This window comes from Candoia aspera, chromosome 5 (genome assembly GCF_035149785.1).
Source record: "Candoia aspera isolate rCanAsp1 chromosome 5, rCanAsp1.hap2, whole genome shotgun sequence".
In the NCBI taxonomy this organism is placed as follows: domain Eukaryota; kingdom Metazoa; phylum Chordata; class Lepidosauria; order Squamata; family Boidae; genus Candoia; species Candoia aspera.
Genome location: NC_086157.1, coordinates 97470974 through 97615152, shown reverse-complemented (window position 1 = coordinate 97615152; position 144179 = coordinate 97470974). Strand labels below are relative to the sequence as shown.

General features: G+C 38.8%; 3 protein-coding genes across 5 annotated transcripts in view; 1 reads left to right on the top strand and 2 right to left on the bottom strand.

The window, feature by feature from the left end:
* RDX (radixin) overlaps positions 1–18286 on the bottom strand; it is a 28372-nt gene extending 10086 nt beyond the window's left edge. Inside the window, exons 1-8 of one of the 2 annotated variants that reach the window (XM_063305805.1) lie at positions 18036–18286; positions 11765–11822; positions 7112–7195; positions 5655–5750; positions 3763–4037; positions 2460–2543; positions 1880–2026; positions 1494–1590 (exon numbers count right to left, since the gene is read on the bottom strand). In XM_063305805.1, coding sequence (XP_063161875.1) covers positions 1494–1590; positions 1880–2026; positions 2460–2543; positions 3763–4037; positions 5655–5750; positions 7112–7195; positions 11765–11776 — 795 coding nt within the window. In that variant the 5' untranslated portion in view covers positions 11777–11822; positions 18036–18286. The remainder of the gene's footprint in view (positions 1–1493; positions 1591–1879; positions 2027–2459; positions 2544–3762; positions 4038–5654; positions 5751–7111; positions 7196–11764; positions 11823–18035) is intronic. The other variant, XM_063305806.1, reaches the window with a different exon arrangement.
* Positions 18287–30419: 12133 nt separating this feature from the next.
* Positions 30420–42727, top strand: FDX1 (ferredoxin 1). Its single transcript, XM_063305814.1, has 4 exons — positions 30420–30651; positions 37748–37872; positions 39740–39869; positions 40899–42727. Exons 1-4 carry the CDS (start codon positions 30500–30502, stop codon positions 41011–41013), a joined length of 522 nt encoding a protein of 173 aa, XP_063161884.1. The 5' UTR covers positions 30420–30499; the 3' UTR covers positions 41014–42727.
* Positions 42728–63562: 20835 nt separating this feature from the next.
* ARHGAP20 (Rho GTPase activating protein 20) lies at positions 63563–143740 on the bottom strand. 2 transcript variants are annotated; one of them, XM_063305803.1, is made up of 15 exons: positions 143459–143740; positions 129570–129658; positions 92934–93104; positions 88142–88291; positions 86595–86636; positions 85481–85565; positions 84080–84157; positions 82468–82534; positions 78347–78535; positions 74546–74724; positions 71073–71234; positions 68598–68707; positions 68127–68316; positions 66484–66598; positions 63563–66070 (listed from the first exon to the last, which is right to left on the bottom strand). In XM_063305803.1, the coding sequence occupies exons 1-15, from the start codon at positions 143555–143557 to the stop codon at positions 64341–64343; spliced, it is 3456 nt and encodes a 1151-aa protein (XP_063161873.1). In that variant the 5' UTR covers positions 143558–143740; the 3' UTR covers positions 63563–64340. The 2 variants fall into 2 exon arrangements, with proteins under 2 accessions (XP_063161873.1, XP_063161874.1); XM_063305804.1 differs by having other exon boundaries at positions 129570–129655; positions 143459–143735.
* Positions 143741–144179: the final 439 nt, after the last annotated feature.

Sequence of the window (144179 nt, the reverse complement as noted above, 5' to 3'; positions counted from 1 at the left end):
TACATTTTAAAATATTAACGAGTGTCTAGTTAATTTCATTTTAGAAAAAATGTTAGGAAGGGTCACAACAGAGGAGCTGTGATAAAAATAAGGTGGTTGGGTTTTTTTAGTTTAAGACAGGCAAGTAAGCCACAAATTGCATGCACCCTCACACACATACACAATTGAGTGTTTGTCCACTGCCAGAACACCCAGAACTTTTTCTACAAATGTTAACAGTAAGCTGCTAAGGTACAAGTATGTGAATTCCTGCTCTTTTTAGGCAGAAAAACAAATTAAAACCAGAGTAAGCCTTAATTTTGATTCACACAAATAATAAATATCTTAATTTTAACTAGGAATTATCAGAGTTGACATCAATCACATTTGGAGGGCACCAGATGTTTCAGATATAATATTGTCCAAAGTTACTTTTATATTCCCAAGGCCATATTGATTGAGTTAATTTATATACTGGGGCCTAAACCAATCATGTTTATTATAGCCTGAAGCCAGCACACTTAAAAGATATACTGGAGCTTCAACTGACTCATTGTGGTTTACAAGAACACCATATAAAATCAACACATACAAAAAGAAAAGTAAAGCAGGGATAAAAGTTACGATGCCAGCCACTCATAAAAAAAAAAAAGGCTTTGAATAGTGTGCAGAAGAGTTTTGTGTTCAAGGCCTTCCTGAAACTTGCCAAGGTTTGCCAAATCTCTGTGGGGAGGCTATTCCACAACATATGGACCACAGAAGAAAAGCTCTGATTTTAGGTTCCTTGTGGGTGTGGAGCAAACTAAGTCTCCTCACCTGGATTGAGCATCCTGGACAGTTGGTTCTCTGTGTGTGCGGGGGGGGGGGGGGAGAGCAGCCTAGAGGTACTTAGGAGTCAAGTCCTGTATGGCTTTATAGACGAAAATCAACACTTTGAATTGCATCTGGAAGCCTCCTGAGAGCCAGTGCAGCCTCTGCATCACTGGTGTAATACAACTGTAGCAGCTTTCGCCTACAGGCATGTGGGCCAATGCATTCTGGCAAGTTTCTGAGCGGTCTTCAAAGGCGGCCCAATGAAAAGCATATTGCAGGCCACTCTTGATAACAAAATACTGGACTACACCTTATTTTTTTATTGTAAAACCAAATGGAGCTCCATTATAATTGTTGGGACTTGAGTGGCATACAAGATTAATAAATCAGTATTATTATTATTCCACGAGCCCACAATAACTTGAGTATTTATCATTTTAACACATTACTTTGTGATTAAAAACTCTAATTCAGAAGGAAATAACAGGGAACAACAGGAGACATGGGATTAATTCCAACATAGCCAAAAAAGAGCGACACTGGAAGCATAAGCAAGCCAAACCATAATTGAGAAAATCCATGAATACAGCAAAATAAGTTTTGAAAGTTACAAAAGACATTATTTGTAGATCTAAGAGGCAGAAGGAAAAGAGCAATAGATGTATATTGGTACTGATTATACCTCAGGCATATTTACTTACAGGGGCCTTTTTATCAATGGGCTTTATCACAAACTTTTTGTCATTAAATGATATATTTCTTATCTCACTCCAAGGAAAACCAATTTTCGGAGTCAACCTTTAGGGAAGAAAGAAAGAATCTTTAATAAAATAGCAAACATTATTTATGGGGGAAAAAAGAACACAGGAACAGATGTAGGGCTAGGCATGGAAGGATAAGAGACAAAACTCATCTGCATCTATCAAAAGGAAAGGATTAATCCTTACTAGGTTCCTCTGCTCCATCCTGCCTTCTGTACTAGATATCCTCCTCAGAGGCCATATTTTAAATATATATTTGAAAGTTACTGAAAATGTAATCCTTGAGCTGTACTACAGGATCAACAGAATAGTATTATGCTACTTACTTGTCATCATGTTCATAAATATTCAAACCCAAAGCGTCAACACCAAGCCACAACTCAGTTCCTTTTTTGTTTTTAATTTCAAAATAGTTGACTCCATACATTTCCAAATCTTGTGCAATTTTGAGGTACTCCAACATAGAATCTTCCCTGCAATGAAAATAACATAATTTAAAACCAGATAAAATGCATAGCAATCATAGGCCTAGCCTGCAAACGTTAGTTTCAACTATGCCCCTTTATTCTCAATGGATTAAAAATACTAAAGTATATACCAAATCCCATCTATCTCTAGTAGGAAGTAACTTCTACTTATTTCAGTGAGAGCCAGTCCCAAAGAAGATGTGGTCAAGGTTGATTACTGCCAGATTAAAATAAAAATATAAGAACATATTGACTTAATATGATCAGGAATGCTTATTAAAAATTAAGTCTTATGTACTGGAGTAAATTAAAATTGCTCTCTGGATAACTTGTTTCACTTATACAGTCACAAGTAACAGGGATTTTGTAGGAGTAAAATAACTATTAAACAAAAACAAGTAAATTTCCAAAATGTCTACAAAGATGGTAGGGAAATTACCTCAACATCCCTCTGTGTTCTTCATGCCAGTTTTGTATTCTTTCTTCCCACTGTTCTTTTGTCAGTTTATGTTGTTCCAAAACACTATCAAAGTAAGATTTATTTTTATTTCAATGATTTATAAGGCAGCCCTCTCACAAGGAAATTCACCTGTTTGCAAAATGATAGGAAAGACAGCAAAGAAACAGCCTCCCTACTGTTCCAGTTGTTTGGACTTCTCCAGTATATCCAATAACAAGAGATGTGGAAGATATATGCAGTGTACCAGGAGGGTATCAAGTTGTTTGCCCCAAGTTAAACTTCTAGAAATCCCAACCTTCTATATTAGAAAGTTCAGGATTCACAGCATTCAGGATGGGTTATTACAATCCAAATTAAAATTCTTTACTTTAAACCAATAGCAGAATCAAGCAATTCTTTTGGTGGGGGAGAGACAGCAACACAATCACCCAGAAACTGACATGTATGTCTAATTATCAGTGCTATCTTATTCAACTTTAGAAATGCAATTTAATGGCACAGCCATATTAAAGAAATTTCAGAAAATGAAGTCCTCCTGGTTAACTGAATTGACTCTGCTTTATCTTATGTCATGCATCATTTTAAATTCCAAACAACAGATAGTAGTGGGTAATATTTTAAATCTGTTTTACAACTGTGTGCACAACACTTGGCTGTGGAAACACATAGTTTTAGAAGTTTGCTCCTCAATCATTTTGGCTTGATATTATTTGCACCAAAGCACTTAAATTGATAAATTAAAAAAATGTTAATTAAAATCAGAAGTTTTATTTATTTTCTATCCCGCCTTTATTATTTTTATAAATAACTCAAGGCGGTTAACGTATCTAATACTCCTTCCTCCTCCTATTTTCCCCACAACAACCACCCTGTGAGGTGAGTTGGGCTGAGAGAGAGAGACTGGCCCAAAGTCACTCAGCTGGCTTTATGCCTAAGGCAGGACTAGAACTCCCAGGATCCTGGTTTCTAGCCTGGTGCCTTAACCACTAGACCAAATTGGCTCTCTTACCTTTCATCTATACTGTTAAATATTGTACATTCACACAAACTTAAAGATATGAGTGCACATTTGCTAATTATCTACAAGCAATACATTATACATACATGTATGTGCCATTTTACTTAAACACTGAGAAGATATGTATTTAATAACACTTCGGTTTAATCACAAATTCAGATCACATTATGTATTGCTTAGTTCACAGTATATATTACTTAGTTCATGTTATCAAACAGGTATTCTATATCCAATAAAAATTTGGCATGGCCAGAAATTTCTTACCGCTGGGGAAGAAGTCTGTCGTTGGCCAAATATCCTAGCTTATGTATTTCCTTATTATGATCACCATATTTTGCTTGAACAGCATAAGAAGCCAGCAGAACTGCAGTTTCAGGTGGACAATAGATTTCATCATTCAAGATGGCTTCTTTGACTTGCAGAAAAAAGAGTCTCTGAGTTATTTCTTGAATCAATTCTTCAGAAACATCCTCAGGAAAAAACTTTGCCCTAAACTTGAACTGAAATGGATTTTCTTTCCTTACATCTTGCTGTGTTACCTAAAATGAAATTTTCAGAAGGATGAAGAGAACATTAAAATATTGGGAAAAGTAATCTACCACCAGTTGTCACATTTTGCAATTCAATCTAAAAAGTACAGCACTGAAGGAAATGTGATTCACACAGATACCTAAATAATTAGGCAAGCATGACAGCTTTCAGAATCTACTTTTTAAAAACATATTACAAGATCTCAATAAGTAGTGGAATCCTCCAATATCCATTACAGAAATTCAACTCTGAAGGCCTATTTATGTGTGGTGAGATTTGATATACTTTTGATTTCACTTAAACAATCTTGCACTGAACACTGGAGATACAGCTACTTTTTTCCAGGTCTACCAATGGAAACTGTATTTTGAATTAATCTCCCAACAATTAATAAGCATTATGTACATCAAACTTCATGAAAAGTACATTAATTTATATCTCTTATATAGCACTGAGAAGTTTAGCAAGAACTGCAAAAAAGATAAAAACCTATTCTTACTAAAGTTTTCAGTAAAATATAGAGGAACAGAAAATATTTATAGTTAATATTGTCTAACTTAGACCACGCTAGGAAGAGTAAGTGGCACTGGCAGAAAAAGGTTACGGCATATTGTGTTCCCGTTCAATGTTCTAAACAATGTTCCACCCTTCATATAATTCTCTGTCCTGATAGTTTTTCTACTCCAGACACTAATGTTCCCAAGTTGGGAGTAGTGTGCCCTTACTTTTTTTTTTCTCTTACGTACTTTTTATAGTTCTGTTTATCTTGGAGTTCCTGGAGCACACCAGTACAATCCTCTTGTTTCTCAGTGGCATCATTGTGCCACAATCTGATCAACATTTACCAGCTTACTTTGCAACTAGAAGGAATTATTTATGATGCAGGAGATGCAAGTGTCATAATCTTTTCTTGCCTGTCTCTAAATGCCCCATCCCCTCAAAGGGCTCAAAGAAATATGAAAGCTGGCAAGTTCAGTCAGCTGGAATCCTTGTCTTATACAAAAATGAATAGAAGAGTTCCTCATATTTTATTCTATCTTCAAACACACAGGAGAGCCACAACAATTCTAAGCAACCCAAGCCAGGAGATCCATACTTACTGAAACTTTAGCTCTCCCTCTACCTATATTTATCAGGTATATAGAATGTATTAATCAAAAGCACCCTGATCCTCCCATGGATAGTGGGGAGTGGGGGAAAGAAGAATAAAAGAATAAATAAAAGAATTAAAAGAATAAATAAAAGAATTAAAAAAGAATTAACAAGTAACAAGTGGGATGCACCTGTTCTATGATCTGCTTTCAGTGACATTCCATATTATGTGCTATCACAGAACTATGTCACAGCCTATGAGAAACATACCATTTCAGATAAGAACTTATTTTATTTTCCATTAAACTACATTGATAGGAAATAGAAAATAAGCAACTAAAATGGATTCACGCACACTCTAGAAATATATTTTACAGTTTACATTTTTTTTTCGTTCTTTAGGCACATATCTAGTATCCACATTGGCTTGACTTGCAACACAATCTTCAGAATGTATTTATTCTATCATTGATACATTCACTACACTGAACAAGTGAAAAATTATTTGGAACTAAAATATATTTAAAAATTACCTTTTTGTTCAACTTCAACCAAGTTGAGTACCCTTTGCTGTCCACATACTGTAATCCAAAAAACCAGACTTCTCGTAGGCCAACTGTTTTTACAACCTTAAAAAGAAAACCATATCAATAACAAGGAGTAATCTTGCCATAGATGTTTTGTTGCTGCTATTAACTGCTAGAAGTCCTTTGTTGATTTGGTGATATACAAATGCAATAAATAAATATGTCTTTCCTTAAGAAAAACAGCAATCTGTATCAGCCTATCAAGAGAGAACTCTGAAATATTTTAAACTACAATTAAAGAGATGAGACCACTGAAATAAAGATGGCTGGGTAGTAACAGAGCAATGCAGTTGTTATTGAACAAGTGGCAAGCCATTTTCCTTTAAATAACATTATTCCAGATTTTGCTTAAATACACACCAGACTTGCTATAGAAGAAAAACTTCTCATATGGTAAAATGTTATGAAATAAGACAACTGTTTAATTGGGTTACCAGAACCTAAGCGTGTACTATTAGCAGCTAGAAACGGAGGCTAAGTATATAATGTGCTCCAGGCTAATTTTGTGTATGTGGTCACTGGTAAGCTGATTTAATTCAGAGAGATGCTAATCTCCCCCATGCCCCTCCCCAACATAAGTACAATTCTTCTGGATCAAATCAAAAGTCAGTTTCATGCTTCCCAAAGTGACAAATCACAAATCTACAAGAGGCCCATAAGCAAGACAAGAATAGAAGCTTCCTTCTGCTATTATTTCAGAGCCTTTGGTATTCTAGGCATGCTGCTTCCATTTCTGTTGATGGCATATCCATTATGACTAGTAGCACCAGTGATATACTTCCTAGAATATGAATCAGAATGGAGTTATTCTTTGGACAGCTTCCTATGGGAAGCTTTATGCAATTACAGTGGATTTTGTCCTTTTTAAAAAAACAGAAAAAGAGAATGAGATTGAATGAATACAAGTAAAACTGACAAACCAAATGTGTCCATCTCTGTCATCATATTTTGCAGTATAAATTTCAGTGCTAATTAGGCCTTTTCTAAAGAACTTTATTTTGCCTCTCAATTTTTTTTACTATTTAGTTTCATCAAATGACATTGAGTTCTAGTATTCTGAAAATATAAAAATCTTTCTCCGCACCGTAAACAAAGATTAACTTGAGGTTAACTTGATCCAGAAGTAAAATCTACAATTTATTACCATAAGAAGAAGTAGACAAAAGTATTAAACCAGTGCTATCTTTCTCACCTATGAGAAGAAATGGGAAGCTTAAAAATGTTGTTAGTATCTCATCAGTTGTATATTTTTTATAGAATAAACCATACATACTGTAGTTTCTTTACAAATCAGGTTATCAATCCTAGATGTGTTAATAGATTATGTTTTACAAAAACCATACTGTACTACCATTTACCCAAAATGTAAAATTGGAGGACATGCATAAGCCCAGCATTTATACCTGATCAAAAAGCTGTTTCCCTGTTGTGCTTGGTTGGATGGCAAACTCTAGTTCTGCATCCATAGTGGTAACCCTTACATTAATCTGCAGAGAACAAAAAGACATAATCTAAATAGAACATTTTAATATGTTACTTTAAACATTAATATAATCCCAAATTCTATTGATATGATCAGCTTCTCAACACATTTGCTGTCACTAAATAAAAAACTAAAGAATATTAAAAATCAGAAGAAGCTTTTCTTACATATTAATATTTCCATTCACAGCAACTAAAGCTTGTGGGCAATGACTACATTCCATTACAGTTAGGAAGATTATTTCATTGATCAAACCAAATTCATTTTAAGGAAAGTTTTATATCCAACATATAAAAATATAACCAACTGAAAGAAAAAAATACAAGAAAATCAAAACAGGCCAAAACCAAAACAAAATGGGGCTCCAAAATCACCCTGTTTCCAAGGCCTGAGTCTTTTGTTTTTAAAATATTCTTCCAAGTACAAAAAATGCATCAGTTAATGTCACTGTGTACAGTTTTGACAGCAGAATTTTGCCAACTAATCTTTTGTAGAAATCAAACTGTTGGAAAAGATGCAAATCTGAAAACTCAGCAGAAACTATAATATTTGTAACCAATTAAAGTAAGAAAATCTAAGCTAGGCAATGTTTGCTTTAGTAGCCGAAAAAAAATTCTGGTCTGTGATCTTCCAAACATTTGCTCTTTAAATGTTATCCCTCAACTACAACTTCGTTCTAACCAAAATCTATATAGCTGAATAGAACCCATCACATTTGTACAGATTAAAACTGCAATCATTTTTACACATCAGGGATGGGCCTCTTTGGATATTGTTGGACTGCCACTCAGCTAACTATTGCCTGCTGGCTAAGAATGGCAGGATTCGGAGTTCAACATCACTTGGAGAACTATATGCTGCCCATCATTTGGAGGACCAAATGCTGACCATGGAAAGGATATGATATCATGCAGTCACCACTATGCTCTACGTTAATTTTTATATCCATGCCAACATAATTTCAAAATATGTATGCCTTACAGTTCAGAGGTGTTCTGACAAAATTGAGATTAGATCCGAACTTGCAAGTAAGAAGTTATTGGATGAATAGAACGTTTAAACAATAATGTTGAATAAACTCATCATTTATTTAGATTTATAATTTAGATTTATAAGGCTGCCCAACCTATAGCAACTTTGGGATTTGTATAAAGACCATTATTGTCCTGATTACCAGGAAACACACTGAGGCGAGGACTTGGTCTCTAATATTTATTAGTAGTACTTAACAAGAATCCTAACAAACTGAGGAAGCGTGGGAAAACCCAGCCATATAAACCCCAAAGGTTAAGGCGGTCCCGATCTGTGTCTCTTTGAATGGCTGAACAGTTCCTCAGTGCTACGCATGCGCTTGACAGTCTGGGTGAGAGCCCCCTGCTCGCCATCCTTACTCATGACAATTATACTAATTACCAAGTTACATAACCTAACAGACATCATACACAAGGAAAAAGGGTGGAGGAAAATATAAGCTCAGTCACCAAGCCTTAAGACTTACAATTCTTAGGATGACAAACTGAAAATCAACAGTTCTGCCTTTTCTGAACTTTAATAGAAAAGACATGGGAAAGATGTTTATGCTTTATGGATGCACTGAAAAATGATGTTCCATATCTAAAATAGGCAAGCATATGCACAACAAAAGAAAAATATCTTTTTTAAAATGTGTTTTCATGAACATTTCTAGTGGTTACGGCAACGGACTAGAAACGAGGAGACCGTGAGTTCTAGTCCCACCTTAGACATGAAAGCTGGCTGGGGTGACCTTGGGCCAGTCACTCTCAGCCCAACTCACCTCACAGGGTTGTTCTTGTGGAGAAAATAGGAGGAGGAAGGAGTATTAGGTATGTTCGCCGCCTTGAGTTATTTATAAAAATAATAAAGGCAGGATAGAAAATAAACAAACAAACATAATGAGAATGGAATTGGGAGGATAAGGTACCTTCTTGGGAAGATATAAAGACTATATCCAGAAGAAATTGGCACAATCTAAATCAGCCCCATTTCAATATTTAGGTTTCTGAGAATCTGAATCACATTTCTGAGGTTCTGAGAATCACAGCCTGCTTTCTAAGCACAGAAGGCAAAGGCAAAGAATCATGCCTCACAGGGATCATCTGTATTGTACAAAAAGTGCCAAGGTCTTCCCCCTGTTGTAAATGACCCTTCCTGCTCCAATGATGCAGGGTGCACACATACATTTGTACATATCTGATCTGTCTGCCACCAGTAAAATACCAGTGCTTGTTAAATACTTTGTCTTGAATTTTGTTCGGGGCAGCTAACAGGAAAGGCAATCTATCTGAATAACAACTTTAACTAGAATAACCTTTTCTGCTAACAGCAATTACAGAGGGTAAAGTTACAAGAATTGCACAAATTGCTGGTTTCACATGTCTACTGATATTGGTGGCAGGATCCAAAGATATTTTGTTGGTGTGCATATTTCAGAATTTAGGGATTATTTTTCCCAAATGCCCCCAAGGATACTTCTGTAGAGAACAGCTGATTAGGGGGCTGAGGGAGAAGGTATGGGAAGTTTTCCTTCCATGAGGTTTGTTAAATTAATTTATTACAGAATCCAAGACTTTGCCACTAGTCTCCAAAGAAGTTACAAATGTGGATCAAGGGAGAAATGAGAAAACAGTCATGAGTTTTTCATAAGAAGAAGACTGAAGTCTATCATCTATTGACTTTTCTATATTTAATGCCTATGTATTAATGCACTGGTGCAGGGCAAAATTAATTCAAACTACTAAAAATGCATTATATCCTAATGTCTCACGATGATGATGCTATAATGATAAATGATACCCGAAGATGAAAATCAACTTTCTGAGTTGAGTCAGCAAACCGTACGCTGTATGCAGGCCCATAAGCAGACAAATACGCAACTGTATATCCATCATGCTCATGAAAGATACAAATTCTAATGCCTCCTTAAAGTACTAAAAATCTTGCTCTAACACATAGTTAAAAAAAAAAAAAACCAGAACTCTGCATTATAGAGCCATACATCAATGTTAGATTTTATCATCAAAATATATGCCTTTCTATGGAAGAGTATGTTACTTAGTACGAAGTCTATATTCTAGTTCATTATTTTTGTATTTGTATTTAAATAGGATAAACAAAACAAGACTGTCCTTTCCCTGACAGCAAGACAACTTTATTTCTACATTGAAAACAAATGTTTCTTTATATATCCATACAATAATACTGTTCAACTGTTTTTTAAATATACAGAAAATGAAGCTACAGAAATTGGGTAATTCAAGGTCATAGTGATTGCTTCTTCAAACTAGACCTAATATTTTGAAGAATACAGTAACAAAAAAAAATTGGAAACCAAAATCAGTGCAACAGAGAAAAAAAATCACCGTAAGGATGGGAAAGGTAGAACTCTGGTTTTTCACTGAACTTCTGAAACATATTTAAAAAGCTGAAATTTGTCTGAGGAAAACTTTATTCCCACCCCACAGGAAAATCTCAACATGTTTCATAAAACAGTTTCCAAACAAACTATCCTTATTTTTATACTTGCTGAAGACTTCTCTGGATCTCACCATATTCAGCTCAAAAACCAAATAGTTTCACACTCCTAAATCATTATCTGAGCAAGGGCAGACTGTCAACTCTGTTTGCCTACTACTTCTTCCTCCACATACATAAAGAAACACTGTGTAGGTAGCCCTCACTTAACGATCACAATTGGGACAGGCAACTCCATCACTAAGCGACACGGTCATTAAGTGAAACATCACATGACTGTGCCAGAATGTCAGCCCCACTGCGGTCATTAAGCGAATCACCCACAGTTGTTAAGTGTGACATCACATGAACACAATTTGCGACTTACTGCTAGCTTCTCCATTGACTTTGCTTGTTGGAAGCAGGCTGTGAAGCTCGCAAATGGTGATAATGTGACTGCAGGACGCTGCAATAGTTGTAAACGTCCACTGGTTGCAAAGCATCCAAATGGCAATCATGTGACCACAGGGACGCTGTGACAATCATAAATTCAAGGTATAGCTGTAAAGCTACTTTTTCAGCACCATCCTAAGTTTGAACCATCACTAAATAGGGCAGTCGTTAACCAAGGAATACCTGTATTAAATACTTTTGGAGAAATCCCACAAATATCCAGAAATAGTTTTTGTGGGGGGGAGGACACAGGAAGCAGCACTAAGCACATGGGAAAACTCTATTCTGCTTAGTCATTATGGACTAAGCATTTATTCTTAACAGAAATTTCTATGAGGCAATACTAAAAAAATATTTCTGCAAATATTAAAAACAAAGACTAAAAAATAATAATAAAAATGACCAACAAATCAAAAGTTAATCTTACAACACTTTCATCCACTTAAAAAAACAAACTATATTTAGCTGCTTTTCCCACTATTATTTGAGATCAAAGAAACAATAGATACATTGGAGAGATACTCAAGTGGGTAAATACCCCCTCACTTTGTAAACTCTACTCCTTAGCAATTCTAAGGGATAACTTAGGGATAACTACAAGAATTAAAAGTCTATCAGAAACTAATAGGGTTCCATATGGATTACTTACTGGTTTCGGCATTTTCCCTTTCTTCTCTTTTTCTTACTCACTCTTGTCTTTTTTTCTGCTAAAACAAAACAAATGTTTATAGTTTACATTCTATTATTCAGTTGTGAACTATTCATACTATAAGTCTGATAAAAGCCTGGACCTTACAATTGCATTTTGACCCTATATTTTTGTTCCATAGTTAGTTGCTAGTGCAAGATTAGTGAAAAAAATATCATTAAGATTCATCTGAATCTGGAGGGGTCAAAATAAATAGTAAAGACAACAGCCATCAAAGAATTCCAATATATTTTAAACATGGATAAATCAGCATAGAATTTATTCAGAACACATATAGCAAGTCAAATCCAAGTTCAGGAACCTTGTTAACTTTTATTCCAAATGGATTAAATAAATAACTTTTCTTTCTTTTTCTGCCACCTCTTTCTACCCTTGTTGTAGCTAGATTACAAATCATCTGAACAAGCCACCATATGGAACTAAGAATAGTTAGCAACGTATTCCATTAAGTACTTGCAAATTATATGTTATGTCTTGCCTACATTATATTTATTAAATCTGCTGTATAACTAAGAATGCTGTTAATGAAAGTCCATTGCTCCACCATTACATAGTTACACTATACATTAAAGGACTGTTTATGAATGGATGGATCCAGATTACTTTTGCCAAGATCCATTTTTTTAAACCATCCTTTGTGTATTTTCATTTCTGCTAATATCAGGAAGCCTATTGTACTGTCATCAAGCCTCCAAACCTACTAGGTAGTAAGGAAATCCCACAGAATTAGAATTAAATAGTGAAGAAAAGATAGCATATCTCTACAATAAAAGAGTAATTTACAAGTGACCTTAAGATTTGTCACCTCATCACATTAACTTAAGAGTATAAATCTACTTAGGCAAAGCACTGCTTTGAATACAGAAGGAGCATACTTATTTTTACTTCTGTCAATGTCACTTGCTGTCACAGTTGGCTGAACTGTTTTATATGGTGTATTTATTCATTTACATTGTGTCAATTTAAGCATTAGAAAGGTAACTAGCAAATAACTTTTTTAACAGTTAAAACTTTATTTAGTAATAATGCAGCATATTCAGATAGAGATAAGAGATATATATTAATTCCCCTCTTTTAAAAGGTTTATCAACAGTGTTTGTTTTGTTTAGTCTTGTTATAATCCTTTTATTTTGTTTAAAACAAAAGTGTTTTAGAAGACATATTATCTATGAATGAACAGATAATTATTGAGGTTATACAATTATTGCTTAATATAACATTACTAAAAGATACCAAGTAGAGTGTATTAAGTTTTTTTTATGATATGAAAAAGTATCAATTTTGAGCTTAATGCCAAAATCTCCACTGTATTGTTTATAATAAACAACCCCTAAAAATAATATAGGTAAATATTTAATTTCTGACTTCCCCTTCTTTGTACTCTAATCAATTTGCAGTACCTGCTGGCATAAATCAAATAGCTTTAAGAAAATTAAGCAACTATAACAAAAACTGCAATTTTACTGCTTGCCATTAAAGTTGTAATTATGCTGCAAAAATCAATTTCTGGATTATGGAAAGATGCAGAACTGTGCATGGGTCATGCTTTTAGAATGTACAATTTTTTCTCCTAATATAATACTCCCTTACTTTATAGGGGATTTGTGAATTCCACACTAGCCCTCCCTAAATTACCACAATTTCATTTGGTTGTACTACATTTCCATTTAGTTAATGCAATTCTTAACCATCTTTCAATTGTGCATCTTATTCAAAGATGGTTCTCTGTCCCACCACCTCTGTGATGTGGATTTTAGTATTTTCTTGCAGGTTTTTAGCTGAATTCGCAAACAGATTACTGTTCCCCAGCCAACTTCTAATGAGCCATGGGAACAAAAGATCCTCTAAAACATTCTTAATCTGTAATCAATGCATTATTTGATCACCACTTTCAAGCCTAGTACCTTATAGTGTTTTTATCTTCCACATGAAGTTTACCAAGAATATTAAGATACTTTTAAATATATTTTAAATAAATGCTAAGTCATTCTCCAGATGTGAATCTTCATGTAATCAAACAGCAGCATTCATTTTATTTTCCAATATGACAATGTTAATCATTAATTTTTATTCCCAACTCTCCTTGAAACTAGTATCTTGTAAGCCATAATTAGAAAAATGTTTTAGATTCCTCAATGCCAACTGAGAGTTTCAAATCCCAAAACACCCACATCAATCTTTTAGATGTTCAAATGACACACAGATTTTCCAACATCATCTTAAACCATATAAAACAGAAATTAGTAAGTCACTTCTCTCAGACACCACAAAATGCTACTAAAGTTACATTTATTATGTCACATTTTTAAAGAAAAAAAGCTTGTGCAAAACAAATCATGTCTTATCCAGTTTTTACAGTACTTTAAAAGTATGAATCTGTAGCTAGGACTTGGGTTTTTAAAAAGTGATTCATTAAGATTTTAAACAAACATCCCTAAGCATGGGGCAAGAACATAGGCCTTCTTGGGAGACTAAAACTGGTTAAAATTATGGAGCAAATATCTATAATGCATCTGGAAGGACGGGAGGGGTTTAATGGAAAAAAATTCAACAGGTTGAAAATCTGATGGATTACCGGAAAGATATATTCAAATTTGGATGAACAATCAATTCAATATCAAATGAAATTCAATGAAAGTAAGTTATTAACTTTGGGATAAATCATCCCAGACATATTAGGTTGTTCACACACAGCCTGAATTGCTGTCTTTGTGGATAAATCAGTGGAAAGATCAGCAGGGCAAAATGGCAATTAAAAACAGAAATTCTTAATTTCATACCTTAAAACAAATCGATGGCAGCCATATTTGAAAATAATTGTGTAAAAACAGTTGCCTTGTCTCAAGAGTATCACAGTATTAGTAAATTTAAAAAAACTGTAATCTACATCATTAGGCTCAAGGGTTTTAGTTTAGGGCAGGTATCCACAACTTTTTTTGAGCCAGTAGATCCATTTCTAGAGCATACCATGTTGATTGCCACAAAAAGGTTGCAACGGCAAATAGTCAGTTACAAGGCCTTTACATAAAGTGGTGAGGTTGCCTTCTACCACTCAGGCTGTTCCCTATAAGCTGTAGTTTGCCTTGCCTTTTTTTTTTTCCTGGACAGGAGCATAGCCTTCCAAACTAAACACTGAGTTATAGCCCTTACTGATATCTCAGAAGCATTCTTGGAAGATGACACTTTGCTTTGCAGCATAGTTTATATATTTATTTTTAAACAGTTTTTAAAAATATATTAGAAAGTCAAGAGAGGCAAGGAGGCTGGCAGGCACTGTATCTGCAGAGACACCGTTATTTATAGTCACCATACTAGAAACTCAGGTTCAGGGACCGAGAAGGCAATCTGGGTTTATCAAGGTTTATCAACACAATGGAAAAGGTGAACAGATCCTTCAGTCATATTAATATTAGAATACAAAACTATCTTATCCCCAAAAGCTGTGAGATAAGATTTTCAAAATATTCTAAAAGGAAGCACTTCTTCATACACTGTATAATTAAACTAATTGTCACAGGATAGCTTTAAAAATGGATTCAAAAAAATACAGTCTATCAGCTAATGGAGCTAAATAGATGCTCCATATTTAGGGACACTATGCCTTGAATATCGGGTGCCAGAATTAAATATGAAGAGTATTGTTTTTATTCTCTCCTTGTGATTATTCAAAAGTAGGCATTTGACTGAAATCAATTGACTCTTGAAGCAAAGTAGAAGGTGCCCTGAATACATTCAACATATCTAAATGCTGGTTTTAATAATAACCATGGGAAAAGGTAATCCCTCCTGTGATAATGTCCACCAAAAAAAAAAAAAAATCACCTCTTTTGAAGCCACTATCTACACTTCTGCCCATTTTCCCTCAGAGAAATAAAACCTATGGGAGGTGGTACTGAATTTTATGAAAACACAACAGGAGAGACAGCTTAAACCCAGTCCTCACATCCCAAAGCACCCCCCACCACTATTTTACAAAAGGAAAAAGATATATTTTAAAATATATCTCATGTCGTTTAATTCAGACTATAGCATATTCCACTACAGGTGCTGTTTTGCTCTTAAAGGACAAGGGAATTCTAGAATATTTAAATATATATATATACATATTATATATATATATATATATATATATATATATATATATATGAGTAATTTATATATTTTATATGAAAGTTGCTTATACTTAAATCAATGGGACTGAATAAGTGGTATTAGAGCTGAATTTTTCAAGCTTTCTCTACTATGTAATTAAGTATATTAAAACCAGGCATCAATAAAATATTTGTTTTCAACAACAGACAGTCTCATTTTGGAACAGTTCATACAGGGTCATTCTTATTAGTCTATTCTGTTTTGGTTTTAACATGAACCCATAAGTGGGCACTCATTGCCCAACTATATGAAGCACTAAAATTCTGTAAATTTATGTTGAATTTTGCAAAACTATACAAGCTTACACATCTGTGTCGATCCTGTTGAAAGAAACTATATACTCCCCAATATTAGGATAACCAACTCCTTTAGTTCAATTCTTCTAGTACTCCTGATGTTTTACTATGGAGTAAAACACTCTTTACCTTTTTATGCTGTATCTAAATAACCCTATTCAGCAAAACCAAACAATAAGGCAAAGGAAGTCAATTAGAGCCTAGAGAAACATTTCTGCCTCCAAAATCCTTGCTTTCTCTGTTGCTAGCAAACTCTCTAGACTTCTCCCCTCCTCCTAATATACTAAATTATAGGAAACTGGGTAGAGCTTTGGCAGAGTTGATCACAGGTGTGCAACAAATCTTAACTGAAACATTTCAAGCTCAAAATAACTTGCTTTGAGCTCAAAACAAGTGTTTCAAACTCAAAATGGGTTGCCTAAAATATACTGAAGTGTGCTATTCTGACTATTCCAGAAATGTTCTAAGTTCAAATGGTCCTTTTCTGAATTCAAAACAGGTGTACTGAGCACAAAACATGGTTCTTCCAGGTAAGGAACATTTTTCAGAATGGTTCAAAAAGTGTCAGGATACTTTTGGTAAGGTTGGAACAGCTATTTCAGGTTTAAAACAAAGCATTTCAAGCTTGCAGTGGGAACACTGTAAGCTCAAAATAATTGAAATTTGAAACATTTGTCTACCATTGTTAAAAAATACATTAATGTATTTGTCCCCATTTGCAACAAGTAGTCAGGGTACAGGATGGAAATCTTTTAGCTTCACCCCCTTTTCTTTTTCATTAACCACTTATGATTTTACTACTGGCATGCAAAGAGAGAGGATCTAAACAGTATCTAAATCCTCCTTGGAAAACACTTCGATAAAATTGCTTGATGTAGATATAACCCAACATCTTTCTTGCAAGGAAACTTCCTCAGTGTTAGAAAACCTGCAGCCTCACGCCTTGAGTATTTAATACAATTTGCTTCCTAATAGAGTTACCTAGAATTGCTGTCTTTACCAGATGTAGTAGTGAATACTTACTTGCAAGTAAACACATATACGATTAGAAGCTCTTTTTTTAGGAGCAAATGCCGCTATGCCCCAGGGGGCTTACTTCTACCTAAACACGCCTTAAAGGCTGCACGTTTAGCACACTTCTAATAACTTCAGATGCTCCCCCATCTATCCGCAAGAAAATAAATCCACGAGCACCTCTGTCGAAGGAAAATCTACGATTTGAAGAAATCTCTGTACCTTATTACTTCACTTTTATGGTTAAGTGATGCAAAATCGTCAGCGCATTAACCGCACTTGCCTTTTCTACCTGAGGGGCTGAAAGGAAAATGCGGGGAAGTGGGGAGGAGGAGGAGGAGGATCCGGTGGAAGCAAGGGCTGGAACCTACGTAGCCGTCAGAAAAAGAGGAGGAGAAATCACGGTGGGCAAAGAGAAGGCAACGCTCTCCATCCTTCATAAATCCTCGGAGACGGTGAGCACCGCTTTCTACACGTCCCACTGCAGCCTGCACGGTGGGAACCGGCGCCGCTTCTTCAACGTCTGCCACACAACGGAACGGGGACCGCAGCTCCCTCAAGCCGGCCGGCGTAAGGAGAGCCATAGTCCGCCACTTCTGGAGGGCGCCAGGTTGCAGGAAGCTACCTCGAGGAGCGAGGCTTTAGGGACACCGGCGGGAGAGAACGTAGGACAAGGCGAAGAGCGGCCTAGCGGTCGCCACAATAAAAACAAGCACGTAACTTCTCTCCCTGCCTACTCTCCTCCTCACCTGCCGGGCTAAGGCGCCGGGGGCGGCCAGATCTCGTCGGGTGCTGTTTCCGAAGGTTTCGACAGCTGAGTTTGAGCCGATCGGAGAGGGAATAAAAACGGAAGGGGAAATAGCGATTGCACAGATTGCCGGGGGACGCTCCGAGGGCCGCGGCGACGAACAGTTTCCCTCAGGCCTCGCTGGATCTGCTGCAGCGCCGCGTCCGCTGACAGATCCGCAATATGGCGGCGCCCTTTGAGATTTTTCTCCCTATCAGAGTGGTTGGCGCCTCCGTCTTCCTAGGGAGCATGCGCGGATAGAGACGGAAGCATGCGTGTTTCGGCGGGATGAAGCTGCGTCCCTTAAGTATCTCTTGGAAACGGGAGTTGGAAGGTTGGGGTGGGGGCGAGACGAGAGGAAACGGCGGGGTCAGTTGGCTGTAATGGGCAGCTTCAGAATCAAATGCAGGGTCACGTGGTAGGTTGCGACGGTAACAGGCTTTTGTTAGAATTTTTGAAAAACGCGGGATGCGATGAATTCAATGCCCGCGCAACCTTTGAAACTTCACTTTGGGTTCGCCAATACAGGCGTCAGTCCCGTTGATTTTAGTCCGAGTTTAAAGAAAAAAATGCACGGAACTCCCTTTTAACAGAGACTTACTTGTGATGGCCTACGCTTTTGCACGCTACATATTCCGATTCGTGAAGTCTTACACCGAGTTGCAGACAGCCATCATCTGGTGGAGTTTCTAATTAATGAGGTCAGAGGAAAATGAAATGTAGAAAGGGCAGGCAGTGATAAGTATCCTATGCTGAATGGCCATTCGTAAAACAAATCGCTGCAGCAGGAACAAGTATCTTTGCATTGGTAAGAAAACCAGCGTGGAGCAGTAATTACAGGGTTGGAATAGGAGTGGGGAGACCTGGTTTCTCACCCAGGGAAACTGGATGACTTTGGGCCAGTCACTCAGCCCAACCAATCTCACAGGATGTTGTGGGGAAGAAACAGGAAGGAACACTTGGTACCTGCTTTGAACTTCTGTTAGTAAAAGGTGAGATGTAATAGTAATAAATCAGTCATAATCCATAATGTGCTTTGCCATTTTAGTTCAGCATTATGTGTGAATTGAGAGTTTGGTGTAGCGGTGAAGATATCAGGCTAGAAACCGGGAGATGCCAGTTCTAGACCTGTCATGGGCACCCACAAAAGCTGAGAGTCCCTCCCTCTCAGTCCGAGGAAGGAGGCAATGGCAAACCACTTCCAAAAAAACCTTACCAAGAAAACTGCAGGGACTTTCAGCTGGTCTCCAAGAATTGGACAGAATCGAACAGATTAAAAAAGTGTGAATTAGGGCATTATGGCCATGCTCACAAAACATATGTTTGCTTGACTGGTTTATTGAAATAATGAACTGGGTTCAAGTATAATTAAACTATGATTAACAAAACAGTGGCTTACTCAACAAACCATGCTGTATGAATCCAGTTTATGACTTGTTCAACAAGTCATGGTTTTAGTATGATGTGTAAACCCAACTATCCTATATGATTAAAAATCTGTTTCTCCTTACACTAAAAGAAAAACGACTTGGATGTCTTGACGAATTGAAGCTTAGCTTCAATTCCACTAATTTTAAGTAAGCCTTACAGGTTTTCACAAATCAGTAGAGCTGCATATTAAACTCCAGAAGAGTAGACTTTAAAATTAACTGGATCCAACCTAACATGTTAACTCTGTGCATAAGTAAAATTAGGAATGCAATAGAACAGTATCCTTTTTATTTAATGCATGCCTGTTTATGTGAAAAGTGAAAACAGCAAATTTTCCTCCCTTATTTTAGAGGAATGAGCTCTTCAGATAGAAACTTTGGAATAACAGGCCATAGTGAAGAATCTCCCATGTCTTTTTTTCAAGTGGATTGCTCATCCATCTTGTCATACAGTACTTGGTCACAGAAGTTTGAATCAGTCCTTCAGGAGCAAAATCCTTTGCCTTAAGGGTGGTATTGTCTTGCCTCCTAATCTTCCTATGTTTGTCTTATTCTTTCTTGATACCTTTTTTCTGTAATAACTTTTTAGGTCCTGAGTTTGTATTTCTCTTATCACAAATTAAGAGAACTCTTCATTTCTGTTATAAAAGGTAAAAGACCAAGTTGCCCAATTACATCATTCAGAATACATAATCAAAGGTATGCTTTTTGAGAAACATTTTTTAAATATGTAATTGGCCACTGTGTGTGCTATGAGTTATGTTGATGGAGTTTTACAATATTATGTTACAGTTTAGAGCAGTTTATTCTATTGTCTTGAATAAAGAGATACTAGCTTAAATGCAAAATATACTATAAATTCAATACTATTAACTATTAAACCTAAAGAAGAGAATAACCATAAAATCCTAAATAGATGAAAGAACTTTAGAAAGCTCCATGTCTGACCTATTGGCTACAGTTTTTCTCATTAGAACAGTAAGTGTTATTTTCAGCAACACTCTAAATTCAGATGAAGTCTTAACATGGGCCATCTTGATCTATACTGTGATTAGCTCTACCTATCTAGAAATATTATCTGGATTATTAAAGAACTATTATCTAATGTTGCTGTTTAAGACTTTGGGGATTGTTGGTGAGGTGGAAGCTGTGCCTGTGGTTTCCTTTCTTAGCTTCTCTGGCCAGGAGGGCCTTTAACAGGGGACTAAGTGTTCTTCCTTTGGGGAAGCAATCTTAGTCTCATCTTCATATAGCCTTCTGGTGCACACTGGAATACTGTTCTTCAAGAATAATAGCAAGCAATTGTGGGAACTGTCATTCAGCACAACTGGAGGACATCCGTTTGCCATCTGATTTATTGTACAGTTCTCTTTTAACCCCCATGGGGGAATTTTAATGAGTTTAGAAAGTTTAGGCATCAAAATAACTTGGCCCTGACAATACATTTTAAGGGGACTTATTATCTTTACAATAGCCTCCCATCAATAGTCCATTAAAACTTTCAAGAAATGTAGCATATGGTGTCCAGGCTTTTTTCAAAATACACTTGGTGATCTCGTTCATACTGTACATCAATTGGGTTTATACAGTGTACTAATCCATAATGTGATGGGTTTGATTTTTGCCTTACTTTGTGAATCTAGCCATTGTCTCTTGTAAACTGTGGTTTGTGGATAACCATGTTGCATAAATCCAGCCAACTGTGGTTTACTCCATAAATTACAATTAAGCAAACCATAGCATAGTATGTTATGTGAATCATACTACTATGGTTTGTAAACCACAGTTCACCTTGGCATATAAGCCCACCTCATTGTGGCTTGTTCACCAAGTTGTGATCAAACAAATTGTAACCATGCATAATGTAAATTGAATCCATGCAGACAAGTATACTCCTAATTTGTCCACAGAAACATTTCTAGAGGCTAATTGCACTGTAAACTGGGAGATCCAATAAATAAGTTAGTACCAGGGTATTTTTATTTATTTATTATGGGCTAACGTTCTGCAGCAGGCAAAAGGAAAAAGCGCCCTGCTCACCTCAGTGGGATTTGGTCAGCTATTACATGGCACAAAACATAACTGGTAATTATGCTTGGCTTGGAGGACAGTGATATGCAAGTATATTCTGAATCATAGTTAAAGATTAGCAAATGTATTTTTAACATATATACTCCTGCTGTGAACTCATAAACAAATAGGACCTGCATACACAGATCTCATCTCTGGTCTACCAGTTGGGGGCATGCTGCTACCTTTAAAAAAATTAGGAAAGGAAACTAGTGAGTATGTCTTCTACATACAAGCAAAGAAGTTCGTTGTTTTAAAAAAGTTTGCAGTCCTAGTTGCACTATACAGTATATACTCTTTTGCGATGGAATATTATTTTTGAGTCACTGATATGGTGAAATGTTCTCAGATTTCTTTGTACTCAGATTTCTTTGTATTGGCCTTCTCTTAAATCAATATGGACTTTTAAGCACAGGTGTAATTCTCTTGTTCAGTTTAAAATAATAACATTTTGCCTTTTGTTTATTACAGATCATCATTTCCTAGACAGGTTTATAAGGCAATGGAACATATCAAAAAGTACCATTCATTTTTCATATCACTTTGGCTAGCTTGCTATTTAAAATAATATTTGTTCTATAATCTATATTGATTTAGGAGATTATGTTAATCTAATCTCCTAAATCAATATAATAGATTTAGAATTGTGGATAGGAGTATAAATTGTCTTGTATTTTTGCCCTACACACAGGGCACTGCTTGTTTCACAAGACTTTAAAATTACAGCCATATAAACATAATAATCTAAATAAATGTTTGCGATATGTAGCAGATAAGGAAGTAAGTGGCACAATTGTTACAGCAATTTCATTCACTACGTGAACTAACTTTAGCTATGAAGTGTAGAGAAACATTTTGTAAAGCTAAAATATGCAGATAGGATGCAAAAGAGAGCAAAGCTTTGTCCTTTTCACAGTAAAAGAGATTATTTTAATAGCTTATTATGAGCATCCTTGAACAATCTATCTGCCCTGACTACTGGATTCCTCAAAATATAGACAAAAATAAGCAGAGGATTAAAGTTTCTGTAGATATCTGAGAGTACCTGATTCTGTCTCTAAAACATGGAGTCCAGCCAATGATTTCCTAGCTCATAATACTGAATTTCTGATATGCATCATTTCCAGTGTATAACAACTTACCTTTCTTCAGATAAATTTCTTTGGCAATTTCTCTAATTAGATATAGAGACTTCTAATATGGGGAATTTTGAAAAGGAGGAGGGAGAATTGACAAAAATATGCCAATTCATTAGTGTTAATGGGACCTCCCCCATACATAAATTTGGGGAAATTACCTCTGTCCCCCCCAACATGTCTAACCTTCACTGGATGCTTCCAGATTACAGGAAATCTCAGGAGCAGTTCATGCTGCAACGTTTTGATGGAAATCAAACCTAGTACTAAGCCATAGACCATGATTTACAGACCACACTCTCTTGGTTCACAGTAAAACCACGTTAACCACATTATAGCTTAGTCTTTTATTTTAGGTACCATTTTTGCTAGATAAGCATTTATTTATTATATTTTTAGTTTCCCAATAACAGAAGTCCTCTGGGCAGATTGCATGAGTCCTAAGAGCATAAAAGCACAATAAATACCAGAGAATAAGGAAAAAATATAGATGTATATGATTAAAAAACACTATCATGGGATTTTAAAAATCTCAGATCTAAAAAATCTAAAATGAAATAGTAAAGCAAGGAATAGTGGGTCAAGCAAGGAAAAAAAATGAAGCAAATTTTGTTGTATTGATAGGAGATATATCAAACTTACAAATCTATATTTAGTATTAATATAAATACTAATATATTAGAAACATTTGCACTTTTATTATGGCTCTGAAACCATGTTTTATTTCCTTGAAGAGTTGTGTTGGCTTTCTTACTCTTCCTTTCTAACAGACCTTGATAGATAGCTATGCCCATAGAAAGATAAGGTATACATTCCAAAGACAGCTTCTTCAGAGGGTCAAGGGGCCCTAGCAAGGATGGAAGGAAGCCCCTTGTATGGAATCATGTTAAGATGGAGTGAAGGAAGGAAATTCCTAATATGGAATGATGCTAAAGTAGAGTATAGGTAACTGAGTAAGGGGTGGTATTCTAAAGGAGGAGTTGAATGGAAGGAATGTATGTAATGTACTGTAAGGAGGGGGTCCTGCACAATCAGCCACCTAACAGCTTGCTGTCATTGCTTTTGCTCTTGGGTGAAAAATAAAGAACTTAATTTCATGCAGCTGCCTGCTTGGTCCCAGCTCAGAAACGAACTTGGTAAAGAAATAAAAAATTCTAACAGTAAAATAAATAAATAATTTACATTTAATAAAATATCATTTAGTATCTTCTCACTTAATGTGTTGTGCAAACCCAGCCAATTATGGTTCATCTAATAAATCATGGTTAAACAAATTGACTTAGCATTCAACAAGTCCATCCAGATCTTACTTTTAAATTGTGATGTTTGTGGTTTTAACTGTATCTCATTCCTACACTTTGATTTTAAATGTGTGCTCTAGAACAACAAAGAATAAGCCTGCCCTTCAGATATCATAGATCACTATCATGATTCCCTTTTCCCTTTTAACCCCTTTTACCTTATCATATATATGATCTCTCAAATTGATAGGAACTTCAGTGTTTAAACAATCCCAGGAATATTGTGTCCAGTTCTGTAGTCCACTATTAAGGAATATATCGACCCAGATGTAGCAAGACCTAGAGAGCCTGACTTACTGTTTCTATCCTGGCCTTGAGGGCAACACAAAACAATGAGGAGCCTTGACACTAGTCCTATGAGAAAAGGTTTTAGGAACTGGGTATACTTAGGTTGGAAAAAAAGGCTTTTTAGCAGAGGCAGAATATTCAGAATATAAAGTCCTGGAAGGGACTTTAAAGTTCATCTAGTCCAAGCCAGTGTCTCTGCAGAAAATCCATTACTAGAGTATCTTGATAGTTGAATATTGTGCCTCTGCTAAAAAGCTTTTTTTCCATTTCAACAGAAATCCCAATCTCACTCTTAGAAGAGACATTTCTGTCGCTGTTAAATTCCTCAGTTTCATCCATGACATCCCCAACCAGATGACGCATTTTAGACCTCATATTTCCACAATGTCCTGAATGCCTTGCATAAAAACTTGGTAGGAATCGGGAAGAATCTGTTTAAAATCTTGGTGGAAGTCAAAGAAACTCTGTTTAAAGTCCTCCATGTTTCATGCAGTAGATTATGGTGCCCCATAGTAGCTTAACCAGCAAAAGTCGAAGATATGAAAGAATTCCGGAATGTGTTTACATAAGTGAAAGTGAGATATGCAGACAGTTCCCCGGGAAAGTAGAAGCAGAAAACTGAAAGTTCAAAACAGCCGATTCAACATGTAGGAAAATGCTAATATCTTCAAATTTAGTACAAAAATAACAACAGGGAGACAATTATTTACTCTCAATCCTCCTTAATATTTGGAGGGAAAACAAGATCCAAAGCTTTAAAAGAGTTTTTTTTTTTTTTAAATTGATCCCCAAAATAATGATAAGCACCAAGAGAACCCGCTTCTCCTTGCTGTAGAAAGCCTCTCTTAGGGTACTCATACTTAAAAGAAATATAGATTGGGTGATTTAGAAATGGGGTGGCCAGTCTTAGTGTCCCTTTAAGGCTACGGGTGGCTTGGAAATGGTGACATCCCAGCCTCCCAGCTACTCTTACCAGTCAAGCACAAACGCTGTTTGCAATCTTCTGGCTGCAAGCAGCCATCTGGAGGACAGATGGGATGATTCCAGGTGTTCTCCTTTTTCCAGAAAAACACTCTGGGCTTCAGGAAAAAGCTGCCTGAGCCCGAAAAATCTGCCATGTTATCAGTTCTGCCAGCTTGGGCACAGCTGTTCAGTCCATCATGTCCCTACCGGAAGTCAGAGTCCAGTTTCCAAGTAATTACCAGTGTGTGGCCAGTCACAAAATATTTTACCAGAAAGTAAAATATGGGGTCTTTCCTAGCTAATCCTCCAGGATGTTATCACCCCAACATATCTTTGTCTCGTGGAAGGCTGAGTATACAAGATAAGATGCGACCTATTTGTTTTTAAAAGAATCTTTAAAAATTTTAATTGGGTAGGTGCCCATGAAGGTGACTTAGGCACATTGATGCCCATAAGCATCCAGTTCTTAAACATGACCTGCATGCCCCAGAAGCGTCCTATGCAGTTGTTGGGTAAAACTGTATGAAAATGTGCAGTGTGCAGTGGTTCTAGCAGCTAGTCAGAGAAGGAGTTGCTTTTGTAATCACACTATACATAATAGAAGTTGTTGCAAAAGAATGAGCTGATAAGAAAGAGAAACCAACTGATGAATGGACCTTACTTACTTACAAAGAAAGTTAAGATGCGGTTAGCTAAACATACCAGCGTACTACAGATTAGCTCTTGACTTTTATTATTTGAATATGTATCAAGGATTTTATTACACATACTTCAAGTCAACAGGAAAACAGCAAATAGAAGCAAAGGACACACCCATGCCCTGGTCTGCAGGCCCAAGCTAAGTTATATAGAGGACTATAGCAACTGCATTGGAATGTTCAAGCAATCCCTCCAGTTATCTCTACTTGAAAAGGAAAGTTCTTGCACTGCTTCTGGGCTGATGTCTTCCAATTTGTTTGGTAATTAATAGTTGTAGGGGTATTCGGCACAATAGCTTGCAATTTAGACATGGATGGAAGGAAGGCAGATACCACCCCTCTCCAAATAAAATAAGGTAGAGAACGTGCATAAAAATTATATGCATAGATACAAACTAGAAGTTCTTGCCATAATTCAGTAATGTGCAAGAATTTTGCTGAACTCCAACTCTTACTAGCCTAGATAGCATGATTTATTGTGAGGGATAATGGGAATTGCAGCACAACATCTGGAATTGTTGCTAAATGTTCATGTAAATTAAAAGAAATACAATACTTGCTGTCAGAGTGGAAAAGATTGTTACCAGATAACCTGTTCAGTTTGTTTTCTAAATTTGGATGAGCAACTGTTCTTTATCTTTCAACCAGACTTGGACTGAACTGCTTTTTAAACACATGCTTCCACTAACAGAGGACTGTCCTCAATTAAGCAGAACATGTGAAGATCATTCATCAACAATGTAAAGATGTGCAGGGCAGAAGATTTTATCAGGACTGCAGTATCTATATTTCCCATATTTTATCTTAACAGCTGAAAATTGTATTTCAAAAATGTTAAGCATTTGTGTGTTTCTTATTCTCAAGCTTTGGGAGAACTGGTAGGGCTATATTTGCATGTCTGAAGGTCTCCCTCACTCTCTCTGAGAATGGAGTTTAAGAATGTGGTCTGGCACAAGCATGATTCGAAGATTAGCCACAGTTCTTAGAAACCTGAGTTATTAAAACTTAAAAGCTTGCAACTTTTTGTAAAACTTCAATTAGTCTGGTACTGCCTCTATGGATTTTAAATTATATTTGTTTTCCCTTTATATGAAGAAATAATGTCAATTCACAGAAATATAACCATGTCCAGCAAGTTATGATTGACAAAAGACACAGAATAGGATCCTTTCAATAACATACATTGTGGAGGATAACATCTTTCTAGGTCATTTCAACTTGCTGAGCTTTCACAGCAATAAAAAGATTCTTAAAGCCTGTGTTCTTTAAAAATATCAGCAATCAAAACCTATTCTAGGAAGGTCAGTGTAGTTCCAACAGTACTAAGCTGTCAGAAGTGATTAGCATTTCCAAGCCATCATATACACACACACAACAGCACAGAATTGCTTAGGATTTTAATAGAGCTGTAAATTGTCATGCCCAGTGCTGCGTGACCACTTTTTAGAGATCTAAACAGGGTCTCCCAACAGTTGTTTGGTTTGCACCAAAACACTTAAATGTTGGGCAACATTTGCCCAGGAATCAGATACCTTGCATAACAACAGTTGCATTGCATGGAAGACATAATGTAGTGGTACTGTAGTACCAAATGGAACACTATTGTATATCTATTCTACTACTGTCAGCACCCAAGTACCTTTGGTCATGGATTCCTACGATCTGAAGTAATGAGCCAAACAGAATGGAAAGGAATGACTTCTGGAATCTGGGGACAGTAAAAGGCAATATTCTGAATCATCCCCATATCTCTTCTTGTAAGGATTCTTCTAGTGGGATTTGTAGGTTGTTTTACAAACCGTGATGGCCTGTTGCACTGAGTCTGAGTAAAACCTGAACGTTGCTTTCAAAGGCAAGTTTGAGAAAACTGCTGTTGCTGTAGTACCAGGATTCATTCCCATGTGCCATCATGTACTGCCTAAACAGACTCTCCTCATCAATGGTAAGGCAGTCCAGATTCAAACCACCAAAGACTGGAACTTTGAAGTCAAGCATAACAACATAGGGCAGTCACATCTGATATTGCCATGGAGTTCTAGTCAGAGATGTTTTCTGCTACTAGGAGAAGCAGGATGCCTCCACCAAGAAAATAGCCAAATTCCTTTCATTGTCTGAGATTTTGCTGGAAGTGCAGCTGCCTACTCTTACAGAAACCCCTGGAAGTGGCCCAACAAGCAAGTTCAGTTGTTGACAGTCCTGAGAAGCACCGTAAATATGAACAGTGGCCATCATATCACTGTTGTAATCCTCTATCTACTGAATTGTATGAAGCCATACGTTAGATTTTCCTTGGCTGCCTTTCTTACCATAGGATTCAGGATAGGATATTGAAATAGAATTTGACACCCTTCCTGTTGAAGCTTGTACAATGTCAAAAGCCAATTTTTGCAATAAATCTTTAGCTGGCTTAGGCTGAGTTAGGAGCACTAGTCAAGTCAATGGTTCATAGGCATCCTTGAGCATTACCAGAAAAGTTGGATCATCCACTAAGTAAGCTCTGGCGTGGACTGGCCCATGAAGTCATGAAGAGTCGGAAGTGAATGAACGAATAAACAACACCTAAGTTATACCTTTAAGACATGGTTAGCAATGGTTTGTTTAAATATGCTTTATAGAACAAACCACAACTGGCTAGGACTATTGGCTAAGCAACAGATCATGATTTAGAAGGTACAGTTGCTAGGTTCACAAATACCAAGTCAAAACCAAAGAAAGTATGTTTATATGTTTCCCTGTGATCTGGTGAAACATATAAATCCAGCCAATATCTTAAGGTATATTTTACAAAATTGTTCAGGGAACTATGCTTTCCTAGGTACGAACTATTTCTGACAATGAAATCAGGAAGGTGGCAACTTCCCTTCCTTCTCTGCAGCTCCCAAATCCACTGGAGAGATGGAGTGCAGTGCAGTTCTGTGGGGTACAGGCAGACAGCCAGTGCTATCCAGGGGAGATGTACAGAATCTTTTGCATGGATGTTTCCTTGCAAAGTTTTGGATTCTTCAAAAGATGGACTCACTACTCCAGTTCTTCATACTCGTTGTGCTATTCTCTTCCTGGGCAAACAACATTATACAAAGTACAAAAAATGGTAACTTAAATGTATGTGTAATTGAAATAATTGAGCACTTTAAGGTTATAAAAAGTCACTTCCTGAGTGAGATGGGTGGTGACTAAATTTGATATATAAATAAATATAAATAAGCCCCTCAAGATAGGGATCTGTAAAACCTGTCTATTGTATTGTAAAATACATAGCAATATCTAAACCAGAGCTTTCCAAATGTGTGCAGGCGACACATTAGTGTGTCGGCTGCAGTGTGTAGGTGTGTTGCGCAGTCAAGGAATCATACAAGTACCACGCATCCGCAGTATGCATAATCGGGTCGAAACAGGTGATTCCGTGTGACTTCCGGTGACCTGGCCGCACCTGCAGTGTGTTAGTGTGTCACCAACATGAAAAGTTAGGAAAGCTCTGATCTAAATAATAAATTGTTTAGCAAATTTGTTAATTAAGCAGCCAGAGAGAACAAGACTGAGGTCAACTCATACTGGTTTTGGAGGCCCCATTATCACTATCGTGCCAGATTTGATACAGGACTGCAAAGGGCAGAAGCATTTTGGAATGGTGCTGTAGGTAGTGTGTTCTGCTCTCAGTTGCTCTTGACTTCCTGTTTCTGGAGAGTTTTTTTAATACAGACTTGGCAAATCTCTTTGATTCTGCACATTTTAATGGCTGGCTGTATTTCTACTTCAGTTTTAGGGGAAGCTGTGGTGGTCTAAAGGTTGATGAACTATAACACCCAGCAATCAGTCCAGCATAGAGGTGTTGGGGATTCTGACAGCTACTGCTCAGCCACATCGGGTTACCAATCCCGGGCTGCAAAACTGGGAACTATCTCTAAACGGCAGCAAAATGTTAGGTTTCTGTATTTCTGTGCTGCCGTTTAATGGTCATCTGACTTTTCTAGCTGCTCAGTCGACCATCCCCCAGCTAGCTCTGTAGGGTAGGCTTATAAACCTGCTGTCTCTGCCGTCGCCGCCTCATCGCTCCAGGAGGAGAGCTTCAACCGCTGCACATCTCGGTTGCCTGGCTCCTATTTGAATGGTCCAACAGCAACAACCTCCCATTCTGACCATTACGATATTGTTACACATTCCCCAAATCCCTAAACGAAAAGGGAGCCGGGGGACTAGCCACGTAGGCAGAGAGCGAGCCTGGGAAGTCAAGGCAGGCAACTGGGCGCGATTCCCAACCCAAGCGCTCCCGCCGACGCACGCTACTCATTCTTTGTAGCACGCACATGCCCGAGAGCTTCATTTCCGTAATTCCCGTAATCCGTCTCCCATGCAGGAGAGTCCTGAGCATTTTCCGGTACCTCTGACGTCGGCAACGTAAACGCCTACGAGAATAGCCGCAGTGGATTCCGTTGGATGAACAGGCCGGCCTTTGGATTTCGGCAACTGGTAAGTAAACGGAAGTCACTCGCGGTGCTTCTTCCGCCGTCTTCGTGGATTCACTCTCGCCTGCCGTTGCAGCATGGCCATCTCAGGCAGCTTCCGTCTTCTCTTCCGAGCCGCGCCGTTTTCCTGCTGGCGGCTCCTGGCGGCCCCTCTCCGGACCAGCAGCTGCTGGAGTAGCGCAGCCCGCCTAGGCCCTTGCCGGCCCTTCCACGCCGCGGCGGGGCTCAGGTAAGCGAGGGCGGAGGAGCTCCGTCCTCTCTTTCCAAGTTACCCTTCGCGGCCTGAGTTCGAGGTGGGGCGGACGGGTAGCTCCCCTCGCACTCCTCTCCTCTCTCTTGTTCCTAGGGAGTTAGCGGCTTCAAGTGAGCGAAAATCGCGGGGATGGCTCGAGGAAGAAGGGCGTAGTGCTCATCTCAGGGCAGTACCTTGGATAGGTCAGCTCGGAGGTCACAGAAAATGCCAGCTGTGGCTGTGGTGTGCTTTCCCCATCGAGCGCAATATTGTGTAGGACTACCGTAGCTGGGCTGCAAAAACGGGTGCGAACGCGGCCCCTGAAGTTCATTGCGTGCAAGCCCAGAAAAATAGATAAACCGTGGTTCTGTTAACCACTGGTAAATGTGTTCATACAACACTCTAATCCAGAAGGGGGTCTACTTGTTTGTGTCTTTGGGTTTGCATAACATACTTTTCACTTTGATTTGCACACCGCAGTTCATGACTTAACAAATATATAAGCGTATTGCATAATACCTACTAACTTTGCTTTTCAGTAAGCCGCAATTAAGTATGCCATGGTGTAAAGTTTCATAGGTGTCTAGTTTCATCTTATGAAGTGCCCAGCTTGTGTTTCACATGTGAAAGCTGGATGGTGTAAACATGATAATTAGATGTGTTAAGACAAGATGTGCTATCCATTGTTTTTTGAGAGTTAAAGGAGAGGTGTAAGCAGTCCATGGTTTCTCCATGTAAACACAATTCAGGAAACAAATATAAACCCCACATACAGTACGGAGCAAGCCCAGCACTTCTGTGCTTATACAGGCACAGGATCCATTAAGTTTATCTTGTTATTTTAAAGTGGGTTGCTGAAATGGAAGTTCAAACGGGGGAAGAGAAGACCAAGTGAGAAATCTCCACTATTGCAGGATAACCACTATCCTGAACATATACTAGTCTAATCCCTCTCTGGCAGATGCACATTTTTTTGCAAAGTAGAGGAAAACGTAAGTTTCTCTAAGCATTCCAGATCTGCTCTGGAGGATCCCCCAGTCCTGTACACATGAGTGGAAAACCCCATGCACGTTCTGCATATTGGACTCCATCCATGTTGATACAATGGTGCGTATTTTTTACTTGCACAAGACTTCTGCTTCCTTTGGCTAAGGTAGACAACAATTCCAGTTTTACTGTGGATGTTCAACATCAGCTGTTTGACTGCTTAAAGCCCCCAAACAGGAATGAGAAGTGAAGGACATACACCCTAGGGGGCTTTAGTTCCCCTAGTTAGGTAGCTATTTAATCAACTGGTTGGCATGATGCTGAGATTACATTATTCACAATTTGACAATCCACCAGTGACTGCTGTTCCTCTGCCACTAATAATGATCTGGAAAGAAGGAAGGGGGATTATCTGTCCAGAGTCATGAATATGAGATGGATATCCATATACATTGAAATAATAAATTAATCATCTATCAGCATATGTAGTTGTGTGCACTTGAATGTCACATTTGGGATCAGAAAGGCTAAGTAACAAAGTGTCCTTCAAGTCAAGCTTGAGTCTTGGTAACTGTGTAGATGTGTCTCTGTGGTTTTCTTGGAAACAACATGGAAGGGATTTGCTATTGCCTTCTTCTACATTTTTTTATTATTATTATTTTCTGGTTTAGTCTTCATCCCTGAGATTTCCTGATTTCCCATTCAAGTAGTATCCAGCTTCAACCTGCCTTACCTTTTTCAAGATGAGCCAATGTGGTCAGTTAGGTTCTTCAACCTTCTATCAGCCAAAAAAAAAGGTGTCTATCCAGGCCCTCCATGGTCTGAATTGAGAATATCCAAAAATGGAAGCTAAGCAAAAGAATAAAATAAATATTCCAACCAGTACTGGCAAAACCAGCTAGATCAAATAGAGAGAAACTCTTAATTGATCCCACATTTTCAGGCGATTCAAGGGCTGAAGCGAGAAGGCCCAGCTTTTCAGTGACAGCACTGCCTCTCTGGAACAACCTCCCAGTAATGATCAGGCTAGCCCCCTCTTTACTGATATTCTGGAAGGTACAAAAAATAACCTTATTGATGTTCTGGAGGTTATTAAAAATTTCAAAGAGCCTCTCCCTAATTTTATCATGCCATCTTTAACTTCTGTTTTTTTATTGGTTTATGTTTGGTTTATGCTGTTTGTGTTTTTTTTTTTTTTATGGGACGCGGTGGCGCTGCGGGTTAAACCGCTGAGCTGCCGATTGGAAGGTCGGCGGTTCGAAACCACACGGCGGGGTGAGCTCCCGTTGCTAGTCCCAGCTCCTGCTCACCTAGCAGTTCGAAAACATGCAAATGTGAGTAGATCAATAGGTACCGCTTCGGCGGGAAGGTAACGGCGTTCCGTGTCGTCATGCTGGCCACATGACCCGGAAGTGTCTATGGACAACGCCGGCTCTAAGGCTTAGAAACGGAGATGAGCACCGCCCCCTAGAGTCGGACACGACTGGACTTTACGTCAAGGGAAACCTTTACCCTTTTACCTATGCTGTTTTTATTGTTTTATGGAAGGTTGTACCATGGATGTTTTAATTGGTTTTCATATTACGTAAACTGCTAAGAGTCTTTGATTGCTGTGAGATAGAAATGTGAAAAATAAATAATTATAGGTGTTATGGAAATGCTCAGTCCCTAAACTCTGAGCTGAGTGGTTTTTCTGATGGAGGTTGGAGCAGAATTGGAGTAATTAAAGCATTTAAACTGTCTATAGTTGTGATACTTCAAATTATTCTGCCTCATTGTTTCTTCAACTTAGTCTGCCTATAGAATACATACAGATTTATGACTCTTGGGATTTCTTCACCACTCTAAATGGTCATAGTGTATACCAGTCTTTATCTGTGATGGAATGTGAGGGTGACCTTGGAAGGGGTGGGGCAAGAGATGCTGTCTAGGGAACAATCAGATAAAAGAGAAAGGAGCCCGCAACAGAGTAATGGACAGAGAAAGAAACTTAGGAAGGACCCACCATAATTTGTTGTTGTTTATTCGTTTAGTCGCTTCCGACTCTTCGTGACTTCATGGACCAGCCCACGACAGAGCTTCCTGTCGGTCGTCAACACCCCCAGCTCCCCCAGGGACAAATCCATCACCTCTAGAATATCATCCATCCATCTTGCCCTTGGTCGGCCCCTCTTCCTTTTGCCTTCCACTCTCCCTAGCATCAACATCTTCTCCAGGGTGTCCTGTCTTCTCATTATGTGGCCAAAGTATTTCAGTCTTGCCTTTAATATCATTCCCTCAAGTGAGCAGTCTGGCTTTATTTCCTGGAGCATGGACTGGTTTGATCTTCTTGCAGTCCAAGGTACTCTCAGAATTTTCCTGCAACACCACAGTTCAAAAGCATCTATCTTCCTCCTCTCAGCCTTCCCTATGGTCCAGCTCTCGCAGCCATATGTTACTACAGGGAACACCATTGCTTTAACTATGCGGGCCTTTGTTGTCAGTGTGATGTCTCTGCTCTTAACTATTTTATCGAGATTTGTCATTGCTCTTTTCCCAAGGATTAGACGTCTTTTGATTTCCAGACCGCAGCCAGCATCTGCACTTTCTTCTTTGGTTTTTTTGAGGTTTAGCTGCAAGCCAGCTTTTGCACTTTCTTCTTTCACCTTCATCATAAGGCTCCTCAGTTCCTCTTCGCTTTCAGCCATCAAAGTGGTATCATCTGCATATCTGAGATTGTTAACGTTTCTTCCAGCGATTTTAACTCCAGCCTTGGATTCCTCAAGCCCAGCTTGTCGCATGATGTGTTCTGCATACAAGTTGAATAGGTAGGGTGAGAGTATACAGCCCTGCCGTACTCCTTTCCCAATCTTAAACCAGTCCGTTGTTCCGTGGTCTGTTCTTACTGTTGCTACTTGGTCGTTATACAGATTCTTCAGGAGGCAGACAAGATGACTTGGTATCCCCATACCACTAAGAACTTGCCACAATTTGTTATGGTCCACACAGTCAAAGGCTTTAGAATAGTCAATAAAACAGAAATAGATGTTTTTCTGAAACTCCCTGGCTTTTTCCATTATCCAGCAGATATTGGCAATTTAGTCCCTAGTTCCTCTGCCTTTTCTAAACCCAGCTTGTACATCTGGCAATTCTCGCTCCATGAATTGCTGAAGTCTACCTTGCAGGATCTTGAGCATTACCTTACTGGCATGTGAAATGAGTGCCACTGTTCGATAGTTTGAACATTCTTTAGTGTTCCCCTTTTTTGGTATGGGGATGTAAGTTGATTTTTTCCAATCTGATGGCCATTCTTGTGTTTTCCAAATTTGCTGGCATATAGCATGCATTACCTTGACAGCATCATCTTGCAAGATTTTGAACAGTTCAGCTGGGATGCCGTCGTCTCCTGCTGCCTTGTTATTAGCAATGCTTCTTAAGGCCATTCAACCTCACTCTTCAGGATGTCTGGCCCTAGCTCCCTGACCACACCGTCAAAGCTATCCCCGATATTGTTATCCTTCCTATACAGCTCTTCTGTATATTCTTGCCACCTTTTCTTGATCTCTTCTTCTTCTGTTAGGTCCTTGCCATCTTTGTTTTTGATCATACCCATTTTGGCCTGGAATTTACCTCCAATGTTTCTAATTTTCTGGAAGAGGTCTCTTGTCCTTCCTATTCTATTGTCTTCTTCCACTTCTGTGCATTGCTTGTTTAAAAATAATTCCTTATCTCTTCTGGCTGACCTCTGGAATTTTGCATTTAATTGGGCATATCTCCCCCTATCACTGTTGCCTTTTGCTTTCCTTCTTTCTTGGGCTACTTCTAGTGTCTCAGCAGACAGCCATTTTGCCTTCTTGGTTTTCTCTTTCTTTGGGACGTATTTTGTTGCCGCCTCCTGAACAATGTTGCGAACTTCTGTCCATAGTTCTTCCAGGACCCTATCTACTAAATCTAGTCCCTTAAATCTATTCTTCACCTCCACTGCATATTCCTTAGGAATATTAGTGAGCTCATATCTAGCTGATCTGTGGGTCTTCCCTAATCTCTTTAGTCTGATCCTAAATTGTGCAAGAAGAAGTTCATGATCTGAACTACAGTCAGCTCCAGGTCTTGTTTTTACCGACTGTATAGATGTCCGCCACCTTTGGCTGCAAAGGATGTAGTCAATCTGATTTCGGTGTTGTCCATCTGGTGAAGTCCATGTATAAAGCCGTCTCTTAGGTTGTTGGAAGAGAGTGTTTGTTATGCAGAGTGAGTTGTCTTGGCAAAATTCTATCAGCCTATGTCCTGCTTCATTTTGTTCTCCCAGGCCATACTTACCTGTAATTCCAGGTGCCATTTGACTGCCCACCTTAGCATTCCAGTCTCCTGTGATGAAAATAACATCTCTTTTAGGCGTGTTGTCCAGTAGGTGCTGCAGATCCTCATAGAACTGCTCTACTTCAGCTTCTTCAGCATCTGTGGTTGGGGCGTATATTTGGATCACTGTGATGTTAGATGGCTTGCCCTGAATTCGAATTGAGATCATTCTGTCGTTTTTTGGATTGTATCCGAGCACTGCTTTAGCCACTTTACTATTAATTATGAAGGCTACTCCCATTTCTTCTGTGGTCCTCTTGTCCACAGTAGTAGATCTGGTGGTCATTTGATGTGAAGTGGCCCATTCCAGTCCATTTCAGTTCACTGACGCCCAAAATGTCTATCTTTAATCTTGACATCTCACCAATAACCACATCCAATTTGCCCTGGCTCATAGATCTTTCATTCCAGGGTCCAATGGTGTGTTGATCTTTAGAACATCGGATTCGCCGTTCACCACCAGCACCGTTGGCCGCTAGCCGTCCTTTCGGCTTTGAGCTAGCTGCATCATCACGTCTGGGGCTAGTTGAACTCATCCTCTGTTCCTCCCCAGTAGCATTTTGACCATCTTCCGACCTGGGGTATACCGACATATCTCTGGTTGTACTGATCCATTTAGTTTTCACGGCAAGAATACTGGGGTGGGTTGCCATTACCTTCCCCACGGGTCGCATTTAGTCTGACCTCTCTGTCATGACCTTCCCGTCTTGGGTGGCCCTTCACAGTTTAGCTCATGGCATCATTGAGGTGCTTTAGCTCCAGCACCACGACAAGGTAACGATCCTTTGCTGAAGGATCCACCATAATTACTCAGGTGATAAATAGGGAGGGTGGGAGATTTGTACTTTCAGACTTGCAAGATTCTGTTGATGTAGCCCTACCATAAAGTAGAAGTCACTCATCTCATTGTGTTTCCTGTTTTGTTTGCCTGGGAGGGCTGATAATACCTAAGATAAATTATATTTGTTGTTATTGTGAGAAGATTAATTATGAAGTGCTATCTTGGCTATTATAATTGCCATCTTAGTTACACAAGCAAGGAGTCTATATATATATATTGAATAGGAATATATGCAATTTTGTCTTTAATCAGTGTTCCAGAGCATCCTCTCTAAGAATGAATGTACAAGGCAGGCTAATTCTGGTTGGGCAAGATGGTCCTACAAGTACTCAGGCACCAAGTCTTGTAGGGCTTTAAGGTAAAAACCAGCACCTTGAATTGGCCCTTTCTACCCCACTGCAACCAAAAAGACTCTCAGCAGCTTATGTAGAATATAATAGAAGAATTTTAAACATTCATAGTAGGATATAAAACCACATAAGAACTTAACAAATGACAACAATAAAAAAAAATGGGGGGGGAGAGAGAACTAAAGATAGCATCATAAAATCAGGGGAAGGCCCTCTGAAAGAACTTTGTCTTCAACTCTTTTCAAAACATCAAGATGAACTGATCTCCTTCCAGTTCCTCTTATATGAGGGTTTGAATTAGGTTGAGTTTAGAGTTGGGTTTTGTTGTTTTTGATATCTAAGCCTGAGGACAGGTCCATTATTGTATTGTTGTGGGAATTTGGTTGGTTATATTTATTCTGTTTTTATTGAATGTTATTGAGAGTCACCTAGGATTATCATGTATAAATTAGGTAGCCATATAAATTTGCTAAATAAATAAACCTCTGTAAACTGATATGGACTGTACTGAGAAACAATTTTGTGAAAAATTGAATTAAAACAATAATAAGATACTGGATGGTTTTCTTTTTTTCAGCTCAGAAGAAAAAGTTACAGTGCACTTTATAAATCGTGATGGTGATAAACTAACAGCCAAAGGCAAGGTTGGAGATTCACTTCTAGATGTTGTGATAGATAACAATCTAGACATAGATGGATTTGGTAAGTAAATGTATTTCCTATAAGGAATTTAAATTGATTTTAAAAAATTGAAACTTTGTAACTTTTGATTCAAAGTTAACCACTTCTAAACATCACTGGTGTAAGTGTAATTTTTTTATTAAAATTAGGAAAAAGAATACCCTAATATTGTTGGTTTGTGTAATACTTCAACAAGTATGTGTTTATTCTGACATCAGTCATCATGAGTGAATTGTAGTTTATCCTTCTATATAATCTGTCCAGTTGAAGTCAACTCTTGACTTGGGAGAATCTGTTATACCACTGTATTTGGACACCCAAGGCTGGATTTGTACATTGTGTTAAACCATGTTCTAAACCTGATCTTTTGGAGGAGACATGGCAGCAAAGTTCAAATTAACCTTAACACATCAGCAGACATTTACAGATATAATAGTAGGATCCAGGTAACACTAAGCCAAAAGCAAACAAATTGCATTATGGCTTAAATAAAATATGTGGATTCTTCTGAATCATAAATAGCTAGTGTCCAGCTGCTTTTCTGTTTATATTGCTGTATTTGCTACAAATATCCTGCCTTCTTCTTTGGACTCAGACATGTGATCTTTCCTGGTTTTGGGTTCTTTGATGCTTTACCTCACCAAGGTTCTCCAATGCACTACACTGAGTCCAGTACCACTTTATTAAATGTATTTATTCAAAACCATTTTAATACAGCCCTTTTTCAGTGAGTTTATAGAAGCTTACAAACATAGATAGTATAATAACAAGCATTTAAAATAAATAAATAATTGTGATTAACAGAGCTAAAAATGTCAAGAAATTGTTAACAGATTTCCAGAAGGGTGGCCATTTTAGTATTTCCCAGAAAACAAAAAATTAGCCTCAAAGAATAATTTGCATGTGTTAACACAGTAGAATCGTATGGCATCTTAAAAGTAACTTAACACTTTTTAATATTCCAGATACGGAAAGGTAAATTGAAAAGTTTAAAAATACCGTCCACATTTGAATTTCTCAATCTTCTAAACAATTATCAATTACAGTGATAATGCCTAAAAAAGAAAATTTTGTCTGTTCCAACTTTTTTAATAGCACTAGGGGGCATAGCAGGCACACAAATAACATATTGATATTTAATGTTTTGAATATTTGCCTGCTTGATGAAATCCTTCTCTTGTTTAGCATAACCTTCTTTCATTTAAAGGGGTCTGTTGCTGTTACAACACAAATATTCATGTTTTATCTTTAATTATTTTGGCTTTATATCTGTAGTTTTTTTATATTATAGGCATAAGTAGATGTACTTATTCATACATTATCCTGATTTGTCACTATTAATAGATGTTGCCTTGATGCTTCTTACTGTATCTTTAAACTATATTTGAAATACTGGAGAGAGGAACAAATATTGTAACTCTGCCTTTTTCACCTTGATGTCAATTCAACATCTTTTTCACCTTGATCTCAAGTCAACATCTGTGTTGAATTAAATTGTGCAGAAAGTGGTTATGAATTGTGGGAGATTTAGTCCAATACATCTGGGGCAAGTGACTGCTGAAAACTGTGAACAAAAGTATTGCTTCCTGGTTAATGAGCTAATTTGTGTTGCAACTTTCATGGTTCTTTAAGCTTATTTCATACATCTATTTGCCAAACTGCCTGTGAAATGTTAATTGTGAGGAGGAGACAGCATAAGTCCTTCCATTCCCTCCCCACCTTGAAAATCATACACTTAATATCCATGAAATGCAAAGGTTCTGTTTGAACATGGTTGTCTCACCTTAATGTATGGAGACTATATTGTTGATGTTGAATGATGAACACTCAATGATGTTGAAATGCAATGAAGAGCTCTTAAATGTGTGCTTAACTGTTTCATTTTTAGGTGCATGTGAAGGAACACTTGCCTGTTCTACATGTCACTTAATCTTTGAAGACCACATATTTGAAAAATTAGATGCAATTACAGATGAAGAAATGGATATGCTGGATCTTGCCTATGGCTTGACAGAAAGGTAAGGTGGTATCAACATAAAAGCTATGAGAATATCTTCACAGATGTCATTCAATTGACCACGTGCTGCTTAGGTCAAGGACAGGCAGTGCCTATCTGGTCCATGGAAGTGACTCTTGACAGACATCATGCTCCCTTTTCCACTTGTCCTCTAATGTTATTTTTCAGATTTTAAAAGGAATGATGGGATCATTTTATTTATTAAAATATTTCTGCACTGCACATAGGCCCTATAAGCATTCTTAGAGAATGGTATATAGCTGCAGTCCAGAGTTCTTTTGGAAGTGTGCTCACCTGCTCAGAAAACAAATTTCTTGTCCAAGGTATTTGTTTGTAAATCTACCTTTCTAAGGTTTGCTTAGTGGCTTCTCAGAATTAATACCTAAAACAATGTTAGAGCTTCACAGAAAAAAGCAAATTCATTTATTTAAGTTACTTTTCCATGAAGCTTTCATTACCTTTGCAAATCATTTTCTTTGACATATTCTGTTTGTGTAACTTGAAAGGAGATATTTCTGGCATTATCCTTTCTTGTGATCTTATATCAAAAAGTTAAAGGAATAAGGAGTTAATCACAATATATGTTGTACAGATTGGATATAGGAAATATAAAGTTTACCCTTAGCTAGAAAATGTGTGAAGTACAAGGAGTGAATGTGCAAAGCAAGTTGAACAGTCTAAAGCAGGCTTCCCCAGTCAAGGCACTTTCCAGATGTAGAGACTACAGCTCCTAGAATTGCAAAGCCAACATGGTCAGCCCTGAGAATTTGGGGAGTTGAAGTCTGTACAGCCCGAGGGCCCTAGGTTGGAAAAGGTTGGTTTAAGGCTAAGTATTTATAGAAACTAAGTGTTTATTTTCAGTTTTTATCCTTACCCTAATACTGAATAGACTTTAGCTTCTTATCCTTCATCAGTATATTCTTACAAGCTGTGTTTGTAATATTGTAATTGTAATATTATAATTGAAATATTACAGTACTACAATGTTATAATATTAGCTTTGATACAATATGCTTTTTCCCTTCTATAGATCACGTTTGGGTTGTCAAATTTGCTTGAAGAAATATATGAACAATATGACTGTCCGAGTGCCTGAAGCTGTTGCCGATGCCCGACAAAATATAGATATGAGCAAGAACCCTTAAAATAATGTTTAGGGTGTGTTTCATGATATTAAAAATACTTCACCACTTATTTCTAATTTTTAATGAAATTTGCAAATACTCATCAGTATGAATTTTCAAAAATTACAGTCAGCCTTATTTTGAGAGGGTGAAACAAGATATTTAGAAGGGACCTATGGAAAGATAGACACAGGATAAAATATAGTTAAAGAGCAGGCACTTTCCTTTTAAGGAAATAGCTCCTTTTATCTCCGTTTAATAATGCATCATTACTGCTGCTGCATTCATGTTTTCCTGAGGTAATAATTACATGCTGGGTTTACACTAGCTCAAAATAAAAGTCCCCCTTTAAATTATATTTTTCATACTGAGGCACTGAAAGTACATTTACCAGAGAGTGAATTACTAGTGATACTAGTCACTATCAGCTGATCAGTTTTGGCACAAATTAATTGTACAATTGTGTAATTGTGTAATTGTACAAAGTCCTATTGAGGCTCAGGAGTTGCATATGCATAGCTGTATGCCATGTTGTGGCCAACATGTCAGAAGCATTTTAAAAGGTTTTTTATTAGGAATACTACATAAGTACCATGCTATTTTAAGGAAGTTGTATAGGCAAATAAGAATTTCTGTTTTTATAGTATGTTTCATTTCATGAACAGATGTCTTATTCCCAAAATGTCACTGACATATACTGCATTGCCATGGGGGTTTTATATCAAGTGTCCAGCTTCTAACCCACTTCCTCTTCTATCCACAGATTAAAACTGGCAGTGATATAGTCACCACAGTTAAATTTTTAAAATAAAATTGTCTTCTTCTGGTACAAATAGCAACGATCAGGCAAGCTTCGCTGGTGAGAGAACATCAGAAACTGAGAAGGGGCTTTTCTCACCTACCGCCCATCTCACATCTGATGGTGCAGGCACCTGAATGAGGGACTCAGATTGTCTCAGCACCTAGACAGCTGGGAAATCTAACAGGCATTCCTTGGGGTATCCTGGTCCAAAGCCATGTAGGAAATTTCTTATGTGGAGATACCAAAGCCATGATACTTCTTACATAGATCTGTTGGATCTCTTCCATCTTCTTGAAGCCTTTCATACATGCTGAAGCATGGGCCTTCTAGACTACATAGGATATTAATTTGTATTGTATGGCATGTTATATAAAGTAATATGATTAGGTTATTTCTAGTATGCACCAAACCATTAAAATTTAAATGAGCTAAGGAAAAAATAAACACTTTCATCTTCTTCTGTCAGTCCATAAGAGCTAAATAGTCACATAGATTACAGTGAGTCCATTTGGAAACATGGAGGAGGAAGAGAGAGAGGGAGGGATAGTTAGCTTTTAGTCCTCTGTTCCTTTGTCTGTATTTTGTAAGTGGGGAAGAAATTAATATTACGTAAATGTCTCAGATATTACTGAAAAAAAAATCTTCATGGATACTGGATATTTTGATTTATCTTCATCAGCCAAAACAACAGCGGTTATGAAATGAAAAATGCAAACACACTTTACTGTCAAGTTGATCTGTGCTTCTTTTAAAAAGAAAATGTTTTTTGAAATTGTTATGAAAACTAAACTAATGTAAACAAGTAGTATCAATACTTAGTTTCAGTTTTGTACCTAGCTTATTAATATTGATTGTTTAAACTGCTGAAGAAGTACTTAGTATTTTTCAGTTGTTTTAAGAATCTGAAAATAAACCTTGTCTCTATTTTTCTAAGCTGCTTCCTTGTAAGCAGAGCAGATGTCTTTCATTTTCTGAATATTAGCAATCATCAGGAAATCATCTTTAACCAGAAGAAAGAGTTCTCTTAAAACAAATATAAATGGTTAAAGCAATGAACATCTGCCATACCCTTGGGTGTTTTATTTTCCCCCATAATAATAATCCTCTGAAAAAGATTGGGTTGAGAGAGAATGGTTGGTCCAAAATCACCCAAAGAGCTTTCATGGCTGACAGCTAGTCCAGCCCTAGTCCTAGTCTTCTATATTTGAAATGAACATGTTTTGATCTGTGACATTTGAACAATAAAAAATAAACACTTTATGATAGCCCTTCCCCACACAATAAAGTTGTACTACATTCCTCCTTGGTTACACTGGTGTGGAAAAAAGCATCTGTACTGAGAGGAACTGGCAGAGGGGGACCATCACTCAACTGTTAATTTTGGGGGGGGGGGGTGAGTGTGCTTTGCTTGCCCAATTGTGAAGTCTTCGCAAAAGAGATTTGAGAGCACTATTGTGTCATGTACCACAGCTTAATACATCTGGCTTTAATAGAAAAGCCAAAGCTGGACTCTTGGCCATGCTTTATGAACGTGGGCTTAAAGTGGAAGAAAAGTTCACTAACAAATGCAAGAGTCCATAGGGCAGCTTACAACATTTTCCATCACTGATAATTTTACCAGTATGAGGTGAGAGAAATGAATAATGTTTCATTTCTATTGCCTGCTTGTTCTGTGTACTGTGACGATAGTTTGGAACCTGAAGAGTTACTCCATCTATTTTTTAGAGTCTGGCGGCTGCCAAAGGCCATTGCATCTAATTCTGGGAACAGTGGGAGGCTATATCTGGATTGACTGTCCTTTGGAGAATTGCCATTCGAATGATCAGAAGAAACATTTGTTTTAAAATCTAGTGTTTGAGAAAAAAATACTGTTTCTGATAAAAGTTACTCTATCTGCCAAATCTGCATCATTTTTATATATCAATCAGTTGCTGCTGTGGTGGATTCCCATGATTTTTAATTAACAATGCTCCCTGCTTTGACTGTTTTCTATTGAATTAGTTTATTACAGGTACATAATTTGAAGCATCACAACTTCAATGTACTGGAAGAACAAAGTGTATTAGCTTGAGCAGGTTCAGATACTGAAATGTGTATCAGTTGTCAAGCCTGGCTGGCAGCAAGTCCAGGAAGTTACTCTTGGTCAGTTTTGCAGGGATTGCACAATTTGTTTCAGACGAAGAAAGATTTAAGCATTTATTTAATTAATATTCCACCTTTTGCTCTGGTGAGCACTAAATACAGTTAACAGAAGTTAATATTTAAATAATTAAAATATGGATTAAAGTTAAAATACTAAAATCATCTAACAAAAGATTGGCGAAAGAGATGTCGAGATTTGCCAGACTATCTCCAAAGAGAGTGCATACTGGGAACAACGAGGGAGATGGTCCTCTCCTCTATGCCAGAAAGATTGGCCTTTGACCGTGAGGTAGGCTGACCATATTTCCTTGAGACAAAAATGGGACATTGGGATGGCAAAACGGGGCAGGGCTGGGCGACAGGCTGGAAAGGCAGGCAGGAACTTCTCCGGTTTGTCAGGCTGGGAATCTTTGGATTCCTTCATTTGTGAGAGGCAAGGCTGGGCTGGAGAGTCTAGTGAACGGTTGTCCTCGACAAGCTGTTCCTCCTCTGGCTGTGCTTTTACATTCTTCCCACCATTTCAAGGCAGGAGCCAATCAGCTCACCCTTTGATCACCGCCTATCAGCTGATCCTGGCTGAGCTCTGCAGCTTTTTTCCTGCCATTTCTGCTGAACTCCCGCTCCTTCCACTTAAAGTCAGGCTGCCTTCTGACAGGTTTGTGGGAACTTTCAAATTTTTAAGTAAGGTTTTTACGAAAATGGGACAAAATTGACATTTCTATTAAAACGGGGCGGTCTGGAAATGTTAAAAAAATGGGACTGTCCCATTCAAAACAGGACATACGGTCAGCCTACGGTGGGGTCATCTTCAAAAGGGCCCTTCCTGAAGACCTTAACAACTGGATAGATCCATAAGTCTTTTGAGAACAGTTCAGTGACCTCATTAGGTTGGTTAAATGCAGTTGACTAATTGGCTTGTGCAAACACAGTCATTAACAGTGAACCCATTCTCTGAGTGCCTTGCTAGCTGGCACTCTGAAGCGCGTTCCACAAACTGCAATATTTGGTTGCAGTTTCCAGTAATTACAACCTAGTGAAAAGCTTGCTCTGGAAAGGGTTTTTTTTCCTCTAAAAGAAGAATTAAATATCTCTTGTTTGCAAAGCAGGTTTTTTAAAAAAAATAACAGGCTTTTTTCATCTCAGGAATTTCAGATCTTGAAGATTATCATGTGTGCTGGAAAGGAGAATAAGTTACTTTCTGTTCTCAGAGCACAGTGATTTTCATTTTGTTTCTGACAGGCTTATCTCTTACAGAGTAAAGGCTCATCTGGGATTTCTGTTTGAAAGGACTGCATGAAATCTCGGTGTTCTCTTGAAGCCTGCAGTATTGATAAGAAAATTCTGTTTCCCTCTTCAAATCAAATTGGGCTGTGTACCAAGAATGGCAGGGTTATTAATAAAAATGAATATAACTTCTAGAATAATTCCTTAGCGATAGCTCCATGCTGTAAGATCTGTTGAACTTTGCCACTTTTGCCAAAACAGAGAAATCATCTAACCTTTCTCTTTAAAAATGCCTGACTACAACTCATGAAGCAACACCAGAAGCAATCACCTGGATAGTTGAACTGGACATCCAGTTATGAGGCTATTACTGTATCCCTTCAGAAGTTCTGTATATAACTGTGTACTGTGTGTACGTATTTGCCTTTCTATTGTCTTGTAGTCATCATATGCTCTATACACACACCCACACAACAACAACAACAACAACAACTGTTATACTGCAGGGAATGAAGAGAATTGCAGCTAAAATACCTACAGCATATTCGGCTAGGGAAAATAGCTATACTTGGTACTGAGATAATAACTTTGAACGGCTCTTTCTCAATTCTCCTTCCTTCTGTTTTTTTGGGAGGGGGTTGCAAATGGGGTGTAAATCCTCCAAAAGGGAGTAAGATTTTTTCTTTCTTTCCAGTTGCTTTCAGTCCCAGGTTGTTCCTAATGAGTGCAGTTCTGTTGTGTTTAGAAATTTCTCCCAAGATCCTGGGTTGTTCCTGCAAGAGAAGACACACTAACCTGTATAATCAATAATATTTCTTTTTATATGTACTGTAAAATACGGTGATAACATAAATCGTCTCTGGCAGATCTCTTCCTGCAGGAGTTTTCCAGAAAAAGGGAGCTGTGATTCCTGACGCTCCCTGGTCTGTCCAGCTGGAAAGTCAGTCCTGTGACCCAGGACATCTCCCTTCAGCCCAACTCTAGGAAAATAGAAAGGGAGGTGCTTTAGATCTTTCTGCCTGAAGCCCCAAATACAGAAATTACTGTGCCTGTCCTGAAACTCAAAACTATGGAGCCATGCGGTCTTGGGGAGGTTTTAATGAAAAATTCTCTTCCAAAATGAATAAAGCCAGATCTCTAGATAAAAAGAAAGGGTTTATTGGGAGATTTCCTGTATTGGGTGATGGAAGTGACTTCTAAAGCTTTTTATACTTCCACTAGTGCAGGGGGTCCTTAACCCGAGGGTCTGTGGATAGTTTTCAGGGTGTCCATGAACTTGGATGGGATATAAAATTACAACTTTATTTTCACTATCCTCTAACTGAAATTTAGCTTTAATTTACATTTTCATTCAATAATAATGTTGGCAACAAAGTAATTTATGGCCTCCAGACTCCAAAAACGAGTGTTAATTTCAATAAATCTCACTACCTAAAATTATTACACCCTAAAAAAAGTTTTATTGTGTGCAATACCCTTTTCTCTAAAACCATGTAACTGATAATGGTCAACACAATTTGTATTTCAAAGGTTCTTTTGTACCTAAATATCCATACAAGCCAGTAATATTTTGATAATTGTATTTGAGCATAATTGATTTTCTTTGTTACACAATTTATATCTACATATTTTATACATTTAAATGCATTTTTCTGAAAAGGGGTCCATGGCTTTCATTAGATTCTCAAAAGGGGCCGTGGCCCCCAAAAGAGTAAGAACCCCTGCTTTGGGGTCTTTTTTCCAAATAAGTGAACTGCTCCTCCTGGAAAAGCTCTCCCAGAGAGACAAAGTCAAGTCAGTGTCAGGTTGTGCTACTAATCCTATTTATCGAAGTCATGGAAGAAGGAGGTACTTCATGGGATAAACATATCAAGATGTATCCTTGGTGAAAAACCAAGGCAAAATAAGAAAGATGGTCAAAACCAATTTGAACAGAGAGGTTCTTATAGAAAATCAAGTGTTTAAAAAGTCAGTAAAGATGTCCAGTAGTTGACCTGGATTTCTGGTGATGGTTGTGAAGGCAGGGCTGAATAAAAGGTGGAAGCCTTCAACCTTTCACTCCCAAGGGTCTTTTGATTTTTTTTTCCACACCCTGACACCCTTCTGGGGAATGGCTGGTTGGGGAAGTCTGGGAGTTGAAGTCCACACATCTTAAAAGTTGCTGAGGTAGAAAAACACTGCTCTAAGGCAGTGTTTCTCAGTCTCAGCAACTTTTAAGATGTGAAGCCAAAATTCTGAGAGTTGAAACCCACAGATCTTAAGGTTGCTCAGTTTGAAAAACACTGGTGTAGCTGCTTGGTAGTTTCCACTGATACCACCTATCTGCTTTGGGGTTGCCTTTACCTGGCATCTCACCCTTAAACCTGTTGCAAGGGAAGAGTTCTCCACAGCCTATGGCCTGACTTATAACCAAAAAATGAAAAAAAAATGCTAAAATTGAAATGTTAAAACACTTCTTGGCCCTTGTAGCGTTGAGGCATGCAGCGAGGGAAATTAGCTCCCCCCACCTTTCCTTTGGGGAGTTAGATCAATAGCTTAGGATATAAAATACACTTTATTAAAAATAAAAAAATACACAAAGCTTCCATTTTAACTTTGGGGAGTCACATGCAAAAACAAGGGTGGATTAAATGAGGAATACAGTGCTGATAAAATCACAACCTAAAGGAATCTTTCACAAAAAGGTGTTGGAGAGAATATGCTCTTGGGGCAGGTCCAAGGTTGTGGTGAAGAATCTGCTATGCAAAGAGCCCAAAGGGTAACAAATGCAGAAAACTGAGCTGGCACAAATACAATAAACTTTGATCACAATTGTTACAGAGGGAAATAGAAAATTACTGTATAAAACAGCACAGGAAATAAAGAACAAGCATAGTGCAGTCTTGAGTAGATGTTTACACCTCTGTCTACCCAAGTAACACTTCTTTTGAATCTGAAGCTTCTTCCTGATTTAGTTTTGCCAGTACTTGCCTTTTGGTTTTCTGGAAGTTGCAAGCTTAAATCTGAGACTGAGGGGAGATGGTAAGACCCACTGGTTCCCACCTTGTCATCCTCACTGCGATGTCCCTGCAGTTCTGCTTTTTCTCACCTGAATAGGGAGGGGTTTGTTATTTATTTATTACAATTACCTGTAGGCCACCTACTCAAACAACTCTAGGCAGCTTACAGCCTGTTTACATTTATTACATCCATGAAAATCAAGAAAATATGAACATAGTTAACTGTCAGCTTCATTCACTCTGTAACCCTAATTCTAACTCTAACCCAAACCCTCTATGGATGAGGATGGTTTTAGCCCAGTTTTTAAAGAATCAAAGACAGGGACCAGCCTGACTTCAGAGGATCAGCTGTTCCAAAGGGAGGGGTGTGTCACTAGAAATGCAACTGGGTTGGGGGAATCTCTTCCTGCCTGTGTGAGCAGGATGGTGTCACACTTGAGAAGTTCTTGGTCAAGAATTTACACACCATGGTCCACATCATATTTGTTAATATGTAAATGTAAATGTAGCTAAGTCAGACTTTAAGAGTAAGTCATTAGAACTGATAAAGATCTGACGCCTGCTTTCTTCTGCTTGACACAGAAATATGGGTAGTCCTCGCTTAACAACCATTTGTTTAGTGACAGTTTGGACTTAATGACAGTGCTGAAAAAAACTGACTTATGACCGGTTCTCACACTTACAACTGTCACTATGTTACAGCATCCCCACGGTCACGTGATCACAATTTGAGCGCTTGGCAACTGGTTTGCATTTATGACCATCGCAGCATCCTGTGGTCACATGATCACCATTTTCAACCTTCCCAGCCAGCTTCTGGCAAGCAAATTCAATGGAGAACCATGTGATTCACTTAATGACCACATGGTTTGCTTAACACCTGTAGTGATTTGCTTAACAACAGCTGCAAAAAAGGTAATAAAATTGGGTCACATTTGCTTAATGACTGCTTCAGTTAGCAACCAAAATTCTGGTCCCAATTGTGGTCATTAAGTGAGGACTACTTGTATGTTCTGCACCCAGAAGAAGCACCCAAATGAGCAATAGAACTAGAAGGGAGATCTTTCTGACAAAAGCTTTATTTCAGAGACTGGTCAACTTTTCCAGCATATAAAATGAGCAAACGTATACCACACACAAAAAGGTTGCAGAAATGTATTGTGGAGCAAGGAAGTAGAGGCCCTCCACCATATGCAATCTTCACTCTATTTTTTGTGGAAGAAAAGTGTTTATTATAGGGGCAAATGGGGTATTCTGTGCTGTGGTAAGCTTAACAGATTTGATGCAGCCAGAATCTCACCTGTTTTCTCCCACAATTAGGACTAACCTTTATGGGAAATAGAAACATTCATGAGATCTTTGCCCAAGGAATTCTCATTCAAATTTTGTGGTGCAGGAATCCCTACCTTTTGAGTATGATCAGCATGAAGGTTCTGAAAGATAGGCACATAGCTGGGTCCTACTGGGGGTATGTGGCAAGATACAGAAAATACTATATCCTTTTGCTGCCATCTAGTGGTAGTTCAGAGTTTTGCTGCCCAGATATGGTAGCCCTAAGCCTGCCATAAAGCATTGAAGTGTTTCCTTGCCATCTTTTGTGCATCACTATAGAAAGGACTCTACCACCCACACTTACCTTTCTGCATCTGAATAACAAATTTGCACACATACCAAAAAATACTGAATTGTGGTATCCTCTATTTTTATATTCAAAAAGACTTATGTCCCATACAAGGCCCAGAGGCCTTCGCAAATACAATGCTAGAGGCAGCGTGCTACTTTGCAGCATGGCAGCTAGCTTCGGATTTACTTTTTTAACAATTAGAACATTAAAAATAAAGTTGATAGGAGAAGACATCTGCAGGCACCTTAGTGCCCAAGGGTTCCATAACAGTGTTCTGGAGAGGTTACCCTTTATATTTCACCAGCTGTAAATATTATTCCCATCAGGCATTTGATTTGCTACCCAGCCAACTTTCTAATCTGCTATATTTTAATTTATTGCTTTAATATGCTTTTTAAGCATAATTTTTCTTGCATGCAACTTAATTTTCCTATTCCTATAATTTATATTCTGTTTGAATATTAATTTACCATGGTATATGATTCATCTAGAGCTTTCTTCCATATAACAGATTGTTTATTCAAAAACCTATAAACAAAAGCAGGGAGGAGGCTATGCAAATTAAATGCTAATACCTGGAGACCTCTATACGGAAATCTGTGTCATGTATGACATTTAGGAATTGTGATGAACTGTCCATTAGAAAATTACAGATCAACTTAAGTCATACCAAAATATACTGGGATTGAATCAGATTTCCTGGCTATAGAGTTAGCTTCAGAGCCTGAAAAAATAATGATTGAAACAAATAGCTCAGAAGAGACATTGCTAAAGCTTGTCAGTGAGCTTCAGATGGTGGTCCTACCTGCAAATACTGTCTCTATAATTATGGAATTTTAACATGGTATAAGGAACCCCTTATTGAGTTTAAAAAAAAATCTTTTTCACTCTACAGCAGATAGACTCCTGCTCTTTTGTCTCCTTCCTAACTACCAACCAACCAGATACCCAACTGCTTTCCACCCTCATCCCCACACACATCCCAAGGAGTCAACCACACTTTCCGGCCAGGTCCTTCTCTCTCTCCCTTCCATGTAAGAACAAAGCATTAACTCCTTCGTGGAGATCAGTGGCTTCTACAACAGCAAATGGCAAGAGAATAAGGTGAGGTGCAGACCAACAAATCCAGAGGGTATCAATTTCCTGAGGGCACAATCCTGCTTTACAAAGATTTTATGTATTCCATTCATAGCAATAGGATCAGAGCCTAAAGATTTCTGAATTGTTATGGAATCTGTAGGGCTCCTATGCTTTGCAAAAGCTTTCTTGTATGCAGAAGTGTCATGAATCAATCAATTATTATTATTAATACTGACTTAAAAATTCAGCTCATGTTTTATTAAAAAGAATCTCAAAGTGGGTGCAATGAAACAACAATTGCTGTTGTGACCCTGGGGACATTTCCTTTTTCCTGCAGCATATGGTCTGGCTCATTTGCATATCCAGTTAATATTCAAAATGCTCTCTGTTGTCATTTTCTGTGATGTTCCTGCTTGCTTGCTGTCTCTTGTTCATTATGGCTCTTTGCAGATGATTGATAGGGTGGGGGCTATATTTGCTGGCAGCATTTGCCAGATTTGATTTAAGAGAACTGGAGCTGGACGGGGAGAGTAATCTAGTTTCAATTTCTCAGTGAAGGAAGAATAGAAAAGCAACAGTTTGGCACATTTTACAGAAATGCAATCTTCTATCTGTTAGCAGGCAACAATTAAATAAATAATGCAACATCATTTATGTTCTCTGCTACAGTCACGAATGCTGACAAAAAGTTGACGTCTCAAGGTTGCATTTGATTCCAGTCCCACTAATCGTGCACAACAGCTGATGACCTTTTTTCTTCTTCATGATTCAAACCCTACCCAAGGACTTGGGAATCATAAAGTTAATGTCTAATTATATATGAGGTACCCAACAGTGCTGTTGTTTGTAGCTGGCCTGTCATGAGTTGTTCCAAATTTAGGCAGTCCAAATTCTCTCTAAGTCGTCATGGTATTGTACCTACTGCCCCAACAAGCACTGACACCAATGTCAATTACTTCCAATTTTTTTGCAATCTCTTATTTCCAAATCTCAGTATTTTGTATAATATTTATTACAAATCTTTTTTGTGATCTTTTCCAATTCTTTGTTTTCAACATTACTGTCTCTTGGAATAGCTGCATCAACAAACCAAACACGATTCTTTTCAATGACAGTAATGTCTGCTGTGTTCAGTCTGAATTTTAAAATCCCATAGAATTTTCAGTGACTTTGTGATTTCATGGTTCCAGTAGTTCTTACTGACTGTGAATCCATATCTTTTATGTAAATGCAAGTGTAATAGCTTCCCAACTTAATCATGCTTTTTTCTGCATTCTGTGCCTGTGTAATTTTCCTGACTCCAGTTATATAATCAACTATTTCAATCTTATCTCAGCACAATTGGCACTTACTATCCAAACTGGTCTCTTCTATTTTTCCTTTGATAATGTTTGTGATAGTGCTTGTTCTTGGTCAATAAAAAACATTCCTTCTATTTCATCTTTTAATGAACCATTCTCAAGTTACTGCCATGTTCTGCTGTTGTACAATTTTTCTTTGCTTTGGTTTCCAATTTTCTAATCTCCTTTCAAGCTGTTGCTTGTTATAGTCATGTTTAGATTGCATTTCTGCAAGTTGCCCTTCCTTCTGAGATTCTTTCAACAGTTTTATTTTTTACTTGTATTGATATAATCACTAAGCCCTTATTATTTTTTCCCCTTCTCTACTGTTTGACTTACCTGTAACAGTCCTCACCCACCAGTCTTCCTTCGAAGATCTAATCTATCAACATTACTATGATGGTGTGGAGCAGTTTCTTAACCTTGGCAACTTTAAGATGTGTGGACTTCAACTCCCAGAATTCCCCAGCCAGCATGAAAAAGAATTGCATTTGCAACCAAAATTAAGTTTTTAAAAAAATCATGCTTGTTTCAGGTATTCACTGCAGGCAGAACTAGATGTAGCCTTAAACATCTGCTATGACCAAAAATGCCCACCAGTTTATTTATGCCCCCTCCCAGTGGTTAACATGTAAGTTTTATTTGATAATATCACATGATTTCATACTATTTCACATTTCTTCATCTGGCACACTTGGCAACCAGCAATGTGGAACAATAGAACTTTGTGACAGTACAACACAAGGCAAGATCTACAGGCAGTTATGGAAATGCATACTCTTCTGCCTCATTTCAGCTCTAGCTGGGTTGGAATAATTGCATTCTAAGTAGGGATTTCTAAGTGCTTAGGAGATAAATTTTCCTCCCTCAGCTAGAATTTCTGTTCCCCTGCTGTGCAAACGCTATGTATAAAAGTCATGCATAAAACCAGAAGGCTGACAAGTTGTGATATACTGTTAAATCTTAAAAACTCAATATTAGGACTTACTAAATCTATGCTGGGATAATATATGTATTTAATTACCCATAGATTAGTAACTGTAAATTAACATTAACAATGTGGTGCCATTGCAAGGAGAAATTTAAAAAAAAAATTAGAAAGTGGACCAGGGATGAGCAGCAGGTGCAGAAACACTGAAAGACTGATACACTGTAGGAAATTTAAATGGCATTTCAAAAGGCTATGCTTTCATGGCATGTCTTCCCATAGTTACTTTCCCATAGTTAGTTTACTTCCCATGGTTTATTCAATGAATCCAATTTTTTATGTTCACACAGTCCATAAACGGTAAATAGCTACACTGGCTGTGTTTGCACAACACACTTGACTACTGTGTTGTACGAGCATAGTCCAAAGCATTCTGACATCATGCTAGCACTCATTCACTGCACCCTGGTTATTATGTTAAGAAAATGTAATATTCAGGACTGGCTTTATGCCAGAGGCAAAATATATGATTTCTGTATACTAGCCCCGTTCACACAGCACATGTTTAATTGGATCAAAATAGTATGGGGAGTTAGCATGTAAACAACAAGTATAATTAATGGGACTGGGGGATTAAGGGGAGCTGGTTACTCATTTTGCCCTGGTCAAAACCAAGGAGCCATGCGAACAGTCACAAGAGGGTTGATTAGGGTTAATTCTCCTGTCCAACTGCGGAACACAGATGAAGTTGCATGGAGTCACTCCACCCCTGTGTTCTTTTTATGCTGTCCACCTTGTGGGCACCTGGGGCATGGATGTGACATCCCAACTACATCTGGGGTGATGGTGACAGCAACTATTTTTTGCTCCAGGGAGAAAGCAGAAAACACCCAGAAGTAGTACCCTCCCAGCCTCCTTTCTGGTGCTTGCAGTGATAAGGGAAAATGCCCTCTATTTTTCTATTCCTCAGAGCAAGTCATGGATGATGTGGTCAGTTATGTTGTGAGAACATGGCCTGACAATTGCAGGCCCAGTTCCTGTCACCATCTCCCCAACCTCTGGACAGTTTTTGCTAATTAACACAATTCTGGGCTGGATGGACCAATATTCTGACCTGGTGTGGCATCTTCCGATATTCCTGATCAAGAGATTTAAGGAATATCACCCCAAATCTATCACTGGTGTCACTGGAATGCCATATGGTATTAATAATTTTCCATAAGGCAAATAGTACAAAGGGAAAAAGTTTTACCTAGATAAAAAAATTGAATAATCACCTCTAAATGAGGTGAGTTTGCCATTTATTTTAACCCTGCATCCTAATCCATCTGGAAATGAAGCCTTCTTGTCTTTAAATGTTTTCATTTGCTAAACTGAAAAGTCTGCACATATGGATCTAATTTCCAGTAGAAGACATATGTGTGGTCTACACCGTTAAAAAAAAAGTGGCAGTAATAAAAATATTTGGCCAAAAAAAAAGTTTATATGCTTACACTCTGTGTGTGCGCGTGTGTGCGTGTGTGCATAGTGTTGTATCCTATAATATGCCTCTTCTGGTTGTAAATAATATTAGCAGAATTTGAATGTTGCCAGATATTTTTATAACTTATATTCTCTCCTTCCTAAAAAAAAACCTTCATGTGTTTCATACAGAAATTGAATATTAAACATCTATTAGGTACAATTCCTTTAAAAAGGCACACAAAGTGAGATAGTAAAATTGTGAAATTTAATTCAGTATTGCCATTGCTAGTAATTAAAAGCTAGACTTGCATGGGCGTCTGCAGGGGGCTCAAAAAAGTCAAAATAGCAGCTTCAGTTGTGTGGTGGTGGCTGCCATCTTGCCATCTTTTGTGACCCTCTTGCATACGCCCTTTAGATTTGCCAGTTAGGAGGTAATTCAGGTATAGAGGTCTCTGAAGCGCTACACATTGATATGGTGGGAAAGCAGGGCTTGTTCCAAACTATCGCCTGAACAGCTGAAGCATAGCTAGTTTGGTTTGGGTGATATGATCAACACCAACAATGCAATCATCTTTTAGGTGAGAAATCTTTTAGGGATCAAAAAGCAGCATTCCTCACCCTACCCAACAATTGACTGATGCTGAACATGTATAGGATGGGGGACAAGAACCTTGTACAGAGCCTTGTAGAGTCAATGAATGAGTGAATATTTCCATACACAGAAAAAAGGTCATATCTCAGCTTGACAGAAACGTATTGTTCTGCCACTATGACAAACAGTTCATATCTACAGTTGCCGATGCATTGGGAATGGCACTTACTAGCATTCCCAACCTGCATGGCTCCCAAGACATCCAGAGGAAATCATACTGGATTTCTAATATGAATATATTATTATGAAGAATAGGAAAATGGCAGTAAGTAGACATACTCATGCATTAACTGGTCCTATGGGTGCATACATTTGTGTGAACTAAAATAGCAATGGGATATATTCAGTGAATATTTTAAGCAATTGCCAGAATTATCTCCCTGACTGGTGGTGCTGCAAGAGGAAGAAATTGCTGATTAGGAAAAAACTTGCAAACAAGGCAAGGAAATTAAGTAAAGAAGGATGTTCTTAAATCCCTTAAACCTCCTTTTTCAAGCTGGATGTTTCCATACAGACTAAACTTGAGTAACCCATTTTATTCTTGGTCAGGGCTTCAGCAGGTGCTGTCTGAGCTAGAGATATGAAGAGGACAGTCCTTCAAAGAGAGCAGCCTTCCCCATCTGGAAGCTTTCCACATCTGTTGAACCACAACTCCCATAATTTCTAGACAGTGTGACCTACTGGAAACTAGAGAAACTACGGTGTGACACACCCTAAACATATCAAATTAGACCAGCTAAAGAAGGGTGATGGAAATAGATGGCTATCCTCAGTTAATAAGGGCACAGGTGATCATTCTAGGTGGGAGCCCCATGTTGAACAGCTTAGAATAAATGGCATTTCCATACTCTGAGCTGCCCCCAACACTCAAGCTTTTATAGACAGGAAGATCTACAAAAGGTGTTCTCCTTCAGCCAGGACTTTTCATGAACATGAAGTCTTGGCTTTTGAGAGTCCCTTGGTTCTGATTTCCAGGCTGTTGGTTTCCATTTCCTGACATCTATCTGGCACAGAGGTGCCCCTTCTATTAGGCAGCCAACTGGGAGTAGCAAATTGTGATTTATTGTCATGGTGTAATTATTTCCTGAAAGGAGGAGATGTGTTTAGGTGATGCTCTATCACAGTGGTCAGAAAATCTAACCATGTTATGTGCCTTGACTTAGAGAGATGTACCATTTGTGGCTAGACCACACACAGTAAAATAAATAAATAAGTAGTTGGCCTTATCTGGAGAGTAGCTTATGATTCACTTGTGATTTAGGCTTGATCAGACTTATGATCTTACATGCAAAATTCTTTTAGTTCTCAGAATCTAGATTAATGTTCTTTGCAGAACCATTGAACTAAATAAGCATCAAGGGCTAAAGCAAAAAAAAACACCCTCCCTAAGAATCCTGAAATCTTTTATTAGTAAGAACTACTTTGCTTGTCAGAACACTTGACCCAGTTGCATCTATTTCATCAGAGCCTGAGGATGATGAACACCGTGGCTCACCTGTTAATTTATCGCTTTCACAGGTTCCAAAGTACATTTTACATTGTTTCAATCAAAGTATGGTATAGCTAGATTCTATTCTCTGTTTAAGAGCTAGTTTGGTGTAGTGGTTAAAGGCATCAGGCTAGAAGCGGGGAGATTGTGAGTTGTAGGTAAAGGTAAACGTTTCCCTTGACATTAAGTCCAGTCGTGTCCAACTCTAGGGGGCTGTGCTCATCTCCGTTTCAAAGCTGAAGAGCCAGCGTTTGTCCGTAGACACTTCCGCCTTAAACATGAAGCCAGCTGGGTCACTCTCTCAGCCCCAGGCAATGGCAAACCACTTCTGAAAAACCTTGCCAAAAAACCTGCAGGGACTTGTCCAGGCAGTTGCCAGGAGTCGAAAACTGACCTGAAGGTGCACACACACATACAAACACAAAAAATCCTGAATCTAAATTCAAAGCATAAATTCAAAGCATAAGCACTTGTTGGTAACTTTTTAAACCAAACACAACTTTTCCTATGATTGCCCTGTGTTGTGTCATCTCAGGAAAAGACACAATTTCTTTAGGGAGTTGTCAACAGAAGTGTTGACTCGAAGTGTTGCTCACACATGCTCCAAATCACCTTTTTCTGTCTAATCCAGAATGCTGCACAGCCCTAGCGCTTACACCTGAGATTAGAACTGTATGTTAAATGATAACATGTTGCTAAAATTAATGCTGAAAAATGCAAAGAGTACCCAAAAAGAATGTGCATTATTTCAGAAATAATGCATTTTATGTTTATTTACTATCGTGTCATGTTACGGGCCCAATATCAGTCTGACATTAGCAAGGAAAATGAAGCGACTGAAGCGAAGATATATAAAGTAATACTGTATATTCTAGCTGTGTTTAATGGGTCTTAGCACACCAAGCAATTCTTAAAAAAAAATTTTTTTTTAAACTATATTGTTTCCTAATCCTTTCTGAAATGAACTGTCCCTGTTTTGGACTTTGTCCAAAATGTTCAGTTCATTTTCTCAGCATTTAGATCATAAACTGGTGGAAGACTTAATGATTTCTACACCCTGTAAATCAAAAGTGAACAAGCACAGAAACTGCAAGTTCAGAACTGTAATCCTGATGAACTGTTACACCTCTTTCAATTTGAGGATACACTTTTGGTAAGGACATCCATTCCCTGTTTTGTAAGAATGCTGCTTTTTGTAAACTGACGGGAAATGGTTTTCTGTTGAAGGGCAGGGTAGAGATTCATCTAATAATAAAATAAAAATAAATAATAAGATTGCTTAAAGGAAGAAACTACATATTGCTTTTTGCAAAGCAAACGCCCACCTGATTTATATTTCATAGGCTCACAGCAGGAGACATATTCCAGCATTTGAATCTCTGGTCTCTGAGGTTTCTTGTGGGATCTTGTCCAACCTGGTTTATTGGAGCTGCTAGGGAAGGGATGAGTTTTGGAAGTAATGCGAGAGGGGCTGATAACATCATTCTTAAAGGAGGTGGGGATGGGATGGGAGGTTCTAGCAACAGTGACTCAGGCCATTATCGTTTCACATTTGGACTACTGCAATTTGCTGTACATGGAGCTGCCCTTGAAGATGACTTGAAAGCTACAGCTGGAGCAAAATGCAACAACCTGCTTGCTGATGGATGTCAGCCATTACTGTATAGCAGGATAACATCTATACTATACAAGCTGCATTGGTACAATGTCTTGTATGGGTTGAGTTTTGGTTACATTTGTGATGGCTGTAGATAGAAGTTGCATGTCCGATATGAGTAGGGAGAGAAGAAATGCTGTGGATATCCCATGAAATCCCCATGACGGATCAAGGGTAAAAGCACATTTTTTTCTGTTGCAGCCTGTTGCTCCAAAACAGCTGGCCACCTGGTCAGTCCCCACCTACTGAACTTAGAAAGACCTTTTGCAGAGCCTTCAAAGCAGAAGGTGCTGAGTATTTGAGGACAGTAGGCCATGGAATATCAAGGATTATATTGGTTTCTCTGTTGGTTGATGGCTGAGATATGATTTACTATAAGTTTTTTTTAAAGAAATACTGCATTTTATTGTTTTATTTAAGAAATAAATAAATCTTGGATGAGGCAACATACAAAATGTATTACGTATATATAAATGAATGTATTCCCAGGGAATAGATAATTCATGCCATGTTTGCCCAAGCTGTATGGGATGTATGTAACCTTTGAAGCAGGTTATATCACCAGTCAAATGATGACATCTTTTAAATCATTGCTCTGATGATGGAAGGTTTCTGACAAGGCTTGGCAGGAATGAAATGGCAGATCATGGAATCCATCTGTAATAATGGCACTAGGCAATTCCTGAACGTAAGAGACATTTCTCCTGAATGAAATTGTGAATAAGAGTCATAAAGAAGTATGTATAAGTCTTGGCAATCATTCTCTCCCACAAAGGGAAATCAGAAGTGCCTGGGGTCAAAGTGGGAAGGCAACTGTTCCCTTTCCCCGCTTGTAGCCACCACCTAGTTGGAATTTGATAGTATTCTAGCTGATAACTTCTGAGAAACTGTCCTCCAGAACCTGTTGGCTTACAACTGCCAGCATCTCTGTCAGTAAGTTTGCTTTAATGCTCTGTAAATTAGAGCTAAAGATCATAAGTATACTAGTCCAACACCTATGATGGGCTCCCGACTGACAAAGACTGCTCTTAAAAATTCTGAATTCTGCCAGTTCAGAGGGCCAGCACCTCATTTTGAACAGTGACATAGCTGTCTGTTCCTAACCATAACTTATTTATTTATTAATTAAATTTTGCCACCGCCCATCTCCCCCCAAAGGGGGACTCTGGGCAGTTTACAACAGGTGCCAAAATGATGAAATGTGTTGTGATGTCATGACACACGCTCTGCCCTTTCATATTTGCATTGTGACATCACATGCAAAGGGCAGAATTTGCATTGCAGTGTCATTACATGCATTCAATCACTTGCCTTCCTTTGGATATCTATGTTTAAAACGAAGGACTTAGGTTGGTTTGATGATCTGTGGGGTTGTAAAATTCCTCTTGGCAAGTTTCAGCCATTTATTGTTGATTCAGAACATCTGCCTGTTACAGTTCATGAGGTTATAGAATTTACTGCCCATTGCATGGGTGAAAGAAAACCTCTCAGATGTCTTCCGAGAAATGATGGCTCAGCTACCTTCCCACCTATGTATATTGTCTATATACTGTATGTCAAGCTATAATGTAGTATGGGATAACATGTTGCACTGCAGCAATTATGATTTATTCAGAAAACTGTAGTTAAATTATGGCTTAGCACAATGTATCAACCCAGTCATTCTCAATTGGCATCATCTAAAATGTCATAGATTCTCTGTGGCTGGATTCAGGATAAATTGGAGTATGTATATTGTCTATATACTGTATGTCAAGCTATAATGTAGTATGGGATAACATGTTGCACTGCAGCAATTATGATTTATTCAGAAAACTGTAGTTAAATTATGGCTTAGCACAATGTATCAACCCAGTCATTCTCAATTGGCATCATCTAAAATGTCATAGATTCTCTGTGGCTGGATTCAGGATAAATTGGAGTTCTTGTAACTGTAAAGAATCCTGTTAATTCCAAATGAGGCTTTTATGGTGTCGTCATATTTCATTCAAGGAATTTTATGACTGGTATAGAGATGATCATGTCCTTTATTTGTAACCCTCCTGTGACTTCCTTCCATTTTCAATCTAGAAAAATATATTGAAGTGGAAGAGAGGAAACAGTTGTATGGTGTCTTTTGATTCCTAGGACTAAGCCTTCCCTCTGGACGAACTCAAAGTCTAAAATTCAAAATGTAATTTAAGGACTTGATAGACATCCTGACATATCCCTGAGTTACTGGAAGTACAAACAAAGTAGCAACAAAGTGTGGTTTTTGTGACATAATGGAACCCATACATTTGGAAGTCTCTCACAGGCTTCCTGAATTCCTTAGGAGTGTCTAGTATTGGTACATTAACATAAAGGTGAAATAGCTATAGTGTCTGCTGAATTCAGTCATATTTTCTTGATCGTGTTTTTCTGCATCATTTTCAGGAATATGTGTCTGTTTAATAACAGAGAAGCAATTAATCTCTGGTAATACAATAAGGGACGCGGTGAGGGACGCGGTGGCGCTGCGGGTTAAACCGCTGAGCTGTTGATCGGAAGGTCGGCAGTTCGAAACTGCGCGGCGGGGTGAGCTCCCATTGTTAATCCCAGCTCCTGCTCACCTAGCAGTTCGAAAACATGCCAATGTGAGTAGATCAATAGGTACTGCTTCGGCGGGAAGGTAACGGCGTTCCGTGAGTCATGCCGGCCACATGACCCGGAAGTGTCTATGACAATGCCGGCTCCAAGGCTTAGAAACGGAGATGAGCACCGCCCCCTAGAGTCGGATTCGACTGGACTTTACGTCAAGGGAAACCTTTACCTTTACCTAATACAATAATATGAAGTTCTTGAACAACACTCTAAGTATACTGATTTCTGAATGAAGTCCTCCTTTTCCTTAATTCATCAAAAATGGAAGATCAAAGATGATTATTTTTGGATTTCCATTCTGGGGAAACATTTTGTAGTTTTCAGTGCTTTTTGTCTTCAAATTATTTTGGGGAAAATAGAAATTCACAAAGGATCCAGCCTATGTTTGTTGAATTCCATGCTGAAAGGAGCTTACAACATGTGAAAATGTTATTATATTGCTTTTTGTTAATTCTTAGCTGCTCAGAGTTTGTACATAAGATGGATGGCCATATAACTTTTCTAAGTAAGCAAGCTTGAGATTTACTGAGAGGGGTTTTTCTTTTGTAGCGCCTATAAGAAAACAAAGATAAAGAGTCACTTGCTGAGATGGGCAGCTATAGAAATCAATCAATCAATCAATCAAATAAATAAATAAATAAATGATAATGCCTATCTCCAGGCTGTTGAAATGTGTATCTAGAATATGTAGGCATTTTGTTCCTGTCACATACAAATCCTCTGAGTATCTCAGATGCAATGGGTAAACAGCTCAGTTGCCTCAGGCCCACTCTTGCACTGGATGCTTGTTAGTGAATCACAGGCTTTTAAGAGGAAAGAAGGTAGATACCACCTTCCTAAAGCTTATCCATCTGGTTCAAAGGAAATAAACAGTGGCTTAAAGTCAATTTAAAAGCAAACTAATTTAAAATCCCGGATTGAATGGACTGTCCTCTGAAGAGTCATGATTACTTTTCAATCGCTCATCAAATTTTGACATTACCCAGCATGTTCTATTATGAACGGATCAATAGAAGTTCCTTGCACACACTCTTCCATATGCTCATATAACTGATGGGTGAGAAAACACATGGCATGTGGGCAGCCCTGAACCCACAAGGCAGCACTTTTTCTTGGCTGAGGAATTCTAATTATGCTGCCGTTCTCAATGGTCTGAAGACTACATTTATGAGTTCTTTTTGTTTTCAGCAAAACAGCAAAGCAACAGGAGCCAGAATTACAACTTCCTAACTTCAACACTAAAGCTTTAGTCTTCTTTAGCATGACTTAAAAAAAGAAAACAAGCTGAAAATAAGTTGTTTTACTGGCTGATGTCCTGCCTCATCAACTGAATCATCAATTCAAGCAGTTCAAGGCAAGAGATCACAGATGAATAGCTGTACCAAAGGGAACTGGGGGCTGCAAAAAGAAGAAATCACAGTGTTGCAATAATTAAGATTGATGATCCATTTATCAGCAAACACTCCTTACTCAATAGTCATTCCGAAATATACTGCCAACTTGTGGTTTTAATGTGACAAAAAAAAAAGTTAAATGAGTTGCCACATTAACTTTAATTCAATTTAATTTAAATTTAGCGGTTTGATCTGGTCTTGCCCACTTTTTGGAGTGCCATTAAATAGAGAGCGAGAGAGCCAGTTTGGTCCGGTGGTTAAGGCATCAGGCTAGAAACTGGGAGACCGTGAGTTCTAGTCCTACTTTAGGCACAAAGCCAGCTAGGTGACCTTGGGCCAGTCACTTTCTCTCAGCCCTAGGAAGGAGGCAATGGCAAACCACTTCTGAAAAACCTTGCCAAGAAAACTGCAGGAACTTATCCAGGCAGTATCCAAGAATCAGACATGATTGAACGTGTGTGTGTGTGTGTGTGTATGTATTCTCCATCCCTCAGACCCTAAAAACCCCTGCTCACTCGTTTTAATTGACACCCTCCCAAAACCTGGCATGCAACCAAGGCTTGCAGAGCCCACTGTTATCTTTGGGTGGAATAAGTAAAACCCCAAAATCTCCAATTACAATGTTTTGCCAGTAGTTCTCATTTCATTAGCTGTTGGGATGTTACAAGAAAGTTACAAGTAGTCCTCACTTAATGATTGCCCTGTTTAGTGACCGTTTGAAATTACAACAGCGCTGAAAAACTTTCCAACTGGTCCTCACACTTACAACTGTTGCAGCATCCCTGTGGGCACTTCTCAACCAGCAGGCATTTATGACCATCACAGCATCCCTTGGTCACGTGATCACCATTTGCACACTTCACAGCCAGCTTCCAACAAGCTGAATTGATGGAGAAACCAGCAGTGTAATCGCAAATCACAGTCATGTGATGTCTTGCTTAACGGCTGCGGCAGAAGTGAGGTTGTAAGTCCGTTCCAGTCACATGATGTCTCACTTAACAACTGCAATGCTTAGCAACAGAGTTGCCAGTCCCAATTGTGGTTGTTAAGTGAGGACTACCTATATTTCAAGCCAGTGAATGGTTACACATCCCTGCCAGGGCCCCAACCACTCAAAAAGTTAGTATTTTCCACAAGTACAAAAATACACATTTATTTCAGAACATATACAATAGCAAAAATTTACCAGGATATATTATACAATCTCAAAGCCTTTTGAAGATAATGCATTACTTTCAATATATTATAATAAAGACCCACTGAATAATTATGTAAGCTCTGCCTGCAATGCCATCACCACCACCACCAGCAAAACGTAATGCCATTGGAGAGCATCATCATGAAAAAAATGAAACAAACAAAATTAATACCCAAATGGAACATAGTACGGTGATATACATGTAACTTGGAGTTTTAAGTTACAAAAAGGTCAAAAAGTATCCTTTATTTAAAATCATCTTTTGGTAAGAGAGGAAAGTGACTGCAACTACTGATCAGACACCTCATAAAACGTTAAGACAATCTTTTGCTGGAGAACAATGAAGTGGACCATTGGCTTCAAAAGAGCAATACAATGCCAAAGCTATGGAGGCCAGGCCAATCTTACACACTACAGCCAAATCACCATGGACACAAAACATAAATTTACAATGACTAGAACATATATGAGTTATTTTAAAAAACTTACATAGCAAGCACATACACAAGTGTTTGCTACTGTTATACAATCAAGTGTTTCTCTTAAAACATTTCATGTGGCCTTCCCAGATACCAGGAAATGTCTTTAAAATCACAAGACTATAGCTAAGAAAGTCATTCCACTCATCCCTCAAACAGCACAAGTTCCCTCAAATCCCTGATGAGACTTTAACCCCATGGATATTAAAGCAACACCAATTTATACTGAAATAACATTCTTTGATATCAGCTGCTCAAACATAGGATTCCTCTGTGAAAAATTTCTGGTCTGTATCCTTGAATTTGGGATCACTGCACAACTTCTTCAGCCATTCCATTTTACTAACATCAGTTCCTTCCGGTGATTTGGAAAAGCTATTATTTGAAGCAGCTTGAAATGAACATTCATCCTCAGCCCTGGCCAAGTTTGAAGAGGCACAACATTCCTGTTCTAAGTTGATGTCAGCGTCTTTGGACTCTCTGCTCAATGAAGATTTATCCTTTTTGGAATCTGAAGCTTGCTGGATTGCAACTCCTGTGAAATGTGCGGTTTCATTTAACTTTCCCTCAATGACCCACTGATGTCCAGCCACCAAATCAGCATCTGGCTTGGGTTTATTTTGAGATCGTGGATTAAGATGGGACGGTCGTTGTTTATAAGAAAGAAACAATGTAGAATTTTCCTCTTCTTCCTCTTCCTTGCTTTGCTCTGCCAAAAGCTCTAAGGCCTTGAGTCGCTTCTCCTGGACTTCCATGGGACAGAAAGGAAGGCTGCTGAGCTGCCCAACTTCCTGAGAAGATCCGCTTCCCAGGTCCCCTGTTACAGAATTAACATCTGTTGCACAAGCCTTGCCCATTTCTTGTTGACCCTGAGCTAAGCTACTCTCAGGAGGACATGTTTGTGACTCCAAAGTTATTTTCACAGAACTGTTCTTTTTCTCATCCTGCCTGGAGGCTCTTTCCCTTTTCCGCAGAGTCCAGTTTTTCATGGTAGAAGCACCACTTTTCAACCATGTGCTGGGATGGAGAGTGACTGGGTTTTTATGAGGAAGCCATTCCAGGCTGTCTTTCTTAATAGACACCAAGCTGCTGGTTTGGTTATTGTTGGCTTGGTTAGGAAAAGAGCTAACTCCAGATCCAAGGTGGACTCCTGAAAAAGGATTAAAATCAGGAGAAACTTCTCCAAACTTCCTCTGTGGCTGAAATGCACAGTCTAGAGGAGAGGAAGTTTCGGTTGGGGTAAACACTGAATAGTCTGAAAACTGGGAAAAAGCACTATCAAGAGAGCTCATTGAAGACCCTGAAGGGGAAGTACCCGGTGATGAGAGGCTAGAACAGCTAGTCCTTGAGCAAATATTTAACCTAAGTGGAGGTGGCAGGAGGAGACGGTTAGAAACATCTTTCTTTTCACTTGTGTGACTTTCAGGACCATTCTTGCTGCTTACTTCTATCCCCATAACCAAACTCTGATTTATAAGTTTCTGGCCTTCCACCTGGAGAGAACGAAACTGCTCGAGATAGTCTTCATTTGTGTGGGACAGAACAGCATCACAGCTGGCTTTGCGCACAGCACTTTCATGAAACCCACTAAGTGGTGTAAACTTGGAGTCAAGAAGACCAATAGTGGGCTCAGAACAGCGCCTATGTCTTCTTGAACTTTTCAGAACATCTGAGATGGCTGTTGATGAATAACCTGATGTGATGGAACACAAAGACTCATTCTCAGAGTGCTCCCGTGATGAGGATTTGTGATGGAAGCCAACAGAAATGGATACTGGCTGAGACTTGATTGGTAATTTAATCTGAGCATCTCCTGCTTCTGGTGGGTCCAAATCACAGTCGCTCAAAGTCAAAACAGAGTCTCTACTCCTGTTCTCTTTCCCTCGCTTTTTAAAAAGATTGTTAAAGGTGGGGTCTGTGCAGTCATTTAATTCATTTTCCAAACTATCGTAGGAGGAGTCATTCAAATGGAAAGAAGAGAGATCTGCAAGAATATGAAAATAGGTGTTATCAAACCCTGAGGTATCATCAGCTCAGTCAAGAGCAACAATGCTAAATAAAACAACAGGTTTATTTACAATTTTTAAGAGGTCAATACGCTATTCAGTTCTTAATCTAATTTTATCTATTCTCAGAGGCATTCTGAGATACAGTTCAGCAGGGTGATAGCTTTGCTGAAGGCAGTCAGCTTCATGAGACTTGATCCTAGGATTCTCTTGTATTCAGACCACACATTGACCAGCCCCATAGTGTGACCTGATGTACATGTTGCAATCCTCATAGAAAAGGTGCCAAAAGCAACAACTTGTGGAGACTAAGTTAAAAGGCTAGTATATTACACTTGCCTCCCCTCCTCTCCCCTCCCACTTTTATGCTTTTTTCTTTAATTTATGTTACCTGAACCATCTTCCTGGTTATCATTTTTGGGCACAATATCTGCAAAGACAGAAGTAATTTCCTCTCCAAAGATCTTGCAGCAATTTTCGATGAGAAACTGTACAAGGACAGAAACCTGAGAACAAAGATAATGAGATTTTTTTTAAGGCGTGAAGGTCACCATGGAGTTTAAGATAAATCTGAAGTCAAAGAGTTCACTACAAGACTCGAACTTGCCACTGCTGGCCCACCAGGTGGAAGTTTCATTTTTAACTTGTTTTTACTTTTACTCCTTAAATTGATGTCACATCATCTTCAGTGTTGGCATTGTGTGTTATGAAGAAATAATGCAGTTATGTAAACCTCTCCTTATTGAATGCCCCTTAATAACATATATCATTCTATATATAAAATATGTTCTTTCAAAAATATATGTATGAGACTTCCTTCTAGTCCCGCTGTTCTCTTGGCACAGAACAGACTCTTTCCACAGATCCTTCCTCAGCTCAGTATTAGAACATTTTCCTTGTTATCTCCTGTCAATTATATGCTCTCTCATTTCTATGCCAGTTCTTTTCCTCCCACACAAATCCTCCTATTGCAACCTGTTTGTTCTAGGCTGCCTCCCAATGCAGGGTTGGAATGTGAAAATGTTCTACAATGATTACTGATCATATTAGAAAAAGAGGAGAAGTACAGGAAGATGGCTGCTCTTGATCTGATTCTTGTCCATGAATGCCTCTATGTTAGCAACCATGTATTAATTTCTGTGGGAAAAATAGGTATAAAAAATAGTTTGGCCTAGTGGTTAAGGCTGCAGGCTAGAAACCAGGAGACTGAGAGTTCTAGTCCCGCCTTAGGCACAAAGCCTGCTGGGCCAGCCCCTCTCTCTCTCAGCCCAACTCACCTCACAGAGTGGTTGTTGTGGGGGAAGGAGGAGGAAGGAGTATTTGGTGTGTTTGCCATCTTGAGTTATTTATAAAAATAATAAAAGTGGGATATAAAATAAATAAAATAAAAATAAATCACCAGCTTGAGGCAAGCTTAAATATTCAAGCAAAGGAATAGGGGAAAGGCTGCCCTCTTAAACCACTTCAGGTTGGATGCTTAATACAGGAAAGTATCTGCTTCTTAACATGCACTAATGCTTGCTGGGAAGACAGGACAGTGCAACGTTGGATGGTAGAAAAAAGTACGCCCTTTATAGCAAGAGACACTTTGGGGCCACATCCCATATTACCTATAACTATATATTGATCTTTCTAAAGCAGGGTTTCTCAACCTTGGCAGCTTGAAGATGTGTGGACTTCAACTCCCAGAATTCCCCAGCCAGCCATGCTAGCTGGGGAATTCTGGGAGTTGAAGACCACACATCTTCAATTTGCCAAGGTTGAGAAACCCTGTTCTAAACCCTGTCATGGAAGGGATCCAGGCCCATTCAGAAGTGGAGAACTACTGGCTTATCTCCCAAGGAAATAGAGAAGCATTCTCTATTCTTCACACTCTCAACTCTTTTTCAAAGTGGGCAATACCTATCCTATCTCCCCTCTTCAGACAAGTTCCAGAAGAATGAGAAGATGATGGACACTTTACTCATTCTTCCTCTTGTGCTGCTTCCTTGGAACATCCAAGCGAAGAACCTGAAGAACCATTGCTCAGTTTACCTTCTTGGTGAATTCTCCCTCAGTCCCAGGGTTTGCAGCAGCTGGAGGCCAGAGCAAGCTGGGTGCAATGCACACTGCTAAATTGAATGCAGTCATCTGGTTGTCTTCAGATTGCTTTTGTATGCTGTGTAATACTCCAAAGAGGTAACGCAACAGCACTACATTGGCTCTTGGAAGCTGTTCCATTAATCTAGAAACACAAAATCAATTTGTTTAAGCACAAGGAAGGGCCCCACAACTGACCCTCAAAATTCTTCCATCCCCTTGTTCCTAATCTGTCCTCTCAATTTGGAAACATATTTCCCACTAAGTGGAAGATTACTGGGGGAAACCAAAATATCAGTGTATGAGACACACAATTATCAAATTTTTATATATATAAGGACCCACGTATCTCACAGCTCTGCTTCCTCCCCTCACCCCCAATATTTTCTGAAAAACTGGCACAGGAAATTATACAAGCAATGTTACCCGTGGATGCTTTTTATTTTCTCTTCCTGGTTCCCTTCATCCATTAAGGAAACCCACTGAGCACAGAGCTCAGATGAGAAGATGCTCCCTGGGATGTTACGAAGGAAATCCTTATTGAAAGAGAAGGGAAACAGTATACATGAGCAACCATTTCAAGAATACATTTAATTATGAGACTGACTTGTATTTTGTATTTTTTAGCCGAGCAAATCCAACAGCCTCCAGATCACTTTGAGAGTGCAATCAACTCTGTGTTCTCTCTGAACCAATTCTATCTCTGTATGGATCAGAAGAATTTCCCATTAACCAAATAATTAATTTTATGATAAACAAGAAGTCTAGTATTATATTGTGATCAATTTGGTGCAGAAAACAGGGGAAGACTTGGATTCATATCCCACAAAGTTACTGAGAAGCCTTGTTCAAGTTATCACCTCTGAGCTCAGCCTTCTCAACATGATTCAACTACACCTGGATAAGCAGTCCAGACCTCACTGGAATAAAGATAGGATCCCATATAAGAAATAAACAATCAGTAGAATATTTAGTTCACTAACAAAGAAGTTGGTAGTGAAACTTTTGATTTGGAAGCTTTGCTATTCCACTTCTCAGTTATCACTTTCCAATAGCTTATATTATTTATCAACACTTATTATTTATCCAGACACTACTACATAATCTATTTTAGGTTGCTCTACATCAGGATGCCCAACTATTGGTGGATTGAACTGAAAGTCAGGGGTCACGCTCAAAAAAGTGGCTGGGGACTATTCAAAGAAGCAAGCAGGGCTGGTGCAAAACTAAATTTAGATTAGTTAAATTAAAATTTAGCTAAATTAATATAACTCCCCACGTATTTAGTCATTTCCCCTCTTCGGTCACCTTAAAAATTACAATTCAGTGGCACGTTTGGAGTTCTTCTAGACACTATAACCTGAGTTTCCAACACAGCTGCCCTGGATGTGCTGTTTTAAAATGGGAAGCTAGCATGCAATAAACAAAGCAGTAACCAACATTGGCAAAGCTTCAGACTACATACTTACTTCCAAGAATGCTTCTGGATCCTAAAATGACTACAGAACAGCATTTCTCAACCTTGGCAACTTTCAGATGTGTGGACTTCAACTTCCAGAATTCCCCAGCCAGCCATGATGACTTGGGGAATTCTGGGAGTTGAAGCCCACACTTCTGAAAGTTGCCAAGGTTGAGAAATACTGCTCTAGAAGCATTCTCAGAAAATAAAAACAATGGTTGCACCCTGAAAGTGGATGTCAGTGAAAAACATGGTCAGTTCATGTTTTTCTGGTAAATGGGGGCCACAGTCTGTATCGTAGCCTTTTTATATCAGTAGCTGTGACATATTCTCCGAATTCTAAATATGCTCACTAGACCACCCAAAATTGGGGGGGCCCTTCTTTACAATATGCCCTATAATGTGCAACCTTCTCAGAATTTAGGCTACCGTTTTCCTCTTTACCAAGCTCTTTATTGGACTGGAGCTCCGGGGGCATCACTTTTACCATTCTCACCTTCTGCCCCATACTGTGAAAAGGCCTATACAGTTGAGAAAAGAACTCTGCCACAGCTCCAGCTGTAAACCAAAGAATTAAAGGGGGGGCGGGGCGGGGCTTGCAGAGCAGATGTACCAAGGAAAAGGGCTGGCTGAGGAAAGCTTTACTCTTCAATATACAAAGAGCAGGGCAACACAGCATGACACCCTAGAAAGTATCATGAGTGGGAATGAACATAAAAGTTGCAACACAAGGGACAGGGAAATGTACAATTCTTCTCCTGCTGGATTTCAGGTCACACAGGATTCTTTAGACTCTTCGTTCTCTTCGGTTATTGAAGACACGAAAGAACAAAACATGCTTTGATAAAAACAAGCACAAAGCAATTACTTTTCTCCAGTTTAATTTTGAAGATACCCAAAAGCAAGCCTTTAGGAACTTTCTGTGAATCCGGCCTCTCCCACTTCACCAGATGCCTGTTCCTTTCCCTTTTCATGCACAAATGGCACCAGTCCTGGTTTCTAAGGACTTAAAAAAATGTTCTTAAGAAAGCTTAAAATTTGAGAGCCCAGCTGTTCAACCAATTATATGCAGAATGGAGTCCTAATCTTTCACTGAATTCCAAACAGAAGTTTCAAATGAAAAACTTGGAGGATTCTATGACTGGGGAGATCAATAGGTTATAGAAATATCTCAGCACTAGACAGCTACACATATGGCATGTACTGGGCCTCAGAAGTGCTTGTTAATATTGTCTTAAGTCTCAATTTCAGGTAGTAAGGTTCGGGGAAACTTTCTTACAGAGATGTCTACAGGTTCCTTGAATTAATCGTCACTGAACAGAGTTCTGGGTCAGTTAAAAAAAAAAGAAACAAAGGTAATCTTCACATCCTAAATTAGAGACAGGTAATTTCAAGGGTCAAGTAACTCTTACACAGAATGTTAGAGAGAGATTCTCAGCTACCTTAAAGACAGAGGCTATCACAAAGACGGACTCGCAAAGTAGGTGTACATCTTCACCCAAGTCAAGCTTCTCTTTCAGCTCTCTGCAGGATTTTGCATTTGCTGAACGTCTGAAAATACCCCGAGTAAAAGGCCCCTCTTGATAGAGAAAGCAAAGCATATCCTATAAAAGAAATATATAATCAATACATGAAGCCTGAGCTGGCAATTGATCTTTAGCAGATGCCATATTCTGAAAAAGGATCTAGCAACAACCATGCTCTCTGCACTATTCTACCCACAGAGAAGGTTTTGACAGAGTCCTTCCCTTAACCTTAACAGCTGAGGTGCTTTGGGGAAAAGCACTCAAGAGCTCGGCTGTGTTCACAGTGAGACCAGGACTGTAGTTTTGCCTGTGCCCCAATACGGAGGAACATGGGTCAGACAAGGGTGATAGATTTCACATTAGGGGGGTTTGAGTGCTGTATCTGGCTGAACATTGATAGAAAAATCAGACTTCTTGGGAAAAAAGTTTTGAATTTATATTATTTATCAGAGAAATGACAGAAAACTTGAAAATTGTGCTATGGTTTACACAACAGATTTTCCCTTTTGCTTAAGCGATTTCAGCAATCCTTTACAAAACCAGGAAAACACTTGCATGTGGCCAACAGTAAGAATCTTCCATCACTGCAGCACTCTCACAATTCCACAGTTACTACCTCCCAAATAGTCGGAAGAAGTCTGGTAGCATTCACAAAAGCTTATGCCTTTTAATAAAATGTGTTCGTCAGAAAAGGTGCTACCAGACTCCTTCAGATTTTTTGCCACCACAGACCGATCTCTTTCCACAATTCCCCCCAAACAGCTGCCGATGCCCAGCAATCACTTATCAACTATCCTCCCAAGACATCTTAGTCATCTCCAGACCAATTGGTACTGTCTCCTTCTGCATTCTCACCCCACACTTCTACTATATCTTCATCTTCCCAGCTTATTTATCCTTTTCCAATCCTCTGGTACTAAACTTATCTTCCAGGATTTCTCAAAGATCATAGAAGGGGCTTCAAGATGACACCTGCAAACCCCTTTAAGATTCTCAGGTGTAATTTCCATTTCCATTCAGTCTGGTCTGGGAAACTAAACTGATTCATGGTAACCAGGTGCTCCCTAACCCTCTCTGAGGTTCCCACTCCTACCAAGTGTCAATCCTGGTTAAGTTCACTTAAGAACAGTTCCTCTTTCAGGAACAATTTAGACAGGTGGGATGGGGGGGCAGTCAGATTTGTCTCTGGTTTCTTAACCTGTCCAAGTTCCCCTCTGTCCCATCTTACATTAAATAAAATCAAGGCAGGGTTATTTTCAGTTTCTTTCTCACACTTCCCCCTTTCTCAGAACTCTTTTCTGAAAGTCCCCCCTTAATGGTTTGCTCATTCCTTCTCCATCGCCAAAGTCAGCTCCAAAATTCTTTATAGATTGAATTACTGTCAATGAAGCTAGGAAGCAGTATCTTTTGGACTGCTGGGTAAGCGCTCTTGAAGCTCAGCTATGCAAATACATCAAACACCTTAGGGGAATGTTTAAGAGGCTTCTGAAACTTTCAGCCTGTCTCTTCCCTACTTCATCTGTTTATCATCCATATTTTGCTATTTGTGTTGAGATTTCCATTTTCTTTTCTTTCTAAGTATTTGGGCTTTGGCTACTCTGAAATTATTCTTTATACTGATCAAATCTTGCAATGCAACAGCCTAAGCCAGACTTTATTATCACGTTTTTAGTTAAACCTAACTTATCAGAGTTATAAGGCTTAAAGTTGTTTCAAAAAGGCTTTAAACTTGGTATTTTGGAAGGAACCATATGTCTAGGCATGTCATATTTCCAAATACAGTAACTGTAGGAGCTGTGGTTTATGCCCAGATTCCCGTATCCTTCAGAGGAAGATAAGCTCAATGCATATATTTCCAATTTGTATGAAGCAACATCACATTTATTTTATTTTTATTTATCAAATTTCATCACCGCCCATCTCCCTCAAAAGGGGGACTCTGGGCAGTTTACAGTAAAGCTAAAAAGAGATTACAAAACAAAAGGGTATCTTAAATAAGAATATAAATATAAATATAAAATAGAATCCAGGATGGCAATATTAAAAGTTCTAACTTAAATTCGTAAGTACATGGGAGCCACTTTAGGGCGCTAACCATCCCCAGGATTGACTACCCGCCCCCCCCAAGTGGCAAGCCTTTGTTTGAGAGATCTATGCATACATCAAAACCTGCATGGCAAATGGTGAATGTTTCTTCTGCAACCATGGTTTGAAACCACAGTTTGAAATTCTACAAACCATGGCTCCAAGAAAAGCAGTATTAACTCTGACACACAAATAATACAGAAATCACATTTAGTATGAAGAAGAAAAAGGAGCAAAGTCACTCTAACGGGAAGGGAAAGGGCTCCTGATTTGCAAATTATGTTTGGCAGATACTTTCCAACTTGTGCTTTAGCATTAATTATCTCAATAGAAATCCCAAATAACAGAGGAGGAAGTCCTAACATTGGCTGCTTATTAAGCTGATGGTCAGGTCTCGTACTGCTCATACTACAGTACTCGTCACTAACAGCACGTATTCTCTTGTTATGGTCCAAAATACTATGCACAAGCACCAAGTGCCTTACACGCTCCATGATCACAGCAATGTCCACACATTTATAGGATTACCTAACAAGGACTCCATGATTTGATGAAATGAACTGTGATCCACAATTAATGTGATAATAAATTTGTTAGTTCTGTTTTTGGTGCCAACCTCCCCCTTTCCCCACCAAAACCACAACACAGTTTCACGCTAGAAAGTCTAACCTCCTGGAAATCAGATATTGTTTGTTACTTGATACAAACATGGAGTGAGAAATAGGGAAAGTTTTACTCCATTATAATTATGACAGGAGATGCAGTAGTACAAATAATTATGCAAAACTGCCCATTTGCAATTTGAGTTGCAACTTAATCAGTTTCACCTGAAGAGGGACCTGAGCAAGCCTCCAAATCCCTAGTGATTTTTCCTTTGCTCCTCCTGCCATAATGTACAAAAATCTTATTCCCTGCCTAGAACAGGAGTAGAAACCTATTGCCTGAGGGCACCAGTGTGTCTAGAAGCACTTCCCTTGATGTTCACCTTACTCTCTGTCCCACCTAATTTTTTTTTAATTGGCATGTCACATATTTACTATTAAGAACACTCTTGAGCCATACAAAGGTCCCACAAGAGGTGATAGAGCATTTGAAAGATCTAATTTGCCATCTGCAAACTAGATTTCCCAAATCTAGTTTCGTGACTGGCCATGCCCACAATGGCAAATACTCTCTCAATGAGGAGCATGGCTATTACATATTCTCAATAGTCCAAATGTGTCCCAGGACTGCTTGTGCACACCTTTAGCCTAGAGAGATGCCACCAAGTTCCATCATCTGATCTGAATGTAAAAGAGACTTACCAAGACTGGTTTGGGCAGGTTATCATTCTCGCAGATGGATGGGAGGGAAAGGCCAAACAGCTTCCCTGATTTGGAAGATATTGGAGATGGCACTAAATGGTCCACTGGAGTGCCTGTTTCTCGCCAGAAGGCCCAGTTTATAATTGATCTTTTCCTTTTAAACGGCTTTTGGCTTAACTCTAAAGAAAGGCAGGAAGAAAGAAAGAAAGTTTTGCTTTTTGTTTGTTTTAGAAGAGAAGGCTATTTTTGTTGTGGAAAGCCAATGCAGTTTGTGGTTAAGGTGTTGGATGAAGGAGCAGCGAGATCTCAGGTCTAATCCACCCTCAGCCACGGAAACTCACTGGGTGACTTTGGGCCAGTCATTCTATTTCAGCCCAACCCATCTCACAGAGTTGTTGCTGACCTCTTGAATGAAAGATGGGATATACTGTAACTCAATAAATAAATAAGACAGATTTATATCACACCCTCTTACTTGTCACAGAGGTTCAAGAAATGGGGAAAGGCCACAACTGGCTCCTATGGTTAAAGTCCACCTCTTTCCCTTGGAGCCCACACTGTGCATACTTAAATGAGAAGACTTCCCCGGAACTGTTTTTAGCAATAGCTGAATTCTGTCTCTACAGAGAGAATTATGCCCAGAGTCCCTGGCTGAGATGGTCAGCTATAGAAAACAAACAAATAAATAAATCATAAAAATAATCCAGAATACTGCCTTTCTTTGCATGTTGATATCAACTATTCAGAATCATGTTCATATTTATGCACGCTACCAGTTTGGCTGGCTTCAAAATAGGGTTCAACTAATTCATGGAGATCATGTGGATCAATGGCTATCAGCCTGGATGGCAGTGGGAATGCCTCTGAAGGCCATCTGCTGGGAGACTAGTGGGCTTCCATGTTCAGTTGGTTGGCCACTATGAGAAAGAGACTGATGGACTAGATGGCCTAGGGGTTTCTACCAGCCAGGCATGACTTACATTTATATTCTATGAACAAAAACAGCTGCCTCCAACCCAAATTACAAAGCTTATTTAGAGATAGACAGGTGGACAAGTTTTGAGTTGAAATATATGACTACAGCAAGAGTTTTTTGTACTACTATGGTATTAACATTTCAAACCCCAAGAAATGAACATTGCAGATGTGTCTATCAACATGTGAAGAAACCCCTCTTCAGAATGGGACAGAACACTTTATGTTGACATACTTGTGCTGTTAAATTACAACTTGACTAATCAATGATGTTTAAAGAAACAGAGCAGGAGCATGTCTGCACTGCCAAGAAATGTGAAACTATTTGTCAATTTATTTCTGATACAAGCAAATTGCCTGTTTCTGGTTAATTTGAGGAAAATCTGGACAAGCTGAATTACAGCATCTCAGCAGGTAGAAAACACAGACCGTGTGACAAAATAATAGTTTACATATTCTGACAAATGAAAAAGTTGAGATAATGATGTTCCACTCCTCAGTGAACAACCTGCTTATCTGCCATTGAAGTTTTAGATATGATTATTATCTGCTTAGCTCCAGCTACTGTATGATGCAGCATCATCCAGATCATTCACTGTTTTTCAAACTTTGATTACCATGGTTTCTGCCAAGGGGAGGGTCATGAATAGCAGAGATCTGTAGCTGGCTCATGAAGTAAAAATCCCCAGTGTTCAAGTGCTTAAAAGAAAAGTTCGAGTTCTTAGTTCTTAGATTTCTAACCATTTTGTTATACCAACAAAAAACCCTGAAATGTAGAAATGGACAATGTCCAAACACTGCTTCTTACTGTAGCATCAAGTTGCCAGAATGAGGTGCTTTGAAAACCATATACTGTAACACATAGAATAGACTTCTGATAAAAGCAGAAGAATAGGATCTACATTTCTCATGTAGCTGGCAAGGGGGTACAGGAGCAGGTGGAAAAGATGAGGTATTAAAGGGGCATGGTATTAAGAAGCTATGAAGGGGCAGGCTCAGGATGGAACATGAATCTTAGAAGACTGGAGAAGACTTATACAAAGCTCAAATATGCAAAATTTAGGATCTGATCACAGAAATCATGTAGTTAGAAGGGGGCATTTAGGTTATTGAATCCAACCTCCCTGTTTAGTGCAAAAATTCAAATTAAAGCATCCCAGACAGACAGCTGTTTGCTTCTAATTGAACATATTCAATAAAAGGGAACTCGCAACCTCTATGGTTTCCACTGTCAATCTGTTCTGTAGGCACTTTTTTCTCATTCAGTGGGATCTGCCTTCAAGCAACTTGAATCCAGTATTCAACATCCTGCATTCCAGAACAAGAACAGGTCTTGATTTTCCTCTTACGTGGCATCCATTCAGGTAGCATTATATCCCCATACAGTTGTCTTTTCTTAAGGCTAAACGTATCCAGCTCCTTCAATCTCTATTCCCAGGACTTTGTGTCTAATTCTCTGACCATCCTAATGGCCTTTCTCTGTTCCAATTTGCTTGCTAATCAGCACATCATAAAGAAGTCTATCTGTAAGCATCTTGAAAACAATACAGTAATTACCAGAAGTCAGCGAACAACTCTTCTCAGGTTTATCTGAAATTTTAATTGGGTACCTTTCTTAGTAGATTGTGGGAATTCTCTAGGCATCATATATCTTGATTTCAGCTAAATTTCAGATAAACCTGAAAAGCGTTGTTCGCTGACTTCTGGTAATTACTATATTGTTTTCAAGATGCTTACAGATAGACTTCTTTATGATTTGCTATAGAATCTTCCTGATATCTGGTTTGTAATTTGCTTATCTTCCTTTCCCCTGTTTTTAAGACAGATAACTTTTGCTCTCCTCCAGTTATCTGGCCTTTCACTAGTGTTCCAAAACTACTCGAGGATAATATATAAGAGTTCTGGTAGACCATCAGCTATTTACTTGGTCCTGGAGATTTAATCTCATTCAAAGATATTCCCCAATTATATTTTTATCAATCTCAAGCTTCAATCCTGCCCCTTTATCCTATTCTCCAAAATTTCCTGGTGGAACATATACTTTTTTGGCGATGAAAATGGAACCAAAATAGAAGTTAAGTAGCTCTGCTTTTTCATTATCTGTTAGCATTTTGTTACCTTCACTCAGTAGCTTGCACAATTCTTTTTTTTTTTCCTTTTTTCTTTTCAACCCATTTAAAGGAGTTTTTCTTATTCTTAGCACCTGTTCCTAACAGCTCATTTTGAGCTTTCACTTCCCTGATGCCAGCTCTACAGTTCTAAGCTAGCTTTCCATACTCTTCCTTTGCAACCTGGCCCTGTTTCCATTTCGTTTATATGGCCTTTTTTGTCTTCAAGATTTTCATTGAGCTTTATGTGTACCTACATGGATTCTTCTGACAATTTCTTACTGGACTCATTTGCAGCTATACTTTTAGCATATCCTTCTTTAGGAGTTCCCACACATCTTGAGCTCCTGTTCCAACCAGAGGCTCCTGCCACAAGATCCTATTTACCATTGAGTTGTGTTCATTTAAATTTGTTTCTTTGAAGTCCAAGATATTAGTAAAAGTATGCTCCATTTTAGTTTTCCTTAAAATCAAGAACTCCAGGATTACATGAGCACTGGCGAGCTTTGAATTTCAATGAAAGCTTCTCTAGTGTTCTACTGTTCTAGAATATGACAACCTATCTTCCTCTGCAATGTACTACTACAAGAGAACAACTGGGAATCCACTTGTCATAGGAATTGATAATGAAGCTCAACAGGCATTCCATATGACAAGACTACTGGTTGGGATGGGGGACACTTGCTAGATGAAGCCTTCTGTAAGTGGAAAGACTCACCATTCAACTGATGCCCAGTGGCCAGGCGACTTGGCTTGAGAATGAACTGGCACTGAAGCTCACGGGGCAACTGTTCTATTAGGAAGGCTCCCTGAAGATCCAGAGGGCAGTCTCCATCCTTTGATCCCTGTGTCTGGGGCAAAGTGTCACGAATGTGGCTCATTTTAATTCCAAAAGGATGTTCATGCCCTTTGCAGAAAAGAAGAGAATTTAATTTGCATATGTGAAGAACAGGTAATACAACAGGACCTGCTAGGAATACCACAGTGATGTTTATTCTTTAAAAATAGACTTTATTCCCTAGAATAAATGTATCCTACTCCCTTGACTTACACTATGTTCTTATCTTTGTGCTCAATTATTTTGTACTCAGGATTTTCAAAATCCTTTCTGTCTTCCTTTACTTTCTAGCCCAATTTCAGATTCTGCCTGCTAAAAATGGAGGATTTATGGTGTGTCATACTTACTGACAGTGCCAGACATGTGGGCACAGGCCAGCCAAAGTGAAGGACTGACACATCCAGTGGACTTTAAAGTACATCCACTATTTTTCTTAGAACAGCCACTATTATTTCTCCTACACAGGGCAAACGCAAAGTATTATGTGTCAGTCAAGTCACCACTGTGCATTGAAAGCCTAGGCTTTTGTATATCTCAAATGAACAGAAATAACAGAGATTTCTGAGTTTGTAGCCTGAGGCTTGCAAAACGACATCTGGATACCATATGAAAACATGTTATTCTTTTCCTCCCCTTCTTTTTCCTTGATAAGCAGTATATCGCACAGCGTAGGATAAGTTAGTGTGTATCCCTACAATAGAGGGATTTAGATTGCTTAAGGAAGCCAACTTTTGTTATTCTGGCATTCGTAGCAGGTCTCACTGTTTTCAGCATAGGTCTGAGAAGTCCTTATGGTGAACCAGGTGATTGGAAGAGGATAACAGGAGAGGGAGGCGGATCAAATCACTTCAAGGTCAAACCTCTGCACAGGGAACTCTATCTCTGCAGTCAACTTATTAGCATTTTAACCAGGTAAAAAGAAAAAAAGGTGAAATATTTAAACTCTTTCCTTTCTTGAAGGAAAACATGCACATGTTATTTGAATCTTTTCTCACATACAGCCAGCAGTAAGTACACTTCAGATTGGTTGGCTCTATCTTGGTCTTTTACTAGAACTTCCAAGATCCATCAACCTGAGTCAGCTATAAGGAACAAGTATTTAGAATTAAAGTACAAAATAACTCTACTCCAATACAGAAGCCATCTGTATTCAGTACCAGAACTGAACGAAGTCCACAGTCTTTCCACACAACACTCCCTGGTTAAGCTAGCCTGGTTTAGATTCCTGGTTGTTGGAATCTTGATTTGTTCTTGGATATTTGTAATATGTTTGCTTTTATATAAATATTAAAAAAAAACATTTCCTTCATGTCAACAGCTAATTTAGGAGCTTATTTTGCTGTTGTAATCACTAAACAATTGGAACTCAAAAATTTTTGCTAACCTTTTGCAAATCATCCAAAGATCTACCAACATATCATCACCTGCACCTCTAAGTAAAGCATCAACAACATTTCATAGCCAGAGGCCATACTTCAAAACAAAATTAAAAGCTGCAAGTACATGGTAAATAACATGAAAATATCACTAAATGGGATTCTGTCCCTTGCAGTGAGCATAGGGCTTTATTTTTAAGTAAAACAGATTTGTTAAGTCAAGCAGAAGCTTAACATAGCTATTTTGCATCTTAATTCACTAAAAAATAAATATTTTTATAGTTTCCAGTAGCCTAATTTTAGGGTTTTTTCCTAACAAAAAATTAAATTAAATATTTTGTTTTTTTTAAATAACCATCCAAACTTCCAGCTTTATTTGTCCTACTTGAATCCTCTCAAATGTATCTCACTGATCAGATGGCTCCCTCAAGTCCAGATTGACTCCCGGGGATTACATGGATACAATTTATGGAATTGTATGGAATCAGCACAAATGCAGTTTGTCACTGACTTCTTTTGGGGTGTGTTGTGACTTCTCAACTGAGCTTACAGCCTGGGATTCCTTGGTGTTCTCCCATTCAAATACCAAGCAGGCTCAACTTGTGTATCTTCTCAGGTCAGACATGGTTGAAAAGGTTCTGCCACCTGTTCACAGCACATGTCAAACAGAGCTCCAATATGAAAAATCAGAGATCCAGAAAGTGGAAATTGTCATTACCTTAGATGTTTTAATAAGTTAGGATTGGTCCTCTGGTTTTTTTTTTTAATATCCACACAGAACATGTTGCCCACTGCCAAGCTACGATAGCTCCAATGGACGGCCATGCTAACAAGAAGGGGTGGCTGTGGTTTCGCTTGACTGCTCCTAGAAGCATCTCGTTGGCCACTGTTGGAGACAGTGTTCTAAAAGCACATGGACAGTTGGCCTGACTCTCAGAAGTCTTGTAATATTCCAATTACAACCGCCTTTTAGGTCACAACAAATGTGACCACGGCTAAGGAACTTCACAACGCTAAAGAAAAAGGAGGTATTTCAACATTAAACTCAAATCCAAAATTGTCTTGTTTTTGAATAATCTACTGCATGCCTATTTGCTCCAGTGAAGCACTGCAAAGGCAAAAACGTTAAAAAATGTACTAAGTCTGTCTGTGGGAGTAATGGCAGACAGGGAACAAAGCCAAAAAGCAACCATTTGCCTTTCGATGTGCATCTGTGGAACACCCACTGCTGATCAGAGTTGGGAACAGGACCCTTGGCATCCTTCATTAAGTTCACAGGAGCATATCACAAGATGTTGCATCGTGCTTTAGTGCTTAATATGGGTTTCAGTAAGAGAAAATTATGTTCCATACTTGCAGGGGAGGAGGCTTTGTAAACTCAAAAATTCTTCCATCTGTTTACACGGCTGTCAAAATCTTATGAACAAGTATGCAAAAAAAAGGGGGGGGGACTAATTTAAATAGAAAGGGGTCCAGCTTTTTCTTACAAAAATAGACAGATTACTAGCGATCTGTAATAGTCACGAGGGGGTAATGTTTGGATTTTACTGGATAATTATTTTCAATTAGTGGTTTTTGAAAGCCAGCCATTCACCCATACCTATCTTCAGGACTATAACAAAATACGATGTTCTGCAGGTCAGAGTTAGAAATGCAGTTGTGAGTAGTCTGGGGCCACATCTACTGTCACAACTAGCCACAGGCATGCATGCACATACACACACGCTCCCAAGAAAACGTCAAAGGCAGCAGATATTTTTTTCTGGGAATGATATAATCCCAACAGTGATCTGTAATGTTTCTGGTTTAAAATACCAAACAAAAGTCATCATAAAAATTCCACATTCAGCAACAGTACCCTCTCCTTTACCCTTACTTAACTACCTCAATGTGCCAAAACCACAAAAGGAAGTAAAAGTGGAATGTTATAGTGGGTTTTCTGAACTTGCGGCATTCTTTTAAAGAAAAACATGTTTGACAAAATCAGCCAAGAATATGTCATCTTATCTTCAGTAAGTGTGCCAAGAGCAATTGCAGATAAGAATCCCATTTGGAGCAACTCTGTTGCTTTTTATGTACTGTGATAAACCATGATTTGTCCACAGGTATTGTTGCTGGTTTGAACATCTGAACCCATTTATCACGTTTTATAAACCACAGTGGCTGGATATACTTACAACACAGCCAAAATCTAACCATATAATGGCTTTATGCAATAAATGAAGCCAGTCTCAATTTCTCAAACAGGAATTAAATTCCTGATGAGCTTCTGCCTTCCTGATACTAACAGGTTCCAATTCCCATCAATCCAACATTACAGAAACTCTAGCCCCACAACAGAAGGAAATTCCCCACTCTTGTTGCAGTCTATTAATTAGTTTAAAATATATTCATTCTGGTTGCCTACTTATAAAATGCCCACAGTAAAGACTTTCCAGAAGACTTGAAAAATATCCTTATTTAGGCTGTCTCTGAGTAAGGAAATCATGAGTAATTTTTAATATTGTTTTGCAATTATGTATATTGTTCATTATTTTTTAAAGCTGTTATTGACCCTGAAACCCTTGAAGGAACATAATACAAAGCAAATGCTACAGCATTAGTGTACCCTTCCCAGATACTTACCAATAAGGGGGTAAGGGGCATCTTCTTTCCCAGAATTAACCCACAGTTGATAATCTTTCTCAGAACCCTTTAAAAATACAATCCTACAGCTGTTAGAATGAACAGGAAGCTGATTTATTTAAAATTATAAATTAAAACATGTGTCCTTAACCCAGGTGTTCTAGACTACAGCAGAGGTCACTTACTTTTAACAGAAATCAAATAGCAGAACACTAAATATTTACACTATTTGCACATCTGTTATAATATGTGCCCTGACAGAGCTTTTGACAGGCTCCCTATACATCTGCAATGGGTAAAATACTAAAGGCTGTATTTTGACCAGGCGTGACAATTGTATGCAATCTAAGCGCTATGGATAGGGCTCAAGTGCAGCTGCTGTTTCCACATATGGAACTCCACAGACTGTGGTGACATAGTATGACTGTAAACTGAAACAGAAGGAAATTAAAGGGGAAAGGAGAGGAAAACATGGCATTTCCTCCATCTTGTAATTTATTTCCATTCCAATTGATTTCATGCTTCCAGGTCTCCTTTGCAAAGATTTTCACTAAGCCAGAACATGCCAGAAAGCTCTTTTCTAAAAACAGTATTTTCACAAAGCCAAAACTGAACAACCAAAAAGGGACTGAATATGGGGTGCCTTGCAGATTCACTATGCTACCTGAGAGCAGGAACTGCAAGATAATGCAAAGTTACACTGAAAACCAAACAAACAAACCTACCTGGAATAGCCACATACCCAGTGCCAATAACCAGTAATGTTTAATTTATTTTTATTACTGGTATTTCTATACCATTCTACTCCAAAACAGTTCCAAGCTAAAAGAACTGGACATTGGGGGTGGGGGGGTGTCAAAAGAGGCAAGATGGCAGTCATGGCCTTGCAGTCAAAGCCCTGCCGCTTTGTGTGCATGTTCAAAACAAGTGGGACTTTGACTGCAATGCTGTAATCTAACGTCTCACTTTAGCCTCCCCGTGGATGTCGCTGGCTGGAAGGCAGCAATCAGTTGGGAATCAAGCAGCCCTACAACTTTGACAGGCAGGAGACAGCCCAATTCTGGTTGGGCTTCTACTTGAAGAGGGACATTTTTGAAAGTATAGGCTGGACTGGCTGATGCCTGCTGGCCAATCCACTTTTTCAAGACTTCAGAAACACAAATCAGGTTGGCTGCCTGACCTCTGCTTTCAAATTTGTCTGTCCTTATGAGGGGAACTCTGCCTTAAAAGAGCTTGAAAGATGTGAATAGGACAGCTGACCGCCAGCCAAATGTTCCCTAGCACCAAAGAGCAACAGACAAGGAATAGCTCTGGTCAAGTGAACTCTAAACATGTGAACTCTAACTGAAGGAATTGACAGTCCCATTCAAGGATGCTTTAAAGCAATGACTGGTTTGTGTTCTCTGCTTAACAGGAGGGAAGGGAAAAAACTGAACTCAAGCAATGTATTTCCTCCTCTGAACTAAGTACTTTCTTTCCTCCAGTAATTATTTTTCAAGGTGGCCCAACTTGTATAGTGCAAAAATACATTTTTCAGGCATCAGGATTACTTGATAACATTGCAAACGGTATCGTTATCTGCCAACATAAACAAACAAACAATCAATCTCACATTAATTCCAAGCTGCTGCAGGGCCAGGAGGATCACATCATTTGCTGTGTCCAGGTTAGTGATGGTTAAGGTTTTTGACTGTGAAGAAGAAACGGAAACATTAGAAACTGCACCATCGCTCAAGAGAACGACAGCTGAAAATGTCAGCCAGAATTTGGGCATGGCTATACGTAAGTTCAAAATGATGAAGAAAAAAAACCCTGAGATGCTCTAACTGCATGTAAACTAGATCCACATGAAATGTCTTGGCAAAGGGTTTTTCTTAGCCTGTCTTATGTTGAGATTTTAAATAACAAGGGATTTATTTTACACAAAGGCTATAGTTGCACATCACACTATATTGCATTTCAGTGCAAACTGAATTAGCAACAGTGGGTTTAAGGCTTGTAGGCTTCTTCCACTCTCTTTTCAGAAAAAATAAGGAACACAGAAGCTTTTCCTTTTACCTTCCCTTAACTGCAGTTTGTTGTACAGTCTACTACAGTGTTTCTCTACCTCAGCAACTTTAAGAGATGTGGACTTCAACTCCCAGAATTCTGGCTGGGGAATTCTGGGAGTTGAGGTCCATACCTCTTAAAGTTGCTGAAGGTGAGAAACACTGATCTACTGTGAGAAAATACGGTGAGCTCCAACGTTTTACTTCCAAAAAATTAACATTATTCCAGGATTTAGCCATAATAGTAAGCCTAGTCCCTAGTTCGTATGATGCAAGAAGCCCTAGTTAATTAGAACATGATTCTGAACTTCTCTAAGTTATATTGGTGGAGGTGATTCTTGCAGCTAGGTAGATCTTGTAAACCCAGCTGATAGGGATCTGGAATACCATGAATACCAATCCATAATTTCAATCCCTCTCAAAAAGGATCTCCAGTGAGTGCAAAAATCAGGAACTCTTTAAGAGGGTTATATAAGTCAGAAATGTTCTTTTGGGAGAAGGATCTCCTCTTTTAAATAAATGTAATTCCTTGTTTTTTTCCTACCTAAACAAAGCTGGTAGTTATAATATCAGAAAATGGTAACAGGTATTTTGCATTTTGAGGATGACCAGTCCTGGAGAGAAATTTGCGACTTTGTGGTCAAGTTCTGCACTACCATGAAACTGCTATGTATTCATGATAGACAGATGCAATTCTCAAGCATTTAGCCAACCTTGGTTCTGTTGGCCTTAAACAAGCTTATCTCTTGATTAGGAAAGAGTGCTACCATTGACTATTAGCCACAGTAGTGAATCAAAGTCTGAGGAACCAGACACAGTGGCCAAACAAATAGAGAAGATTGTGAATTCTGTGTACAACTCAAAAGGGCAACAATCACCTGATTCTTCACAGCTGCTTCTGAAGGAGCAGATGCGACATTTGCATTGGACACATTCCTCATTCAAACAGAGTTAGAAACACTTACATATGCACAATTTCCAATATCTTTTGCAAGAATCTTCAATGGAATACTCTTGGGATAGTCTTTTGCTTTCTCTTCTTTGATTCGACTGTCAAAGCAAGCAGAAATCGAATTAACCTTTATAAGTAAATCCCCCAAAGCAGAAGGGACAATGCATTCATTAATTGCTATAAACATTAAGGGAAGATTTCATCTTTAGCAAAGGTAGCCAAAGAAGCTTGTAGGATCTTTCCTTAAAAAATAAATTACTTCCTTTAAATAGATCATTTTTCAAAATATATAACAAAATTATATTCAATAAGGATTCAATCAAATTCAGTCACCATAGTCTATCAGTCTTTCTCATTTGGCTTTATGACTGCATATCTGAAGACCGTAAAAGAACCTCATTTAGACTAAACTTAGGGACCACAATGTAACCACAGACACATTTCTCAACACCTCTAAGACTCTTTGCCTCACCAGACTTCTGGTATTTTTCAAAAACATAGAAGCTGGCATAATACAACACAAACCACTATCCTCAAGCATCAACTTCATTTCTAAGAATGTACTCCATAAAATCTCTTCCAAAATAAAAATAATGGGAAGTACATCTCAAAGCTTTTTTTTTTTTTTGAAGAAATGTGCTCATCTGCCTGGAAAAAGAAAGTAAGCTAGGTAATACAGAGCATTCCAACAGAGTTGGTGGCAAGAAACATTATGTTAAACCAGTTCTTTATAATTGGCTGTACTTTGCCCAGATGTGCCCCCTCCAAATCTGTTCAGCAAGAACATTCACATACTCTCAAAATTTCAAATGTGCCCGCTACTCAAAAATAAACTGGTTATCTCTGAACTAGACCCACTAAAACAAGAAACTGTCTAAAGTTTGACCTAAATTAGATAGACAAGATTTTGCAACAGTTGTTTTGAGTTCAAACAGGTTTGTTCTGACCTTGCTGAAAGTGTTCTGAGCTAGAATGTTAGAACAGTGTCAGAATACTTCCAGTAAGTTAAAAACAGCTGTTTCAAATTTAAATCTGGATATTTTGTGCTTGAACCTTTTCAAATACAAATTTTGCACCTGGCTACTTTGCACTGTCTTCCTAATACAAATACAGAAAAAGCAAAGTACCTTTGAAGGGAAGTGAACCACTTCTCTTTTTGCTCGACGGAACTGAAATAATTAAGAACATGTTTTTAAACTTTAGCAAATCAGTTCCAAATGGAATCTCTTTACAGTATAAGCCAACTTAGATAAGAGTTCAGAATACTTGGATGGAGTAGCAAATAAACTATCAGAGTAGAATATGCAAATCTGCAAAGCAGGGAGGCCAACAGGCAAAATCTCTTTGAAAATGAAAAACAACAACGACAACAACAAAAATAGCAGGAAATCCAGACTGCAATTTCGTTTATATAAAAAGTCCCTTCTCTGGGTTTCCATCTAGAACAGAAACTTGTTCTGCTACTGAAATGCCACTGCAGCTTATACAAAGTACTTTGCGAGTGGAATATACAGTAGTTTAACTTTAAAACTGGTATTTGTTTGTAATTGATCCCTATACCCAACAAGCTGAAAACTACAAAGAACCAAATTATATATGGACTGGACATTTTCGAGAATCTAATAAACTTCTATAGTATATAATAATTTTTCCTCTATATTCCGCATTGGTTGTGCTACATCTAGAATTTCCTTTTGACAGAGACGCCAACATTTAAAGTTGGACTATTTCAAAGTCAACATGACAGTCAAACAAGAATATCTATTAAAATGTATTTCTTAATTGATACAGGAGTTCAAATAATAACAACAAAGTTATCATAAATCAATATCTATTTTCTCAAACTGTGAAGTTGAACTCAGTGAAACTCCTTAGTGTAAATGGATTGTAGATTGCAGGGAAAGAGGAACAGATATAGTAGGTCACACAGAACATTCTTTGTAAGTACTGATATAGTCACACATAAATCTGCTTGCCTGACTACCAATTTATTTCAATATCTGTGTTGGTTGTTAAAATCCTAAATGTTATGAGACCAGAATACCTCCAAAAAGCACCTTCTTCTGAACCATAAATTGCCCTAGAACTTCACTCATACTCTGACATTCTACTGCCATCACAAATTATTAGATCCTCGAAAGAGCCTGTTTTCAGCTATGACATCCAAGATCTAAAACAGCCTCCCAAGAAATGTTCCCTCAGCCTCTTCACTACTTGATTGCCTTTTCAGGCTTTGAAAGCCAAAAAATAGCTTCTATGACAACTTCTAACTGTTTATAAATAGGGACATCCAATTTTCACTGATCTATCTACAGTTCACCTGCACATATTGTGTCTCAAATTATCTTCTCCCATCCACCCATCACAAATAGTCTGGGAGGATAAAAGAAGCTAAAAAGATCTGGGAATGTGGCAAAATTAGGTTTCAAAATTAATAATTTGAATTAGTATAACTGTGTTCTGCTAAAAGCAAGCCACAACTGGGTGCAAACCCTGATCCTCATTCCAAATTTTCATTTGTACGATGAGGGGTATGGATCTACTTTTCTTTAAATTCAATAATTGAATATTAATTACTTCAGAATATAGTTTTGACACCCAAGGTAATTCTTGGGCACTGACTCAGTTGGATAAACACAACAGTAGAGCAGCCAATGACAAAAATATCTCATACCTGAAACTAGCCACACAGTTGGTTGTGGGCCATCCTAAAACAAAAGATCGGTCCACATTAGTGCTGCCCTCACAGACCTCTTCCATGCAAGATGCAGTCCACATTTCAGAGAGGCGTGCCTGGCTCTTCAGTTTGAAATGCAACTGGGACCTGCAATTAAAAAAAAAAAAAAAGCCATGATATCTCATGGGAGACCACCAATTGGTACTAACTCTGCCTTTGCAAATAGTTGCAACCAAAAGCCTGAACAGTTAAACCATGGAAGAAAAAAAAAGTACTTGCTTGGAGAATCCAGTTTTATCAAACCAAACCAAACACTGTAATCTAAGATGGGGGAGTGGGCAGGGGAAACAGTAGTTAATTTAAAAGCAACTTCTTAAAAAAGTAGAAAGTCGGGTCATGAAAAAGTTATAATAAAATGCCACAGAATTTTGTAAAGTTTCTTTAATTTATTTATTTGATTCTGTAAGCTGCATTCAAATCTTTGGTGGAAGAGTAGCCTACAAATATTAGTTTAGAAATCATAATTAAAAACATATACATAATATACTTCCTCAGTTTACTGTCAGATACTGTATAAAACTGACTAAGGAAATAGCAGGGAGTAATAACAAGAGAGCTTTCTATGTCCTTATAGAAAACTATAAGAAACAAAAATATACAGGGCATATATTCACATGCGCGTGCACACACACACACAAACATTAAAAGTCCTACAAAGCATTTCAGTGAATCGCAGCCATATTTCAATATCATCCACAACTAGTCTACATTGATAAGTAATTCATTTGTAAGTTGCTAACAACATCAATGCAAGCAGACCACTGGAAAATAGGGACCACACATTTTATCTTTCCAGTGCTGAAGAATATGTCCAGGTATCGTTCTGCAGGATGTCAAACCCTTCTAAAAATATACTAATAGGACAAACATACTTTACACTCTGATGGAAAGCCATCATACATCAAAATGAATACATAGAATGTTTATTGTTGATTTTTAGATGCTTTTCAATGTTATCGTTACTATTAATACCACAACCCTTTTTTCATACTCCAGATGACTTACTAATAACATCAGGATACTCTTTAAAAAATTGCAACAAACTGTATTGAATAAATAATCAAGAATGTTTCCTCTGGGCATGTGAGCATAAATGGAAAAACTATATGAAGTAAGCCTTCATATTTTGTTTGCCTGCCTCTGTCCCTCCATTTATAATCAAAGCTCACACAACTGCAGGGATGGCCCCTACCAATCTTCCTGTTTGCCATGATTATAGTTGGAAGCCCTGCTTTAGATGCTGGCTATTGAACAAATGACAAATGGTGGCAGGAATGTTTCTAAAATTTCTAGAGCTGTGCTGCACTAAACTGGCCACTGGTCTTTTAGGAAAGACTGAATTTTTTTCCACCAAATTATGTTCATTATGCTTATTGTTGCTTTCTACTTTGAATTACAGTTAAACCCTTCTTACTTCTGGAGGTTTTTACTAATATTAGCAGGCCATAGAGGGACAGGTGCAATCTGAAAAGAAAATCAAATTATCTATACTTAGAGGTTTCAAAATTAGTTTAAGCTACAACATAGACCTACCTGTCTTGTCCAATCACTGAAGCAACTCTCTTTGAGAGGGGGAAAAGCGAGGCCCTCCCCCTCAGTGACTGCAGTCTAAAGTGTGGAAACAGACCATTTTCCTCCTCCCAGCCACGTGTGCCAACCACTGAAGGTTCACACAACATGGCAGCTTTAGTGCAGAACCAAGAAGTGGGCTCTTGCTTCATGAAGCTGCATTAAAAGGGAGCTTTGTTAAAGCCTTGATTAAAGAACACCACCTGAGTCTTCACACTGGCTTATTATGAGGGCTGAGTCTAGCAAGGTCAGAGGTAAAGACCAGAGAAGACCATTATGTAAGCATGGGATGGATGTCCTCTGCATTCAGGCCCAGGATTAGCAGCCAAAAGGTCCATTTCCACAAAAGAGAAAGAACGAGACTTAGGATTTAAACTCTGAGCACCAGCACATTCACATATCCATGGATTTCTATATTCTGTAGTCAATGATCTACCGTGTAGATATGACTACTGCAATAACTATTAGCCAGTTACTGAGTGCAGGGTCAAATAACTGGAGAATTATGAAGCTATGCCTCCATGAAGTTTGATACCTATTAATTGGTACATTGGTGACATCTTGTATTCTTCCACTTCCACAACCACAAGGCCAAGAGAGGCTCATTAGCCCTTAAAGGTAGTAAGGAACAGAAAAGAGAACAACTGGTTGTCTATCCCCTCTTGGTGGCTGCACAGAAGATTTATGTGTTGAAAGGCACAGGAAAGCCTTGATCCAAAGATATGGCCTTCATATCTTCCAAACTGGTGATGATGGAATGAGTCTGTTTCCATGTCTGGCACTCTAACTTAGCTTGCTTCTAACAAAGCTTTGTCTTCTGGGCAGGGCTGCTGCAGAATGTCTCACCTAGTAAAGGGACTACTGCTCAGGACTGGAAGATCTGGTGTGAAAGTGGGTTCACCTAAAGAAGGAACCTTAATACTAATGTAAAAAGTTCCAAGGGGGGAAAAAAAGGCAAGAGAAAGATGTTTGTTAGCATGCAAATCAGAGAAAATACCAGTTCTTAAAATAAGAACTGTGAAGAACAAAAATGTCTGCACTGGAAAGATCACCCAGTTCTGTTAACATAATATTTTTTTTCACAAACTAATTTATTAATACTTTGATAGCCAAGCATGTGAAGGGACAGGGCTTAGTACTCCATTAGATATAGTTAGTTATGTACTTTGGGACATACAGTAAGTACTCATCATAAAACATCAGTGGCTGATCTTCTTTTCCTAGGGAAAAGCAGCTTCAGTAATAGCACTGGAATAAAAAGACCTCTGTTCAAATGACACGGGAGTTCACCTATGGAAAATTAACACTGGAACAGGCAAAGTGAGCAAATATATAAATCAGTTCTTAGTCTGAAAGAAAAAAAAATTGGCTCTTACACCGATACTATCTCAGGAACAGGTTTCTTGGAAGTGCAGTGTTTTGTAAGCATGTACATAACGTTTTGTCTTCCTCGTGTTTCTGGATTAACAGAAAATGTTTGGAAGATGTTCCTAAACAGAACAGAGCCTGAGTAAGCTGTTTGTGTGCAATCAGGCTTGACACTGATCTTAGATTATTCATTTGACCATTCACATTTAAATCAAACTTACAAACTGGAACTCTGGCATATCAACCTCATTGTACTGTAGTATTTATAGCTACAGACAAACCTGAGCCACAATTCATATGCAATTATGCATTAAAAAAACTATGAAGGAAAAGCCATAATGAAAATCCTTCTTTGTCAAAGAATCAGGAGTGGTGGGCTGAATGTGTATCTTGAGCTTGTGGCCATGCATTCTTCTCTAAAAAAAAGTAATTACGCAGACAGCTGGGGACAGTCAGAAAAAGATATATTCTTTCCATGATTATTTGGGGGATAAGCTATTCTCTCAGTAATCTACTTGTAAGCTTCATAAAAACATCTGGATGGCCACTGTTGGAAAAAAAGCAGGACTAGACAGACTCTTGAATTGATCCGACAATGCAATTCTTATTTTCTTAAGTTGGCTGAATGAGAGTTGAGGGTACCATGAGAACATGAGGGACAAGCCACACATATAACCCCTCCATCATATTTAATTATAGGTAAGAACATTCGATGTGTAGTTTTCCAGTGACAATCTCAATTGACAAAAAAAGTCAAGAGAAAAGAAGCATTCCTTCCCTTTCCCAATATCTTCCCCTCTGGTTTCAATGATGGACAGTCAGTGTAGATGTTAAGGATAGTTGGGTTTCTTGGTTAATCTAATAATCTTTGTTTAGTGAATACCTGGTTACCCTTTATAATGCCACTGGGGGGGGGGTCTTATCTGAAAAAATATGGAGGAAATTTGAGCAAGCACTGCTCCAAATGATACTTGACCTCTTAATCACAGTTATGCATGTAACCTAAAGTTACCAATGGACAGCTTTTCTGAAGCCATGAAAACATTTGTAATTGTACGGATAAATTCAGAATCTTAAGTTCTTAGTAGAACATAGCTAGACCCACTTTCTTTGCAAACCATAAAAGGATATTTCCATTTCCAGTAACTTAAGACTGTATAAGGCCATACAATAGCAACAGAAGAATTATTATTTTCATTAAGCCTCAATTTATAGTAGTTACTAGCTCTGAAGAAGCATTCTCAAAGGTCATGTTAGACACAGATAAATGAAAGGGCTTTTTGAAGCTCCACATTCAACTACTTAATAGTACTAGCATCATTTTATTTCAAAGCCAAAGAAAGCAGAGGGAAGCAGAATGATGACAGCCACTGGAATCCTCTGAGCTCCCAATCCCATGCAAGCTAATAATGCAGAATTTCACATTGCTTGATATTACCTTGTGAAGAAGCAAAAACATTTCACAGCATTCACTCAATCCTTTTGTCCCCATCACAAAGCAAACAGGGCCCATCTCTTTCTTTTTCAGATGAAGAGTATATTGCCTAGTAATGAAAACCCACACAGAATAACAAAGGCTGTTAACTTTTGCTAACTAGCCTCCAAACCACCCAAGCTTAGCATCCTACAATGATCTTCTGCTAATCTACTGAGCCGGTTGTTTAATTAAAAGGAGACTAAATGTCAGTAAGCAAAGCAAAGGAATTTTGAACCTCTCACCAACTCCATAATATAAAATACAGTAAGAGATGTTGATTGTTATCAAGAGGAGATATTCCGCAAAAGAACTTACTTGGGTTTAGCAACCACAAGGATATCAGTAAAGAGGAACAGGTGTCGTTCCTGAGTCTGCAGACCTGTCTTCAGTTGTACATGCCCATCCAAAAGGAACACTCGAGTTGGAGAAAGGAAGGACTGTACCAGTGGACATGTCTCTGGACTGATTGGGGAGAAGCAGCCTTCCCTGTTACAAAATCAAAAGGAAGATACTATGAGTCAAACTGAAGACTGACTTCTTAGAATATGATGCTCTTACCCATTTTGGTTTTCTACAGTGCTTCATTAATTTACATGCATTAATCTAAATTACCAGCATTTATAATTTATAGGCATAAAGATTACAGTCCACCCTTAATTTGACAGACTAACGGGGAGCTCCATTAAAACAAAACATCTGTTAAATATGAATAGGATTTTACACATGGATATTTTACACATGTGTGAAATGGCAAATGGGATTTTTATGCATGCATCAAATGGCAATGGACAGAGGCTTCATGTTTGCTAAACTGGAGTCCATAAAACTGAGAATTAACTGTAAACCCAATTCCAACCAGTCCATGCTGTTACAAAGTGCCGACACAAAAATGAAACTTGAAATCTAACAAAAGGTTTGCACTCTATATATTAACATTTGCTGGAGGTGAAAGCTGGTAGTTTGGATTCCACTAATTTCTTCCAGTTTTTCCCTTCCCCAAAGTTATAAAGAAAAACTTCCTCAAAGCCAGCCAGATAATAATCAAACTTTGATTTAGCTATTGCTACAATAGGGCACGCAAAATCAAGTGTTATCATTGGAACAAGCCAGTTTCGTATATAGCTTTCCTTTCTTTTTCTTCTCTTGCATCTGGCTATTACACATTGCCTGCAGACCCCTCAAACCTCCCTTGCTTGCTCCTGCTTGTTGGAATGACAGCAACAGGAACAGCTGGCCACCCAGAGAACCTTTCAGGAACCGGGCAGAGAGCCTCTTGCTGCGTTTGGCTGCTTCCTAGCTGCACCATCTCAGTGTTTGTTACAACCCTTGCTGAGTGCAGCTGGAGTATTCAGGGGGTCTAACAATATTGCTGACTTGGGAAACCCTGACAGCTGGTGCTGGAAGGACATGAACTTCAGCATGAGGATGATTCACATCCACTGGCAGAAAGGCAGCTATCTGCAGCCGCCTTGCAAGTCAGCAATAATCCAGACTTATCATCCTATGTCTCCGCTTTGTAAAGAACACAGTACATTATTATTTCATAATTGTTACAAATGTTCAATTAACTATTGGCTGTTTCCACGATTAAACAAGTGGAAATAAATGATTCTGAGATACAAGATTAATATCTATCTTCCAGACTAGATACAGAAATTAAGTAAAATAATCAGATTTGTATTGAAAGCGCACTTATTAAAGTTTGATTTGGATGCAATCTGGCACTTCTAAGAATTGCTACGTGTGGATGTGATCCTGCCCTCTACGTGCTACCAATCCTTTCTAGCTTCCTTCAGGTAGAGAATAAATATTGCCAATAGTATTTGATTTGACTTTTTCTTCTCAAGATCATAACAAGATTTAAGAGCAGAGACGATTATTATGGATGATTAGAATTTGCTTAGGGAAAACAAAAAAATGGCCTACGCATGTCAGCAAGAAAGTGTGGCTGAAACAACATATATTAAGAACTTTAGAACTTCTGAAATGTCTAGCCCAGAGGATCAGTAAACTGCAGGTTTGCTGGGGATTTGAACCCAAATCTCCCCAATCCCAGTCCAAAACCTTAACCACTGCATCACATTGACTCCAATAATGATTTTTTTCCTTGAAAAGCAATTCGCTCATCACGACACACTAAAGTTTCATCACAGACCGTTAAGGATTGCTTGGCAGAACAAGGCCCTATTCAGAAGTGAAGTCCACATTTTGAATCAGCATTATCAGGGCTTTTCCAATTAGTCCTGCCCTCTGCTGTTCACAGTGCAAAATCTTCCTACTAGATTCCAAAGCATTCCTGACCTAGACATCTGTTCTATTTACAAGGATGGCAGTAATTTGATTTATTGAACTTGTATTTAATTTAGTTTAGTAAACTTGTATGCCACCCGACTCTCAACGACCCCGGGTGGCTAAGGACCACACTAATGGGCATAGCCCATTACAGGCCAATTGAATCTTAAATTGAAGGCAGAGTCTAACAAAAACTGCAGAATACTTGCTTGAATCCTGCAGTTCAAAATGTGCAGTAGAAAAGTGAAAGTGGCAGCCCGAAATGCTATCCTCCACTACTGCTAGAATCAATGTTAAAATACTCCTACGCACAGCCCCATATAAACTGTTTCTTACATAATTTTTTTCCCATTATACACATACAAAATTTATGTTTGTTCTGGGTTAGGGGTCCTTAAGCCAAATCTTACATTAGTGCCCTTGCCTGTCTATCTGTCCATCCATCTATCCATCTTGTTTAGAGTTAGGATCTCACAGCTAAGCACATCCTTACTGACATACTATCCCCGATATTATATAATATATATACAAATGATCAACCACTTCCTGACAACACACAACTGTTCATCTACACAGATGATGCAGCAGTGGCTACACAAGGATCAAGTTTTGATGAGATAGCTGGAAGACTCACTGTAGCACTTGAAAAATTAGGACAATATTACACCACTAATCATTTGAGGCCAATCTAAGTAAGACCCAAGTGTGCGCTTTCCATCTTCAAAATTGAGACGCCGGGGCTAAACTGAAAGTTATATGGCAAGGGAACCAATTACAGAATTGTCCTACGCCCAAGTATCTCGGTGTGACACTTGATCAAACGCTTTCCTTTAAACAGCACTGCCTGAATATTAAGGCCAAGATTAGTGTGAGGAATAACATTATTAGGAAATTGACAAATTATGCATGGGGAGCCCAGCCATCCACATTACAAACATCAGCTTTGGCCCTGAGGGTCACTGCAGCAGAGTACGCCACTCCAGTATGGAGTGCATCTACGCAAAACAAGTTGACATCGCCGTAAATGAAGCAGTATGAATAGTGACAGGATGTCTTAAACCTACACCAATTGAGAAAATGTACCCCCTTGTTGGTATTGTACCACCTAAGATCAGGAGAAGTAGCAGCAGACATTGAGAGAACAAAACAAGAGAAGGATCCCCAGCACCCTCTGTATGGGTACACGCCTCAAACTCATTGACTATAATCTAGGAAGAGTTTCATGGCAAGAACAAATACTCTTGAAGGCACGCAAGAGCAAAACCAAATTGGAAGATGGAGGAGAGAAATCACTGACCAAGGAATGGTCCCAGAAGAGAATATGGCTGAGGGATTTGACCTCCTTTATGTTATTTGGAGGACTCTGAATAGGTTGAGGGTTGGAGTGCCTAAGTGTAAGACTAATATGCTCACATGGGGATTGCTGATGGGTAACAACACGTTGTGTGAAGGTGGAGAGATACAGAATTCAGCCCACCTGCTGACCTGCTGATTATTACCAATTGTATGCACTGAAAATGACTTGTTTTTGGCCAATGACAAAGCCAAGAAGGTGGCGTCATATTGGCAGCTTAAGGGTTGATCTGGATACGAAAGAAGTAGCAGCAGCTAAGGACATTCTAGACCTAAAACTAATTACACTGCTGTACTTTGAATTGATGCCATCTAGCCAGAATCCAAATTCCATTCATCGTTCAGAAAAAGGGTGTGGCCATCACCACCCTCAGGTATGTTGTTCACAAAACACTGGCTTTTTGACACAGATTATTCACCAAACAAAAATAAGTCTGTAGCACTAGAACTAACCATTCTCAAATAGTCCCACCGACTTCTTTTGAGAACAAGCAGCCTCTTATTTGAGAAACAGGAAGTATCCTTAAATTACCTTTATTATGGCTTCTCTTTTTTTTAAAGTCCATGTACATTTCTACTGCTTCATTTGTGTTGTATCAGGGCATTCAGTTCAGATTATTAAAATCAAGATTTATGAAAAAGTATTCACGATTCTTTTTACTGCACTCTTCTTAGTTATTCAACATATTTAAATATTTTCAGACTTTGCTTGATAAATTCTTCCTTCCAATAAGCCAAAGTTACAAATTGTGACAAGCCCTTTCTTCTGTTACAGCACAATAATGGACATGTAATAAATTGACCCCATGCTCAAGAAGATGACATTGAGCCCCTACCCTTCCGCCTCCAAACAGCCTCTCCCATACAATCCAAAGGCAGAACAGGAGAAAACCAGACTTGCACCTTTATAATTCCATCAAGAAGAAATAGAGGTGGGCTCAGCCTAGATAATTTCTGATTTGTGGCTAGACCTAGCACATCATAGATGGAGTCCTGACCTTGACTGGGCAAAGCAACAATCACTCTTTCCAAACTTTCAATAAAACCAAGGATAAGCACTCAGAAGAAATGAACAACGCAGGACAAATATGAAAGGCAGTATGAACATCCAACCACAATGCCCTAAAACTAACTCTCTCTCACCATTCTTTCTACAATGGATCTCTGTTGAAACCCAAGAGCATAACCAAGGAGATGAGTAACTAGTTTGATTATGTGCTGTCAAGTCACTGTCAATTCTTAGTGACCACAGGTGATTTTCTCCATTACAATCTGTCCCTAACCTGGTCTTCCAATGGTGCATTTATCGCCACTGTAACTGAGTCCATCCACCTTACTGTTAGTCATTCTCTCCTTCTCTTTCCTTCTGCCATTCCCAGCATCAAAGCCTTTTCCAGAGGTCTTCGCATAATGTATCTGTAGCAGGATAATCTGAGCCTTGTCATTTGTGCCTCGAATGAGAACTCTGGCTTGATTTGTTCAACGATCCATTTCTTTAGTTTCTTAACTGTCCATGGTATTCTTGGGAATCTTCTCCAACACCAGAGTTCAAAAGCATCAATATTCCTTCTCTCCTGCTTCTCAAAGTCCAAACTTTTGTTTCCATAGAGTGTCACAAGGAATCCCATGGCTTGCACTTTTATGGCATTTGTAGGTATAGACTCATCACAGTAACTGAATATCTTTTCCAAAAATAACTAGTTTAGCTAGGTTGAATACATGGGTTTTATCTGAAATTCTGTGGGTGTGATTGTTCCCTGCTCTTGTTTGCCCCATATTACTCTTTTATTAATAATCTTCTTCATTATACCTAAACATTTGGCTTCATTGGTTTTAGAAGGGATTTTTTCATTAAAACCATACCCACGTGCAAGATAAAACTACCCCTTTCAGGATTGGCAGAAGATTACTTAAGTTCTGCATTTCTGGGTTTTGGGCTAGAAGACTCAAAGAACCTTCCTTTCTTCTCTCCACTCACTCCATACAGCTGGGCTGAACAGAGAAGTCCTAAATAGAAGGACCAAGAACTTCCTAGCTGAATAGACTAAGGGGTGCCAGGAGTTTCAGCCTGATGGCAGCCTATTGTAATTATCTTTTATTGGAGAACCACTGGAAAAAGGGTTCTGCTAGGGGGATTTTAAATTATTCCCTCTTCCCGTTTGTAATACATTAATACATAAGCATTCAAATTTCACACACGATGTCAGAAGAAAGTAAGACAGCTTGAGAAGAATGCAGTTGAGGCTAGAGACACAATTTTGTAAACTTAATTAGTAAAAAACCAATAGGCAGCTTAGGATGCCTAAATTACTGTAACACCTGCAGGATCATAAATTTTGAACAACAGATTTTGAACATATATTTAAGTTCTTGATGGAGTAGGAAGGCTAAAGGCTGTAGGGAGATTTAATGCCATGTATGCAATGAGAAGCTGGGATGCATATGAAGAAATGTGTAGATTAAAACAGGGTTTCTCAACCAGGATTCCATGGAACCCTCGGTTCCACGAGAGGTCACTAAGGGTTCCATGGGAGATCATGATTTATTTTAAATTTATTTCTAATTCTGGCAACTTCACATTAAAGAGGTACGTTTCATTCTTTATTTTCAGTTTAAGAACACCGTTAATGCATGTAGACAGGCCTACACATGAAGCAAATACAATAATTTTGTAACTTGTGGCCTATATTTGAGCCTGAATGTGCAGGAGTTTCCTGAGGCCTGAAAAATATTTCAAGGGCTCCTCCAGGGTCAAAAAGTTGAGAAAGGCTGGATTAAAACATTATGCTTTATTGAGCAATCTTAGAAGATCTTAGCAATCTTAGAAGATGCATGAGCAAATTTTATTTTTTAAAAAACCAGAAATACTTTACTAAAGATGAGGAGGAAACAAAGGCAAAAGGTAGAGTTTCTGTATTAGACAGTAACATACTAAACTCCTAAACCATTAAAACTTTAAATGAAAGTTTGTATTGTCTGGCGTTATGGTACACATTCAGAAGTTCTATGGCTGTTGATGTTTGCATTGAACTTAAATAAGAAATCATAATAAATGAAGGAATATAATGTAGAAATACCAGATCTTCAAATGTTACTGATATGTAAACATAAAACAATTTTTAAAAACATTTCCCAAATAAATAATGGAAAAAGGGGATTGAGATGGACTCATACTTAAAAAAAGAGCATACTTGCTTAAAATAAAGCCAAACTATTCAGCATGTACAGAGAACATATTTACCAGTCATCTGCACACTTTAAAAAGAGAGAGAAGCAATAAAATCATTGCAACAATTCTCATCTATCAGCTCAGCCAAATTAAGTCAGTAGTATCAAAGTAGTATCAATGGTCTTAACGTATAAAGTATCAGTAGTAGCAATGGTCAACGACCAAAACGTCCCTTTCCTACTGTTTAATTCATCCCTGTTCTCTCATTTATTATTTGTGCAACTGGCAGTTCTCATGCTATTGCAATAATTAGCATCTGAATTCCAAAATTAAAGATGGACATATGCTGCAGCTTTCAATGTAATCCACTGCTGTTGTTCCCATTCCCAAACCATTCCCAAACCATTCTGCCAAGTAAACTATTTTATTGTGAGAATACAGAAGACAAAGCTGCCAGTTTCCATTATTAAGCCTAAATCCACATGTAAAAGACAGTTTTCCTCTAATTTGGTCACAGGGACAGAAGGAAAAAAAAGGAAGAACAAACAAGAATTGCAACAAGGAACGCAAATGAAACAATTAAAAAGCACACTGTATCTTCTGCTATCACATACTCTCTCCAAGAGAAGAAATGCTTAAACTTTTAGGTCTCACGGATGAAGATGCAACCTTGGTAGCGGAGCAAGATGACCAACCAATGGATCATGCGACATCCTAATTCTGAGCACTTTCAAAACTTCTCTGTACTGATGAGTGGGGAAATGCCATCTCAAGGTCATGAATGCCGCAATGTTTTGCGCCTGAAGGTGTGGCCTATTCTCTTAATGAAAGGGATTCTGGGATCCATTTATGGCAGTGTGCCCACATGATTAGGTAAAGGAGTCCAAATACTGAATTGCATTAAGAGCTTGGAAAGCAGTATAGCTCTTGCCGAGGAACCCAGCAATTATTTCCTTTTATTTTTGTGAAGGAGGAAAGAGAATACATGTTTAGGCACAGTTTGGAGATGGCAGGATGAGGCCCTCAGCCATAGGCCAGAATGGCCAAGTACTGATTGACCAGTGGTTCTCTGGGAGTTCTCCACCCAATAAACATGGCTGTGTTCACGGATCTGAAAGTAGGCAAAAGAGTCCCCCTCAGTCTTGGGTCCTTTTTAAACCGAATTCAGAAGGGTTGGGAGACAGTCTCATTGCCTGGAAGAACCCTGAATACTATAAGCTCAGGAGGAGTAGAAGAAGCCCAGGTAGAAAGAGATTCTTATCTAGCTTCATCTAGTCCAGGAAGAAGCAGAAATAACTGAATTTGACCCCTTAAAAAGGAAATCAATCTACTTCTGCAAAGTATTAAATGTACCCAGATAGGGAGCAAAATTGGATACAAACCCTTTAAGCCACTCCATCATGATTATTAGTGATTTACAAACAAAAGACCTCATTAAAGGAATTAATTGTGGAAAAATGAAGAGCACTGGCCGTAAACAGGGGTTTGAATCAATAAATTATCACCTTTGAATGAACCAATCCTAAAACTGAAATAAGTTTGCAACTGCTAGGTTATACCGTATTTTTCGACAGCAGCTGAGGCTTGAAACTGAACCAAGGATACCTTACCACTTGAGTGTTTACTGTAGCACCTGGAATAACCCAGAATCCAGGCACACAATTTGATTCCACGGCAACATGACATTCAGCCAATAAAAAATTACTCAGAGAAACCAGATTGTATGATGTCATTGTTTTTACTGATAATTTTGGCCTTAACTATGACTTCTTCCTAATTTCTGGGATTAAGTCAATCTGGTAGGACCATTTAGAATTTAGAGAGCATGAGATGGCCATTCACAAAAAACAGTAATAAAGCACCACTATATCAAAATGTCCCTTGCCATCCCTCTATCTGCTCTCCCAACAGAACGTTCCCTTTGAGCACATTTGCAAAGAAAAGCAGTTGCCATCCATTTTTATTTTCCTAAGAAAGCTTATGGAGTTCAGGAGCCTTCTTAGAAATAAAGGTGACACCAAGAGTGCTTTACAGCATGACAACTTCTTTTCCTAATCAAGTAATTGTTTAAAAAAATTAAAAATGTGTAGATCAGGAAGTTGTCCGTGTACATATTGGTTTATTTTATTTATTTATTTCTCAAATTTTTGCTACCGCCCATCTCCCCCCAAAGAGGGACTCTGAGCAATTTACAGTAAGTTAATCACTTAAGCATTAAAAACAGTAATCATAAATAAAGCATAAAATATAATACAATATGATATAAAAATAGAAATGTCTTCCTAAAATACAGCTATACACACTAAGAATTTTAAGCCTTGCAAAGAACAAGGATTTCCATACAATGCAGCTTCATGGTAAAGCAGTCATTCTGACTAAATTCATTCCTTTGCAGTCTTGTTGTTATGCAATATCCTGACCTCTGACTTGATTATGTGGTTATTTAAGTTACCCTGAAAGAGTTTTCTCAACTGGTGTGCAATTCCAGGAATTAGTTGCTCTGCGGTCAGTATTAAAAATCTAAAAGAAAATACTAAAAAATAAAGAATATTTCAAAAAGGTGTCCTCCTAGAAGTCATTATAATGGGAGCACTAAACAGCAAAGGAAGTCCGTGCTACGTCTGGAGTGAGAATAAACACTGTGATGTCACCTGCTTGAGGAAATTAAAATAGAAACCAATTGTGCAATAGTGTTCCACCATGTTTTTAAATAAATGCCATGTTTTTATTATGGGAGCTGTGCATTAATATGTTTATTTTCATCCTGGGATTTTAATATCTACCACTAGACGGACCAATACCAAGAAATGATCGTGTTAGTAATCTAATTACACAATGCTAAACTGAAGCATCAACAGTAGATCTACACCCACCTATGTAAAACTACTGGTCTCCTACAAGTTGGGTTTACAATCCACAAAGAATGGATAATAGTGCAGTGAAATGGAACAAAAGGAACTGACAGAAAGAGGAACAGGAACAAGACAAGCCTTAGTCTGGATTGGGTATCACGACATTTTTAAAAGAAGAAAGGAAGGTTAATGACCAACCTGAAGTGTTTGGCAGTAATATTATTTCTGTATAGCAGATAAAAATGTGACTATTATTTCCATATAGTAAATAAAAAGATAACTAAATAACCTTAAGAAGGTCATTATTCTATGAACCTGTTTCTTCTCCCTCAATATAATGATGTAATATTGCCATCACCACCCACTTTTTTTTTAAAGGAGGATTCTCTTAAAGAACACTAGAATAAACTAAGGAAAGCATTAGGAATGCTTGAAATCCATACCACATTTACCAAATTTGAAGCAGCTCTTTTTAAAAAACTGCTGGCTATCATGCAGCCTTTGAAAGTGTCCTTTAGGAAGATCTTCATTTCCTCCATAAACTTTCAGAAATAAGGAAGGGAGTAACCTCAGTGAACACACAAAAGCTTAGTGTTTCATAAAGAAGAGAAACTAAATCTCTCATGTTTGCAAGTTCTCGGCATTAATCAGAAAGCTTTTGTATAAAGAGGTGCAGTTTGGTCAGACAATCAAATATAAAGCTGATATATTTGCTGATGGCTTCATCAAGGCAGACACCTCACCCACACAGAAGATCAATAATGAAGCCCAGCACACAAGCAAACAGATATGGGACACTGTACACAATGGGTACAATCAGAGGACAAATTTATCAAGCATCTGATATAGGAAAGACAAGGAGAGTCTAAACCAGCAAGCAAAAATATGGAATGAGCTGGGCTACTCATACTACTAAGTCTTGGTGTAAGGTCATTTTATATCAGGAAAGAAATGCATATTCATGAAAAAAACATGGATTTTTAAGCATTTGAGGTAAAACAAAACATTTTCTTACTCTTAGAGAAACCATACTCCATCATCAGTTCCAAGAACTTGCCTCAGTATTACTTTTATTTCCACTGCTTACAAGCAAATGCTAATAAAACAGTATCCTAATGCACAGCTTTAGGCTCCAGTTAATGAAAAAGGCAAGTTTTATACTGAATAAGTCAGTACAAAAGAGCATTTCATGACTGATTCTGAAGGTGTTTGCACAGTGAACTTTCATTTCACTAGAAAGATGATTTTTGTCAAAGCCTGGGATACAACTTAGAAGCCTTCTTACAAGAAGTAAGTCCCTTCCGTGGCTTATGACTACTAAAACAGAACAAGCCCTCTCTCGGGGGAGATGGGCGGTGGTGAAATTTGATAGATAAGGAAGGAAGGAAGGAAGGAAGGAAGGAAGGAAGGATGGATTTCACCTCCCACAACCATGCCTGGGTCATTTGTCATATTGGCTGCTAGTAAATGAGTAGCCCAATGCAGCTAATTCACTATTTCCTATAGGAAATATAATTTCCTATACGAAATAGTGAATCTCCTCAAACCCAAAGTGTTCTCTAAATAAGGCTTTCTATTCTGTACATCAGTAACCCTCCATATTCACCAACAGGTTTTCAGTCCTGGAAGCAAGCCCACAAAACTAACCACCTATCAATATCAGCCAGTTCCTGACATGGAACAACAGGCAGGCAGGTAAACAGGCAGACAAACTGCTATTACCAAACGTGGATCTTACTATTTGTTCTCCTAAAGACAATTTTTACTTGCTCTAAGCAAGTAGCTTTTTTATAAGCCTCTAAATTCCATAGGATGTGCTGGAGACAAAAACTAGAGAAAAGAAAGTGTTGCTGCTTGTATGTCCTGATTGGATTTAGAGGATTTCAGGACCCAGTCACATGCCAAAGTAATCATTATTTTAAAGGAACATGGAAACCTGACTCCCACTTGGACACAACCTTACCAAAATACAAATTCTACTTTCTAAGGCCTCCATGCACACATCTTAACTAAACTCTGAAAGAGAATATATGAATTTATTTTATTTACACCACTTACACCCTTTCTAACTGAATACATTTCAGGCAGCTATTTAGTGAACATAATTGTATTTTTAGGATCCCTATGATATCAAAGTGAACAGCATGTGTATTATACTGCTAGAAACTTGAGGAGTCTCAAAGGAGTCAAAACATTTCTAGAAGCTTTTGAGAGGGAAGAGTTGCCAACTGAACCTCCTGTTCAAAAAAAAAAGAGCACATTTCTTTTTGACAGTGGAAAAACTGTGATGGGAAGGAAAAAGATGAAGGTAAGCAAAAGAGGAAATAAATAAATAATACAATTTAAATCTACATTTATTTGGAAAAAATAAAAATGTCAAAATATGAAGAAGGAATTGGAAGAATGGACTTTGCTTCATTTTAGAGTATTTTTAAACTTTCCCTGAATAGCAGCTATATTTTAATATTTGGAGAAACAATGCCAGCAAAGAGGTGAGTTGACTAGTTTTGTTTGAAGACTGCAGTCCATTACTTGAATGTGTGAAGCTAATATAATCAGGGCTGAGTCATCATGGATCATTCCTCTTATCAACTCAGGCAATTAACCAACAATAGGAAACAAACTGGTAGGTGGCAATCACACCATGTGTTGGCTTTCACCCAAGGAATCAGGGATAAGAACCAGGAACTAGAAAAAACCTAGGAGATTGTTGTTGTTGTTGTTAGTTGCCGTCGAGTCATTTACGACTCATGGCGACCCTATGTATAACAGAATGAAATGCTGTTTGGTCTTGCGTCATATGCCTGACTGTTCCAATGTTTGCATCCATTGTTGCTGTAATTGTATCAATCCATCGCATTGAAGGTCTTCCTCTTTTCCGCTGGCCCTCGACTTTGCCAAACATGCTGTCCTTTTCAAGCAATCGGTCTTTCCTGATGATGCGCCCAAAGTATAAGAGTCTAAGCCTAGTTATCTTAACCTCTAGGGAACATTCTGGTTGTATTTCTTCTAAAACTGATTTGTTTGTTCTTCTGGCAGTCCATGGTATTTTCAATAATCTTTGCCAACACCACAATTCTAATGCATCAGTTCTTCTTCTATCTTCCTTTTTTAATGTCCCTTTCACAGGCATATGTGGCACTTGAGAAGACCATGGCATGAGTCAGACGCACCTTTGTTTTTAAACTGACTTCTTTAGTTCTGAAAACTTTAGATAGGTCTTTGATGGCAGATTTTCCCAGTGCGATACATCGCTTGATTTGATATAAAGGATACAATCTGGACAAGTCATGCACATTTGCAAATCCATGAACTGGATGGTTACAACCCCCTTATGACTGAACATCTGTAATGTATTATTTTTTTCTTGATATGTTAGAGCAAGACTTCAAGTGAAATAGTTAAAAGCTAACATTTCCATATCAATACTGTTCTATGGATAACCAAATTTTGTTACATCATGATATTTTGCTCTTTGGTTTTCTCAACTTGCTCTTCCTCTTTGAATTTATAAACATTATATAGGGGATCCATCACAAGCCAATCTATACAACCATAATCCTATCACAGAAGCTAAAGTTGAATTCAAGGACAGAATGAACAACCCATTCCACCTTTATTAGTTTTAGTATTGGTTCACTTCTCTAATTAAACCATCTATATTAAACATTTTTTATCCTGCATACAGTGCTGTGTGATTTTCTTTTAGTAGCCAACTGTGCTGGACAATTTTCGTCCAGTCTCCCACCTCCCCTTTTTAGGGAAGGTGGTTGAGAAGGTGGTAGCGTTGCAACTCCAGAGGATTCTGGATGAAATGGATTATCTGGACCCCTTTCAGTCAGGTTTCAGGCCAGGATATGGGACAGAAACTGCATTGGTCGCACTTATGGATGATCTCTGGCGGGAGCAGGATGGAGGCAGTGCATCCATCCTTGCTCTCCTTGACCTCTCAGCGGCTTTCGATACCATTGACCATGGTATCCTTTTGGGATGGCTCAGGGAGTTGCAGGTGGGCGGTGTAGTTCTGTGCTGGTTCGCCTCCTTCCTCCAGGGCCAGTCCCAGTGCGTGGTGATAGAAGAGGAGAGATCCGACCCTTGACCCCTCCATTGTGGGGTGCCGCAGGGTTCGGTTCTCTCTCCTCTCTTGTTTAACATCTACATGAAACCACTGGGTGAGAACATCCGTCACCACGGGTTGAGATATCATCAGTATGCTGATGATACCCAATTATACATCTCTATCCCGGGTGAGGTAAGTGATGCAGTGACTGCCCTCTCTCGGTGCCTGGGGGCTGTGGGGGTCTGGATGGGGAACAACAGGCTTCAACTGAACCCTGGTAAGATGGAGTGGCTGTGGATTGATGGTTCTTCATCTTCTGGGAGATTGTCATCCTTAGTTCTGGATGGGGTTGCACTGCCCCAGACAGACTCAGTGCGTAATCTGGGGGTTCTCCTGGACTCACGACTCCTGAAGAGCAGGTGGCAGTCATGGCCAGGAGGGCCTTTGGCAACTTCGGGTTGTGCACCAGTTACGCCCGTTCCTGGAACAAGAAGCCCTCCGAACAGTCACTCACACCCTGGTCATCTCCCATATAGACTATTGCAATACGCTCTACATGGGGCTACCCTTGAAGAGTATCTGGAAGCTTTAGCTGGTCCAGAATGCAGCTGTGCGGGCTATTTTTGGTGCCCCTAGGTCGGCACATATAACACCGTTGCTGCGCGAGCTGCACTGGGTGCCAGTTTGCTTCCGGGTCCAATTCAAGGTGTGGGTTATCACCTTTAAAGCCCTACATGGCATGGGGCCAGGTTACCTGAGGGACCGTCTCATCCCCATTACATTGCCCCCCCACCCGATCATCCAGAGAGGGCATGCTGCGGACCCTGTCCATAACAGAATTTCATCTGGCAGGGTCCAGGAAACGGGCCTTCTCTGTAGTGGCCCCCACCCTCTGGAACATCTTGCCCCCAGAGGTGAGGCAGGCCCCTTCACTCCTGACCTTCCGGAAGGCCCTGAAGACCTGGTTCTGCCGTCTCGCCTGGGGCGGGAAAGTGAATAATCATTCTTGGGGGTGGCTCACACCCTAGAGTCCCGCCCACCAGCCTGGATTTTATATCTTTCTTGGATTCTATATTTATTTACTGTATTTTATAATAATTGTTTTTATGAGATTTTAATGTTTATATTTGGAGCCTGATTTTACTGTAAACCACCCAGAGTCCCTCTTTTGGGGGAGATGGGTGGTGGCTAAATTTGAATAATAAATAAATAAATAAAAATATCAAGATGACAACGCCAAATTCATTTTGAAAAAAGATTATTCTGTCAAGCAGATGGCTGCCTTCACTTTGTTATTTCATTGCCTGATTTTCAGATTCACAGAACAATTCCTCTAAGAAACCTTCTGAACATGATTAATTCACAATTTGTTTGAAAAAATGTGACTTATACATGTAACTAACTGGATCTTAGCAACCAAAATGAGTTCTCATTATTAGTGGACTTCAAAGTGCTGATTAGTCAATGCCATCTGTCTCGATCATTTGCATTAAGAGCCTTATATTGTTCTGAACAATTCAAAGAGGCTTGCCCACCCTGAGATAACAAGGACATTAGAATGAATCAAAAGTATTTACTACCTTTATTTATATAGCACTCAGTGCTGCAAGAATATACAATCAAATTTCACCAGAGATATATTTCACCTAATATTGCACAAATATTACAGGATCATATGTTCAGCACTGAAATTCTTGGAACACTGTTTGGGCATTACTATCTTCCATCTGTGCAACTATAACTTTAATTTTTAAAAACATATATTAAAAACAACACAAGTTTCTGACTAAGGATACTTTTTGCACAAAGGGCATGAACAAAGGATGGCAAAGAGGACATCATGGAACCAACTTTTGCCATCTCTCTGTGTGCATACACTTCAAAATGGCACCTAGATAGACCTTCTTTCTTTGCCATATATTATAAACAGCATGCTTGAATCACAGAAAGTGTATTTCTGCTGAGACTTTGGTTGGCATACTGTTTCTTCTCTTTCTATATGGAATATTTATTAGTGTTGTAAAGCTGCATTTGTATGACTCTGGGCAGCATGCAATATTAAAATACAAATTAAAACAAGAAAAAAACAGAAAAATAAAATTGGGAGCATCCAGGTTGAGTAAAGCAACACACTCTCTTACTCAAAACATTCCCCAAGGGAGCCACCTACCCACCCGGGGATAAAACCAGGTTTTAAAAGCTCCTTTGAACAAGGTCAAGATAGAGACCATACAGACCTCTGGGGGGATGCTGTTCCAGGGGGCAGGCACTGTTACAGAGAAGGCCCACTTCCTGGGTTCCATCAGATGACACAGTTTAAGTATAGAAATATATGGTCCCCATTAGCTCTGAATCAAAAGCAGTTGGGAACCAGAAAGGAAGAATATCTGGCTTTGAAAGGTTGGCAGATCAGAAGAAGCCATCCTTGAAATGAGATTTTAAAAGAAATGAGAAGTTCACAGACTTTGGGTGGGGGAGAGAAACACACGAGGAAGGCTGAAGTCCTTCAAAGTGCAAGAAAGAACAAATGAAAACTGAAGCAATAAAAGCGAGGAAGTGTTAATTTATCAGATTTATAATCATACACGCCTTTCATTCAGAAGCTCAAGGCAGTGTATACAGTGGTCCCTCCTCCCATTTTCCCCACAACCACTCTGTGAAATAGGTTGGGCTGAGAGTGTGTGATGGGCCCAAAGTCACGCAGTGAGCTTCTATGCTGTGGACGGACTTGAACTTGATTCTAGGTATCTCTACCAGTCCTAGAATCATACAATTGTTGAGCTGGCTTCCCTTGCCAAGTCTTATTTACTTTCTTATCCATTTTCTCAGCCCACCTCCTGACCATTACACCACTCTGTCTTTCATGGAAGCATGACATAACACAATGCACTTTTGATTCCTTATTGATCAAGTATTTTTACCATAACTATCTTAATCAAACTGAGTATCTATACAGAATGCAGCAAAATTCCCAGCCAGCCCAGCCATCAGCTTGCTGGCTATGGAATGTAGAAGCTGTGATCCAATCCAGAACTCCATTTGGGAATGTACACCTATTGCACACCTATGTTTCCTGGGTAAAACCCATCTTGCCCATTTTCTGGCATCTGGCAGCTTTTGCCCATGAAGCAGCTCAGCAATGTAAACATATTCTCTGTTCCCTAGGTAAATTAACTTCCCTCAATTTTAATTGCAATTTGTTAAACTATTTTATTTATTTATATTTCAAATTTAGTCACGCCTATCTCACCCAAAGAGTGACTCTTTATTGTTATTAATAATAATAATAATTGCTAATGGGTGCTATTTAAATTCTTAAAACCTGAATTTTGCCCAATCGTATTTTTGTGTATAAAATTGACAGATAACTGATAAACTATACCACACAGGCACAACAATTAAATAAATAAATGATTTTTTTTAAAATGCCAGATATGGAGCCAAGCCTTGGAATCAGTTGATCGTTATCTCTGGGACAGACACAAAATTAATCAAGCAAAGGAATGAAGGATTTTGGGCCTGAAAATTGGTATTGGGCACTAGGATAATGTTAGAGAAGAATCACATGATATGGTCAAGAGTCTGTGAAACTGGAAAAAGTCAGCACCAAAGGGACAAGATGGAGGGGACAAGAGAAGTCAACTGGTGCCTGGATTCAAGAACAATTATAGGCTTTCAGGCAAAGCTTATAAATGTTAAGGTCTGTTCCCCTGAGGAAACAGAACAAAGCAACTAGTTACCACATCAGCAATGAAAAGAAATCTCAGAGAACTTCTAAACTGCTTGATTTAACTAAAGAAACTCTTAAAAACAAGAATATGTAGCAATTGCCTCTAAGTGTTTAACCTGTTAGGACAGTGACAATGTTAGGACTTCTTTTTCCTGCAAGGGCTTTGGATTGGCTATAGCAAAGGGGTTTTTTCCCGAGTTTACTAGCACAGCAGAGACCTGCAATCAAACAGCCATTTGTCACAGACTGGAATCTTTTCGGAAAACTCCCTAAACACAATAGATCCTTTTAAATTCAATCAAGAAGAACGTACATGAATAGTAACATTTAATAGCCCTTTCTACCATAAACTTCTTTTTTTGGTTTCCTTTTCCAAGATGCAGTGGGAACTTTAAGCCAAAATGTTCAGGCAATAATTATGAAAAATAAAGCAGCCTATACAAGCGAGGGGAGCACATCTGGCAAATTCTAATGCATCTGTTCAAAAATGTCAGTTGAATTCAATTATGTATGTGGGGTAAAAAATAATCACCTTGCAACCAAATGACATTTCCAGATAAACAAATACACCCTGGTTGCTGTTTTGATGTGTTCCTTTGAAAAGTTGCAAAAGAAACTTTCCAAGTGTTCAGCGAAGGTGAAAAACTGTACTCATATATTATACTCATATAACAGTCAATAGAAAATACACAGATAAAGAAAAAGTAACCAAACTTTCACTCTTTTAAGGATAGGCAATCTTTTGAAATTTTATCATCAGCAGGATCTCTTCAAATGCTATGACAGCCCAATTCCAAGAATGAAGACATTCTGTTAACAATGGAAAACCTTTTACTAGTTCAAGTATTTTCTGAATTTGAGGGGGGGAAAGCAGATGTTTTGTGGACATATCAAACTTACTGTTACTTAATTAATTGAATTTCAAGTTTTTAATTTATTTACCGGGGAGGGGGAGAAACAGCTGTAGGGCCCTTATCCAGAATATATTTCTGATTCACATCACATCTCTCTTACACATGTATACAAACAGCCACACACAGAATTACTTGTTCTCTTAAAGTATTGGTTATTCCCTCCTGCAGATCTAAATCACAGATTCTCAATTTCTTTTTAAATAAAAGAGGCAACTTAATCATCCTTCAAAAATGTTACAGAAAAGGTGATTGTACTTTCTATAACACCTGTCTACTACAATCAGACAAAAGCCCATCAACAGTTTAAAGCTGAGATTTTTATCATCATTAGTTTGCTGGTGTCACAACAGAAGAGCCTTCCCCAACTTGGTGTCTACCCTCCAGTATGTCACAACTCCCACAATTCCCCCTGGCTGGGGATTCTGAGTCTTGTAATTCTAGTGTATCTTATTGATTGACTGATTATGTGCCATCAAGCCAGTCTTGACTCTTAGCACCCACAATGGTAGATTTTCTCCAAGGCAGTATGTCCCCAAACTGGACCTTCAGGTACTTCAAAGCTGCACACTTCACTACTGAAATTGAGTCCATCTATCTTGCTACTGGTCACCCTCTTCTTCTCTTCCCGTCCATATTTCCCAGCATTACAGATTTCTCCAGAGTGCTAGGTCTTCAAATAATGTATCTAAAATATGATCAAGTGAGCCTGGTCATTTGTGTCTTGAGTGAGAACTTTGGGTTAATTTGTTCAATGATCCATTATTTTGGGCTGTCTATGGTATTCTCATGAGTCTTCTCCTTCACCAAAGATCAAAAGTGTCAACACTCTATCTTGCTTCTTCAAAATCCAACTTTTGCTTCCATAGAGTACCACAGGGAATACCACTGCTTGCATGATTCTGATCACTGTAGATATAGACACATCATGGAATTTGAGTATCTTTTCAAGCCTTCACAGCTACTTTACCAAGTACTAGTCTGTAGCTTATTCATTGACTGCTGTTTCCTTCCTTGTAGACAGATGATCCTAAAAGGCAGAAGCTATCCACTACTTCAATATATTCATTGTCAATTCTAAGCCTGGTTGCTATACCTGTTGTCATTAGTTGGTCTTCTTTATATTTAATCTTAGTCCCATTTTTTTCACTGTGCTCCTTTACTTTCATTACTAGAACTTGCAGATCCTTTGCATTTTCAACTATCAGAGTAGTGTCATCAGCAAAGCACAGGTTATTGAAGTTTCTTCCTCCAATTTTAAAATCACAGTCACCTTCTTCCAATCCAGCTTCTCTCAATATATATTCCGCATATAGGTTGAATAAGTAAGGGGACCAGGTATAGCCTTGTCACACTCTTTTGCCAACCTGGAGCCAGTCTGTTTCACCATGTTCCACCCAGACTGTGGCTTCCTGTCCCATGTACAAGTTTCACATGAGGACAATGAGATTCTGGAATTCCCATTTTTCTAAGCACATTCTGTAGCTTGACATGATTGACACACTCAAAGGCCTTTCTATTAATCACTGAAGCACATACCTGATGTCTTAATGCACCTGAAGGCCACCATGCTCCAGTTGTGTAAAAATGTGTAAAATATCCCAGGGCCTAAAATAAGAACCTAAAACCCAACATCCTCAAAGGCAGCAGCTGGAAAAGATTAGAACCATACAGAGGACTGGAAATCAGAGTTTATCATCAAATGTCTCACAAAAATTATGCAATAAAATTGTTAAGTCAAATGGTGCCTTTCTATTCTCTAAATCTATTGCCAATTCATGTCCCAGGACTATAATGGATAGTTCTCTGTTTTGTTTTGTTTTAAATGTGCTTGTTAGAAAAATGTCAAGGAAGCTACTGTTCTGAGCAAAAGCTTTCCAAAGAGCTACTTTCCTAAATGGCCCAGTTAAAGCCAACTTCTGCTATCAGTTAAATTCAGACTTTTACTTGTTCCTATTCTTAATGTAACTGTAAAATACTTTCCCCTGCTACATTAGAAAATTAACACTTCAGCATTTCAACATAACCTAAAATATAATTGATTCAATGGTGTTTCAAAATTCAGTCATAAATAAAAAACCATTTCAACTCCTGCCTTCCATGGCAGCAATTAAAAGACTACCAAGTTGTTTCTTCTGCCACCACCATAACATCAAAAATCTGGGTTCTTTGTTTTGAGGATTGCCAAAAGAAATTTTCTATTATGTTGAAACATTTGCTAATAAAGCATAAATTACAATATTTTAATATGGATCCAACCACTTAAGTCACCTGCTTTTTCACAGAACACTAGTCACAGGGCTTCTGCTGATGCATAGTCTAACCCAAAGTCTCTCAACCTTTTTTTGCCTATGCCCCCTTCCAACCTTATTTTTCTCCTGTGGGCCCCCCATCCAGGTCCCAATACTGGATATGCACATGGGACAGTAATTGGTGTTTTCTGGCATCAACAAGACAGTATAACACACTTTGCTTTCCTGTGGCCCCCTTGGCACATGCTGTGGCCCCCTTGAAATATCCTATGGCCCCGTTGAGAACCTGTATAGGAGATCAGTTTCTAGCAGGCACTAGGGAGTGCTGGTTGAGACAAGAAGTAGAAAATTTTTTGAAGAATGGAAGGATGAAATATCCTGTCTCAAGGAAACTTTCAACGATCCTGGGTTTCAGCTGCAACCTTCATTCACAGCAGAAGCCAAAATGAGCAGCATTCCTGCTATTTCATAAATTAAATACCATTTTGTCTTTTTAAATAAACAGAGAGGTGGGACTTCTTTTTGTCCTGATAATAACAAGGTCTAAAATAAATACATTTTTAAAAATCATAAAAATGTACAGGGTGATAGTAATGGTGGTGTGTGTGTGTGTGTGTGTGTATCTGTGTCAAATTGAACAATCCAACTCCATAGAAACTATAATAGTGTGCAATGGATTAAAACATTTCAATTGCCACCCAAGGATAAGACGTAAAATGGGCAACGTTTTGCATCCCACACAAGTTCTCTTAAATCAGTTGAAGAGATAGATATCAACAGTTAAATCAATCAGTCAATCAGACATATCATGTCTGATTTTGCCAATGGCTATATATCATTTCATCTATAAAGGTAATCAACATATACAACATATGATGTAATATAATGGTTAAGGCAGTGTTTCTCAACCTTGGCAACTTTAAGATGTGTGGCCTCAACTCCCAGAATTCCCCAGCCCACACATCTTAAAGTTGCTAAGGTTGAGAAACACTGGGTTAAGGCGTTAGGTTAGGAGCAGAGACACCAAGGTTCAAGTTCACCCTCAGCCATGGAAGCACACAGATGTTTCTACTGTGTAGAAATACCAAATGGAAATCAGGCTTCTACAAGACAGTGGGGAATGTTGCACCTCCCTTTGACAAAGAAAGTAGAAAGTTTTTCTCCAGGCTCTGAAACTTACTAAGACCAGTGGGATGCCCAAGCACTTTCATGGCAGTTCCCACTATCTTATCAGCTTCAGAATCAAGAAGACTGAGATTATTTGGCAACTTGTGATCGGTTTAGCTGCACAGGGTGAAACAAGCAAAACATTTCATATGTTGCTAAAAATCCCTAGGGATTAAACCTTATCAAAAGTTTACAATCCAAGTGCAGAAAGGAGGAAAACACAATAAAAGTTTTGGGTGGTTTGCAAATTTTGAATGGTTTCTTCTCCCATTATAATGGGGAGATAATCTATGGATCACATGTAGTGCCCATCCCAGAGCCCCAACAATGGGTTGGGCCAAAAGTTTCTGACTTTTTTTCAGTCTGTTTTACAGAAGATGAAGATACCCCCAGCACCCTTTAATCTTCCCTCCCCCAAATCGGGCTGTTGGCAGTATTATGGGGCAAAGGAAAAAAAATCCAAAAATGTTAACCTTCCCTACTCTTGTTTACATTTTTACATCACCAGCCATACCCACCTGTGAATTCCAAACAGAGCATGTGGAGAAAATGCAGCCCCAGGCCCAAAAAAAGATGCTCACCTCTACATTGATGCATGAACCACCATCTTGAATCTTAAATGGCAGAATCAGTTTCACAACTTTTAAAAAATATTTTGTCCAAAATGATGTTCACACTTTGGAAGTGCAGTTAACAGGATCTACACATAACTAGAACACTTCCATCAACAGAAGAATATATCAATAACCACACCTCAACAGCAGCCTAATCAAATCCATAACATATGAGCTCATTTGGCATTGTGGGGAGAGCATGTTAAAGGACAAGGTTCTTTACTGTGGCTTGGATGGCCTTTTCTAGATCTGGCAAGTTTCACGAGTTCAATGAGACTGGGTATCAGCCAGGCAGGAGTAGACCAGACTATTCCCTTCTTTGCCAGCTTGGTGTTTAAAAGTAGTAATTTCAACACTGTAAATACTTAAGCACCTCCAGGTAATTATGTAATTGCTTGAACTTTTCAAGCTAATAGATTCCACACATCAGACTAAGTTCCATGTTCCACAAATAAAATATAAATTTCCTGGGGATCTGTTTAAGATGAAGCTGTGGCCTAGTTATTGGAGGACAAACTAAACCTCAAATTGAAATGCTAAAACACCAGATAGTTACCAGAAGATCAAATCAAGCAACCAGAGCTAATTTAAGAGCATGATCTTGATTTGCATTTAGAACTTTGAATTATATTTTGATTGTCCCACTGTACAGAAATTAACCTCCACAGTTCAATCTCTTTTTGTTTGTTCTTCTGAATTTGATAGCTGTGACAAAAGTACAATACATGCATAATGACCCAAATTCCACCTAAACCAGCACAGTAGATTGATAAATGCAGTTGGCATTATCTTCTATAAGCATCACATTGTTCACTCATAGGGCAGGCCCTCCACTTTGCTAAGCATCATGGTCAGAACCTATTTTGATTGGAGACTATGTGGTAGCCACAGCTGTATCCTCACTGCTCTAAATCCATTAATGTCCTCCTATTCATCTGATGAAAGCCTGATGATGAAAGCCAGGCTTTCAATAGAGGATAAGGCTATTCATGGCTACTAACTATACAATAGTTAGCATGGTAGGCAATATGCTTCTGAAAACAAGTTTGGACCTGACTGGGATTATCAAAATGTCCTTCTTCCAATGGGTACATGACAGGCCACTGTGAAACAGAAAGCTGGACTATATCAGCTTTTGAACTGATTCAAGAGAGATACTTTATTTCAAAACATTTAAAATTGATAAATCATTATAGACTCTTCTGTCATCTTTCATTCAATACAGATTATTTATGTAAGTCATTTCTGCTAGAAGTGGGGAACTTCTGGCCTTCCAAATGTTGCTAAAGAACAACTCTCAAAAGCCTTCAAGCAATATAGTCAATGCTGAGGAACACTGAGAATTATAGCTCAGCAAAATCTGGAATGCTGTAGGATCCCCATCCCTGCATCAGAAGGTAATTTTATATTAATAATATTTATATTAATCAAGGAAAAACCTAAACTCTGCTCAACCCTCCTCTGAGGGAAAACTATTGTAGCAAACCCATCTCATGAATGCCTTGAGACAGAAAGAGGCACATCACTCACCTTCAGTATCTCTAAAGATTAAATTACTAGATAAACCAGCTTCAAGGCATTGAGAAGAAAATGTACATCTTAGAGTACACTAGAATACTAAGATGACATTATCTCATATTTTGGAAATGATCTGAAACTACTGCCAAACTGTTATAGTGAATATGGCAAAAGGTAAACAAGAAGTATGATAACTTTTTAGTTATGCGATGCTTGTTTTTATGGTATTGTGTAGGATGCTTCATTTGTCCAAACAAATAATCAAGACATGAGGTAATCTCTTCACAACACCTTATGGACCTGAAAAGCTACCAGAGATAAGCAAATTTAGCCAGTGATTCCTCAATCACAAGTCTTTGTTGCACAGCTTGCACATCCAGTGAAATGCAATGCCCGGCTTTATCAATATTAATCATGTCAAACTTTATGCATCACTCCATTGTTTTAGCCAAGAGTAAGGGTCACAAGAGATTTTAACTACATACATCCAATTTTTGCTCCTCAGAGTATGTTTAGTTTCTTAGTATTTATAGGTTTTTGAGATGTTAGAAATTATTTCTGTTAATTCTTCAGAACTTCCAGAGTGATCTTCTGTAGGCTAGGAGAAAAAATATCTACAAGATTTAACAGCAGTTTCTTTTCACATGATGGGCACAGTGTCCTTGCTATTTTCAACCATTGAGAAAGTAGAAGGGCAGGCAGAAGTTCTGTCCTTCACACAATAAAATTATGGGAATTTTTACTAGAAAGTAAGTCCCATGTAACTAGAAGCACCCTTGAAGAAATTCACCAGTTCACTGCATTGAATAAGGAAGATAATATTTGGAGTGAGAAATGCATCAGGGTATACTAGACCATGATGAATCATATTAACTCAGTTAAGAGCTCTAGAAATATAAACCACATGCTGTTTACAAAATGATAATGTCAGTCACTAATTGGATGTATATCAATTAGGACATCATGTTTTATATAATACAAAATCCCAATTGTAATTTGCATTTCTTGAGATTTATGTTTAGTACTCCTTTCAAATCACTCTATGAAGTCTGCAAACATTGAGAAGGCTCCTCTGGAAATTACACTGCCTACTTCCGATGCACTGCAATTTTTAAATGTCCAACTTCGTCCCTTTAAATATGCTAGCATGCCAGTATCCAGCCTCATGAAAGGGAACAATTTGCAAATAAGCTACCGAAGAACTTTTCTACTATTTTTATTAAGAGGTACAATTGTTGTTTTTTTTAATTAAAGTATTTTGCTCAAGCTAGACCATATAATTCTGCACTGCACTTTATTAATATATGGGGTGTACCAAAAGTCAGGCCCTGTGCAGTTGGTTATATAAATTACATTAATTGTTCAAATGGGTTGCCATTTTCTTCTAAGCACTTCCTTGCTCATTTGACTTTTGAGAAAAGTCCATGTTGCTCTTTATTAACAAGTCTTTATTTATTACTAAAAAAAAACCCACAAGTTGAAAAAGGAAAAAATAATAACACCCAAATCATTAAAAGGCATAAGGCAAGGTCTCCTTTGAATGAAGCTTGATTCCAGATAGACTTCACAGGCATGTCCTTAGTATTTTCATGAAAACAATACAGAAGCGGTTTGCAACTGCTGCTTCTGAGATGTTTTTGGATTTCCCTATATAGCCTACAGCTCTGAGATTTCTCAGAGTTCTCCCATCCAATTGTTAAACAGGCATGAGCCCACTCAGCTTCTGAGTTGAAGCAGACATCAGACACAAGAAAATACAGAGTCCCACGCTTTCTGCAGTGGTAGGCACATTGTGAAATGTGTTGTATGCTCTCTTGCAAAATATTTGAAACAACTCTTGTATATGAAGCAGGGAAATTTACCCATTACATTCTGTGCTTTCTGTCTCAGGCAAGGCAAGGACCATTTCCATACATAAATACTATTATTTTAGAATTGACCTATTCATTCATTCATTCATTCATCAAATATGCACCTTCAACTATTGCTATTTCCAAGGCAAGTAAGAAGTTGGAGGGTGGAGGAAACCCAGAATAATATTCAACAGCAGAATAAACCCCAAGATCAAATTTTAAAAGGCTATGGAAAACAACAGCTCTTCTTCTCCTAGGGCTGGAAAGGCGTGCGACTAGGTGCCAGGAGAGACTTCCCAGAGAAGGCATTCCAAAAGGCATGGCGCCATTGCTTGTCCCTAATCACCATCCACTTAACTTCCGAAGAAGTATCCAGAGAAGGACTTCCAAAGACAGCTTGAGTAAATGGGCAAAACATTCCCTGTACCTTATCCTGAAGCTTTTAAACGAATAGTTTCAAAATCAGTACTTTGATTCTGCCTTCTGAAGTGGCAGCCACTTCAGTCTCACCAGTTTTGAGACGACATTTGAGGCCAATTTCAGTTCATAGCAATGTTACAGGAAAAACGTATTGAGAAACATCTTATGACACAATCCTTCCTGGACTATAGTATTTCAACAAGCAGTTTTCATTTTCTGCCTTGAATGCTAGTTTTATCCATGCAGGTTATTTGGATGTATGGGATAGAAGCATCCAAAATTCAAATCACACAGGACGACAGCACCAAATTATTATTATTATTATATTATTATTATTATTATTATTATTATTAATCAAATTTGTCACTCTTGCATGTCCTGACCCTCCTACCAACTGGGATCAAAAGCAATGAGGACATGTGCTTTGCATATGGCTGGTTTCCTGGGTCAGTGACACATTCCAGGCTGTGGCTGAGAGAGCCAAAAAGGAAATTTTGAGGTTTGTACCAAGTGACATGAATAGAAGAAATATGGAAGGGAGGCTACGAGTGGACAAACACAGTAGGAAAAATGAAAAGTAAAAGGTACCTCAAGGCTACAGCTCAGTAGCTCAGAACAAGGAAACATAGCCTATATTTTCTTAAAACATAGGAATGAACTTTTTAAAAAGCTTTTTTCACTTCTCCATGCCTGAAAAACGTGTACATCTCTCTCTCTACTTTGGGCTGAATGATAAGCATTGTTAGAGCAGACCTTTCGCCTGATCACGAAATGGCAAAAGAACTTTACAGTATCTAGTCCTCCATATAGAGAGCAGTGCAGGGATGAAAGAAGGTGTTTTCTCAGGTGTGCAGGTCATATCCTTGTTTATCCTGGGACTGCTCCATAATAGCAACAGTGTTTGCCCTCATAACTATAAGGTTAGATGGTTTTAATTCTCCCTCGGTAGAATGCTCTGCAGGGTCTATCCATGACTTGCAGCTGAAGATACAATAGCATAATTACTCAGTGTGATAATGTTACACATTCAACTGCTTGCAGAACAGTTGTAGGGCACTGATACATTTTCAAAGCTTTAAATTCTGAACTGCAATAGCAGTGCTGGTCTTGCACATTTTTAGAAGTGAAGAAGTACTCAATATCTCTTTGCATACAGTTGTTATAAAGGAGCTCAGCTTCTATACACCCTACATTCTCAGTTTTATTTAAGAAGGGTAGACTAAGCTGAAATATGAGCAACTAGAACAAGCAGTCAATCAAGCATGTATAATATATGCAAGGGATACAAGATCTTTAAAATAAGTAACAATGCCCTGCTTTCCTGATCCCTAATGCAGTCAAGACACTCAAAAGCACTGTGGCTTACTTAGAGCTCTGAGAACAAAGTTCTACCATTGAAGCTTGAACACCAGGAGGAGAAAGATCAGCATCTGTTATGGATAGATAAAGGCAAAGTTTCTCTTCAGTCAAGTTTGACTCCATGGGTATGGCCAAGTCATCTTCTTGGCAACAATAGTGCAGGGCTTTGTCCCTGCCATCTTCTGCGATGGTTTCTCCATTTCCCAGGCTAGCTACAGCTTTCAGATTCCTGGAGGTCTCCTATCCACGTACATCCACTTCAATTCTGCACACAGATTCACTTTTCACACTTGTTTCAATCACTGATGAGAAACTATTACAAGCTGCCTTTAGATACTTGTTTAAAATGGCTTCAGCCCTTACTTGACTGTTAAGTTCACACTGTGCTAACCCAAAGTTTGTTTTAACTCTGGTGTGCTGGGCAAGACTAGACCAAATTAGAACCCAGAGTTTGCAAACCACATCATGACTTAGCATGATGCGTGATCCCAACCTGGTAAGTGTGTATATTTGGGTAAGCAGCACCAACTGTATCACTGGTGACAAGAAACAATGCCCATTCTGTTTTTGAATCCATTTCAAGTTTAATTGTTTTCAATATTCTAATAAAGGGGAAACAACAACCCAGCTAACTGATGCTGCATCCTTAGCCCGAGGTAGCATTTAATCCCAAGAAACAAGAGTAGTTTAGCTGTCTGAATTTGGAATGCCTTCTCTCTTTGATAATTATGTTGAAGTACTCAGAACTAACTGGACATATAAAATGGGGAAAATTTACCAAAGGTTTGCTGACTTAAAAATAGCAACCCCGTGCATTGACCAGAAAAGGTTTTTCAGATTGAAGCACATCTGAGTCTTCTGGTAAACCTAAACAGGAGTTAAGTGTAAGGCCACATCTCTAGAAACTTAAAGGTGACAATGGAAGAGTGGCCATGTTATTCATTCTCCCATGTGGAGAAAAAAACCTACGCACATTGAAAATAAAAATGAATGCAGAGGATTAGGCCAAAGCTCTTCTTGCTTTAGAAAACAGCCCATAGGGCATGTTTTTATGAAACACTGTCTACTGGAATTGGACAGTTAAGGTCTTTTGATAATTTACATTTACTAAAGCTTCTACTATCTTTCAGTCACATAACTCAGATGATCCAAATTAAACCCTCGAGAACACACTGTGCAATTCTTTAAGGTACATACTGTATTTTCATAGTAGAACTAAACTGATTGCATTACCAGATAACATATGTGATCACTGTTATCTAGGAACATTTAGCATTTGGCACAGAGCTGAAAAATAACATGTCAAAATCATTTACTGTGATTCAGACAAGAGGAGAATTTCCACAAAACATGGAGCTTTGGAATTGTTCATCATGGATGGAAGAAATGCCTTAAAACCACATCTTTTCCTATGTGCCTGCAAATCTAAACTTAGAATTACGAATAGGATTCTAACAGATTTTAAAGCAAGACTATTAAAACACAAAATCCCCTATTGCTTCCCTGTCAGTTTCATGACTGTCATCACCATTTTCAAAAGTATCTAAAACCTGCAAATTATATAAAATGTTCATAAATAGGTTACAATTCAAAGAACACTAATTTCATGTAGATGTTAAATAGGAACAGCCAGAGAGTAGAGCCCTGAAGCACCCCACAAACAAGGGCGCCAGCCTCCCACTCTTCCAGCACAACTGGAACTGGCCTTGGAGAAAGGACCATGCCTCCCACTCCCAATTTCTTGGGCTGGTCCAGAAGGATGCCATGACTGATGGTAGGGAAAGCTGCTGAGAGATCAAGGAGGGCCAGGATGGATACACCACTCCAACCCCAAGCCCACCAGAGGCCACCCACAAGCGTAACAAATGCCATCTTGGTACTACATTCCGACCTGAAATCTGACCATAAAAGGTCCAGATAATCCGCTTCCTCCAAGCCTTCAGGAGTTGTAAGATGATCACCTTCTCAACAACCTTCCCTAAAAGGGGAAGGCTGAAGGCTAGATGAAAATTGTCCAGTTCCAGCAATGGCTTCCTGAGGAGTGGGGCAGATAACTGCCTCTTTCAAGGGGGTGGAACCACTATCTCTCACAAAGAGATATTCACCACCACATGGACCCAATCACATGTCACCTCCCAGGAGACTTTGCTCAACTAGGAGGGACATGGATCTAAAACACAAGTGGCCGAACTGACAGTTCCAAGAAACCTAAATTAATCCAATTTAACAGAGCCCACACATTCAAACTCTTCCCAGATAACCAGGCTTGGGGTCACCTTTAAGTTTATCCCCACAACAACCCAATGAAATGGATTGTGTTAAGAGAATGTGTGTCAGCCCTCCCAGGTAACCCACACAGGAAACATAGCTGGATGAGCTCCTTTTACTTTACCGTTAGGCTTCATTAACAGAAACTTGCAAGTCTGTAAGTAGAAATCTCCCGCCATCCCTTTTTACTGCCTACCAAATTAGGATGGATCCTGTCTAAGTTTCTTTCTCAGTCCATTACTCAGTTGCGGGCTCCTCCCCCTTTTATCCAATCATTCCCTAGGCAGCATCTCTCCCCCTTGCCCCCAAGTCTTCCAAGGTCGTTCTCACAGTCCATTACATTTGTGACTGGTCCCAAATCACCAGAAGAGCTTTGTGGTTAAGTGGGGGCTTCCAATCGGATTAATTTTGGCTTCTGGCAGCTGAATAACTATGGAGGGCAGGGACACAATTTGGTCAGCCACATCTTCACCAAATGAGCTCTCTCCATTAGTAGCCAATGTTTACTAGAAACAACACAGAGAACCATCAGAAAGCTGTACCCGTCTTTAGCCCTTTAGACTTGAATGCCAGAAATTTTATCCATTTTTAACACTTTTGCTCTGCTCAAAAGTGGAAAGTAATATAATATAGTTTCATGATTTATGCAATAAAGGTCTCTTAGGCCCATACTAATACAACTGTTAACTAGTCTTGATTTTGATTAATATCTCTCCATAGAAAAGCAAAAAAAAGATATAATTGTTTTGTTTCAGACAGATCTAAACCACTGCATGAAGAGTCAGCACTGAGACACTTCCCACACAATAAAATGTCAAACAAGTAGATTATAGCTGTATTTTCCATAATCACAAATATCTTCTTCAATACATTTTTAGTGGAGTTAAATGCAAGATCTGTTTTTGAAAAACAGACCCATAAGTGAGCAGATGCTGCTTGATGTTGCCATTTTCAACACATGTCTAGTGTGAACTTGGTTACAGCATTGTCAATGGGGGTATTATTTATGGAAGAAGCCATGCCAACACTATCATCTGATAGGTGAGATTATGACAGAAAAAAGAGAACCAAAGAATCATCCTGCACCCATAGAATTACGACAATAAACAAACAGAAGAGAGAACAGGATTTTTTAGAGATCACATTGATTTCTAAATGCCAGAGACAGGAAATGATAGGAAACCGTTATTAATGTTCTATTTTTGCTTCATTTTGCCATTGGATTTAGGTATTGGAATACTTAGACATAAGAACACTAATGAATCCAGTTAGTCTGAAATAATAATGATTCACACACTTGGATAGATAAAAATCAGAAGGAATCGGCTAGCACCCTTTCATACTAGCAAATGTTACTAAAAGGCGTAAGACTTTGTGAACTATAGCTCACTTCATCAGATGCACGTATACCTTTAAACAACATTTGTTAGTCTGAAAAAGTGTTACCAGACTCCTGATGTTTGTCTACTACAGACTAACACAGCTCTCCTCCCGTACAATTTTAGACAGAGTGGTTGATAAAACTGATGTACTTTAATTTTCCATCATCACTTGGTTCACAGTACTCAGCCAAGAGGATTTATCTGGTCTTTAACTAGGTTTTCATTTTATTTACAAGGAAACTGTTTTACAGTGACAAACAAGAATGAGAGTTCAGAGAAATAACACTTCTAGGAACAAAGGAAGGAGGGAGATAACACCTCCCCCAAAAAAGCATCATCACAAACTTCTAGCCCTGCTTCTCGAGCAAGTGAGAGGGAGATATCCACTATGGAATGCTCTGGCTCTGCTCCAGAAATAATTACGAAACCAAGTTTTGAGAGATTCACAAGTAACTAATAAGTATCACAGGCTGATCTATACAAATGCACAATAGAAGCTTGATTGTTTCATCATTTCTGAACAAAGGTCACATCCTCACTACAGACTTCACTTTTATACAAGTTTCTTAATGAAGCTGAAAACTACTTTAGATTTACAAAAAACTGTGGAGAAATAAATCACAGCAGAGTAGAATGACTAAAGGCTCACAATAATTTGTAGTTATTTTCAACTCAAGGCAACAAGACCTATTTTGCCCAGCATCCAGCACAATTATAAACCAAATTTCTTGAACACATCAAGATTTTAAAATCTAATCTGAAATGTCAACTCTCATTTACCTGAACATTTAAATATTATTTTAAAGTACTTCCTGTGTTTTAGCTATTTTAAATAGCTAAAATATTTTAACTCAGAAGCCAATGGCCGACATTATATTTTGATGTTATTGCTATATATCCAGAAGAAAGCTACATGAGAATTGGCTATAAAAGGCCATGAAAATATAAATGTGGCAACTTTTCCAAGTATTTCCTGATCCTACTCTTTCATTAAAGTCAATAAATACAGAGATGAATCAGCTGCTAAGACAGTATATTCATACAAACCCCCTGCAGATATAAGATGAAGCTGGGAAGGAGTTTTGTGATCTACTAGTCATTAATCAAATACTGAAAAGACAGTGTATGGACTTTTAACATTAGCATTTGGTACCAAAAGAAAAGTATAATCTATTTAAACTTGAACTCAATATATTGTTTACAAAATGGTGAATAACTATTAAAACAGCTTTAATAACAAAACATTTAAGGTGCTAAACATACCAGAGGTCATGCCACTCATTGCTCCATCAGGGGATAAAAAGGAGCAATCCACAAGAGTTAATCATTTACAGAACACACAGAGTAGAAAATCCAAACACCATTTGTTTGATTATTGATGAAGAGGAATGATTCTTGTTAACAGAGAAGAGAAGCAATTTGGAGGAAATAGAATCAACTGCATGGAGCCTCAAATGTTGATTTAAGTGAGATTTTGCCATTGACTTGAATAGCTGCAATTCCAATGAATTATACGAATAGGAGAGATTAGTTATAAAAATAGCTTTAGAACCTTATTATCTTATTAGATAATAATTAAAAAACAAAACTGTAAAAAAAACCTGTTAATCTTGAGGTAGCTAACATAGAGCACTTGGAGTAAGACATTGCAGGGAGAACATTTCTGTACAAACATCTCAGTAATTTTATCATTTGTTAGCCACTTTACAGTGAAATGTAGTTTTGCAGAAGTTGATGCCAAGCATGACATCTTACAAAGTTTCCAATGAAACTATGCTTGCAAAGAATTCTGGGATTTTCACACTGAAGATTTGGGGCAGACCAGCTTTCTAATTCATCTTTCCTTACTACACTGGATGCGCCCATGGCGTATTCAGTTCATGCAGCTGAAAATCAATGTCAAAACTCCCTGACCTGTATCCTGGGAGAACTGAACCTATAGTCTACATAAGAAGCAGAGAAATGCTATGCTGGCTAAAACTTACTCCTCAACAAGCAATTTTGCTATATAGTATAAATAATTTTCCCAGAAATTAATGGAGATTTCTATTATCGGTCTATACCAGGGTTTCTCAACCAGAATTCCGTGGAACCCTAGGGTTCCACAAGAGGTCACTAGGGGTTCCCTGGGAGATCACAATTTATTTAAACAATTATTTCAAATTCTGGCAACTTCACATAAAAGGGGTAAGCTTCATTCTCTATTTTTAGTTTAAGAACACTGTTTATGCATATATACAGGCCTACCCATGAAATGAATATAATAATTTTGTAACTTCTGGCCTATATTTGAGCCTGAATGTGCAGGGGTTCCCTGAGCCCTGAAAAATATTTCAAGGGCTCCTCCAGGGTCAAAGGGTTGGGAAAGGCTGGTCTACAACATATAAAAAATTGCGCTTTGAGTGAGATGGGCAGTGACAAAATTCAAAATACATACATACATACATAACACTTTTTTCTGAAAGGAGAAGTGTCACCTAAGAAGGCAACCTAAATTAGAAACATTGGTGAAAAAAATTATTAAGAATGAAATTAATGAAGCATAGAGTACACTCCAGTGCCCTTAGCTTAAATCCAAAGCTTCTCAACTACAGATTTCTTAACTGAAACTGTATCATTATTAAAATCTTCACAACATGTGATGTGTGTGAACAATCTAAGCATTTACAGAAATCTGAGTTGATACAGAATAAAAAGAATAAGGCTTTATTTCCCAGCCAAGCCCTCCAATTTATACTTGCTGGAAAACAGCTGATCTAAGAAGTAAGCCAGAATTCTGGATTCAGATATAAATCCACAGTTAAAACAAGCCAGGATCTGTAAATAAACCATCATGGTAACAGACTCTGCTTTACTGACAGAAACAAAGTATGTCTTTTTTGGGATGGAATTTCCCATCATGCCAACTCTAGAAAAGAAACCGACCTCATTATTACTTTGCAAAATACAGGCACTCTTTGCATCATTCTCAATCCAGGGAGCTTCAGGACACAGAGCCCTTTTTCTGGGTCTATGCCAGTTTACCTAAGGCTAGAACAACGATGGGCTTTTGGGGACAGTGCCAGCTTGTGGGCAGTACATTTTTCTACTAACTTTACTCTTTCTTCACCACACCTCCCAGTTGCTCAAGGCAGGAACATCCTCCCTTAGCACCTCCTCAACATGCTCTTCTAGGGAAGGAACATAAGCAACATACCAATCTTAATATTTCAAGTAAATTTCTACTTTCTTTCACAATTCCAATAAAAACAGTCCTGCATTATTTTCTGCATTCTGACTCTGCCCAGCCTCTAAGTCCAAGCAAGCCAGGGCACCCACTTCTCCCACATACATTGCAACCTACACTTTACATTGCAACCTAAACTTTACATTGCAACTTACACTCATGGCTAGTGAGACTGCAGAAAGCCCCTGGCTGGAAAATGCTTCAATGCTATCCATGCCTCCAACATCACAGTTAGCAGAGGATTTTAAGAGAAATAGAAGGAATGGCACTCTCACAGCATGATGACTTCACCTCATAATAATTATATGGGTGTATGTGTATATGCAAAATTTGATTTAGTGCAATTTATAAATTAATACCAGGCTGTTTTGTTTTGCTTTTTAATCCATTCAATCATGTCCAATTCTCAGAGACTGCCTGGACAAGTCCCTGCAGTTTTCTTGGCAAGGTTTTTCAAAAGTGGTTTGCCATTGCCTCCTTCCTAGGGCTGAGAGAGAGAGACTGGCCCAAGGTCACCCAGCTAGCTTTGTGCCTAAGGCGGGACTAGAACTCACAGACTTAATCACTACACCAAACTGGCTCTTAGGTTGGGTTTAATGCAAGCCAAAATTCATTTAGTGAAAGGCTAGCACACGTGCAGCTGAGGCTAGCACATGCGTAGTTGCTGTTGGGATTTCAGGCGCCAGTCATCGTTTACGCAAAATGGAGAAAGGGAAGGTTCCATTCAAGGAAAGCTCAAAACAGAAGAGGCTCGTCCTGAAGAACTGCAGCAGAATACAGAAGACAGCCGGTGTGCTTTGGATATGGGTTTATCCTCTTTTACTGTTATACAGTATTTCATTAATAAACATAAAAAATTACGTTTAAAAAATTCAATTGCCTATTTCTGTCAAGCTGGAACCAATTACTATTTCAAGTGAACTATTTTCACAGAAACATCACTTCAAATACTGTGAATTTGAATAATGGGACCATTCATGGGATTCATTAACTGCACTAATTGAGACCTACCTGTATATATAGCAAATGCCAGAATAATGCATGCACGTAATGAAAACCTGGTTTGATTAGGGGGACAGTGGCCTAGCAATTTCCCTCCTGTGTGTGTAGAGTGGAAGTGAGGAGGTTTGCTTGTTTCTGCTCCTGGAGTGTGGCAGCTCAGGCACCAGGTCCCTCTTTCAGTCCTGTTCTTTAAACTCTCTTCCTGGTGAGCAGGAGAGAAAACCAATTCAGCATTTAGCTCCCTGTTCTCAGCATCTGAAACCCAGCAGAAGTTACAACAACTGAAGGGTCCAGTTTAAATCAGACTGTGACCAAGGGGCAGGGGGTAGAAACAGAACAAAGATTGCACCATGTAGAAGTGCCAAAAAAAGTCAAGAAGGGAAAATAAGCAAATATTCCTGCATTCTCTATAATCCTTATATAGAACCACAACGAAGTGTCATTTTTTTAGAATTAGCAAAAACAAAAATTACACAAAATACACCCTAATATAATTATTATGGAATAATTAAAGATAATTCTATTCACATACTCCAGAACAGTGCAAACATAATATACTAAGCTATCCTCAGAGAAACAACAATTTCTGTTCTGAAATAATGGACACTCCATTATTCATCAGACAATTATGCTTCCTGTTGTTTCACCACATACAGTAGGCTTTACTCAGTGAGGAGTATATGGTGTAATGGCTGTAACACTGGACTTATAAAATCTTGATACAAATTAGTAACCGTTAGTAAATGTGTAGATTGAGATGGGAAACTTGAGGTCTTCCTGATGTTGCTAAACTGCTATTCCCAATGTCCTATTCCCTCCAGTCCAATATCAAGTGATGGGCCACAAGTCCCCCATTCCTATGTTGCTAGTAATTCTTTTTAATCAGTTAAAAGCTCAAATCTCCTTCAAATTCAGCTCAACTCCTGGTAATTTCATGGGCATGAACATACAATGGTCTTGGCAATAGTTCTGAGATATTTTCCAACTTCCCAGTCTAATTTACAGCCCTTGAATTTCTTAATAATCTCCCATCCAAGAATTAACCAGATCTGACCCTTAGTTTCTGAGCCCAAAATAGGTATACCATGTACTGCCCCCTGCTGAGACTATATCTTACTCAGTTATCAGTATTAAAAAGGATTTGCTTTTTAGGCAAGAAGTTTAATTTATTTTGATAACATATTACTCCACGCATACATACTATTCAGACACTAAGCATCATCGTGAAAAGGTAATAGTGGGGATTTATTTTATTTATTTTTATTTATTTTCTATCCCGCCTTTATTATTTTTATAAATAACTCAAGGTGGTGAACATACTGTCCCTAATACTCCTTCCTCCTCCTATTTTCCCCACAACAACTCTGTGAGGTGAGTTGGGCTGAGAAAGAGTGACTGGCCCAAGGTCACCCAACTGGGTTTCACTGCTTACAGTTCATCCTCCAGGCACTGGTTTGGCCATATATGGCACAGTTACTTGTCAAAAGCCAGAAGGAGTCAGAAGGAGTAAGATTCCATCTTACCTGGCACTCGTTCTGGCCTTGTTCAGAGCTTTGCTGAGAACCAGTGATGGTGCTGACTGACGTCTTTGGGCCAAGCTCTTCATTTTCTGCTGAAACATAGAGACAAAATTAAACATGAGAATTTTTTATAATGGTTATAATGGAAGAGAAATCTAAAAATAGAAAGTCAGTCGGTTCCAGTTGAAGATCATTTAGGGAAGACAAGCGGAAAACTGTTTGCAGTCCTCCTAAGAACATAGGAGGAAAATTATTTAGAATACTACATATTATTTAGATCAGGAGCAACAGGTGTATCCCACTGTACCCCTACTGTGTTCCTTGTTAGTTTTTTTTTTTAATTGGGGTGGCATTTTACCCTTTATAAATGGAAACCTCCAAAATTTTAGTTCTGCCCCACCCATTTTAGAACAACTACAGCACTGCAGGAGCAGCACTATCTGACAGTGTCAGCCCTTCCAGGTAAACCAGACAGGAAACATGAGATGGAATAATTCTAGTTTATTGTAAGGCTACCCTAACAGAATCTTGCAAGACTGAAAGTAGTATCTCCCACCCTTCCTATTTATTGCTTGAGTGCTCAGGCCGTGTCTTTCCTAAGTTTCTTCTTTAGACCGTTACCCTCTCTCCAGGCTCCCTTTCCTTTTATCTGACCGTTCCCTAGGCAGCATCTCTTCTCTCTGTTCTCCAAGGTCACCCTCACATTCCATCACAGTCTGCTTCTGGGTCCAGTTCAAGGTGCTGGCTATCACCTATAAAACCCTTTCTGGCGTGATCCTGGTCATACTCGAGACTGCCTGCTCAAGTAAAATCTATCCATTCAATACCAACAGGCAAAAAGGAATAATGTGGATTCTACTCCCCAGCCAAAAAGGAATACAGCATTGTGGATCCTACTCCCCAGGAAGACAAGAGGATTGGCGCTCCAGAGGCAGGCCTTCTCAGCCAAGGTCCATTCATTCTGGAACAGCCTGCCAATCAAGGACAAGAGCGTTTCCTCCACTTGTCCTAAGTTTGCCACTTAGAAGAGCTGTCAAGATGCCTTTGGGGAAGGTATTAAAGAATAGGACATAGATGTCCAGGGAGTGGCTGGTTTCAAGACTGGCTTCTGCTACAGGATGACTAAGATTTTTTTATTAAGAGTTTTTTTTTATATGATGATTTTACAAAATTTAGATTTTCCCACTTTGCAGTTTTATTGTTTCACTTTCAGCCTTGTTTGGAGGTGACATACTAAATAAATGATGATACTCATTTATACATCAGTTAATTCTAGTTTATTACTTATATATAATAGTATATTATTATATAAGTAATAAACTAGAATTAAACGTATTTTAATTAACAGTAAATCACATTCTTTTCAGTTTTCCTCAGCAAGATTATGCTTGTTATAACTTGGCTCACTCTTAGTTTAATTAAGGGCAGTTCTGTTGCATACTTGAGCCAATTCAACCATTAACAGAATCAGCACACATTTGGTTTTTAATAGCAGTATTTCATCAGTTGAAAAAAGGTCCCTCTAGGGCAGGGTTTCTCAACCTTGGCAACTTTAAGACGTGTGGGCTTCAATTCCCAGAATTCCCCAGCCAGCATATGCTGACTGGGGAATTCTGGGAGTTGGAAGTCCAAACTTCTTTAAGTTGCCAAGGTTAAGAAACACTGCTCTAGGGACTTGTGTTTTAGTATAAACAAGAGTGCTAGTGGTACTTTTTAATAACCATTCACAAAAGCAGCAAACTGCTTTTAGCTGAAAGAGCTTCTCAAAACATCAAACTCAAATAACAAATATTACAAGGGAAATGTAAAATACAGGTTAAATTTTTCCAATTCAAATTCGACACATTTACTTGCTACTCTGAACGGTTTGTACCTCAAGGCAGGATATAAGTTAATATAATAAACTAAATGCTGGCGTCCTCCGTGGCACTTACTCTCAAATAAGCATACAAAAGAATGCATCCTCAAATTAATTTGCATGCACAAGGTTGCAGTGTTGAATCACTATATTGGCTAGTCAACTAAAAACATTGACAAGCTATTTTTAGAAGAAGTATTTATAAGACCTGCAGATGGCAAGCACAATATTTAGAGCCAGAATAAGGATAAGTTAGTTTTATATATGTTTCATCTAGAACAAAAGAAAGTATGCTTTCTTTCTTTCAATACAGATTGGCCCATGATTGATTTTCAATGCTAAAATATGCCTCAGGGCTGCTGGATGCTACACTGTTTCCACAGCTTCCTGTCCTACCTGCAATATTGGAATGATGGGCTGTTATTGATATCAACCAGGTAGTTTAAACATAAGTCAATATTTTTACATATACACAGAAATTCCAGGTTACAGCATGAACTCATTTTGCTGCAGCCTCTTATACCTGGGTGGAAATACAAAGCTGTACTATAAATCTAAAACGCTGCCATTATTTTTGTGGACAACTTGCATTTCTGCCAAGGAAGAGAAAAAGATTAGAAGAAATCAAGAGGTTTCATCTTTAGACAAATGGATTATTATTTCTCCAAGCCTTGTCAAGACCTATTGACTCAGTCACAAAACAGTTTCTTGTCTCCTGTTTCCTGAATGAAAGAAAAAAAATCATAGCATCATAAGAGACAACATTCCAAAACTATTTAAGAAATGTCCAACTTGGGATTTAGGTTTACATGTTTCATGAACTGAAAGTCTTCTTATACCCACCCAAAAAAAGATTTATACTATAATTATACCATAATTCTCTATAGGACTTGTAACTAGCAAATAAATAGTTGGGGAGCAATTAAACCTAATGAAATAATGTACAAAAGGGGCTGTCACAATGCATTTTTAACTATTGCCATATACACTGAGGTCTAGAAAGACATGCAAATAAAACAAAAAGAAACATACACTAGCTATTAGAAATGGCACCTACATTCTCTTTTGCCTTTAAAATCTTAGCAAAGAATGCCCAACACACATTCCATTTTTCCCTCCACAATCATGAGAACTGGAAAACACTTGAGGTGGCACACAAGTCAAGAAATAAATACATAAATTTCTCTCCTCCCCCAACACACTGGAATTGTTCACTGGGATGCAAAATCCAGCTTTAAAGTAATCATAGCCACTAAGATATAATCCTGTACTACCTTGCAATGTGTAAACTGTCTACCTTGGTCACCTAGAGTTCTTCAAAGCTATTTCAAGCAAGCCAGTGGGAGTTGCAAGGGAAGATTTTATTCACTACACAAAACCAAACCAGAGCTGGGATGGGGAGGATTGCAAGCCTTCAAAGAATTGCAGTGATGTCCTGACAATATGAGAGCACTGCAACTCTCCACCATGCAAGAGCTGCATTAATGGACTCCTTAAAGCAGCAGCATCTTTTCTTCAGCCTCACAGAGAAAGCTATTTTAATGAACCACAGGCAGTGCCATGCTTGCAAGAACTAAGCCCTTCTTTCAAATCTTGTTCAAAGAGTGTACAGTCTCAGTAACTCAACTCTTTCAGACACCAGTCAAAAGAAAGTTTTTGAAACATGTTCTTGGAATACTTGAAGATAGGCAATATGTTTATCTATTAGTCTGCCCTTAAACTGGGATGAAATACAGGAAATAAAGAAAAATTAAACTGCATTAAGAAACGGCTATTGTAACCTGGTGGGATAATTTAGTTTATGCCAACAATGACCACATGATTTCCAAAATATATAAAACGTTATTACAAATAAGAATGGCAAATGTACAAATTAAACAATGTATGATTAAATGGGAGAGAAATCTTGGACATCACATTGACTATGATGTTTGGGAAAGAATGTGGACCAAAGGGCTGAAATTTACTTTAAATTATAATTTAAAATAATTTTTTTACAAAATCATGTACATGTGGTACATTACTCCGGACAAAATATCCAAAATGTTTCCGAATACTTCAAATGTCTGCTGGAAGTGTAAAAAAGAAACAGGAACATTTTATCATATGTGGTGGACTTGTAAGGCGGCGAAAAAAAATTGGACATCTATACACAATATAATTTGTCAAATGTTGACTAAAGAAATTAATAGAACACCGGAACTCTATTTATTGGGCATCATGGACAAGGATTTGGAACATGAACATGGAAAACTTACAATATTTGATCACCGCAGCTAGAATTACGTATGCATCAAAGTGGAAGGAAGAACTGACCCCCTCAATGGAAGAATGGACATTTAAATCCCTGGATCTGGCGCAGATGGCAAAACTTACGGACCAGCTAAATGATAAAAATGTGGAAGATTTTCAAAATGACTGGACCCCCTTCTTCAACTATGTAGAATCGACCCAAAAATTAACGTAAATGTGTAAAACATATGAATGTAATACAAGATGTAAATATTATGTATTTGACTTATATAATCTCAATAGAACTGTAGAATTATTGTAACCAAATTAGTGAATTGTGAAAAGAAATTATTTAGTTAAGGTATAAAATTGTATTACTTAGGGAGTTGGAAATCCATTTCCTTTCTTTTAAACCTCTTCTTCTCTTTCTTCTTTCTCCTTTTCTTTTTTCTTTCTTTTGTTTTTGCATTTTACGTTTATTGTTGATTTGTCATTCTATGTTTGTATTATTTGTGTAAATAATTTAATAAAGACTATTTAAAAAAGAAAAAAGAAACGGCTGTGATTTCAACTCTTCAGTGTAAAACTTTGCACAGCCTCCCCCATGTGAAGGAGAAAGTACAGGGTTAAATAAACCAGTAGTCCAAGTATATGGCAAATCTGCCTTCTAAGAAATTCAGTATGGCCAAGCAAACAGAATGCATAATCTTGGCCATAAAAAGAAGTTCAAACCTACGTCTAGAGATTTGATACACATGATCGACCTCATTTTTCCATATAAAATTGAATTATAAGGATTTCATTTACACAGCTGTCCCAAGCTTGAACAGATGGAGACCTGTAAAACTTCATGTATATAGTGAAAATTGATGGTATGTATAGACAATCGATAGTGAAAATAGTGAAAGAACTACCTGATTTATAGTAAAGGTATAAAATGTTAGAAATGTTACAGCTTGATATCACGTCATTCCATCAGACTAGTATGAAACAAAGAACAGTTTTTTTTAAAAAAAAAAAAACCAGTTTGATATGTTTAAAAGGAAAGAACATCTCCTCCAGTAGGGTTTAATGCCAAGATTACTTTAGAGAATTCCAGCACAAATCATCTTCTTTAAAAAATTCCAGCTGTTCTTCAACTAAGAACTCACATGAGTGCACACAAATGTACATAAATAAAGCAAGCAGATTAACACTTAGCAGAGTCTGCCCATCCTCTTGTCCAATAGGATTTAAAAACTGACATATCTTAGACAGTCCTATGCTTGTTCCACTACTGCACACTACTATCCAGGTAAACCAACACAAAATGTGCCAATTTCTGATGCTTAAGGAACCCCATTCAGATATCCCATTAATATGCAGAACAGCTTGGTCTTGGATACTATTATTCAACAAAGCATTCCCAACGGCATAGAGATGATAACAAAACTGAATTTAACTTCTTGCCTAACATAAACTTCTAAATAAATTGAGTGACTTTGGATTAATTACTGGATACAACTATGAAGCGTGGAAAAGATGAAAAATTCTAAACATCCTTCCTTTAGAGTAGGCCTATGATTCATTCACATCACAGCAAATAACCATGTCCAACCTACAGCATCCAAATGATATATGATCTACTCCTGTGTCACCCAGGAATTAGCAATATATATTATGCAGTGCAGTGAAACCATAAGTGAATGGACCAATTGGGGGAGGAGGTGTTCATTACTGTTAAATACCAAAATACATTATTTGCATCAATTTATGTCACTTGACACGACTGGCATAATTGATGTCATTTACATGAATAATTTGCAGCAGTTTATATCAGTTGCATAATAACTTTATTATGCAACTGATATAAACTGCTGCAAATTATTCATGTAAAATTAACATAAATTTAATTACCTTAGACAGGCTACTTTGGATACAAGACTCTTGTTTGTTAGATGGTAGCAATGGGTAGATAGAAATTTAGTCCACTGCACTCAAGTTCATACCCAAGTAAATTAAGGCTTCATTGTATAACTTCTGGTCAGATACTGTACATTAAACAAAGACCAGGGTGGAAGTTTTAACATCTCACACACATGCTACCCTCCAGAAGGTGCACACAGAGATGTATTAATGTCTACTGTTGGGCACAGTACATGAGTGAAAAAAATATTAGAGTGTGTGTGAAGACAGAAAGAAGCAATATTTCCTCAAATTCAACAAAATGTGGACATTTTCACCATGTCTTAAAATCCAGTAAGTATGCTATGAACCAGAAAAAAAAGTGCTCTAGCGGCCAAATATGGTTTCAGGTCACTAGTTGCTTATTCACTCTCTAGATAAACTGAAGTTATTCAATTAATTTTGGAGACAGCAAAACAACTGCCAGCTTTAAAAAAGCAGCTCCCGATAGCCTAAACCATGCTCATTTTCTTCACTGATCTCTTCCTTACAACTTGAGTTGTTTGTACTCATCATTACCACTTCATATATATCATCAGTATATATGGTGCTTTATAAAGAAATAGCCTAGCATATATTTCAGATGGAGGGGACCCAGGACCCAAGATCATCCAACCACATGCTGCCTTAAGCATCAAGGAATAAACTCCTACTGCAAGTATCCTTCGATTCAAAATGGCTGTTATAGGAAAAAAATATTTTCTGTTCCCAACAGAATCAGTGGAAAGTGGACATAAGAAGAAAGGTTGGGGAAACTGCCTGGAACAGTTAAAAGAATTCTGTTACTGTACAGAGTGTGAAATTATGCCAAAGGAAGAATGAAAAAAAGGATGCCCAGTAAAATGATGACGTAGAGAGGCAGTGCATGAAAAAAAAGGCATGAAGGAGAATGACTGCTGTAAAAAAAAGGAGGTAAAATATTGTATATTCAGTATAGAGAAAAAAAGTTAATTGTAAAGAATGTACATAGTCAAAGGGAGAGTGAAATAGTTGGGATTAACAAAAGCAGAGAAAACGTATAGTGATTTTGCTAGAAATAAAAAATAATGTAGTGGAAGTACAGTAGGTAAAGAGGGCTACATAAGGAGCATCCTGCAGATTGAATGGAATTAAAAATTAAAGGGATGAAACAGTTTGGGATGACACTGAAGTGAGAGAATGCTGGAAGAAGTATTTTAGAGAAGTGTATTGGAATGGTAGCGATATGTCGAAGAGGGGAACTGAAACAAATGCTATAAATGTTAGCATCTAAGCATGCTAAATATTCCATTTAATGCCTGAGACTAAACTGAATGCTTAGCAAATGGTTCAGCATATAGCAGGGAGTAAAATAAGCAATGTCCCTTTAGTTATTTAATACAGCAAAAATGTTTGTAGTAAGAATAGAGGTGTGTGGGTTGGGAATGTGGCTGATGTAGCTAGATTTCCTTTATTTCTTTCTTAATTCATGCTTTAATTCCTTTGGCTTACTATTTTTTACTCCCTTTCTGCACTCTGCATATTGCCACTTTCCCCAAAAGATGATAGCAAAATGGGTACTTATGAACATGTGGTCAAATAATGATGATTATGTCAAAAATCTGTACAGGGTATCAGCTTTCTTAGGCCAACAAAAACATTATAACAAAGGATACAGGTTTCCAAATTCTCAAACTCTTTATCAAAGTAAATGCAACAAAGAAAAAGAATGAAAAAGTGACAATTTTGAAGCTATAAACTTGATATTTAGACATAGTCTCGTGGGAAAAGCTGCAGCCATTCAAATCAAGTTCTGTTAATGTCTGTGATGATTTCAGGTTACTACTTAAGCTGTCCCTAGAACTGGTGAAATGAAGAAACAAATTCATAATGTTTATTTTAAAAGTACTGCTGCTTATTGGAAGCAGGCCTCTCCATCCATCCCCAACCCAATGCCTTTTAGATGTGTTGGGACTAAAACTCTGTGATCCCCAGTTGGAGATCATATGACACCAATGTTTCAGCAATAATCTATTACATGATCATTTTGACAGATATGATCATATGATGTCAAGATAACAGAAGCACTGAAAAAAATGATTTCAATAGATCAAGAACATCAACTAGCTCAAGGGACTCCATATACTAGCTCTTTATTTATTTGTTTGTTTTTATTATTAAATCTATACACTGCCCACCTCACTATAAAAGTGACACTAGGCGGCTTACAAATGAAAGTTATAAAACCATTATAAAAATAGAAAAAATACAAAAAAATGGAAGAGGGAAACCAGTTTCACCCTTTCTTCTTGGAACCATTTTCAGCTTCCTAATAAAGCCATGTAAGACCTTCTAAGTTCAATAGGGCTTGCATTTAACTATGCAGCTTTAAAGTGAGGGTCTCATCATACCCTTTCAATCCTTTTCCAGCATTCACATATTCTAGGTAAAAAGCTGGGGTAACTTTTCTTAACAACCTATATTAATAACTGAAAACAGCCTGAATCCCCGGCCCATTAAGAAATTCTCTAATATAACAATCCAATCTGCAAAGGCTCAATATATAACTTAAAGCCGTTCAACATTGTCACCTGATGCAAGAGCTAGACACCCAAAGGCAACAGCATTTTATAACAAAGAGTTCTTAGCGTCAATAGTTCCATGTAAAAAAATGATTTATGAACAGGAACAGCTTGTCATACTAAGAGCAATGTTCACAAGTAGCTTTTCTGGCAGGACTCCTGATACAAGACAAGCAGAAATTCATGCAGCTCTTAAGATAATAATCTGTTGCTGTATTAAACTTTTATTCACCTTTTGAACTTCTGCCTGCTATGCAACTGGAAACAAAACAAAACCGAAATGCTACCAGAAGACTTTGTCCTGTCCATACCTTGGTCATACAACTGCATCATACATAACATGGTTATTTGGCGTCAACTCAGTGTGTGAATCCAGCCACCGTAGATTTGCAATGCAAATAAATCATGATTTATGACTTTTCTTACTCAAACAATTCCAGTTGGCTGGATTTGCACAAGAATCATGGAGTTTGCAGCCAACATTCCTACGATTCTGAAAAGTACAGTATGGTATCTCTGGAGAGCACTATGTCGAAGGAGGCTGGTATAAACGATAACTCTTCCCCTAATTCAACGTGACCCAACTAACATGCTGGCCAGCAGATTATGAGAACAGAACATCTAGAGGATATCAGGACGGGAAAAGCAACTCTAGGTAGTACCTGATAATAGCTTTCACAAAATATACCTTACATTCCTTTTTGGAGATTTGTTTTTATCAATGAAAATCAGTTTGAAATTTGATAAAAACAAAATTAAAATATTAAAAGGTTGGACTGAGAGAGGGCGACCGACCTAAAGTCACCTAATAAACTTCTGTGACTGAGGATAGACCACAACCTGGGTCTATCTACTTCTACGCCAACACTTTAACCAACTCCACACAGGCTCTCATATCCATCATCTCAATCGGCGTGGTCATATATTAGGTCCGTGTTTCTCAACTTTGGCAACTTTAAGAAGCGTAACTTCCAGAATTCTCCAGCCATCTTGAAGTCCACACCTTTTAAATTTGCCAAGGTTGAGAAACACTGTATTAGGTACTGCTAGATATCATGCAAACCCATTTTACAAATATTGCACCTTTATGCAGTAAATCAAGCGCTTTCAGGGACTTTGGAGAGTTCTCCAGGAAGTAGAGATTTACACAGAAAACACTATAGTCTACAATATATATATATATATATGCACGTTGGCAATCATCTCAGCATATTTACTGTGCAATCTTACTTATGCACATGCAGAAGCGTGGAAGTTACACACTCGGATAGCAAGGACTCTTGTTTCCTTTAGGCACTCCAGTGGTTGAAGAGAATTCTTGTCCTCAAAACCTTACGCTGCAGCAAATCTGTTAAGCGTTTCAGACATCCTGAGTGTTTTTATCCCCCAGTGCAACAGACTAACATAGTTACTCCTGTGGGGATAAACTAAAATGATTTCTTGCTGAAATCAATCATTTGATTGAATGCCAAACTGCAGAACACTTCAGACGCTCAATGGCCTTGACTCCAATGAGCTGTTTATCGGCACAACAGTCTTACGCTGGGCTTGAGGGCTGACATCCAAGAGAGAAACTACATATATGGAGTTTCCATTTTTCTCTTCCCAAACGTGATCAGGACTGGAAATATTTATGAAGTGCTCTATAATAACCCAGGCAGACTTCAAAATCCCAGTAAGCATCTGGCAGCCTGCTGCACTAATTCTCTAAGGAGAATGCGCTGGCCGGGATTTAACGACATTTTAATGCAAACCCTGCAAATAGGAGATTTCCTTCTTAGTCCGGTTCCTCCTTTACTCTTCGTTCTATTTATTCTGGAACAGTCTCTGGCAGGGGCAGAGTTTAAAAAACTGGGGAGAAGGAGGAAGATGCTGAAGCATTCTGGGCCCCCAATGTATCTCTGACTCGTAAATCACTCTCTCTCTCCTGCCAGATTTCTCACACAGTGGCGAGCCCACACACACAAGAGTGAAAGGGAAGAATTTTGTACAATGGAATACAAGCACTACAACACCATCTTGACACCTGGAATATCCTAACTACCAAAGGGATGGTTTCCACTGAAAACTCAATGATCACCTTGTTGGTTATCTCCTCTTAACCCAGTACCTCCCTGCCTAAAGTGGAACTCAAATGTTCCTTCTCCCACTAGATTCTGCAATCCTTTCTTTTTAAATCTTGCTGCACCATTCAGATATCAACTGAAGCCCTCCTCACATTGCTGCCTAAAGCGGGTCATTCACCCTTGCTTGTACTGTATTTCTTTCCTAGACATCCTGCTGAAAATTTCTGAACTCAAATTTTGTAAGTGTTGATTCTCCACCCTGCAGCTTGAAGCTCTAGTTCTTAAACTGAGGCAGGCAGGCTTCAGGCTTGCAAAATCTTCTTTTCTTTTTCAGAGGACACCAAGACATTCATGCTCTGAAGCCAAATGTGAGCTAGTGGCTCACACCGATAGACCTAAATTATCAATCAAGAACATGCTCAGCCCAAAAATTTGGGACCAGTCCCAGAACCAAATCCACAAGTCTTTTCACACAAAAAAGACATTCCTGGTTCTCTAATATCACCGCCTCTACCTGGGCATTCTGTTATGGCAACGGCATTTATGATCAGTGGCAGGGAGAACTTTTTAGCTATCGCTATTGTAGGACCAATACAATAGTCTGAAAGCTTTACCAATCTACTGTAAATCACTCAAAGCGCTATCTACTGTCTAGATCCCACTTGTATGAGACCCATCCTTGAATTAGATCACAGTACACCCCACCTCTAGTTTCAGGAATTCAAGAGGATCCCTTCTAGAGTGAGCAGCTTGGGAATCAGAAAACTGGTGATCCAGAAATAATTCAAAAAGGGAACTCATTTATCTGCATTCCAATTGTGGCAAGGGTTTCTATAACCAATAAATACGACAGGATCCTCCAGAGCAGACTGTATAACAAGTGTGGTCTCACCCATCTTCTACTTATAACTATAAGAAAAAGCCATCCAGATTTCATAAATGGTGGGCAGCAACTAATGAGTACACAAGTCTGCTAGAAAGAGAGCTGGTCCCTAAAGTATCGAAAGGGACACATATTCATTGTCTTGAATGCCAAGGCGAGAACATGTGCAAGAATGTGGGAAAAAACCAAAAGAAGGGCTAGCTCCCTGTGTAAGGATCACTAGCCACTACTAACAACTAAGCTATATACTAGGAAGAAACTCATTCTTTGAGTTTGCATCCTTAAGCAGCCAGAACAAGCACCTTCCATGCCCAAAAGAAAGATACGGTAGTGGAAGGCTTGAGAGAATCTTAAGGTTTAGAGAAATAGAAGTACAAGGATAAGAAAAAGAACTGCACAAGTGGGTGGGAACAGTTCAGAGTGGATTGAAAATTACCAATGGTCACAGAATGCCACTGGATGGCCACTGAAAAGAGGGAGAAAGGGAGTATCTGGAACAAGGCATGGCTGGCCGGCCAGCCCTGAACCTGATCGCTCAACACAACAACATTTTGTTACAGTTCTCTAGACCAGTGTTTCTCAGCCTTGGCAAATTTTAAAATATGTGGACTTCAACTCCTAGAATTCCCCAGCCAGCCATGCTGGCTGGAGAATTCTGGGAGTTGAAGTCCACACATCTTCAAGTTGCTAAGGTTGAGGAACACTGGTCCAGACGCCACTCCAGGGAAACTGTTTTGAAATGCAACATGCTATATTCCTAAATAAACTAATACTGAAAAGCAGTTCCAGGTTCAGTATGTCTCACAGTATAGTTGCTATCAGGGGAAGGCAAACACAGAAGGAGCAGGTATTATCCTGGAGTCCTGTTTTTGGGTCTCTACACTTCCTTGGCTGTTGGAATCTGGTTGCAGTAGAGAAGAGACACCCACCACACACAAACACAGACTAAGTCCAAATAACTCACCAGTGATACATTTATTGGTTGTCTTGAGCTCTGAGCTCTCACCCCAGTCTCTCTCTTTTTCCCCCCTGCAATCTAATTTGGGAATACCAACGCTAATCTCCCTTAGGTAAGCTTGTTTTAAAGGTAGGAGGAGGGGAGCCCCCCACAAGAACCATCCCATGCCTGTGAATTCAGCAGTTAAGTCTCCGGGTCCAAGCCTAGAAGAAAAAACTCAGAATTAGATGCACAGGAGCACTTTCAGGGGAGAAAACCCGCCCCAACGGAAATGGGGTGCCAACCTTTCTCCGATTTACTCCTCTTCCATTGAAAAAGCACAGAGGGATAGGGTTGCTGTTATTCCAAAGGCGATGCCAGCAGAGCACCTGGTCCTTGCGATGAAGCCATCTTCAAGATAGTGGACCGTGGACTCTCCCCACAGACACACACCCCGGTCAGAAAGGGGACATTTGCAAGCCGCCGGCGCAGTCCCCGAGCGGCTGCAAGAGCGCACCGCCACCCCGCGCGCTCATCCTTCCCCCGTTGAGCGCAAGCACCCCGTGAGCCAGCGAACCCGGGCAGGGGAAGTCAAACACGCCTGCGGGAAAGAAAGCGGGGGGGGGGGAGGAATAACGCACCTCCCCTTCCAACCACGCGGAGGGTTTCCTGGTGCTTTGAAAGGACACGGCGTGCTACGAGCACAAGCGCGCTAGAGCTCCGGGCTCGGCCGTGGGCGAGCAAGCGGGCGCGCTCCTCCGAGTCACGACTCACAGCGACCAACGGCCGAAAGTCCTCGGAGGAGAAAGGACTCCGCCGCGGCCCCTGCGCGGGTTGCCCCGGGGAGCCTCGTCCAGCCCGGATCCCGAGCGCGCGGCTGCCCCGAGTGGGGGGAGGCGACGCCGACAGGCAGACCCGGGATGGCGACCTTCATGCGGTCGCGTTCGCACGTTTCATTTCCCCTGAGAGATGCGGAGCCAAACAAATGCATTAATGAAAACAGGGATAAAACGCCCGGCCAGTGAGAGAAAGCCAAAGGGAAGGCAGAGCGGGAGGAGGGAGACGCGACCAACACCTGGGGAACCCCAAAGAAACCAGCCCTTTCCCCTTAACCGACTGCAGCGCCACCCTGTATCTTGGAGGGAATCCCGCCGGCCTCGGTGGGCTTGCTCCCAAGTAAACCCGCCCCTGCTTTCAGGTTCTGGGCTGCACGACGGCCAGCCTGGGAATGGGAGAAGGCTGCCATCAGCTGGACTGACTGCCGGGGAAACGTGGGAACGGAGAACCATCCACCTGCAAGTGTCGGGCAGGGAGGGATGGGAGGAAGCCGCGCAAGCCTGCCTCCCCGCCCCATTTGCCAAGGAAAGAGCCGGCTCTCCCTTCCTCCCGGTCGGCGATCTTGCAAGGGGGAGGACGGCGTCGGAGCTCTCACCTTCTTGCCCTCCGAGGCGGCGGAGCGCCGAGTCCCCCCGGTCAGGGAGGAAGAGCGCCCCTGGCCAATGTGGTCCTGTTGCGGGGACATCGCTTCCATTAGATTCCCCTTGACCTCCCCGCCGCTCAGACAGCCCAAAGCAAGCCCGAGGTCATCCCAGGCTCGTACTGGATCCAGGGCAAAAGGCGGCAGCCCTCCCCGGAGCCTCTCCGGACGGCTTTCATGGAGAATTAAGGCAACGGCGCACCGGAGAAGCGCGCAAAAAGCGCCGCCGCCGCGGAAACGGCCAGCGCCAACAGCGGACTCGGCGCGGCCAAAGACAACCGGAGTGCGACAGACAGCTGTACGCCTGGCCCCGCCCACCCCGAAGCCAAGACTACCCAAGTTTTGCGGCGAGGCTCCACCCAGAAATGGAAGCTGAGGCACAAGCCCCACCCCTTCCCCTGCGGAGGGAAATCTAGCCCAGCCGGCGTGCTTTGTAGCCCCGCCTCTCATTTTAATCCAAACCGCTAGCCCCGCCCACAAACGAGACTGCAGAATTCCGAGGTGGGGGGTGGGCGCGGTCGTCGGTTTGAGTTTTGTTTTTCAGAGGAAACGCAGGGGATGTTATTTTAATGTTCCTATTATATTTTTATCCCTGATTATCGAGTCTATGGACTCACTGGACAGAGACTGAAACCCTTTGCAAATTAAAAACTATTTTTTCCTATCATTTCATCTC

What these genes read in the sequence shown, in the direction of transcription:
- FDX1 (XM_063305814.1), top strand. Translation starts at nt 30,500, where the DNA reads ATGGCCATCTCAGGCAGCTTCCGTCTTCTCTTCCGAGCCGCGCCGTTT. An exon ending in CACGCCGCGGCGGGGCTCAG is followed by an intron (nt 30,652 to 37,747) that starts GTAAGCGAGGGC and finishes TCTTTTTTTCAG; the next exon opens with CTCAGAAGAAAAAGTTACAG. An exon ending in TCTAGACATAGATGGATTTG is followed by an intron (nt 37,873 to 39,739) that starts GTAAGTAAATGT and finishes TTTCATTTTTAG; the next exon opens with GTGCATGTGAAGGAACACTT.
- ARHGAP20 (XM_063305803.1), bottom strand. Translation starts at nt 143,557, where the DNA reads ATGGAAGCGATGTCCCCGCAACAGGACCACATTGGCCAGGGGCGCTCT. An exon ending in AAGGCCAGAACGAGTGCCAG is followed by an intron (nt 93,105 to 129,569) that starts GTAAGATGGAAT and finishes ATTTTGTAACAG; the next exon opens with GGAAGGCTGCTTCTCCCCAA. An exon ending in TGCCCCTTACCCCCTTATTG is followed by an intron (nt 78,536 to 82,467) that starts GTAAGTATCTGG and finishes TTTTCTGCAAAG; the next exon opens with GGCATGAACATCCTTTTGGA.